General features: G+C 43.4%; 1 protein-coding gene and 1 non-coding gene across 2 annotated transcripts; both read left to right on the forward strand.

The window, feature by feature from the left end:
• The first annotated feature begins 261 nt into the window (after positions 1-261).
• St8sia2 (ST8 alpha-N-acetyl-neuraminide alpha-2,8-sialyltransferase 2) lies at positions 262-66,761 on the forward strand. Its single transcript, XM_047541121.1, has 6 exons — positions 262-417; positions 33,247-33,309; positions 37,053-37,181; positions 40,818-41,075; positions 46,738-47,031; positions 66,169-66,761. The coding sequence occupies exons 1-6, from the start codon at positions 320-322 to the stop codon at positions 66,452-66,454; spliced, it is 1,128 nt and encodes a 375-aa protein (XP_047397077.1). The 5' UTR covers positions 262-319; the 3' UTR covers positions 66,455-66,761.
• LOC124978558 (small nucleolar RNA U109) lies at positions 22,557-22,696 on the forward strand. Its single transcript, XR_007107530.1, has one exon. It is a non-coding gene; the product is annotated as a small nucleolar RNA U109 (small nucleolar RNA).
• Positions 66,762-144,179: the final 77,418 nt, after the last annotated feature.

A 144,179-nucleotide genomic window follows, 5' to 3' on the forward strand; every position in this document is an offset into this window, starting at 1 on the left:
GAGCAGGGACGCGGAGCAAAGCTGTCAAACTGCGCGCGGAGCGGGGCGCGGGGCGGGGCAAGGGAGGGGAGGGGAGGGGAGGGGAGGGGAGGGGCAGGCGGCAGCCGAGGGAGAGCGAGCGGGCTCGCCGCGCCTGAGCAACCCCTGTCTGTCGCTGCCGCTGCCGCCGCCACCGCCACCACCGGCCCGGACTCGCCCGGAGCGCAGGGTGTCTGCCCCGCTGCGCGTGGCGCGCGGAGGCTCCGGCGCCTGCCGCTGAGCCCTCCGGCCCCTGCGAATAGCGCCGGCCCGCGTGGGTCCCGGCGGGCGTAAACCCACCATGCAGCTGCAGTTCCGGAGCTGGATGCTGGCCGCGCTTACCCTGCTCGTGGTCTTCCTCATCTTCGCAGACATCTCCGAGATCGAAGAAGAAATCGGGTAAATAGCTTCACCCGGGCCCGTGCCACAAGCCCTGGCGGGATCTCTGTTTCCCCCTTACTCTGCGCCCCCCCACCACCACATCCCGCTTTGTGTGCGCCGCGCCCCCCTGTCCCTCAGCTGGAGAGGCGGGGATCGGTTTTGGCTGAGGTGGTGTTGTTGCCAGGGACCCGGGACGGTTTGGGGAGCGGATGGTGCGGGCGCGGCTGCCGTGGGGTGTCCCCAGGCGGGATGCACGGGCAGCCCCCAGCTTCCCGGCATGGGGAAGTGGACTCGCCCACCCTGCCCCCTTCCCGGCGTGTCCGCGCGCAGTGTCGCCGGGGTCGAGGGAGGGCGCCGGGGAGTGTCTCAGGCGGGTGGAGGGGCCGAGAGTAGAGGGAGGCAGGAGTTTCTTTGTCTCCGGCTCGGCCGTTTTCTCGCCTTGGCAAAGTGGGCAGGGGGCGCGCGGGGATGTCTGAGCGCGGGGGAGGGGATCCCCGGGCCAGAGCAGAGGGCGAGGGCTCAGCACCCAGCTCCCTGCAAGGGGAATGTTCCCTGAACACACGAACACGCACACACACGCACCTCCCGCCTCCCTGAATCCGGGCGTGGGGGCTGGCATCGTAAGATATGGGGTGCGCTGGGCTGGAGTGAGACCCCACCACCACCACCAGGCCTGGTTTCAGAAGCTCAGCCTGCCAACCCTAAAGAAGCCCCCGGCGACCCGGGATTGCCTTGCGCTCACAGCGCAGACAGACGTTTCTGCAAAGTGTGTACTGCCGCCCGGTGGGCTTCAGGGCCCCCGGGAGTGCAGGTTGTCCTAGGTCCTCCCGTTGTCTTCAGAGGTGGGGACCCCCAGCTTCTCTTGGCTCTAGACTTCCTGGAGTGCGCACTTGCGGCGCGGGACGCACCTGCGCTGTGTCCCGAAGGCTGATACTCGCGCCCCACCCCGCAGCCTCCAGATCCTCCAAGGGGAGGTGGACAAGTGGAGAACCAGCCAGATTCAGAGGCAACCTGACAGGGAGAAGGTATAATCTCTGGGAAGGCAGAAGGTCCCTTCCTCAGTGGGATTAGTGCTGAGACAGGCGCGGTATCGTGTCCCGCACCGCGTGCTCCCCTCCTTTGTCCGATTTGTTATCTCATTCATTATCAACGTGAATTGAGGGCCTGCCACGCTGTCAGGCACCTCAAAAATGATATACCATCTTGAGTCCAAGGTGTGAAGGCCCCCAAGGACCATAACCTGGGGGCTGGCGCCCCTTGCCTCTTCTTTTCTCCCTGCCTCTGCCAATCTATGCCTGCACCCTCACAATTCCTTCTTTGGGTTCCATTGTGCCTCAGGGACCCTGCTTTCTGGCTCTTTCTCCTCCCCATCCTGGGTTTCCCCAAGAGCTTTGAAAACTTTCACAAATGTTGTTCAGTTAATATTCTACATGCCACCAGCTCCCACAGAAGACAGAGAAACAAACCACTTTCCCCTAGCTTTTCACCTAAAAACGTGGTTCCAAAAGGAAATCTGTCAAGATCCAGATGATAGAAGATGCTGTGAGGAGGTCCTTCCTCTGCTCCCTGGTCTCTGCCTGAGATGTGAGCTCTCTCAGGCCCAGATCTCCTGCTGACATTTGAGCATGTAAGAGGAAAAGACCAGCAGCTGTTTTTCTGATATAAAAACATAGAAAGTGCCACTTTCATTCAGGCATCCCTTGCTTATCCATTCACCGAACTTTTACACAATACATTCTACATGCTAGTGACTTTTAATTTTTAAAATGCAATCAGAAGATCACTTTGCACCTAAGTTGTACTTTCCTGCCAAATGCATTGTGAAGCCTCCATTTCTCACATCAAGTTGTTCTAGCAGGGTATGGAAGAATGAACCCCAAGGCCTGGACTAAGAAAGACATTTGCATATAGAGTATATAGTTAAAACCCAAACTCTTCCGCTATGAATGTGGCCCCTGGGACCTGTTTCTTTTAAGGGTCCCTACTTCTTTTTATCCTACCCCTGCCTGAAAAAATGCCAAGCAGGTCCATTTTGGCATCTTCCTTCTCTCTGTTGCCTCTAGTCTGCAGGCTGACTGTTGGCTTGGACTGTCACAACCCAGGGCTGAGACACTACGCTCTTCCAGTTTGATGCCTTGGGCCAGTACTCTATAGGTCATGTGATTGGAACCAACACTTCAGTCCCACCCAGAGTTGGTTCCATCTGTGTTTCATTCAGAGGAAAAGAGACTCATCTGGGATTCTCCATGGCTGGGGAAGGAAAGATTTGGGACAGTGGATGAGAATCCCACCAGCATCTTCTCTCTGCATACAGTGCAGTTTAGCACAGTCATTTAATCCTTGGAATCACCCCAACTTTAAACAGTGGGGCTCAGTGCCAGTAAGTACCCTGACTCAGAGGCCAGTGAGGGGTGTCATGAGGGCTCTGTCTTCTTCACCCTATGCCTTCCCAGGAGACCTTGGATCCTATTCAAGACTGTAGTGTGGTTGCAAGGCCCTGCCCACTTTTCCCCAACTTGCTCTCTAACTGTGCTAGAAGCGTTACAAATTACCTGCCAGAGTCAGTCCCTAGGAGGAAACTATGGTTCTGTAAAAGATGGCTGGGGATGTTGCTCTGTGGTAGAGCACTCATGGGTTCGAGTCCCAGTATAAATAAGTAAATAAATAACTGGCTATTTCTGGATGGCAATGGACAATAAAAACTTGTGATCCATTAGGCAGGAAAGGAATACAGAAGGAACCAGATTTGGGGTAAATTTTCCCAAGACTAAGGAATGAAAAGTGTAAAAGAAGAAAGCAAATTACATATTTATTGTCTGAGATCCACTATTTTAAGCTTTTGATTCCCTGTCTTATAAAATGAGGCTTTTGATGTGATGCCCCTAGAGGTCCTGTCCTGCCCAAGGAATCATATTCTGCATGGTGAGGGGCAAGGCTTTCTTTGAGCAGTCTTTTCTGAGAGGCACATCTTTTTTCCTAAGTGATTATTTTCAAAGTTCCTCTTCTGATTTTTTTGCTGTTGTGTAGCTAGGATGAATGAGAAAGGGAAGTGTAGAAAAACAAGTTCTCTGCAAAGCACCCAGAGAGTTTTGCCCAGGATCCGGGAATGAAGTTTTTTCAGAAATTGGATGGGGTTTTGATGAAACAGATCCTAATCAACACATTCAGGCTCCCAAGTTTTAGAATCAGCTGGATCAAGTTGTAAGCTGACCTCTTTTTCTGGATGTCCCCTAGGCTTTAGTCTTGAGTTTAACCTCCATGAGCAGGGTCACTGTGGTGTCCCCAGAACTGGCACTCAGAAGGCATTCAGCATTGGATAAATATCTTCCTGAATCTGGTACTGTGCTGGGCACATATAGCCTCCTGGAACAAGGCTGAGACTCAAAGATTCCCTAGGACAGGAGGACTCCTCTTATGGAAACTTCCCCTTTTATCATGGGTTAGGGAACCCAATGGCCAGTAACAGGTGACACCAAGAACTACCATTTTTGAACTCAGTGTGCCTAGCACTGTGCTAATTACTTTGAAATGTTAGTTAACTGACTCCTCCCCAAACCCTTTTAAACTAGGTACTGTTGCCATCCCCAGTTTATCAATAAGGAAAATGAGACTCAGAGGTTGTTTCCCCTCTCTTTATCTTATGATAAAGCAGATGCTTGACCCTAGCTTGGTAGAAGTCAAAGCCCATCCTCTTGAACATCATACTAGACTTCTGGGTCCTCTGAGTCATTTTTCCCCTGTGCTTCTTAACTCCATCTCCAGAGTTCTTGCAAAGGTCCAGAGTTTTCCTAAAAGGCTGGGTTGAGCTTAGTAACTCCCCCCTAAATAATTTACGAAGAGGGAAGATGGATAAGAGACCTGGAGAAGAACTACCGGCTGGTCACCCCAAGATGTCTTCTGGTTCAACCAAATTCAGTGCCATGCTAGAGGGCAGAATGACGTTAACCCCGTCCTGCCATTCAGGGTCACCTGTCACGGGCATGTGTATCTCAGACTCACAGGCAGAACCTTGAGTTCTGGAGGCAGTTCAGGATTCTGGAGGCAGAATCTCGTGGAGGAGGGAAATCTCTCATTCCATTTCAAACCTGATTCTGATTTCAGTTGCACGGGCCTCCCGCCCCTATATGCCATGTGATTGGACACCTGGCGCATGGGTGGCAGTAAAGATCTTGAACAACTTATTTGTCTCTGGCACCCATCTGTTAGAATGGAATCTGACCAGTCAAATTTGATGCCACCTCAGCCAGGGTTCCTAGTGCACCCCAGGCAGACATCAAGCCCTCTACTAGATCAGAGGGACCAGCTCTGATCATCCGCTGTGACTAGATCTGTGAGCAGGTGGCAACTGCTGCCATCATCTGCGAGTGAGGTGAGGTGCACAGCTTAGTGGATGAGTTCAGGTGGATGAGAAAGAATATGACCTTGAGCAGTGGCACTGGGGCCCTCTGTGAGGAGAAGACATGTTTGCTCAAGGTTATTCCTTTTTTTTCTTTTTAAAAGCCCATTTTTCTCCCCCATTTTGGAATACTTCACTCAAATACAAACGCGATTGGAGGATAAAATAGGAGAGAAAGAAGGTCTGGTTTTAACTCACTTGCTCCAAGTCCTTGTTGCCAACTGTTCCTAGCATCAAATTTAAATTGTAAATAGATATCCATCTTAGAAACCAATTCAGCACTCAGGGCCTCTTTCCCCTGTAAAGCAGGGTTGCTAGGTTTTAAAATTGTTTAGGTTTTACAAATTGGGAATGTTGTAAATTGCAAGTTATGAATACTTTTCAGAGAGAGTGGAATTCTAGAAAGACTCTCATTGAGGTTAGTAGGCATACAAAGCCATGCATAACCTGGCACTCTGCTTTCTCTTTAGCCTCCCTGGGCTTCACCCATTCACTATTATGTGCCGTTCTCCAGGTAATACCATGACTATGTACCTCTGTGCCTTTGTACATGCTTGTCCTCCTTTCTGAAATACTCTCCTTGCACACTATTTGTTCTGCCATTTCGGTCCCCTCCCAGGTCTCTTTTCCTTGTCCACACTGTCTCCTCCTTCAAGACTATGGTCTAGCACCACCTCCTCTGCAGAGCATTCCCAGACTCCATCCCCTCTTCAGACAGTTGATTGCCCCTCCTGTGTGCACCCTTAACATCCCATCACGCCAGCCTCCTTTGGATCTGGAGTCCACAATTATTCATCCCTAATCCCCACCCCCTGGTGATAAGTATACAGTTTAGACAATGAAGCCCATAAAATATTTTCTGAATGAACAAACTTGGACCTAGGGTATAGGAAAAATAACCAGTCACCCTCTCCACCCCCAAAAGGTTCATATTATTCAACTAACAGTCAAACAGCCCCCACTTGGTCAGAAAGCTACTGCTTTTCCCACGTGTCCAATATGAGAGACACAGCCTAGCTGCAACATTGTTCATTGTCTTGGAATGCCGGGGGGGCAGGCCAATGGAAATGAAAGCCCCTTTTTACTTTGGAAAACAGGAGCATCCAGTGGTATGTTTGTCCACTGCCAGTTCAGATAAAAAGGCAAAGATGTGGAGCCCAGACTCCAAGCTTCTGCTCAGCCGTTTGCTGTCCAGAGAGCCCTTTCTGGCCCTGCCACTCTCCCGGGTGCCACCGTGGCTAACCTCTCCTTCTGCCAGGAGAGCAAGTGCCAGTTCTGCCTTAGGGGCTTCCGTGCAAACTAGAACTTGGGGCAAACTGTTTCCTCCTGAGTTCTAGGCCCCCAGAAAGGATGCTGGAAATGGAGTGTTTGGGATGCGGATATGGTAAAGAATGAGGTGCAGCCAACATGTATCATCTCCAAGATGTTCTTTATTAAACATTTCAATGTGGGGTTTTTATTTTAAAATGCTGGTCAAACCAGAGAATTGTGATGATGGGTCAAGACTTGGGGCAGCCGTGTGGATCCTTGATGAGCCTGCAGAATCGGATCTCTCAGCTGCCTCACACAAAAATGAGTGAGGCAGACAGATGGCAGGATGCACAGGGACATGAACGCCACCAGCCGGGTGAGTCAAGTGGCTGTCTCCTGCCAGGGAGTAGGGACAGGTCCCCCCAGAGAGACATACCAGGGTGAGGCACCGTCCCCTGTGGCTGATGACTGGCAGTCTGGGGCTTACTTGCTGTCTCTCCAGTGCTGAGGCTTGTCCTTAAGTGTTGAGATTAGTCACTCTCCTGGGTGGCAGCTGGGCTGGTTTTAAATTCTCCCCAGTCGCCTGCAATTCTTCACCCAGCTAGGAAGCGGCCCGGTGTCCTGACAGGACCTGTTTGTCCCAGCGTTTTCTGGGCTTCAGCAGTCACTGACTTCGCAGTGGTGCCTGAGAATGGCTCCAGCCAGAGAGAACAGCAGCCCTGACACCACAGGAGTGGACACGTTGGCAGCTGTGGCTCCTCCTGACACACTGAAGAGCACTGGGGGTCCTGATCCCTTCCCCTGGGAAATCCAGGATCCCGCCTTGCTGTACAGATGTGCATTGGTGTTCCAGAACTGCTCTGCAACAGTGATACTCCTCTCTGTCAACGGGATCCCCCCGCACTTTTTTTGTGATTGTAGGAACCCAGAGGGATTCATCTGTTTCCTGATCCCTTCTTAAGGGTCAGGGCTGCAATTCCACCTTCTGAAGCCTCTCAGTTGGTAACTGAAATGATCCCCAGGTCAGCGGCCCCCAAATGCTGATGTGCAGGTGGTAATCCAAAAGGAAAAGAGAAAGGAAGAAGAAAGGCACAGTGTGGTCAAGATGATAGTTGCCTGCTGTCATTGCCAGAGAACTGTTATATTCTGAGAGCTTGTTCTGTTTTCCTTTTGGATACTATGATGACCTTTCTTTTAAGCTATAATACTTTTTCTTTATCTGAAGAGGTTGGTAACCCATGAGTCCCAGTCTCAATCTTTTGGAAATGCTACTGGCTGTTGAAATTTAAGAGTTTGAGATCTGGGTACACAAGATCCATTGAGGGGGTCACTTTGGGAGACACAGACCCACTCCTTATAATTCTCTGCTAGGGAAGCTGATGACAGCCAAGAATTACAAGTTATTTTTGAGTGTCTGCTATGTGCCTAATGATATTTATTCTAAACACTGTAGCCATTTTTGCACCTGTAATCCTCTCAACAATCCAGTGAGGTCTAAATTGTTACTGTCTCCATTTTGCAGATGAGAAAACTGAGGCACAGAGCAGTTAAATAACTTGGCCAAAGTTACACTAACTAATAACATTGAGGGCTATGATTTGAACCAAGGCTCCAGAGAACAAGGAGAACTAACCAAAATGATGTGTTAGTGACATGCTCCAGGGAAAATAATGAGTGCTCCTATTTCCAAGATAAACCTAGGAAATGCAGTGGTCCTTGGGAGAGAAAAATCTGGGATGCAGCAGAGCTGAAGGAGAACTTCAGGGACAGCATGTTAGAGCCCAGGCTGTAATGGGACATGGCAGCTGAAAAGATCAATACAATTTGGGGATGCCAGCTCCAAAACACCTTAATGTGGAATGCGGGGGGGGGGGGGGGGGGGCACCACTCTGCCTTTCTTCCAGCCACCTCCTTGCTTCAGGCAAGTCTCATCAGAGTGGCTCTGGAGCGTGGCATTTGTTTGACCATCTTATTACTAGAGAGAAAGACACACACACACACATTGAGAGAAGAGAAAAACAACACACATGATTAAGGCCTGGAGGAATTTTTTCTGGGGAAAAAATAGAAGGGCCGGTGCCATCAGCTTCTGCAGGCTGGGGAGCCTGGTGAGGAAAGAAGAAAGGAAGGAAGTCCTGTGGGTGGGGGATGGGCCTCATCCAGGGAGCCCCATTTCCTACAGGCTGACAGAATTCTGCTAAGAACTAATGCCAGTCTTCTCACTTAATCCTGCCAGTCCACACTGTTTGCCCACTTGCAGACTAGGAAATGGAGACTCAGAGAGGTCCCAGAACTTGCTGAGGTCACACAGCTAGTAAAGGAGGAGCTGGAACCCCAACCAGACCTGCCAGCCCAGGGCTTACCTGCCCTTAATAACTTTTTGTACTGAAGGTTTTTGAGTACCCCTGGGGACCCCCTATATTCTGTTTCATTCTCTGTACCACACAGAGTTTGTAAAGGGGTGCTAGAAACTTCAGAGACTATAGAGAAGACTCACTGAGGAGAGATAGCCTCCCAACACAATGGCAACCATGGCCATTGGGTTCAAACTTCCATAATGAGGAGGAAAGGGCAGATGCCCCTGAACTCTGCCCATGAAGTACGAGTGCTTGCTATTAAGTCTCCTTATCTCTAATTTCTAGAATGCAAACATTGGCTGCACTGAGAAGAGTGATACCCAGCGTATTTCACACCTTCTTTCTTAGTAAATGCCAGCATAGTTAAATAATAAATAACGAAGGCAGAAGGTGGAAGATGTCTGGAGAAAATGAGCTGGTAAATGGATAGGAAAGGGGACTTTTGTTTGCTATTTTCCCATAAGCAGAAAAGGCCCTCCTACTGCGACTCTGAGGTTCCCCAAATTTAGTGAGTTGACTTTAAATGGATTCTAGATAATGCTCAAACTGTGCCCTAATCAAAATGCTGAGTTCCCAAAGAGAAGAGGAGGACAAGAGAGAAACTTCCAGTGGTGTTCTGTCCAAGCCAAGGTGTGCAGACAGACAACTTCCCAAAGAAGGACCCATGGTGGCCAAGCCTGGGTGGTGGAGCCAGCTCAGCCTCCGCAGACCCTCCCCCAGCCTGCCTGTGCTGCCCACCCCAGCTTTGACAAACAGCAGTGGCAGAATAACTCAGGTCTTTACACACCCCTTTGCCAACTGCCATCCTGAGGCCTGTCTTCCATCTCTGAGGACTAAGTTCTCTCTAGAAATCTGTTTGCTGCTCATGATTCAGGACACTGGACCACACCTCTGGAGCAGCTGGGAGCTACTATTGGAAGATCACAGCTCCAATCTTCTTGTGTGTCTCACCTTTCTGAACCTCAGTTTCCTAATCTGCATGATGGATTTATAGTACTCAACTCACAGTGCCCTGAGGATTCCATAAAACACAAATAATGGGAATGTAAAATGGTGCCACTCTGGGAAACAATTCCTTCAAAAACAACATAGAATTGATATACCCTTTAACCCAGCAATCCTACCTCTGGCTGTATATCCCCAAATAATCAAAAACAGAGACTCAAACAGCAGCATCAATCACAATAACCAAAAGGTGGGAGCAACCCAACCATCCTTTATCAGATGAATGGGTAAATATAGATTTGATGGACTATTATTCAGCCCTAAAAAGGAAGGAGATTCTGACACATGCTACAACAAGGATGAGCCTTGAGGACATTATGCTAAGTGAAATAAGCCAGGCACAAAGGACAAATAAGGTATCATTCCACTTACATGAGGTACCTAGAGGAGCCAAACTCACAGAGACAGAAAATGGAGTGATGGTTGCCAGGGCTGGTGGGAAGAGGGGCTGGGGAGCTAGTGTTTAATGGGTGTAAAGCTTCAGTTTTGCAAGATGAAGAGAGTTTTGGAGATGAATAGTGGCTGTGGCCACACCACAACATGCATGTACTTAACTCCGCAGGACAGCACACTTCGTGATGTGTGAGATAGCAGATTTTATGTTATGTGTATTTTGCCACAGTTTTTAAAAACACACAAATGAAAGCAACCAGAAGAATGCCTGCCAGGCACTCGAGATGTGTGGATTTATTTTGAGAGCACAGTTGTGGTTTTAACAAAGCAACATCAATGTGAGTATTATTTAATTTTTAAAATAATATGGTAGGGAGGAAATGGAGGGAGACAAAGAGGGAGGGACAGAGACTCAGAATTAGAAAACACACCTTTACTTGGTGTTGTTTGGATACTTTTACAGGAGGGGGCCCAAATACCCAACACCTGGGATTAAGGATTGCAGAAAGTGCAAACATACTTTCTGTGGTCACTCTGTAAATAATTGCTGACCTGCCTGCCTAAATTTGGTGGAGCAGGGGGGAGTGTAAGTTCTCATAAAAGCCTAAAAGCACCAAATGTTGGGCGAGGAGACAGGGAAGCCAAACCAGTGCTGCCCAGACCCTCCTTACCCAGATCTGGCTTCCAGTTGTCCCATTCCATGTCACCCACAGAGGGTAACTCAAGGGTGAACCTGAAAAGAAAAATCTCAGGATGCTTATTCTGGGAAAAGCTGGGATCCAACTGTCTCTTTACTTTAAGGTTCAAGCTGCACAGTCCCTGCAAGAAAGCAGGTGTGAGCAGGGGATGTGGACTCCAAAAGGCCTGAAGTCCCTACCTAAGATGATTCTCAAGATATAAAGAATGCCAGAATTGCCTCCAGAACTTGTTTAAAACAGAGTGCTGGGCCCCAGAAATTGCATCTGGAACAAGTTCCAGGTGATGCTGGTACTGCTGGACCTTCTGAGGGCCACATTTTGAAAATCCCTGGGATAGAGCCTTCTTACTCAAAATGTGGTCCTCAGAAAAAGCAACCTGGGTGTACTGTGGAGGTTTTGTAGACATGCTGAATCTCAGGTCTTATCCCAGACCAAGGCCTACAGAGTTAGAACCTGCACTGTAACAAGATCCCAGGCAATATGTACACACATCCTGCTGGTGGGATTATAGTCATTCACCACATAATGACTTTTCCCTGAACCCCATACTGTATATCCCACGGTGGTCCCATAAGATTACTGTAGGAACTGAAAAATCCTTATCACCTAGTATTTTTTGCTATGCCTTTTCTATGCTTAGGTATACACCATCATGTTACAGCTGCATACAGTATTCAGTACAGTAGCATGCTGTACAGGTTTGTAACCTAGGAGCAAGAGGCTAGAACATATAGTATCTGTAGGCTACACCATCAAGGTTTGTAAGTACACTGTGATGTTCACATGGCGACAACAGAATCGCCCAGTGATGCCTTTCTTGGGACCGATCCCCATTGTTAGGTGACACATGACTGTAATTGCTTTCCCTGCTTTCTGTAGCACCCCTGCCCTAGTCAGTGTCTCTGGCTCCTTCCACCAGGGGATCCTTTTCCTTGTATTTCCATTGCCCACCACAGAGTTGTCCAGAGTGACCCTCAAATGGATGTCAGAAAAATGAATAATCACCCTTATTACAGTTTGTGGGGTTCTCATGTGTGCCCCAGGAGCTCTTCAGACATTATTTCACACATTTATTTATTTATTTATTTAGGTATTGGGGATTGAACCCATGGGCACTTTACCACTGAGCCACATCCCCTGTCCTTTTTATTTTTTATTTTGAGACAGGGTTTCACTCAGTTGCTGTGGCTCTTGCTAAGTTTCTGTGACTGATTTCAAACTTGACAATCCTCCTGCCTCAGCCACCCAAGTTGCTGAGATTACAGGTGTGTGCCACCACACCTGGCTCTTTCACACAGTTTTTATTAAACACCTGTGAAACCCATTTTATGGATAAGCAAACTGAGACTTAAGTAGAGTAACTGCTTCATAAACACAGAGAAAGGTCCTGAATGTTTTTGAGGTCTAACTGGCTGTGTTCCTAAGTACTGGACTTTAGCCAGGTGGACTAACCTGCTCCCTCTCTTAGTCCTCCAAAATGAGGCTAGAGCCATGAAACTTATAAGACAAGGAGAAACTCTAACCAAGGATTGAAGTTATTTACTAAATGAGTCTAAGGAGGCTGAAGTATGTCCAAAAACAGCCTTGATGCAGGCCTGCAACACCTGATGAAAATTTCTGGAGAAGCTGGGCAGCAAAGAACTCTTCAGCTGTGTCATTAAGCATCCTCATGAGCTGGCTGGGTTGTGATCATTCACACAGCAAATGGCCTCACTTCACAGTTGGCACACACGGCAACAGTTCCCCAGAGTTCTGGGGGCTCCTGAGTGGATCTGGTGGCCTGCCCAGCCTGTGGTCTAATTCCAAACTCCACTGTCAGTTCTACAAAGCTGAGGAATTGAGGGGGAGGCCTTTGGGGAGAGATGGAAGGCAAATATAGGGGAGCCTTTTAAAACCCATCTGCTCTTTCAGATAAAAGGGAGCTTCTGGTCAGGCTGGCAGCCAAGAATTTAATTGTATTTATTCTTGCTATTACCTTCTATTTAGGGCAAGGGATATTGGTATTCTATTTATGGTTGTGATATAAAGATGCCTTTGTGATAGATTAATTTAAGTTTTTAAGTGAGTCAATTTAAAGACAAGTATTAAGTCAATAAAGTTGAGCTAGCAAAACACATGAAGGTGGAGTGGGAAAATGAATGAAGTTTATGCAGAGCCGGACTAGCCTCTCTTCTTGTCCAGGACCACGTCCACTCTGATGGTAGTAAAGCCATAACAATTCCTTGCAAAGTTTCTATAGACACTGAATGAGTTAATTCTCTAAGTTACCTAGTTACAGACTTAGTTTATCACTGTTCTTTGGGAAATTTTTCAACACACAACAAAAGAATCCTCCAATGAAACAATCTTGTGGGTGATTTAGATGGGGTGTCCTTCAGGAAGTAAGAGTGGGCCTAAATCATCCTGCCGAAAGGAGGTCCAAGAGGACCTGCACACCCTGAAAGGCCACCAGGTTCGACCTCTACCCTACATTCTTCTGGAGAGCTCCCCTTCTCTTGCGTACTGCTGCTTTTTGTTGCATGGGGTCTTTCTGCCCACTAGATTGTAGCTCACCACGCAAGCACTAGTACCATTTCAGATGTGCCATTTTGGACTTCCAGCTCCTTGCAGGCAAATAGTAGATGCTTATTTGGAAAACCAAGGAAAGAAAGGATGAAGAACTGGGAAAGAAGGAGAGAGAGTTAGTTCCTCCAGGGAGGCTAACAAAGTCCCCTTATATTCTGGGACCATTTACATATTTCCCTCCATGGCCAAAGAAGAGGTCATGTGATGGGGTGTTGTATGGGTCCCAGCAATTGTCTGATTTGAGATCCGTGGAGTTCCATCTTATTTATACATGAAGCCCACTTGCCCTTTCTCAATCCCATGAAGAAAGACAAGTCCACAGTTTCAGTAAGTCTTCCTGGCAGGCTGATTCATGGTCCCATACAAACTTCATATACAGAAACCAGAGGACTGGAGGGATGTGGCCAGAATTGGGAATCAGGCTTGCTGGCTCCTGGCAGGCTGCGATCTAGCTGATAACAGGGAGATTAATAAGGGTCTGCAACCTCCTCAGTCCTGTAGCATGGAAGAGGGTTTTTAAATCAGTGCTAGCCCTGCTGGCTTAATGGTACCTAATCTTACCTTTTGAAGCTCAGACATTTGGGAGTTGAGATCAATTGAGATAAAATAAAGTAAGATGTGTTGACTTTTAGATTTTTAGTCTTCATCAGAGTGGCATTGTGCAGTGTTGTTTTTATTTTCTATCTTGGAAATAGGTGGAGATTAGCCTCGTTCTGTGTGGATGAGGTGGTGCTGTTTTTGTTTTCATTCCCTCTCTCTCTCTCTCTCTCTCTCTATGTCTCTTTCTCTTTTTCATCTTCCACTAGATGGTTTTCCACAAGGGAAGGCTTTCTGTCCTGTTCATCTTTGTATATCCAGTGCATGGCTTCTGTAAATGCTCAGTAGCTATTTCTCAAACCAACATTTCAGCAAAATCAGCACAGACAATGGGGCATGAGCCAGTCTGCTGGAAAAGCCAATTTGTTCCTGATTAGGTGTGGAAACGTAGTCTTACAGGGCACTCATGGTGCCCCTGGAGGAAAGCATCAGGAGAGCTCCTGGTACTGGTTTCTGTGACAGTTGCCCTGAACTTCATGCCATCATCACAAAGTTGTGTGAGTGACATGCATCTGCTTCCCTACACACAAGTGCCCATGAGCCCTGGGTTAGAGGCTGGCAACACTCAAAGAAACATACTGCACAGGTAGGGTGCTCAAGGAAAATGTAGTCCACTAGGGGACAGAGTCCTTGTGTGATGATGAAAAATGTGTCTGGAGGTGAAAACCGGAGGTCTGGGCTTTGGTTATGGACTTGTCACCAGCAGACCCTTACCTCTCCGGGCCTCAGTTTCCTGATCTGTAAAACACAGCTTAGATGCTCCCACAGGTCTTCTCCAGCTCTGATGCCTCTTCACAGGGTCACTATCCCAGTGAGTTTCCCTGTGGAGTGGGGTTTAAACTCATTGGAAATAAGTCATCCTTTTGCTGTGCCTCCAAATTCCTTGCCCTGTAATTTTAAACCAGGGCAATAAATAGGTGCTAGTCTATGTTCACCTACCATCTGCTATACCTGAGTACAAAAATGGAAAAGACAGACAAACATGCTGAGCATCTGCTTCAGATCAGGAGTTGCATCTCACACTCTCACATCTCTGTAAAAGCACTTGATAAGTTTGCAAGATGGGGGTCAATAACATTGTTATTCCCCCACCACTGAGGACTGCTTGGAGAATCATTATATGACAGCAGGATTGGTGTTCTGGATAAATTGTGCTCAATATACCATGTTTTAGAAAAGCACATGAGTGTAACTAGATGTAGCAAAGCTATTATCAAATATAATTAAGCTTGGTGACTGGGGAAGCCTTCTTCATTTGGCTATCAGGAAAAAGCATTATCACCAGCAAACATCTTGTGTGTATGGTATGTCAGCCTAGCAGTGGTCCCTGGCCTTTGTGTGAAACCTGCCATTTAATGAAAACAAAAATGACAATTTCTTGCTCATGCTTCTGATCATTTGTAGTATAGGTGCTCCAAAGAGGGGCCCCCACTGGGAATTTGAACTACAGGGATACTTCTAGAGAATGTGAGATCAGGCTGGGAGTTGAAGGAAGAGTCCAAAGACCTATCTGGGCAAAAAATGAAGTTGGTGGTCCAGGTAGGGAGAATGACCAGAACCAAAGAATTACCCATGGACAAGGAGCTGTTCTTGTGTCTGTGGCAAGAGAGTTTTGGAAGGACCTCAAGGTGGAGGAAAAGAAGATAGGAAGAGGACTCCAAGCCAGGATGTCAAGTGCTAAAAAGCTTGGATTTGATTCTTTAGGGGATATCTTTGGTTTAACTTTGGGTGCAAATACTTCTAAATGGTCTGTAGTGAGTTTCAGGAGATCCACAAACTCCTAGAAAGTAGAGGTATTTTTCTGGATAGAAAGTTCATAAATTTGAAAGGATTCTTAAGGAAAACAATGCATGCTTAAGAGAAATTGCTGTGGATAATTAGGACCCTAGAAGTGACTTGAATAAGCTCCAAGCAGAAAAGGTGCAAGTTGCTGGGATGGGCAGGAACTAGAAACACCACCCATACCACCCATGGGAGCCACATTGAGAGTCTAGGCCAGTGTGGTATGGATGGAAAGGCAGGGAGAGTTAGGATGTATGGTTACAGAAAAGAATGACAACTCTCCAGCCCTCTTGGGACCATCAGTATGCCTGAACACCTGAAGCCAGTTTTTGGAGAGATAGTGGTTGAAGCAGTTAATGTACCCAAAATCCCTATAATAGCAAAGACTTCAATGTTAAGCCTTGGTCTTTGCTCTCATTCAGAGAGTTGGAAGCAGAAGCCATGGAGGATAGTCAAAGGGGCGAGAGAAGAACCACAAGGCCAGAGCAGAGAGCAAGAAAGGCGAGTGTTCTTGGCAGACAGGCCCTCAAGGAGGAGGCTCAAGGGTCATTGAGCTTGATACTCAGCAGGTTCCTGGTGACATTCGAGAGACCTCTTTCTTTAGAAGGTTGAGGTGAAATTAGATTGTAAAGATAGGTCCCTGATCAGGGAGGGCAATGAAAATAGGCTGAAAGGAAGGAGATGCAAGTCAAGGGTGGAGGCAGGTAGGAGACTATTCTGCATATACAAGAGCGTATTTGTAAAAATAAGGTACAGAAAACCACAAGGGAGAGAGGGGAACGGGGAGAGGTTCTCTTGCAAAGCCACGATCTTGAAAGTGAAATGGGACCTAGGAACAGGGGTGGGAAGGGGATGAGAAGGAATGAAGATTCAGATACCGTTAAGGTTTGGATATGTAGCATCCCTGGAAAGCTCCATGTGTGAGATGACACGAGAATGTGCAGAGGTGAGGCGATTAGATTACGAGAGGTGACTTAATCTGTGAATTAACCCACTGATATGGATTATCTGGGCAGTAACTGTAGGTAGGGAGGGTATGGCTGGTGGAGGTAGATACCGGGGGCAAGCCTTTGGGGTTTATATTTTGTACTGGTGAGCAGACCTCTTTCTGCTTCTTTGTTGTCATGTCCTGAGCAGCCTTCCTCCACCATGCCCCTCCGCCATGCCCTTCTGCCATGATGTTCTGTCTCACCTTGGGCCAGAGCTATGGAGTTGGCCATCTATAGACTGAGACCTCCAAAACTGTGAGCCAAAGTAAACTTTTCCTCCTGTACTTTGTTTTTTGTCAGGTCTGTTGGTCACAGTGATGAAAAAGCTGACTAAAACAGACACCATCTTCTGGGGTGGGGAGGGCCCAGAAATATTGTGAATTTTAAAGAAGGAAGGATTGGGATCCACTAATCCACCTGGCTCACCACTTCAGGTGGTGGCTCTGCAAAGCCCTCTACCTCAGGCTCTTCCTATGGTACTTTGCAAGGTTGGTTCCCCCTCATCCTTTAGAGTTCTGAAAAATGCCCCCTCCTAAAAGAGCCCTTCTGCTTCATTCCTGAGTAAGCCCTTGGTGTACTATCTTCTATCACTGCGGCCCATGTGTTTTCTTCTTGGCAGCACCCAAGGAATGTGTAGGTGGGTAGGTATTTATAGCTCTGTTCCTTACTGGAGTGTTTGTCCTTGTGTGTACAAGTGCACGTGTGTACATTTGTGTGCACACCCAAGTGTGCATATACACAAGTGTGTGTGTCCTGTCTCCAAATTCAATTTTAAGCATCTTTAAACTGTCTGTATTCCCACTGTGACCCCTGAGCCCAGTTTGGTACATAAGTACTCAATAAATGCATGTCAATTGGAACAAAAGTAAGGGAAGACAGAGAAACTCAGCTCTAACTGAGAGTTTTAATAAGAACAACAATAATAAAAAATAAACTTAAGAACAGCACCTGCCAAGATGTGTGTCTATATTCATTACCTCTCACTTTTCACAGTTTACTCATTTTGAGGAGTAAGGAAACTCCACTTTCCACACTCCATTTGTTAAGATGGCATTAGGGATCACACCAAAGCTCTTGTTCTTTTTGCGCCCTCATTTTTTTAAAAACAGTATTGCATTAAAGAGGTATTGCCGTCAAGAAAACAGAGTGGGGAAGAGGATCTCATTCTCCCCTCCCCCACCAGGAAGTGGGTAGTTTCTGTGCATCTTTTCCCCACATATGCCCAAAGCACCGCCTGCTTCAAATGTGCCTGTGTGAAGTTCATCTTGTGCCAAGGGTTTTACAGGAGCAGATGATCTGTCTGGGAAAACAGGTTTAAATCTCTCATCCTTTTTCAGTCTGCTGTGTTCAGGTGGAGAAGTCATAGGACAAGAATTCTTCTTGCCTCTGGATAATTTTAAACTCCAAAGAATGGCGGCCTCTCTGGCTTCACTCCAGCCTTCTTTCCTGAAATTTTCTATAGAAAACTGATGAAAGAAGATCCGAGAAGAGGGTGAAGCTCTGAAGCTGCCCTGAATGTGAAACCTTCAACGATACCTTGAGCCATTATCCCTAGGGCACCATCTGGAGCCCAGCACAGACCCTGGGAGATAATAGGCCTGTTATGGGTTAGATGTGAGGTGCCCCCTAAAAGCTCAGGTGTGAGGCAATGCAAGGAAATTTAGAGGTAAAATTATCAGGTTATGAGAGCCTTAACCTAATCAGTGCATTAATCCCCTAATAGGGATGAATGGGGTGGTAACTGTAGGCAGGTAGGGTGTGACTGGAGGAGATAGATCAAAGGGGCATGCCTTTAGGATGGGTGTTTTATGAGCTGAGCTTTGTGTCTTTCTGCTTCCGGTGGGCATGTCCTGAGCCATTTTCCTCTACCACACTCTTCCACCATGATGTTCTCCCTCACCTAAGACACAGAACAATGGAGTTGGTTGTCTTTGAACTGAGACCTCTGAAACCATGAGCCCCAAATAAACTTTTTCTCCTCTAAAACTATTCTTGTCCACTCTTTTGGTCACAGTGACTAAAAAGCTGACTAAAACAAAGCCTCTGACTTTGATGCCCCCTCCAGCCCCAGCCCACCCTGGGGATTTGTGCTGATACTCAGGGCAACAGGAAAAGTGAAGGATGGGGGTTATCTGTTCATTCCATCTTTATGCCTCTCACCTGTGGGTATTCAGAGCAGGAACCAGCCTCCCAGCCTTCTGCACAATTTGAACTTCCTGTCAGAATCTGCTGGAAACATTCAAAGCATAGGGCAGAACCTCCAAGAAGGAGGGCACAGGAATAAAGAACCAGGGGGCAACCCCTGGTTCTTACACATGCCCCTTGCCTTGACATGGCTTCCTGTCTCCTCTTATCTTTGGCTGGTGAAGATTCTGGGAACTGTATGCAGCCAAGTTCAAATTCTGCCTCCACTGCCCTCCCTGCTGTATTTATCCTCTCACACTGGAATAGGAGGACTAAGAATGCTCTGAGGGGTGGAGGAGTAAACCCACAGGAAGACCTCCCCAGGGGAAGGGCTCAGGTGGTGGGAACCCTGTGGTGGTTCTCTTTTTGGCTTTGTCCATCCGAGCAAAGTCTTTCTTAAGTCCCCACCCAGACATTGATTCTGGCATCAACCTGCCCACAGCCTTAGGAGTCCCATCCTCTCTGTGCCAGTCCCCACACCACCCCACCTGCTACAAGCTGTAGTGACATTTGTGAGGTGAAGTCTTTTTTCATGCCCTTAATGGACATGACTGGAGTTCATTTTTTTTATTATTATTGTATACAAATGGGATACATGTTGTTTCTCTATTTGTACATGGAGTCAAGGCATACCATTTGTGTAATCATATGTTTACATAGGGCAATGATGTTTGATTCATTATTTTTTCCCTTCCCCCCCACCCCTCCCACCCCTCTTTTCCCTCTATACAGTCCTTCTTTCCTTCATTCTTACCACACTCCTTATCCCTAACCCTAAACCTAATGCTAATCCCTCCCACCCCCCATTATATGTCCTCATCCACTTATCAGCGAGATCATTCGTCCTTTAGTTTTTTGAGACTGGAGTTCATTTTTTCCCCACACTGAGCCCCCTCTCTAGATTCCCCCAAGGTAACCAGGAAGCAGCTCACAGGGAGGACCCTAAAAGCAGAAGCCCTTTCCAACCCCAGTTCCTCCTAGAACCTCAGAATCCTACAGAACATGGAATGGAGTGGATGACTAACAGCTGAAGACACCTGCAACTAAGCATCCTTCTAGAGTTGGGCTGCCTTCCTTTTCCTATACTATCGGTTGGTCAGTTGGCAAGCCCCAGCAAGAAAGGAAACTCACCTGGTGACTTAGGAAGCACAAAACGCCCGGATTTTCCTTTCCAGCACTTTTATTTTCTGAACATTACAGGAAAAACAACTGTGCCCCTGGGTGTTCCGCTTTCTGCATGTGCTTGATTTTATCAGTAAGCATCTCATCCACAGTCACTGAGAAGGAACAAGAAACTAGCATCCTTATTGCATCCTCAGTCCTGCCTGAACCTCATAGGAGAGAGGCTCCTCAGCCAGATATGTTTGTGCAGAAGGTGACATGAGCTGAATTTTGCTACTTGATAGGAGTGTGTCCAGCAATCTCAAACTCAAATGCCTTCAGAATCCAGGCAAGCTCACATACATAAGTGAAGCAGTTCAGTGTAAGACAGTAGGGAGTGGTGTGGACTGTAGGAAATGCAGCATATACCTGCCAAGCAGAGGACACAGCCACTTCTCTACTCCAACAATTACTATGGTTCAGTGTTGCTAGATCTTCTAACTGTTCAAAAGAAGTCAGATATTAACATATTTTAAATTGACCTCTGATTTTTAAAAGGTTAAAATGATGCAAGCCCCTAACATTTTTAGGTCAGATATGACCTGAGGCTGACCATTTATAAACTCTAACTTCAGAAAATAAAAAAATAGAATAAGGAATTCCTGAGAGAGAACTTGATATTCAAAGGCACAACCTTGTGAACTGACTCACGTTCCAGAAACTGCATGTTGCTTTGCAGAGTTATCAGGTGGAGAAGAGTAGGATGAGGACAGACAGGCAGCTTAGAAAGGGTCTTCTGTGCTCTGAGGAGGAATCTTAACTAGATTTTGAAAGCAAGGGGGACCCATGAGGGAACCCTGAAGAGTTTGAAGAGTTTCAAGGAGGGAGAGTCATATTGCACTCTGCATTGCAGAAAGCAGTTTTCTACTTGGGAAGGACTGGCAGACGAGCAGCGCCTGCACAGGGGGAGAAGATGCAGGCCACAGGGATGACCCAGGGTAAGGGGTGGGAAACCAGCAGCTGCTCTCCTCTGATGTGTGAGCTCAAATATGAAGGTTGGAGGACCTTCAGAGGGGAAGCATGCTGAGGGGCAGAGGGAAGGGTAGACACAACCCTGATTCTGAATGACCTAGAGGGGGTGCCACACCCTGCAAGAACACGAGGAGAGAGCAGGTGAGAGAGAGGGTGAGTTAGGTATGAGGTGTGTGGAGGTAGCCAGGGTATCATGAGCTGGGAATGAGGTATGCAGGGGTGAATCAGAGTCACCAGCTTATAACTGGACAATGGAAGTTGGGGTTTAGCATCCCAACCATGTTAAGGCTGCACTTGGAGCCACCCCAACATCCAGGGGAAAAGGTTAGGAACAAGACTGGAGAGAGAAGTTGAAAGAAAACCTGGAGAAAGTGTCACTGCAGGATGAAGAAGGGGGAAGTGTATGGCTTGAGGGATATTTTGGGATGGCACTCAGTTCATTGACAGAGAAAAGACTTGACCTGAACCCAACATGTGGTTAGACCTGCTCAGGGAGGGACCAGACTCACTGCAAGGGGCTCTACATAAGGGTCCCATTTGGTTTCTGTCCTGCACAGTCATGGGAACTGTGGGCATGCCTGGCCCATCTCTCAGTCATGTGACTTTCAGATATGCCTCTCATGTGAAGAAAAGAAAATGTACATGATTATTCTCTGGCAGACCTCCCTTCTAGGCAGAGTCCCCAGCACACCATCTGAGAAGACAGAGCATCAGGAAGCATGGTTTTACCATGGTTAACCCTCACCATTTTCTTTACTCCCTGACTTCTGATGTCTCCCTAACTGTCTGCACTGTTGAAAAGCACCCTCCCTAGGGACAGCTGTTCCAAGAGGACTTGTCAGTCCCCACAGCAGTAACTGGTTTGTTTGTGCGGTAGTGTCACCTTCGACAACACTACAAGTAACATGCACATCTGTGTCAGTCAACTTTGTGTGTCTGTGATCAAAATACCTGAGAAGAACAACTTAGAGGGGGAAGTTTATTTTGCTCATGGTTCAAAGGTTCAATTCATGGTTGACTCCAAGTAAGAAAGAACATTATGGAGGAAAGGCATGCTGCTGTGTTCATGGCTGACCAGAAAGGAGAGAGAGAGAGAGAGAGAGAGAGAGAGAGAGAGAGAGAAAGAGAAAGAGAGAGAGAGAAAAGAGTGAAGGGGCCTCAGAAAGATGCACCCTTCCAGGGCATACTCCAAGTGACCCACCTTCTCCAGCCATGCCTCATCTGCCTGCAGTTACCATCCAGTCAATTCTTTTAAACTGGGATGAACTGATTAGATTACAGCTCTCACAATCCAGTCATTTCACTGTCGAACATTCCTGCATTGACCCAGGAGATTTGGGGGGAGGGTACTTCATAGCCAAACCATAACAGCATCTGTCTTGGGAATCTCATTTTAGTCCTACAGCAAGGTCTGGATCAAGAGAATCCAGAGCAGTAAAACTGGAGCCCATCAGGAGCCAGAACTCCAATCTACTAACTGATGGTCCTGCTCATCCTCCTTTCTGACATTGAGTCTTCCTGAATAGTGACCATGATGGCAACCAGAGCAGAACAAGTGGCCATTTCCCTAGGATCAGCCAGGGTCGTGAAGGAGCCACATCAAACACCTGAAAGAAAAGCAACTTCAGAGTTTTCTCCAGCCCAGGTACCCTCCAGGAATTTTCTCATGAAAGACTGCAGCTGACGTTAATAGCGATGCTGTGTCTGAATGCAGGTCCATCAAGAAGGGAACAAAAGGGAAGGAAGAAAGCCAGGTTGAACGCAGAGGCCTTTCAAGTCCCTGCCAGGCAGGTTCAAGAGCAGAGCATGGCAAGTTGGACAGGCATTCTGCGTCTCTTGAAAGAGCACGGATTTATTTGTGCCATGCAACATGAATGAGATGAGAAGTTCTCAGGGCTGCCAACCTTTCAGTTAAGGTTTTTGTGGTAGTATATTTCTTTTACAATAAAAAAGGGGAAAATGACAGTCGAGGTTAATGCTGCATCAGTAGCAAGAGGCCCAGTGACTGTCAATAATGGAGGCTAAATAACTGGGCAATGGAAGATTGAATTCATTTTCACATGACACTGTTCCAAAGCATAGCTTTTAATGGCTGGGCCATGTTTTAAACTTATTGGTGTGCTGTAAATAGAGAGTCTTAACTTGAATGTTTTCTCAATTAGCTAACCAACTGTTTCACAACTTATTTGTTGAGTAACCTTTGCTTCCTCTTGATTCTCTGGAACCTCCTTTACTGTCTATTAAATTCTTACCTGCAGCAGGTGAAGGGCAGGTGCAGGGGCAGCCTTCTGCAGGCACATGAGGTTTGGCCACCTTTGGGTCACCATCTGAATCCCTGCTCTGTGGGATTACATGGGTGACCCTGGGAAAATCCCAGAACCTTTTTGAGCCTTGAGTGTATTGTCTATAAAACAGAATAAGAAATCAGAACACTAATATATCAGACCTCTGGCACAGTGCCTGGCATATGGTAGGGCTCAAGTGAATGAAGTCATGGATATTTTTAATTGGTCTGTTGGAATCTACATCTCCTTCTAGGGCAGAGTTTTGTTCACATGCTTGTCTCAAATAAGAATTGTCACCTGGGTTTATAGAGGCAACACTCTCCAGAAGTATACCTTGGTGGCAGGTTTTACTTAGTTTGGAAATACATATAAATTTATGACAATGTTTCCTATTTGGAAATTTTATTAAACTGTCATTTTATAAGAAAAATCATTAAAGATAATGCTGAACAAAATCTTACTGGTTATAAAGAAAACCAAGATTTTTAATTGTGAAAACTCCTGCCAGGGATTCTTATTCTACTCTAAGAATCAAAGAGGGATTTTATTTCATTGTAAGAGGAGCTTTAAAATGCTAAGAAAAGGTGATTTACAATAATGGATTTCTGAAACAGAAGGAATCTTGATGCCCTGCAAACTCAACCTATCCCTTCCTTAAGATTGTCATCGTGTCTCTTCACAATAGCAGGTTTCCTCCAGAGCATTCCCACCAGGGATTCGCCTCCCTACTCCTAGAGTGGAGAAGATCTGCCCAGGGCCACGTGGTGAGCCAGGGAGAAGGTGCATACCACACCCAGAGAACCTGGATACTCTATCCAGGAAGAAGGAAGTGGCCACCATTGCCAAATGCTGATGGGGTTCAAATAAGACAGCAGCTGGAAATGCCATTGCAGAGGGGTTATATGAGAGCTCATTGGATAGAGTGATGGGGACACAAATCAGATTGGAGAGGAACAAGTAAAGGGTGGAGTGAAGATACAGCTAGTGTAGACATTTTTCAAAAATGCTAGTGAGAGAGAGAAATAACTAAGGGGAATATTATTATTCCCACATTAATGATAATTAATATTAGTATTATGATTAGTATTTATTATTATTGCTTAAAATCAAGATAAGATTTTGCAAATATATTTAAATGCTACTGGATGTGAGCCAGCAACAGGCTTAATAATTAATAGCTAGGCTCTTCTATCAGCCTACTGGGTGCAAATCCTGGTGGACCTTCTCAGTGGCTCTGTGGGCCTAGGCAAGTTTTTCACCTGCCCTGAATCTCAGTTAATTCTCAGGTAGAAATGGATAATTATTCCTTTCTCACAGTGCTACTGCAAGGTACAAATGAACTAATGTAAAATGTGTGGAGCCTACTAATGTAGCCCAAGTTACATTGGTCCCAGGGTAAATATTAGAATTATTACATAGCTAAAGAAAGCTGTTGAATATATGGAAGAGAGAAGATGTAGTCAATAGAAGAGTCTCAAAAGGCAAAATGGGACATAATTCAGAACAAAGGCAGGCACTTGCGTTGGATGAGAGGACAGGACAGCTGGTGCCTCCATTGTAGCAAGAGAAAGGCGGGAGGCTGAGTCCTATTAACAAATATTTATTGACCCCCAGAGGCACTGTGCCCAACACTGGAGATGGCAGTCACAAGACAGGTACATGCATTCATCATGGAGCTTACATTCCAGTGGCAGAGTCTGACAATGCCTTTAATAAATGAGTATAGTTATGAGAAGATCAGAGCTGCAAGTCTGGCCAGTGGGCAGTGGGCAGAAAGGAGAGCCACAGGGGTCAGGACTGCATAGAGGCTATTTTAAAATGAGAGTCTGGGAAGCCCCACCACCACAAAGCGACATTTGCACAAAGATTTGAAGGAAGAGAGCATTCCATGGGATTATCTGTGGGACAAATATTCCACAGAGAGGGAACAGCTGGTACAAAGGTCCTGGATCTGGAGATTGCCCGGTGTGGGTGGGTGAGCAGTGGGTGGCTGGACTTTCCCTCAGTCCCCTCTAAGGCATGTTTCCAGAAGGTTGAATCCTCTTTCTACATCAGAGGGAAACCTTCAACTTTTTTGACTTGACTTCATTTTGTAACCCTCTCTAGAGCACATGGACTGTGCAGGAAATATGCTTTTGTGGCAATACTGAGATGAACAGGACCCTGGACCTATGCTTGGTTGCAGTCTCTGGTGTTGGTGGGGAAGTCGAATATATGGAACAGTAGTAGCTGAGTGTAGGGAACATCTGTCTCAGGTTAGGACCAGGACACCATGGCAGGACAATAGGCCCTGGCTCACCGTAGAGCAGGACTCAGAAAAGGCTCTGTGACCATGATCAACCTTATAAGAAGTCTTCTCTTCCAGCTTTTCACCAGCTCCAGTTCAACCAACAGCATAAATATGTATCACCTTTGAGTTTTAACTCTTTTGACTTCTGGGTCTTTGAATGGTAGGGATTATATAATGCAGCATTATCTTCAATGTATGTATATAGTCTGTCTCCTTTGTAAGAGACAAGAATATAAATTGGATGGCAAGTCTCATGTGAATTAATAGCCCCAGCTAATGTATCTTCCCTGGTCAGTACCTCCATTTACTCTGAAAGTGTTCTCATTTGGATAAAAAATTATATTGTGGCCCCTCTGGTTATAGGTGACCCACAGTTTCATGATGAGAAAGAGGAAGGATCAGGAATAAGCATGATAGGAAATTCTTGGCATCCAAGTGACTTGTTTACTTGCATTTTGATGTGCAGATGCCTATAAGTACTTTTATGTAAAGACTAGGAAAATTGGCTGGAACATAATCAAAGCCCAAGGTTCTAGGGGATGTTTTCTGAAGTTGAGCAAAGGAGAGAGCTGGGAATGAACTGTACCTTTTTGTACACCAATGAAAGCTGATTAGCAAGCAAAGGTTTGGTAAAATCAAAGCAAACAGACAAATCAAATCAAGCTAGTATTTAAATGAAAAAGAAGGGATAGCAAGAAAAGTGCTGAGCAGTCAATAAGGAGAGTTCAGTGGTATGAAAGACAGCATGAGCTTGCTGACTTAACAATCCCTATTGACCCCTGCAGTACCCTCCAAAGCCCAGGGCCAGAGATTTCAACTATCATGGAGACACCACTGTCAAGATTGAAATCTACACTCATCTCAGGAGCTGCCATGGCCAGCAATGCCTTAATATCTGTGAGGTTCAAGAGTGTCAGCACAAGGGTATGACTTGCAATATAGGAGACACTGTCCCAAATTCTTTTGTGCATGGCAGTAAAGCTGTTAGGCCTAACCTGATGGGCAAGAAGTTGCATGTTTGGAACTGGAGGAGAGAACTGGCATGGGTAGCACAGATATTAAATCTAAACTTAGTGCAAACAGCATGCTACAAGTGTCACTTGCTCCCTGTAAAACTGAATGCCATTGCAAGGGGGGCCCTGTGCTATCATGCTGGGTCCTTTGGCAATGCAGAAGTGACCAGCCAGTTCCAGCTTTCAGTCTTCTCCATGATGGTTCTCCTATTGATAATGAGCTGTCAGTACAGGAGCTCATGGTCCTCCCTATTGGAACTGAGACTTCAGGAAAGCCGTGCTTAACCATAGGATGTCCTGAAGGGGAAATATGGCTAACATAACTCCTATAAGGAGCACAAGGAGCATATTGCTCCTCACATTCTAGAAAGGGGATAAACAATGTTCTGTGGCTCCTAGGTCAAACCCAGCCAGCTCCCTGTTATGGTCCTCAAGGCAAAAATGAAAAAAAAAAAAAAAAAGAAGAAGAAGAAGAAGAATTTTAATATCTAGTAATTTACAACATGTTGTACAACCAACCATTTCTAGATTTTTGCATTTATTAGCTCATGTAATCTTTCCAACAACCCTGGGAAGTAGATATTGTTGCTCATTCTATAGATGAATAAACGAATGTAAGCTTCCAGATAGGGTAAATAATAATCTAATATTATCAACTAATAATTTATTTAGGCAAAATTCAGACTCAGAGCATCTTATCTCAGAGCTTGTTCTATTAACCTACATTCCCATGTGAAAGGGTCTCAACACCATAAAGGTAAAACATAAGTTCCAAAAGAAATTTGGATAACACATTCTAGAGAGTTCATAGGAGGGAAGATAACAGTGTCTCCAAATCAAAGGAAGGCTTAGCAGAAGATTGAGACCACATTTCCATCATCATGACAGGAACACCAACTTGGAACCCCAACTATCAAATTCTTACCCCACAAAAAAGGAAATTGCATTCTTCTCATTATAAACCTAATGAAATCTTTCATGTATGAAAAAAATAGAATTATTATTATATTTTTAATATCATCCATAAAACATTTGTGGAAATGTTTCCCTCTTGTTACTTAAGGACATGCATAGTATCTTCAGTTTTCCCCTTGGCTCATAAAAGGCTAAAATACTTACTGTTTGACTCTTTAAAAGAAAAGTTAACCAATACCTCCCCTAGAGGATGCAGAGTCTCGGGTGCCACGGAACATGACTGGCAGAGACAGCTACACTTAAGGTGGTGAATGGCATGGACACAGTATCCTCCAGGTCTTAGAGTTTGGGAAGTAGACCTTGAACTTCAGGTCTCCTAATCACCCCAGCAGTCACAACATCATACCCCACCTAGTAGAAAAGTACAAGGTCTCCATCAAAGACTATTCAGCAGTAACTACTGAAGAATTCTTGGACCAGGATGACTGGCAAGTTTGGAATAAAGTTTCCATTAGTGTTGATCATACCCAGGGAGTCAGCGATTATCTCAAAAGGAACTATGAAGAGAACAGGGGAGGACTCATGCCAACTGCCTCCCACTACAGTAGGCAATGAATTATCATTGCCAGTCTCCTGGTGAGGATCCACACCGGATCATTCAAAGATGAGGCCTCTTGATCTTCTGAGCAAGTGCAGGCAACTCCTCAGAAGGAGGAGGAGATGGGTGGCAGAACTCAATTTGCTGGCAACAAATTCAGAAAGCTTCTAGTTAGATAAACTCTGGGCAGAAGGTCCTTAGCTCTGGACCAACCTGCAGGGAGTGGGGGGTGCTTTACCCTCCAAAGAATATGATGTTTTGCTTCCTAGACCTGTCTCATCAAATGCCAGGCTTCTGATTCAAGCTACGTGGATGAACTTGAAAGTGTGACATTAAGTGAAAGAAACCAGATACAGAAGGACGTATATTCTGTGAGTCTACTCATATAAAATATCTAAAATAAGCACATTCATAAAGGTAAGGCTAGAGTGGAATTGAGATAACTGGGAGCGGAGAGTTGTTTGATGAGTTCAGAGTTTCTGTTTGGATAATGAAAAAGTTCTGGAGGTGGATGATGGTGATGGCCGCACAATGTGGATGTATTTATACCACTCAACTGTGCACTCAAACATGGTTAGAATGGAGCCAGGCATGGTGGTGCCCGCCTGCAATCCCAGCAGCTCAGGAAGCTAAGGCAGGAGGATCACAAGTTCAAGATCAGCCTTGGCAATTTAGCAAGAACCTCAGCAACTTAGTGAGACCCTTGCCTCAAAATTTAAAAGGGCTGGGACACCCTGGGTTCAATCCCCAGTACTGAAAAAAAAAAAAAAAAACTACAATGGTAAATTTTATGTGTATTTTACCACAATAAGAAACTGGGGGACAAACTCTTTAAAACAAAATATAACTCCTAACCCTAGCCTTGTTCATGGACTCACCCCAAATCATCCTTTTCCTCACTTTTATCCTTATCACATGTCCATGGGGACATGTAGTGTGTCTGGCATCTCCACAGGCAGGAACTCCAGTGGTTTTTATGCATGAATTAGAAAAAAAGCATTCAGTATCTTCCCAAAATGTGAAGGAATAACCATCTGCAAATCCGTGAATTGTGCTTTAGTTTAATCTACTCTCAAGACTAATCAAGTGTTTAAGTTGGGTCCAGACTCTTAATTAAAGCCGTCAGCTCCTGAAAGTGCATTTTCTGAGCCCGACTCTCTAGTGAGAGACTGCAAACGTGGGGAACTCTAACACAGCAAGATGGTGGGTGGCTTTACCTTGCTGCACACGCCAGGCTTGATGCACTTGGATGAGAAAAACACATTGTACCCCACAAATGCATACACCTAGAATTTGTAATTAAAATGGTAACATGCAAAATAAAAATTTTGAAAATAATTGGGCTCAGATGAAGAGGCTAACCAGTTTTCAGGTTTGCTAATTGCTTTTCACAAAATAGATCCAGCTGTGCTTAATGTTGTGTTTTTGTTTTTATACCGTCCTTATTTATTGCCTTAGTGTACAGTATATACTCTACTAGGAGGGGATATCACGTCTGGGATGGGAAAGAAATTGACTTTATAAAATGGAGACCTTTAAAGTGGTCAACCTCTGTCATCACTATTGCTGAAAATATTGTAGAAGGGTCAAATGGACAGTTGTTATTACTAATATTAGACCTTGTTTTATGGAGTTCTTTATAGTGTGCAAAATGCTTTCCCATATATTTTCTCATTTGGATGATCTAAGCATCTATGCTTCTATGATTTCAGCACTTTGCGAATTATCTTTAGCAAATTTTTCTCACCTGATCATCTTCTGTCACTCAACCAAGCAGGTAGCAGCTTATTTTAATAACATTTGAGACAAATTCTAATTAGAAAAAACCAAGTCCCTTGTCAAGTCATGTGATTCATTCTAGAACCAAACTTCTGCAGTCTTTCTTTGAAATATGGTCTTCCCCATCCTATGATAACAGCACAGACATCATGGACATATTGGAACAGAGATGCAAACTTCAGGGAGGACTGTAGAAAGGTCTCACTTAATGTTGAAGTTTAACTAGATTCCCAGAACCCCAATTGGGCCAGGCCATGTGCATTGTGCAAAGCTACAAAAGTGATAGGGTCCCAGCTCATTTTAATATAGGTGTCATTATTATTTAAGTGTGGGAAGGCCAATAGATCAAGAGATGACTGCCATTGATAAAAATGGTTTGTTGTACTCCAGGAACCCAGGAGGAGGGGCACATCATACCAAGTCATGGTGGGGGGCACATGGGGAAGACCAGGGTAGATCAGGAGGCAGAGAAAGAGGGGAGAACTCACAAGAGCTTTTACTGAGGTTTCCATAGGAAGAAACAAATGGGCAAGGCAGGGGAAGCAGGCTTAGGTTTGGCTAGTTGGAATAATTCTTATGGGTTCTAGGGTGTAGGGGCTGTTCCTAGTTGCCTGATATCTTGCCTGGGGGTGATTAAAGAAGGAGAATAGTGGCCATGAAAGAGAGCTCAATAAATGAGTTGGTGGGGGTATAGGCACTGGTTTAAGGTTTTATTGGAAGGACACACTCCCAGGTGAGTCCTTTACTGTTTCTAGGACTTGGTTAGCCCTGGCAGTCACTCTAGGATCAGCAAGGCCCCAGATGTCAAAGCATCAGAATACAAAAAATAAGAGACATGGTCAATGGCTACCCTCCAGTGGCTTACACTGTGGGTGGAGCAGCCCAGGCAGCTGACACAGGGACACAAACCCAGGCCTTCCCAGTACTCTCTCAACTGCAAGAGGTTGCATTTAGACTGTGTAAAGGACAGGATTTCTTTAAATCTGTGGGTTGTGAAATAGTTAAATATGAAAGCAAGGTGACAAATGCCGTAACAGAACGGAGTACTCAGGGAGGAGAAAGGGACGGTAACTGAAAACTGAAAATCAGGATGGTTTTCAGGGAGGTGCAGGGCTGAGTTTGGGGGTCAGCATGGAATGGTGCTATGGGTAAGCTGGCCAGCAGGGTGGAATGGGGGAATACATCTTCTGAGAGGTACCAGATAGAAAACAGAAGTCTGAGGAAAGGTCCTCAACTTGAGGCAGTTTCCCCACGGTCCCGGGGACATGGTGGAGCGTGGAGGTAATTTTCATTGTCACAACATGGGCTGCTCATGGTACGCAGTGGATGAGCTGGGGATACTGCCAAGTATCCTACAGCATACAGATAGTGCCCCCAGCCCCAACCCCACCGAAAAAAGATACATCCTGACCCAAATATTAATAGAGGTGTGGTTGGAAACCACACTCTGCACTGGTAAAAGGGTGTGGAAGTACTCCTGGTACTCCCTGTGATAATGTAGATGATTTTAGGAATTCCATGGTAAATATTTTTGGTTTAATGGTTTTGGTTTAATGGTTTCTTTTTTAAATGTGTATGTAATCATGATATCAAACCCATGTTTCCCAGATGGAACTATTTAGGATAAGGGCAAGTTTTTAAAGATGAGTCAATTTTAAAACTTAAGTAGTTGATAGTGTGCGGGTGATAAATATGGAAAACCGGTGATAAGGAAGTGGGAATCACTGAAGTTTGGGAAACACTGGTTAAACCCATTTGAAGCTTGTTTTGCTGTGTAGAGAAGGGTGCCAAACTGACTTCCTCCCATCGCACTTCCAGATTGTTAACCAACTACTCCAAACCAGTTATTAGAATTCTCTTTGACAATGACTTTTTTAATCACACATCAATTCTTAGATGTAGCTTTTCTGGGCCATCTCTCTTGCCTCGTTAATCTTTCTTTAGACTTGGGCTATTACTGTGCTTTTAATTATGCTCAGCTTGATATCTGACCTAGCAGGTTGTCCCTACCCACAAGGAGGGCTGATTTTGAGGGCTGGAGTTAGGGTGGGGGATGTGAAAGGATGGTAACCCAGCAGCACACCCAGCAAAGCTGAGCGGACTCTAAAGGACTAGAGCTAACTGGACATTCCCTGACTCCAAGTTGACAGAGCTCTGCCTCCGAAGGGTTAATGGAGAGGGACAAAAAAACTAAGTAGCAGCCATTAAATTAAAATGGTACTGTGTCCTTGAGAACTAGATTCAGAGGGATAAAATTTAAAACCCAAAGGGACACCAGGATAAGACACTAATGAGTCCTAACACTATTCCTGTTGTCTAGTCCTCTGACTGTGAAATGGAAGTATGTTGCCTTGTTGCCAAATAATGTTGAAAAGACGTTTCAGTATGTCCAGAAAATACATGCATATGTAAACACACACACACACACACACACACACACACACACACACACACACAGTGACATATCTGTAAGTACACTAAGGAAAACAGCTAGAAAAATTCAGACTTAAAATCAGTGTGGATAGACCATAACTTTGCCCCAAAGAATTTTCATTTAATCACAGAGTTCCTACAAATGCATGACTTCCCAGGGGTTTTAAATGTTTCTTTGGAGCACACCAACACCTTAAATGAAAAGCTAACTAGAACTTGAAAAAATGAGGAAACGACAAAGTATTTCCCCAAACCACACACTCTGTAGGAAATATTTTTAAATATTAAAAATAACTAATCTCATGTACAACTTTTCTAAAACACATGCAGGACAAAAAATGGGGTCCCGGGGGTACATACATTCATCTACCCTGCACCTGCCTGATAGCCAAGCAGGACGAAAGTGTCAGGCAATGGAATTTGACAGAGCTAAATAGAAGGTGGGACTAGAAAGGGGCTTAGAAAGGGGCTTAGAAAGGGGCTTTTACTCCAAAACCTTAGCCACCAAAGGAAAGAATAAAGGACTCCATTCTCCACCTGCCTCCTGCCCCCCACCTCCTACAAGGATAATATTATTTATCCTGCTAAGGCAAATTGTGATCACAGTTCGTTATAGAGGCACTGTTGAGTTGATCTTGCTACCTCTGTTGAACTTCTGGTGTCTCAAGTTTGGAGAGAATGTGGTAGACATCTTACCACGTGTGAGTGAAAGTCGAAGACAGTAAAGACTGAGTAGTGTTGAGTCATGTTAAAACAGACGCAGTCATGTTAAAGCAGGTGTTGAGGCATGCTTAGTAGTGCTAGAGTAGATGCCAAGTCATGCCAGAGCAAACACTAAGTCATGTTAAAACAGACACTGAGTCATGCTGAATCTTGCTCTCCTGTGGGATTACCTAGGGGAGACTAGTCCCAATGGGGTTTATTTCCAGACTCAAATGGGAATCTCAAATGGGAACTTTGGTTCTAATTCTAAGGGTTCAAGTGGGAAGCAAGGGAGGAGCTGGGAGGCCCACTCCCCTGGGCTATGGCTGGGACCAGGACACTGCCCACTCTGGAGAGTCCAGTGTGAGATCTCATTCTCCCTCTGTAGCCCTCCAGGTGAGCTGTGGGGTCTCCTGGTGATTGAAGAGGGCTTTTCAAGGAAGAACTGGGTTTATAAATAATGCATTTCCTTTGTCTTGCAGGAATTCTGGAGGCAGAGGTACAATCAGATCAGCTGTGAACAGCTTACATAGCAAATCTAATAGGTTTGTAAATTAGATTTTGTGTTCATTTGTTTTTGCTGTAAGGCAGCTATTAATCTGCTTCTCCTCTTTGCTGGATGGTGCCCTTCTTACTTAGCAAATAGATCTGTTTCATTTCACTTTGGTTTTGCATTTCCCTAATCACTTTTGGGGGGGAGCTGTCGATGAAAGATCACATGAAATGGTCCAAGGTCCAGAGTCTGTAGAGATGGAAAACACAGATGGCTAAGAGTTACTTTCTGGAAAAGAGCCCACCTACTTTGTAGAGCTTGGGCCACCAATGAACTTACTTGAAACTTGCATTTTTGCTGAGTGGTGGAGACCCTGAAGGAAGCCAAGACTTTAACCCAATTTCATTGTGGTAGATGGGTTGTCCAGGAGGTTAAGATGGAAATAACACTTTCAAGAACTTTGCTGAGACCTCTTAAAATATGTAGGGAATCAGCTCAGTAATGTTAACCCTGATCATTGAATGTGCACTCTAAATTCTGAAAGAACTTTATTACCTTATATGATGCAATGATGCTAGACTGGAAGCCTTGGGGACAGAGCTTGGCTAGGAGACAGATTGATGCAGGGGAGCATGCAAATACTTTGCAAGCCAACAGACCCAACTTTGCCACTGGCTGTGGTTGCACTGCACTTCTAAGTCCCCACCAATGACAAGTGCCCCATAGCTCTGACCTTCAGTCTTGCAAGCCCAAGCTGAAGGAGCAATGAAGGCAAGTGCCAAATTTCTTGACAAAAACAAAGGCCACTAGTTGAAGTGAAGTCCTTGTTTTGCTTTCTAAATGTCTTATTTTGTTCATGCTGGGAATGGGAAGTTATATTATTCAGAAGACAGTTTGTTACTTGCCTTTCCATATTTTTCTTGGGTCTTTTGACCATAAGAGACCTATCAAGTACATCTGTTGCTGACCCTGTGTGACTGACTTGACAAATTGCCCCTTTTGTCCTTGACATCATTGTTTCTAGATCTCCAATGACCTCTTGACCACTTGGAGCTATAAATTAAGCTTATCTTATGGTTAAAATGTAAATATTATAGAAATAAGGGCAAGGCCATATGTCCCTAAATTCCTCTCTGTTCTACTGTGAAAAGATGCCCCCTTATGGGAGAAAGAAGATCCTGCCCCTCAAGCCCAAGTCCCCATGATAACTTGGGGAGTCTCAGTCTGCCCAAGTGGGAGAAGTGGGAACTGTCTTGGGAGCCAGGTAGCCCTGGATTCAGCCCCTGATTCAGCTAGCTAGGGTCCCAGGCAGGTAGTTTCACCTTCTGCACCTCAGCTTGCCATGCAAATAGAACAATAATGCAATACCTCCTTGGAGGGATTAAAACTACTGAATGGAAGAGTCTTTGAAGACACTCCATCGATGCTTTTTATTATCACTATGGGTGTGTTGTGACATCAGAAGATGGTGACTGAGGGTGAAGTTCGGGAGTTGGGAAGTGAAGCAGCTTAAGGCTGAAATGCACCACAAGTGTCACGTGGGGGATCAGGGAGAGTACTGGGCACAGGAGGGCACATTCACTAAAGTGGGATATTTCCACTCTGGAGTCCAGCCATGTTTGTGCAACACAGAGCATTTGAAACCTCCTCACAGAGGCAGTCCCTGGAGATATCTGATCCATCCCTTGTGATACAGGTAACAAGGCAGAGGCCAGGAACCCAAAGTGACTTTCCCAAGTCTTCTAGCAGGGTAGTAACAGATCCAGGGTCCATTAAGTGCAGTAAGACCACCACTAGTTGTGTAAGATCCCATTCAAGGTTACACTAGAAGGTAGGGACAGAAATGGGATTTGGCTGCTCTCCAGGCCAGTAGTTATACCTTTCCCTTTCCTGCGTCTGCCACCTTGTATCTAAGAGAAGTCTGGAAAGCCTTTCTGGAAGTTTCTGAACAGATCCCCTCTGCAAGCCTCTGTAAATGCCTACCTCTGCAGGTGCTTCTTTCCTAAGCAAGACTGGGCCCCACAATATGCCCCAATTTCTGGGGAGCATCACTAAAGATTGAATCTACCTAAAGCCATGAGATACCAGGTCCTGGTCACTGGTCACTGATGAGAGCATCAGCAAGCCCTTTAGCTTGTCCTAACAAGTCCTTATCACAAACATTATAGCATTTAGTGTAAGACCTTAGGGTCTTGGTATATAACTGCTGAACTCATATTCCCAAGGTTACTCCCCCTGCCTGCAGCCACAGAAATAGGCAGTACCAAAAGGATGCAGCCATACCAGCTCTTCCCCGAGCCTCACAGATGGCAGCCAGGGGTCCTTTTAGAACTCTAGGACCTCAAGGCTGGGTAGTTTCCTCTTCTACACTCTCTTTCCATAAACAGAGAAACTATGGCTCAGGGAGGTAAAGTGATTTACCTATAGTCACACAGCTTATGAAGTCTTTCCACCCTACTCTTTGCTTTCTTTCATGAAAACAGTAAGAATTCCAAAGGGTCAGCTTTTCTGTTTCCTCTTGTAGACTCCTTTAAGACTGCATGCTAGAAGTCCATCTGCTTTCATTGTCTGTCCTCTGCAATGTTACATATATTTGAATCTGAGACAAGTAGTAGCAGCCAGAGGAGACAGGATTATTGAGGAATGGAGGTGGGTGAGTGGGAGGAGTGCAGGAGACAATATACACCTCTACGTGAATTTCTTCTCTACCTGCAAAAACGGAAAATGAAACATTGGGTTTAGAGTTCACTAACAGGATTTCATCTCTTTTAACTTGACTGTTCCAAGATAAACGCAGAGGACAGAGATGTTTGGTTTAGACTCTTTAAAGCCCCAGAATTTGGCATCACAAATCCACTTATCATTCTAACTGGGAGAACCTGCTGTCAGCCCAGACAAAAGGAACTTCGGATGTGACCCAAATGCATGTGCATGCATCCAGCAGAAGGCAGCCTGGCTTTCACATCGCCTTTAAAGATATAATTGTAGCCTAGTTTCTTAGAAACCTACTAGCATAGATTTCAAGTCTCTGAATTCAAGTGAGTCCTCTAATGCCTGGTGTTACTGAGTCAGGTGGAAAGATGGTTTAGACCCAGATTTGGGATCCGTCCCGGGCACACAAAGCCAGTCAGCTCCTTCATCCACTCCAGGCTCCCCTAGGATCAATTTCAAAGTCAGATTCAACACTTATTTATTGAGCACCTGCTATGTTAGACCATGAGGGAATGTAGGAATGCTCAAGGGAGATTCCCCACTTGCAGTCTAGTAGGAGAGAGAGACAACAAGAATAACTGTCATGGGCAGATGTTTCTTGTGTCAACAAAAGAGCGATGGGAATGTGGGGGAGGAGGGAGAAGCCACAGTCTACAGGGACCTTGTCCTGGCATAAGCTTTTGTCTTCTCTTTATTGAGTTTGCAAGCCATTGTATGATGCTTTGCAGCTAATAGAACTGCTACTTGTGGAGTTTCTTATCAATAGCTTAAACAGGAAATGTTACTATTCTGGTATGACTGCCAGGTTTCACCCGGAGGAAACATTGAGGGTGAAGGGGGAGAAAAATAGTATTATCACCCCCCTTCCTGTCTCTAAGAATGTATGTAGGTTATACCCGAGGGAGAGAGTTTGTGCATTCTAGAAGATAAATAGACTTCCTTCCCTTCTCAGGTAATAACTGCAATTTTGCTCTTCTGAAGTTTACATTCAAGCCTATGCAAAAACAAAACTATTAGACTTGTCATTGGCATTGCTAACAGATCATGTCTACCTTCGTCTTTATTTTTTTTTTCCCTTTCCAGAGCCGAAGTTGTAATAAATGGCTCCTCATCTCCAGCTGTCGTTGACAGAAGTAATGAAAGCATTAAGCACAACATCCAGCCAGCTTCATCCAAATGGAGACACAACCAGACACTCTCTCTGAGGATCAGGTACTGGTAATTACCTATAGGACAAGAGGCAGGCTTGCCCTTCTTCAGTGCAAGCCTGCAAATTGCCCCTCTAAAAAAGTCAGAATGGGAATAAAATGTTTACCTCCTGCAGAGGCAGGTTTTATCTGTAAACGATCAATTGGAAATGAAACCCAAGGTGAGCCCAGCAGCCTAGCATGTGTACATAGCAACCTGGGCAGAGAAGGTGGCAGCAACCCCCTGCTGAGGTACCTGGCTCAGGCCAGGGGCAGAGAGCACCTGGGAAATGGAGGCCACAGGTGGCCTCTCTTCCTCTTTCAACCTGCCTGGCGTCTGCATTCCTCTTCTGTGACAGGCCTCCAGTTTGCCCATGCCAAGCTGTTCTCTCCCATAGTACTCATGGCTTGAAAGCCTGCCCTTCTCCCACAAGAGCAGGGAGACCAGGTACTGACATGACACCTGACCCCAAAGACAGAGGTCTGTTTCGCCAGAGAGCAGCTCTTGTCCTGACCTTTACAGAGTGATCTTTATAGACTGTGGTCATCCCTAGGTTGAGGAAATGTAGAGAAGAATTATAATTACAGCCTCTTGGACACTTAGCTTTGATGTAAGCATGACTGACCTAGCAAATATTGGTCAGTAGAATCTAACTATTTGTTCCCAAGCATTGTGTTGCCAACCCAAAGTGCTGACATGAATCAGAAATGTTAGGCAGAGAAACACAAAAAGAAGCAAAGACAGGACGGGGGAGGAGGACACACACATTAGGTGGTATTGCATCTTACCAACAGGTGGGAATAAGGAGGTTTCATGAGGACCTGTTCGTTTTGCAAGGGGTCTTAGAGGACTGCCAGGAGGCTGGTCTAGAGCAGTGGGTTTTGAAGGACTGCTTGGAGTTTTCCAGATGTGCCAAGCGACATCCCACATGCACAGAGATTGAAGTCTGGTGTGTGTGTCGGGTGTCACAGGAGCACCAAGAAGGAGATGAGTCAAAGAGAGATGGAGGTGAAGGTGAAGGGCAGCTAGGACCAGCTAAGGAGAGCTTTGATGGCCATCCAGGTCATCAGCATGGGAAAAGAGCAGAGAACAGCCATCAGCAGTATTAACACACGTCAGGGAGTTGCCACTTCAGGTAGGAAGTGCCCTGCTCCCTAGCTCTTAAGGTTTGGTTTGGGGACATGAAAGGCAGGTAATAGTGAGGAGTGAGATCTATGGGTCAGGTAGCTGGGAATCCATCTGAAAGAGATGTCCTTGGGTTCCACCATCTGCCAGCCTCCCACTCCCTCGGTTTCTCCTCAGAGGCTATGTGGGGAGGCCCTCCAACCTTGTCAGTCTGCCCCCTGTGACCAGGGCACCTGGAGTCAGTAAGACCACCACACAGTTCCTTTTTGACAGCCACAACAAATTACCATTAATTGATGGTTTGAAACTACAGAAATTATTCTCTTCGGGTCTGGAGGCCAAAATCCTGAACATTCCCTCCAAGAGCTGTAGGAAAGGATCCCTCCTCTTGCCTCTCCTGTCTTCTGTAGCTCTAGGCATTCCCTGTGGCATCACTGCAGTCTCTGAGTCCATCCTTATGGGGTCTGCTTAGTCTCCACTCCTGTCTCACACAGGATACCGTCATTGGATTTAGGGCCCACCTGGGTAATCCAGGATGATCTCATCCCCAGATCCTTAATTTAATTACATCTGCAAAGATGTAGCTTCCAAATAAAGGTCACATTCCCATGTTCCTGGGGTTAGGAGGTGAGCATGTATTTCTAATGGTTTCCATGTACAGCACCTGTGAGTGAAATTCTCCTGCAGCAAAACCCCAAATGCAGTTCCTTCTGGCCCTTTCTTTTGCCACTGGGTAGAGAAACACACGTGCATGCACGCACACCCACCCGCCCACACATGGCATGCACTCTGGTTTTGAAGACCAGACTGTGGCCTCCATGGGGATCCTGGGATGAAACACCCAGCTACCTTCATGGGAACAATGTGCTTTCACCCAGAGGGAAAAAGAATCTCCCTCCACTTCAGTCAGTTAATCACCAAAATTGTTCATAATAAAAGATTCTGCAAGTGATTCGGAATGATGCTTAATAATTGATAGTCATTTCTCATAATTAGTTAGAAATTAATTCCCTCACAGAGGTATTTATTTATGGTTTTCTTAGGGGCTCTCTTTGCTTTTAAATACTTTGGGGTAAATAGTTGCAAGGGTTTTAGCAATTTCCAAACTATATGAATGTGTCAAGTTGTATAATCCTTGGTAAAACTGATTTTTAAAAAATAGCACCTGTTTTCCATCAAAAGGAACAAATTATCCAGCAAGGGTGATTTCCTCTGTATGATAACAAGAGATCTGGGTCACAACTGTGCAAAAGCAAGTGGATGGAGAATGTCATACCCAGCCAAGGGTTTTACATACTCCTTGGCTATGCGAGAGCCCCTCAAACCTGGGCAAGCCACAGCCCCTCTCAGAACCAGGATGTCTTAGGTGTCAGCTGGGGCTTCCTAAGTCTCCACAGTTCCCAAGTGACTGACTGTGCAGCCTCCGCAATATTCACAGGCTGTGTACATCTCTAACCCAAAAGGCTCTTGGGCTTCAGTGTCACCATCTGTACAATGGGTCAGCCATCCTGCAGATCCTCATATTTGAAGACAGCATGAGCATTCTGTGCCCCCAAAGCTCTGAGGGAAGGGAAGCCCTCATCCCTGGGTCTGTCTAGAAAGAGCTTCACTACAGGAGATGAAATTTATTTTATTGAGTAGCCAATTCCTTCCTCTTTATGGCTTGAATTATTTCTAATTATTTTTTTGAGTAATTTAGGCAACTGGCTGGGATGCTGAGGTGCCTGGGGGAAGGCTGTGTGTTTTGAGTAGAACTCTGGTGATTCCATGAGAATGCCCATTCTTTCCCTGATCCAACTCAGTTCATCCCTTCGCTATGCTTTTCTAGATGATTCCAAAACTTGCCCTCTTAAGTCAAAGTTACCCTGGAGCCTACAAGGCTGTTCTTCGATCACCTTTGTTCTGAAACAACACACAGGACCCCTTCTCCTTTGTGGACCAGGGAGGTGTTGAGATTTACAAACCCCTTCTAGACAGAGCCGCAGATACACTACACACAATGGATGAGCCAGAAAAGTGCAGGCCGCCCTCTCAGTGTTTTAGAGGAGGAAGTGGCGGTACCCCTTTCAGGACCACATTCCCACTTACCCCACGTGGCCCCTGTGCCCAAGAAGCCTGCCACGAAAGAAAATAGGCCAATGAAAATTGAGGATTCATGTCATCCTGGTTTGCTGTCCTTAGTACAGGACTCCTTATCACATGGTGGCACTGAATCCCTCTAAGAGAAGGGGTATAATGCAGGGGGGCCAAATGTCTGAGTTTACCCAAAACTAAAATGTTTCCTGGGACATAGAAGGTTCAATTCTGAACTGTAACCAGTCAGCCTGGATGGTGGACCACCTTCTGGAAGTTATGTGTCCTGGGGCCTTCTGTCAGCCCAGAGCCTATCCTAGAGGGCATTTGTACCCCCACTATGCTCTACCTGCTTGCTAAGCTGCAGCAGCCCCACAGAGTGACACAGGACAGGAAAATCTGGGTTGGCAAAGTGCATCTGGCAACATGGAGACTTTCCTCATGCATGTTTGGTTTCCATAGGAAGCAAATTTTAAAGTTCTTGGATGCCGAGAAGGATATTTCCGTCCTCAAGGGGACCCTGAAGCCTGGAGACATTATTCATTACATCTTTGACCGTGACAGCACAATGAACGTGTCCCAGAACCTGTACGAGCTCCTCCCCAGAACCTCACCCCTGAAGAACAAGCACTTCCGGACTTGTGCCATTGTGGGCAACTCAGGGGTCTTGCTGAACAGCGGTTGCGGGCAGGAGATTGACACGCACAGCTTTGTCATAAGGTAACCACTTGAAGCAGATACCCAAAGCAGCAGGTGTACTGAAGATGAGCATTGTCGGTTGTCCCAAGAGATTGAAACAAGACATATTGGTTGGCTTAGTCCCTATTCTCAACCTTGACTGCATGTCAGAGCTGCTTAAGGATCTTTGTCTCCAGTGTCCAGACTATTTCCAGCCAATTAAATCATCTGGAGGATAAGGAGGGCAGAGCAGGTGTGGCCAAGGAAGCCCAGGAGATTTGGTGCACAGCCAAGGTTGAGGATCACTGATCCAGAGCAGAGGGAGGCAGACTGTGGCCTCCGCCTATTTGTTTTTTATTTATTTTTATTTTGTTGTGGTGGTGGTGTTGGTGTTTTTTGTTTGTTTGTTTGTTTGTTTTTTGTTTTTTGGTACTGGAGAGTGAATCCAGGGACACTTAACCACTATGCCACATCCCTAGTCCTTTTTATGTATTTTATTTAGAGACAGGGTCTCAGCTTGCTAAGTTGCTGAGTCTGGTTTTGAACTTGCGATCCTCCTGCCTCAGCCTCCAAGCCACTGAGATTACAGGTGTGTGCCACCATACCCAGTCCCCATATATTTTTTTTTTCTTTTTTTCTTTTCTTGCAGTACTGGGGATTAGAACCCGGGCCTTGCGCTTGCAAGGTAAGCTCTCTACCAACTGAGCTATATCCCCAGACTCTCCATGTGTTTTTATAAATAAAAAGTTTCACTGAACACAGCCACTCTGACTCATTTTCACATTGCCAGTGGCTGCTTTCTTTTCGTGATGCAGAGTTGAGTAGTTGGGCAGAGCTGAAGCTTTGTTGCTAAAGCAACACAGAGAGCATACAGACTTCACAGCTGACAATATTTATTATCTGACCCTTTACAGAAAAAAAGTTTGCTAACCCCTAAACAGAGCCTGGTATAAGAGGTTAGTAAGAAGATCTCCTGGCTGACTTGGATTGTTGGTCCAAGTTTGCAAAACTCTTCATAGTGTTCTGGAGGGTGGCGCTCTGCTAGTAACTTCATCACACTCTAGTCAAAATCTGAAGTGAGGGAGTGACAGAGAAACTTGGATCTTGTATTTGACCATCATTTTCTCTAAAATATCAGTTCTCAATTTCCAGTCTCTGGGGATGTTTGAACTAAGTTTGGACCCATGGCCAAGAACACCTGGCCCCAGCCCATTCAGACACAGAAACAAGGCCTTGCTGTCCCCTGGTCAAAAGTAGGGCACATGGAGCCTCAAATTTCATTCCAAACAGCTCCTGGCACCAAACAGAACCTCACACCATGTCTCAAATTTCTTTTGGGACTGTCCTGATGCAAAGAAAGTCTTGTCCCTGGACTTTGGGAAATGATCTGATCATAGAATTCCTTGAACCTAAGGACATGGGAAGAAACAGGTGTAATTATCGTAGCACCTCCTGGGACTGGAGAGCCACCGCAGCCTGGTAGCCAAAGTGGCTTCCGTTCTGTTCATCATTGGCAGGTCTCTTGTATCTAGCATAACCAAAGGCTCAGTCCCTAGTTTTCAAAATCCTTCAGGCTAAAGATTGGTGGTGGGGAGAGGAAAGGCAGGAAAGAGGCAGGGCAGACTGGAGGCCAGAGGATGAAGGTGTGGTGGGTGTCACCAGTGAGGCCAGATCCCCTCCAGGGTGCCAGGCAGGCTTAAGGGAGTCCTTGCTGATCGCATGGAACACATATAGGCCATGCCTCTTTTCTTTGCCACAAGGAATGACTTTCAGCAATGAGCTTTCTGTGTTCCACCAAACCCTGCCCCAGGAATTTCAGGAGGTAATGGCTGATTCTGGCTCACAGTTTCCTCTTTGGCACACCAGGTGAGCAGCATGGTTTCTGAAGTCCAGTCTTGACTCCAATGGCTCAGAGCACATCACTCTTCCTTTTGGGGCTTCAGTTTAACTGTCTGTGAAATGGGTGTTCTGGGATGGCTTCGAGGTCTTCCATTATGAATCCTGTCCAGGCTCTAAGCCCAGTGCTTTTCAAACTGGAATGTGTGTGCATCACCTGACTTACTAAAAGGCTGTCATCAGGTTTGAGGTGGGGCCTAGGGCTCTGCATTTCTAACAAGCTTTCCAGCAGATGTCACTGCTGCTGATGTGTGGCCTGCACTTGGAGAGGCAGGGCCATAGCATGCTGTGCTGCCACACACACACACACACACGAGTCAAGAGAGTGTGAGGTTGTAAGCATTAAAGGGGATGACATAAGGACATACCCCAGAAAATATGTCCCACAGGATGTGACGTTTACTGTTAATTCTCTGTAAACCCTATGTCTCCATATACCCAGACCAAAAACTCCTCCAAAACAGAGTGGCTGTGTCCATCTCTAGCTCCAGGCCAAGACTGAGACTACTTTTCCAGTAAGCTCCCCATGGTTCTGCTGAGATGACAGACACCACAACAGTCCTGATGGAGACGTCTCTGTTCCTGTTAATTTGGATCTTAAATTAGTTGGCCCTGGGTCCCTCCTTTGTGTGAGAGACACAAAGACACATAGGACCTGACTCACTCTAAGAAAACTGTGGGAAACATGAGCTGTGGGTTCTGGTGGAACACAGGGCACATAAACACAACGAGCTTGCAAAACATGGCACCTCCTGGGCTTCTGGAAAAAGCTGACTTGGATCAAAGTGGAGAGGAGAAGGGAAGAGCATGAGGAAAATCAGGGAGGCAAAAAGGCAGATTCAGGGATCAGGGAGGCAACAGCTTGAGCAAGCGCAGGTTGCATGAGGTGCTGCAGAGGTGGGCTGGGCAGGAGGGTGGGTCCCAAAACAACGACAGGAGCCTGCAATGCCAAGGTGGGGAGGCCGGGCCTGACTCAGGGCCGTGTGCATAGGCTGAGTCCCCAGATGTTTAAGGATCAACTTCATTGTGTGCTCACACACACACAAGCACAGTCCTTCCAGAGGGAGAATCTGATCAGCAAATACCCTTTCACAGATAAATCATCATCACCCTTTAACATTTATTGGGCTCTTGGCATGTACCAAGTGCTATTCGACATACTTCACAGGTATTAACTTATTTAGTTCTTCTAGGACAGGCATGTTTTATTTTTATCCCCACTTTGTAGAGAAGAAACTGAGGCACAGAGAGCCCAGAGGCACCCAGCTAGCAAGGGCCAGGGCCAGACCATGGACAGACAGTCTGGCCTCAGAGCCCACACACCTGCCTCCCTCATCCCGCAGATGGCTCAGTGTGTACCTGTGAATATGGTTCCTGGGAAAGATTTACCCCTTTCCTGCCCAGAACCAAGCCCTCTCACAGTCTACCCAGAATTCTCTTTGGACAGAAGAGAGCCTAGACCAGGTGGAAGCCCTTCCTGACCCTACCCTTCCTCCGTAAATGAAGTAGTTCACACCCGGTGGGAAAAAAATACATCTAGAGCGTCCATTCAGGGCAGAGCTGCCCCGCAGGCCCCCAGGCATGCTCATTGAGACATGGTCACTGGACCATAGCCTGAACTTCCCAGCCTCCACTCTGAGTAGGGACCCATGTGCCTCAGGGTTTCACAGCCCATAGCACCTTCCAGTGGATGGCATCCCACACCCCGCAGCTCCTACCGGCTTGCAGTTGACTTCAGTAACTTTCAACTTCATTCAGTCCACCTGGCCCTGAGGCTCTTAGGACTGGAGGTTGGTCTGGAGGAGACCCCAGCCCTCAGGGAAGCTTTTGGAAGCCTGACTCAGCCCAGCTTAAAGCCAATAGGTAAATAAGACCAAGGTGGCCCCAGACTGGATAATGTGCTGGCAATAACACCCCAACTTCTGCAGCCTGTGACAGGGACACCTAAAGGGGTCCCCCAGGAACTCTATTCCCTTGCAATATTTAGCCATAGTCAGAAACAGCAAGGTCTGGGGACAGGAATGGAGAGAGGGTATGTTTTGAGGGGCTTAGTTGGAAATAAGTTTGGAATCTGACACAACTGAGTTCAAATCCTGGTGGTTCCCTTACTAACACTGGGACTTTGGGCAATTTAATTGGAATACTCTGTGCCTCAGTTTCCTCACCTATAAAAAGAAGGTGATTAAACATTCATCACAGTGCAATAAACTGATCTATGTTGATTACTAGCCAAGTGACTGGCACAAACCAGAGGCTCCATAATGTTCATTTTCTTTCTGAGTGTTCTACTTTTCCTCCCTAGTTGAAGAAGGAAAGTCCTTGCTTAAATCCAGGAGTATATGGTGTCTTTAAGGATTTTGTCATCTGGCGATGGCATGTAGCCCCCAGTCTTCACATCTCCAACATTAGTTCTATACACACTTATTCTGATTTCCCAAGCTTATTTCCATGGGTCCGAGGACTTTTCCACCATCAAATCCTCTATGCCACGTCTCTCCAGCAGCACCTCCTGCTGCCATTTCAATCTCATGGGTAGTTGATACAGGCAGGAAGCCCAGATGTGCTCCTGTAGACCAGAACCCTTGAGAGTGGGAGAGGCCCCCAAGGTAGGCTCCCAGGTAGGCCCCCAGTTAAATAAGAGGTTGGCCCCTCAGGCAGCCTGACTGGTTCATGAGTGAATTCAATGATCTCTTAGTTCACCCTCCAATACCCAACTCTGTCCCCTCCAATAAATCCTACAACTTCATTGTATTGTCTATCCCCTAAAATTCCAAGTTGCCCATATCACTCACCTATTCGAGAACCTTCAGTAGCTCCCTGTTGCACTCAGAACCAAATCTTTGACACAGGTCTTTCAATATCTCACCTAGCTTGTCTCTCTAGCCCCATCTCCTTCACATGATATGCCCCAGTTAGATCAAATCACTTGCCTTCCTCTGAACATTCAGGTTATTTCACACCCTCTGCCCTTGAACACATTTCTTGTCCCTAAATAGTATAGCATGGTGTCTCCTACACTGCTGTACTTGAAGAGAAAAATGTGTGTGTGTGTGTGTGTGTGTGTGTGTGTGTGTGTGTGAATTCTTAAGTTCTGGAACCAGCTGAATCCAGTTGAAGGACCTGGAATCTGTATTTTTAACAGTACCTGAGGTGATTCTTCTGTTTTAGCAAATTAGAGAAAGACTCTTCACTTGCCATGTCTGCCACCGGACTTCTGCTTATCCTTCAAGACTAAGACTCCCTCAGTGGTCACCCTCTGCTACTTCTTCTCCTACCTATAAGAATGATGAAGTCATGGGACTTTTAGTGTGGCCCAGCAGTGGTCTAGGCACTTGGTGTGTGTAATTGTAAAAATCCTTGTGGGGGTGCTGTTCTGATCTCCCACATAGCCTTCAGGAAGCACTAAAAGATGAGTAAATGACCCAGAATCACAGGTAGAAAATGTCAGAGCTAAGTTTTAAACCTGGGAGTCTATCTTCAAAGCCTGCCCTCTGCCACCTAAGCCACCAGGTCAACCTGCCAAAAGCATCCTCATTTTGCAACTGAGGGCTGCCTCTCTTTCCCCTCTCCTCCTCTCCTATATCCTGAACTCCAGAATGGAGGCACTAGTCTATGTGGTAGAGGCTTAATAAACTTTTGTGGCAGGAGAAGTATGGATAGCAAAAGAAGTCCGTGACTTGGGGAGATGCCCTGAGTTTATCATTGGTGATGAGGTTGGAGCAAGCGGAGGGAAACGACGGGATGAAGGTACGTGGAAGAAGAGGGCTCAGCTTTCCTTTAAGGACCGCGTTGCCTTTTTCCTCGACAGGTGCAACCTGGCTCCAGTGCAGGAGTATGCCCGGGATGTGGGGCTCAAGACTGACCTGGTTACCATGAACCCCTCAGTCATCCAGCGGGCCTTTGAGGACTTGGTCAATGCCACGTGGCGGGAGAAGCTGCTGCAGCGCCTGCACAGCCTCAATGGCAGCATCCTGTGGATCCCTGCCTTCATGGCCAGGGGCGGCAAGGAGCGCGTGGAGTGGGTCAACGAGCTGATCCTGAAGCACCACGTCAACGTGCGTACTGCGTACCCCTCGCTGCGCCTGCTGCACGCTGTCCGCGGGTGAGCGACCTTCTCATACAGGTGGCTGTCACTAAGTGTGGGGCATGCCATGTAGTCAATATTCCTTTCCCAAATGCATTTCCATCCCAGCTCTACCACCCATTCGCTGGATGGCCTTAGAAAGTCACCAAACATTACTGAGTCCCTATTCCTTGAGAAATAGGGGAGGTGTCAGAGGGTTTCATCTGCCATGTCAATTTTGACTAGTTGGTCATATCTACTTGGAGAGCTGTGTTAAGAATGGCCTACAGGCTCAGTGGGACCAGATGCCATGAACCTGGGAGGGGAGAGGGTGACTGATGTATCAAATATCTGCCATCCCAGGTAGGTGATTTCTATGGAAATCAGGATCAAATGGACTTGGCTTCAAATATGTCACCTAAATCTCTCTAGTTTCTTCATTAGTAAAATAGGGATAGGACGGTTACATTGGAGGGATGTGGAGACCAAATGAGAACATACTTGGGAAGTGCTTGGGACAGTGAGTAAAATATCAATAGAGACACTCAGGGCTATCGCCATTATCATTGTTGTCACCATCACCGCTGTTGTCCCCTCGACTTTCCTTTGTAATATTCTCTGACTCTGCAGAACAATTCTTGCTTATTAAGCTGAATGATCAAAAGAGGGTCTGATGGGATATGATTTTGTCCACCAGGTCCTCTCCCTGAAACAGGGGACAAACTTTACTTATGAAATCAGAAAGAAATAGGAAGAGTTATAAGAGTTTTGAGCAAGATTTATATAAATAATCAGGTAGGGATTCTCTGGGTTAGGACTATGTGTCTACTTCCAGAAAAGGACTTGAAGAATTAAGGAAGACAGGCAATGTTGAGAAGGTTCTGAACTATTCCTGTTAAAGAGGCTCATGGTCACCCAGATGAGGCTCTTCAACAGCTCGGCCAAACAAGTAGTAATTCTCAACTTCCTGTTTCTTTTTTCCCATCCATGTGAACTGGCATAGACTGCCTTAGCACATGGACCAATAAATTGGTTAGGAATAGTACACATTATAGCAGCCACCAGAGAAGAGTTGGATGTTAAGCATTCATTCACTCTGTTCTAGTCATTGATTACAGTGAAATAAATCACCTCAAAACTTAATGAGTTGAAAAAACAATTATTTTTAGTATTTTTCACAATTTCCATTATCAGAAATTCAGGAATGGCTCAGCTGGATGGTCCTTGGTCAAGGTCTCTACAGTTGCAGTCAGTCAGTGGCTAGCAGTAGAACAGTGGGGGCTGGAGCAGCTGGGATTGATTGCCTCTCTCTTTTCATATAGGATTGCAGATTCTCAATGTGGCCTTTTTGCATGGGCTAGATTGAGCTTCCTCACAGCATAGTGGCCTCAAGAGCAGTCAGAGTGCTTATATGGGGGCCCAGACTTTAGTACAAGTGGTCCAGAGACAAGGCAGATGCGGAATCCCCCTCTAAGGACCACATAGTGTTATTTCTGTCATACTCTACTAGACAACCAGTCACTAAGGAGTCCAAGGGGAGTGCCTGCCTTTCAATGGGAGAGTACCAAACAATGTGTGAACATATTTTAAAATATAAGCACTCTTTATTGAGTGGTTGCTATGTGCTAGATCCTATTCTAGATAGGGTAATTCAGCAGTGAATAAAATAAAGTTCCTAATCTCATTAGCATGTAAATTTTCTGATAGGGAACGATAAATGATAGGTAAGAAAATAAATAGGATACTTTCAGATAGTGCTATCAGAAAGGTCTTCTCTGGAAATAAGTTGGTTTGAGCAAAGATTTGAGGAATGAAATGGCAGCAGACACATACAGTTCTGGGGAAGAACCTTCCAGACAGAAGGAATTTCAAGTGCAAAGGCCCCAGGGAACATGTGTTCAAGGATCAACAAAGAGACACTTGTGGTCAAAGCAGGGTGAGCAAGGAGAAAAGAGATGATGTTGGTGAGATAGACTAGAAGACATTTATTCTTGTGAACCATGCTAAGGAGTTTGGTCTTGACTCTGTTTAGGAGCAGCCATGGAAGTTGGGGAGGAGATCTGACCTATGTCTTTAGAAGATCCTTCTTGCAATGATGAAAACTGAATAGGTGTTGGGGAACTGTTGTGATAGCTAAGACATAAAATAAGTACGACTTGGATGAGAATGGTAGCATGGGCTTTATATCAGTTTGGTCCAACTAGCTTTATCATGTGGAAGAATGGGAAACAGGATTTGCTGATGCTTTCTATTTAAGGACCATAAGGCACTGAACTAAAGAGAAGAATCCAGGATGATTTAAGATTTTAATGTAAACAAACATCGGGTAGTGGCATTATATTCCATGAAAAGAGAGCCCAGAGAAGTCAATATGTGTATGGGGGCATTGAAGAAGATTCTTTCTTGGGCATAAGTTTGAGGTGCCTGTTACAAATACTCTGACCTCCCATCCTGCACCCACTTGTCCAATCAACCACATGGGAGATCACACCCCTGCTCCAGGAACATGGGAAAGTCCACTGTACAGACTACTTACCAACCAGGAGGCATTGGAATGCCTTTCACTGGGGCCTTGGCATAACTCTGGGAAGAGCTGGGAGCTACCCACAAGGGACTCTTGTCCTCATATAGATGACTCTGAGGTACCCAAGCCTGTGACCAACACTGGACTCATTTTGGTGGGAATTGACACAGGGAACCCATTGTCCCCAAGACCCAAAGAGACATTTAATACAAGGCAACTGCATTCGTGGCTGATGGAACCAAAGCAATACCTATACAAACACAGGGCTCACTGAGGCCATATTCCTTATCCTGAAGGTTCACCTGTCAGGGCTTCCATCAGTATCTTTTCACTTTGTCCCTGTCACAGAGAGGGTACATCACAACAACCCTCATTCATGCTTTCGACAGCATTTCTTTGTGGAAGAAGGAAACTCTTGAGATGGTTGTGGGGGTCAAAGGGATAACAGAAGGGAAAAAAAAAACTGCTCTTTGATACAGGGAGAAAAAGTCCTGTGAATGGGGAATGGGCAGCCACCTGGAAGAAACCTAAGCAACCAGAGCTATTTCCAGCTCTAATTGACTCACTTTCATCTGTCAAAATAGCATTAAGCACCAGTAATAAGCCCTTTAAACAAACAGGCTGTTAATCCTGAGATTGCAATATCTTCCTCTGCAGGAACTCCTGGGGGGATACTACAGGAGAGACAGGTGGGGCCAGCCCCTGCTTTTAGCAAGAGATGGGGATAGGGAAAAGGAGTCTGCTAGGGCCTTGGAATGGATTTCCTCTAATGGACCCCTCCCTTTGTGGGCCCATTGGACCTTGAGAATGCTGAGTCCAATAGGGCATCCATGGAAAGTGGGCATATGTGTAGTAAGGACTTGGCCTGGAGCTGGAACTCAGCGGTAGAGTACTTAACTAGCATGTGTGAGGCACTGGGTTCAATTCTCAGCACCACATATAAATAAAATAAAGGTCCATTGACAACTAAAAAAAATAAAAATAAAAAAAGAAACAAAAAAAAGAGCTTGCTGCCACCTTGGGGGGCCTTGCCTGGTGTCCACTGCGAATGAGGTAATAGGCTGGAGAGGGATGCAGAGTGAAGCCACATAATAAAAGAATAAGGCATTGTAGAGAAGAAGGCTAAGGGGGAACCTGGGACCTGACCAAGAAGCAGTGTGAACTGCCATCTAAAATACAGGCTTTGCTCTAGGAACACCTCCAAATGGTTCAAATCCCACCTCTCTTAGTTGCTTGGTTCAATCACCTATCTCCCCAGCCCCAAGTCCTACTTTCTTTGTCTCCTCCCTGGGAAACCCACCTTCCTCAGAATGCCTGTCCCATGCTATACAGGAAGATCAATCAGCATGGCTGCTGTGATCATGGCAGCTGCCACCAGCCACTTGGAGAGCTACTACTTGGGAAAGAGATTGGATTTGTCCTCTGGACTCAAAAGGTAGAACTAGGGCAGATGGTGGAGCCACAAGGAGCAAAGTACAGTTAGGCCTACTTTGATACAGGACTCTGTAGGAGTCAGAGCAATGGACTAAGTCAAACTTGTCACTCATGAGTTCTTCACCTTGTAGTTCCATTAATGAGCTCCAATTAGCACAATAATCTTTCTCTACTTAAAATCTACTGCCACTCAGACCCTCTGTTTATTGGGTATATTTGGGGAGATAAATATTTTTATCATGGTAAAATATGCCAAACATAAAATTTACTCTTTTAATAATTTTTAAGGGTACATTTCACTTAGATGAAATTCATTAGAAGAAAACAGTTTCTTCTAAGAGAAACTCACCTTGAGTTTGGCAATGGTCTAAGTTTGACACCCAAAGCACAGACAATAATAAAAAAATAGATAATTATACAAAATCAAAATTTAAAACATTTGTTAACATTTATATAAAAGACAATCTAGCAAGAGAATAAAAAGAAAACCCAAAGAGTGGGAGAAAATATTCACAAATAATATGTTGAATAAAGGATTAACATCCAGGATACATAAAGAATTCCCACAATTCCCAGAATTCCCACAGCAGAAAAACAACCCAATTCAAAAATGGCAAAAGATTCTTCCAGAGTAGATATATAAGTGGCCGATTAGCACATAACAAGATGCTCAGCATCACTAATCATTGGGAAACACAAACAAAACTACAGTGGGATACCTCTTCTAGCCCACTAACATGGCTAATATAAAGGAGGAGGAGGAGGAGGAGGAAGAGGAAATATATTGGTGAGAATTTGGAGAAACTGAAACCTTGGTTTTGCTGATGGGAATTTCATATGAGAATTGACTTCTCAGGCACCCTAGAATCTCCATCTAGCAATTGAAGAACTTAGTGCTCAGACAAGTTAGGTGATTTGCATGAGGTCAACTAGCCAGTAAGTGGAATGACCAGGAATGGAGTCATGTTACGTGACTTGTGCAAAGCACCAGATGCAGCACAAATTTGTACTTATTCCATTCTGGATGAGTGGGAAGTGGAGAAGCTTAGTGAATAGGGTATTGCCACACTTGTTAGTAGCACATTAACAGTCTAGGGAGAGTCTGTAGTTGTTCAGAAAATGGGGTAACTTTTCTACCAGGCAGAACACCTCACTTGTCAACACTGGGTCTTTGACCCCATCTTACTAAACTCATTTGCCCCTTGACCAGGCAGGCCTTTGGCTTTGCTCTCCCAGATTGCTTGGCTTTCTTTGCATCCAAGATATCTTTCAGGAAAAATAAAACAGACATGCAATTACACATTCTTTTTTTTATTGTAAACAAATGGATACATGTTGTTTCTCTGTACATGGAGTAAAGGCATACCATTTGTGTAATCATAAATTTACATAGGGTAATGTTGTTTGATTCGTTCTGTTATTTTTCCCTTCCCCCCACCCCTCCCACCCCTCTTTTTCCTCTATACAGTCCTTCCTTCCTCCATTCTTGCCCCCCTCCCTAACCCTAACCCTAATCCTAACCCTAACCCTAACACTAACCCCTACCACCTCCTATTATGTGTCATCATCCGCTTATCAGTGAGATCATTCCTCCTTTGGTTTTTTGAGATTGGCTTATCTCATTTAGCATGATATTCTCCAATTTCATCCAATTGCTTGCAAATGCCATAATTTTATCATTCTTTATGGCTGAGTAATATTCCATTATATATATATATACTACGGTTTCGTTATCCATTCATCAATTGAAGAACATCTAGGTTGGTTCCACAATCTGGTTATGGTGAATTGAGCAGCAATGAACATTGATGTGGCTGTATCTCTGTAGTATGCTGATTTTAAGTCCTTTGGGTATAGGCCAAGGAGTGGGATAACTGGGTCAAATGGTGGTTCCATTCCAAGCTTTCTGAGGAATCTCCATATTGCTTTCCAGAGTGGCTGCACTGATTTGCAACCCCACCAGCAATGTATGAGTGTACCTTTCTTCCCACATCCTCGCCAACACCTATTGTTGCTTGTGTTCTTGATAATCGCCATTCTAATTGGGGTGAGATGGAATCTTAGGGTAGTTTTGATATGCATTTCTCTTATTACTAGAGACGTTGAACATTTTTTCATATATCTGTTGATTGCTTGTACATCTTCTTCTGTGAAGTGTCTGTTCATTTCCTTAGCCCATTTGTTGATTGGATTATTTGTATTCTTGGTGTAGAGTTTTTTGAGTTCTTTATGTATTCTGGAAATTAGTGCTCTATCTGAAGTATGAGTGGCAAAGATTTTCTCCCACTCTGTAGGCTCTCTCTTCACATTGCTAATAGTTTCCTTTGCTGAGAGAAAGCTTTTTAGTTTGAATCTATCCCAGTTGTTGATTCTTGCTTTTGTTTCTTGTGCTATGGGAGTCCTGTTAAGGAAGTCTGATCCTAGGCCAACATGTTGAAGATTTGGACCTACTTTTTCTCCTATAAGATGAAGGGTCTCTGGTCTGATTCCGAGGTCCTTGATCCATTTTGAGTTGAGTTTTGTGCAGGGTGAGTGTTAGGGGTTTAATTTCATTCTGCTGCCTATGGATTTCCAGTTTTCCCAGCACCATTTGTTGAAGAGGCTATCTTTTCTTCATTGCATATTTTTGGCCCCTTTGTCTAGTATGAGAAAATTGTATTTATTTGGGTTTGTGTCCATGTCCTCTATTCTGTACCATTGATCTACCTGTCTATTTTGGTACCAATACCATGCCGTTTTTGTTACTATTGCTTTGTAATAGAGTTGAAGATCTGGTATTGCAATACCCGCTGCTTCACTCTTTCTGCTAAGGATTGCTTTAGCTATTCTGGGTTTCTTATTCTTCCAGATGAATTTCATAATTACTTACTCTATTTCTGAATGGTACATCAGAATTCCTTAATTGGAATTGCATTGAATCTGTATAGCATTTTTGGTAGTATGGCCATTTTGACAATATTAATTCTTCCTATCCAAGAACATGGGAGATCTTTCCATCTTCTAAGATTTTCTTTAATTTCTTTCTTTAGTGTTCTGTAGTTCTCATTGTAGAGGTCTTTCACCTCTTTTGTGAGATTGATTCCCAAGTATTTTATTTTTTTTGAGGCTATTGTGAATGGAGTAGTTTTCCTAACTTCTCTTTCTGAAGATTCATCATTTATGTATAAAAATGCATTGGATTTATGAGCATTGATCTTGTAACCTGCTACTTTACTGAATTCACTTTTGAGTTCTAAAAGTTTTCTGGTGGAATTTCCAGGTTCTTCTAAATATATAATCATGTCATCAGCGAACAGGAATAGTTTTGAGTTCTTCTTTTCCTATTCGTATCCTTTAATTTCTTTGGTTTGTCTAATTGCTCTGGCTAGAGTTTCAAGGACGATGTTGAATAGAAGTGATGAAAGAGGGCATCCCTGCCTTGTTCCAGTTTTTAGGGGGAATGCTTTCAGCTTTTCACCATTTAGAATGATATTGGCCATGGGCTTAGCGTAGATGGCCTTTACAATGTTAAGGAATGTTCCCACTATCCCTATTTTTTCTAGTGTTTTGAGCATGAAGGGATGCTGTATTTTATCGAATGCTTTTTCTGCATCTATTGAAATAATCATGTGATTCTTGACTTTAAGTCTGTTGATATGGTGAATGACATTTATTGATTTCCGGATGTTGAACCAGCCTTGCATCCCTGGGATAAAACCCACTTGATCGTGGTGCACTTTCTTTTTAATATCTTTTTGTATGCCATTTGATAAAATTTTGTTGAGAATTTTTGCGTCAATGTTTATTAAGGATATTGGTCTGAAATTTTCTTTCCTTGATGTGTCTCTGTCTGGTTTAGTTATCAGGGTGATATTGGCTTCATAGAATGAGTTTGAGAGGGTTCCCTCCTCTTCTATTTCATGGAATAGAAGTACTTTGAGGAGTATTAGAATTAGCTCTTCTTTAAAAGTTTTGTAGAACTCGGCTGAGAACCCATCTGGTCCCGGACTTCTCTTTGTTGTTAGACTTTTTGATAACCTCTTCTATTTTATTGCTTGAAATTGATTTATTTAACTTGTTTATGTCCTCCTGGTTCAGTTTAGGTAATTCATATGTCTCTAGAAACTTGTTGATGTCTTCGAGGTTTTCTATTTTGTTGGAGTATAGATTTTCAAAATAGCTTCTAATTATGTTTTGTATTTCAGCCGTGTCTGTGGTGATATTTTCTTGTTCATTCCAAATTTTAGTAATTTGAGTTTTCTCTCTTTCTCTTTGTTAGTGTGGCTAAGGGTTTATCAATTTTGTTTATTTTTTCGAAGAACCAACTATTTATTTTGTTAATTTTTTCGATTGTTTCTTTTGTTTCAATTTCATTGCTTTCAGCTCTGATTTTAACTATTTCCTCTCTTCTACTACTTTTGGTGTTGGTCTGCTCTTCTTTTTCTAGGGCTTTGAGCTGTAGTGTTAAGTCGTTTTTTTGTTGATTTTTACTTCTTTTGTTGAATGTGCTCCATGAAATAAATCTTCCTCTAAGTACTGCTTTCATAGTGTCCCAGAGATTTTGATATGATGTGTCTTTGTTCTCATTTACTTCTAAGAATTTTTTTTATTTCCCTCTTGATGTCTTCTGTTATCCATTCATCATATAATAGCGTATTATTTAATCTCCAGGTATTGGAGAAGTTTCTGTTTTTTTATTCTGTCATTTTAATCCATTATGATCTGATAGAATACAAGGTAGTGTCTCTATCTTCTTGTATTTGCTAACATTAGCTTTGTGGCATAAATATGGTCTATTTTAGAGAAGGATCCATGTGCTGCTGAGAAGAAAGTGTATTCGTTCTTTGTTGGATGGTATATTCTATATGTCTGTTAAGTCTAAATTGTTGATTGTGTTATTGAGAACTCTGGTTTCTTAATTCAATTTTTGTTTGGAAGATCTATCCAGTAGTGAGAGAGGTGTGTTAAAATCGCCTAGTATTATTGTGTTGTGGTCTGTTTGACCTAAAACCAGCAGAATCAGCATGACCTGGGTACTTGCTAGAAATTGCAGATTCTTAGGCCCACCACAGACCTACTGAATCAGAAACTCTGGGGTGGAGACCAGCAATCTGTTTCAACAGACTTTCCAAATTATTCTGATGCCTCGCATAAATTATAGTATAACTGCTATCAGTAAAATCAAGACCAGTTAATACCCCAGGGACAAACTTCAGTAAGACCACTAAACCACTGGTCATGATCTTCTCCTGATTGTATAGCACTGGAAAAGGGCAGTCTGAGACTGTCAATCTTTGCTCCAATTTTCTAAACGTGAGGAAACCATGGACACCAGTGAGCTTGATGTTACTCCAAGCCAGAGTTTCAAAAGGTTATCAATCCAATGACTCATGAACACAAAGACGGGGAAGCAGAATGTGCTCATTGGAAAATACAGGGCACACTGTCCTAGTATCTCTCTGTGAGAAGGGTAGCAGACAGATACATGTGGCATAGGGTGGTCATGTTATATCTGGATATAAGTCAGTTATTTTGACAAAGCATTTCTTGGGCAACTTGAGAACTCTGACCTGATTGACAATTCATGGAAGGGAAGGGGACAAATGTTAGCTTTCTTCTCAGAACAACCTCATAAGATATATTCCAGCTTCATCCCCTTTTCACTCATAAGGAAACTAAGATTTGGAAAAGTTAAGGACATTGCCCAGGGTCATGCAGATGATGAGGAGGAAGGAGCTGGGATTCAAGTCCACATATATATGCTTCTGAGGTCTCTATTCTTCCTACCAACACCTCCTTCCTGTGTACTTGATGGGTAGATTGATCTACCTATGACCATTGATGCCCAAAGGATGCTCATTATTAGGCTAATTTTGATTGACTTAAGTGAGAGTATCAATGATCTGCTTAGCATATTTACCAATGGCAATGCTTTGGGGGAATTCTCAATATTCAGGGTCTCAGCTAAATTCTTATCAACCTAACAGGAGGAAATTTAATATAGATAGATTAAAAATTCTATACTTAGGTTCAAAACAATGATACAAATACAGAGGGATGACAGTACCAACCATCAATGGATGTGTGGTGGATTTGAAGGATAATGTGACCTTAGATTGCAACAATGGACCTGTAACATCTTTAAGAATCAGGGAGGTTAGGGAAGCTCTTTTTTTACTCTGTCTGGTCAGATCCCACTTGGAGAATCACATTTAATTTTGGGCACCAGGCTGGAAAGGAACCATGGTGGTAGAGAAATTGGAAGGTTGAAAGGTTTGTGGAGAGAACAAGTCTCCAAGGAGCATGAAAGCCATTTTCCTTTATTTAGCAAATACTCCTTAGGTGTCTAAGGACTCCAAGGTACTCTGTGCTGGGGAAATACAAAAATCAGGAAAACATGATTCCTGCTCTTAAGGGACTCATAGATTTGGCTTGTGAATCTCCAGGTGTAGAAATAGGCTTGGGAGAAAATCTATTGGAAGCCAGATTCTGCCTGCACACTGATGAGAATATTCTAATACATAAGAGCTTCTGAGGCAAGCGTGGCATCTCTTAGAGGTGGTGAATTTAGCATACTGGGAGATGCTCAGGCAGGAGTGAGTCCCCCTTATGGGGCCATGGAGAGGGAAATACATGTCATATGGAGAGAGTTGGTATACTAGGAAGCTAGGACAGCCATAACAAAGTACCAGCCTGGGTGCTTAAAGTACAGGAATATACTGTCTTACAGTCTGGAGACTGGGAACCCAAAATTAATGGATCCCCAGTGTTGGTGCCTTCTGAGAGCTCTAAGGAAAGGATCTGTCCTTGGTTTCTCCCCATAACCTGTAGATGGCCATCTTCCTGTTCTCATGGCATTCTCCCTATGTGCCCAACTGTCACCAAACTTTGCCACTAACAAAGATATCAGTCAGATTGAATTGCATTACCCTGAAGTCCATCTAATTTTAACTTGACTACCTCTGTGAAGATGCTATCTCTAAGGTCACCTTCTAGGAGTTAGAATTTCAACTAGTGGCAGAGACATGATTCAACCTTAACACTGTGGTTAGGTGGCTCCCTTCTTATTCCAGGCTGCTTTGATTCAACACAGCTGTGCCAGGAAGGTCTCTGCCTCCCAGGACACTTACAAGATTCCAACCCACAGGAAGCAGTGACTGAGGCGCTGCGCAGAGCAGGACAGCCTGGAGCAAAGCCTGGCGACTGGCAGTGCTCAGCCTCAGTACCTAGTGGGCCCCAGCCTGAACAGCTTTCCCAGGGGGCCCCTGGCCTGCAGAGTGACCCAATGCCCTGGATGACTGTTGGCAAAGCAGGAGAGCAACAGAGGGGAAGGACAGCAAGGTAATTGGGAATGGCACAGGAAATGGAAAACCGGTCAGCAGCTGGTAGTGAATGGCCCTAATTCAATTACAACAAGGAGGGAGGATGCGACCCACAAAGAGGACCGCCCTTCTGGCAAGACAGCAGCCTGCTGGCCTGGGGCACACAGGCCTGTGAGTTGGTGCTTAATTGGGCACCAGGAGTGCTGAGCCTCCACCTCAGGATGGCACAGTTTCAGCTTGCCTCCTGCTAGGACTGGAGAGGACAGAACAGTAGAGCAGGCCCTGCTGCCTCTCAATGGAAGCAGAAACCTGGGGGCCGAGAGCAGGCCCAGGGGAGAATAAGCAAGGTGCAAAGAATGAAGGAAGAGAGCAGCACGGGCTGGCGGGGCTTCCTCCAGGCATGCCCCTCACAGTCCAGAGAGTGTATCCTAAGGCTGGTCCCTTCTTGCTGGACCCAGGCTGCTCCGTTGAACAGGGAATGAGGGGAACTAATTTTGCCTTTCATGGAGAAGAAATGGAGCAATGTCAGTAGTGTAAAGGCATAGACTCTACTGGCATTTGTTTATTTCTAATGGATGTGTACTGTGTATTTAAATAGCAATGCACAGAAAAATCCAAATTGTATAAAAGAATTTATAGTCAAAAGCAAGTTTCACCCCACACCTCTATCCTCCTCCACAGATGCAACCTGTGAATCCAGTTTTCTCTGTATATTTTCTTCCAGAAATATCCCTTTTTACCCATAAGGGAATAGGTTTTACACTGGATCTTGCTAAATTCTGCAGATTACTCCAGGCGGACACACACCACCTCACTATGCTACTCAGCAGCCTAGCAGTCCACCAGGTGTCTGGACCATGGTTACATAAGCGGAAGCCATGGAAGATGCTAAGGATGCTTCCAGTCTTTGCTGGTGTAATCAAGGTTGCATCACTCACTCTTTTGATGGCACCTCAGACATATGTACCTCTAGAGACTTACTCTTCAAAAGTGTCTTTGTTAAAAGGAGAGGTGGATACAGGAATTGTTGATGGGATAGGTAGTGCCAAATCACCCTCCATAGAGATAGGTACCAATTTATACTTTCATCTATGATTATTGAAAATACCTGTTTTCCTATCGCCTCTCCAAAAGAGGCATTATCAGCATTTGTTAACATTGCCAATCCAGTGACTAGGATCTGATCATTGTTTGAAATTGGATTCCTCAGATTATGAATGAAGCTGACTACAATTTTCTTGTTTGTAGTGGCATCAATTTAAACTTCAGAATTCAACCAAGAAGTTTAAGCTCCCAACAAATGGTCTCGAGGTCATCTGCTGGGCCTCAAGGGCCAGAAGTGATACACGGGCGTGAGCAGTTGAGGCACCCACCCTGTAGCAATGGGATACCCTAGAAGAACCAGCATCATGTGTTCTTCCTTTGTTTTGGCAACTTGCTGTCTGGATGGTGTCTGCCTGCCCTTCACATGTGCAGCTCTGGTGGCTGACTAGATGGGTTCAGAACAAAGCTGGGCTTGCTCACGATTCCTAACTATGCCCCCAGAGTGAACCACCAGCCTCTGCTTGCCAGTTTTTATTCATTGCTTCATTAAAGATCTGTGAAGCACCCGCTTCATGCATGCACTATGCAGGATCTAAGGTTATACAGAAACAGTCGTCAGTTCACTTTCTTACAGAATTTGAAGTGTAGGGAAGGAAAAGATGAGCAAACGATGAATTAGAGTGTAGCATGATGAATGCCTTAAAGGGGGAAGAACAGCACACAGGACAAAAAATATTCAGGGAGGTCCCAGAGCTTCCTGTAGGTCTCAGCTTCCCATAGTTGAGCCCATATAAAGGAACTTTAAGCCAGTGCATAGGGGAAGTGTCCTGGAATAAACCAAGAAGCTCCTTGGGCACTGGGGACAGTACACACCAGGTGGTGGGAGAGATTTGCAGGCCCAGATCTCAAGGGCATCCCTAACCTGGCTTATGTCTTTGAATTTTATCTCATGAACTCTTGGAGGCATTGTGGAGCTTTGGATGGCATGGTCATATCTGAGAGTAATTTGGTATGCTTGAGCGAGAGCATTGGCATAAGTGAGCCTGGACACTTGGGGATCAGAAATCAACCTCCAATATCCCCATGGCTTCACCACCCCTTTACAACAACTCCAGATTCTGAGACATAAAGCCACAGCTCTCCATCACCATAAACTGGGTAGATTCATCCCGAGATATCCCATAGCACACCAGAGCCCTCAGTTATGCTCCCAAGGAAAGGATCACGATAGATTGTAGAGCTCCTGGATCCACCCTGAGGCTACTTAGGCAGAAGACCGGAGAGAAGGCTGCTGAGCTGGCACAAAGCATCTCCGAGTGACCTCCTGTGAGACATTCCCATTCCTTAAGGATATCTAAACTCTGTCCCACAGTGTTCTCAGCTTCTTGGAGGAAGTCCTCTTGGTCCCTTTCCCCAACAGTGGCAATCACTTGCCATGTACTGAGCCCAGGAATCCAAGGAGATAGATGAATGTGTTCTGGAGATAGTTTTGGCAATCCTCATTGATTGCTGTCCATGCTCATAAAATACAGCGCTTAATCGTCACAGCAATTGGGGTGGCCAATTTGAAAAATAATTACTGCCTTCTTTGAGATTACTTTGCCTTCTAATTAAAATCTCAAGACTGGGATATTAAAGGTGCATTGTCAATACAGCATTCCGGATACACCCAGCTAACCTCATTTGGGAAGGCAAAATTAATTAGTTTGTGTTTTAACACCCAGCTGTTATCCTAAGGAAAGAAATAGTCTACAAGTCAGCCACACAAACAGTCTCTAAATTGGCCAGAGTGACTGAGGAGAGAGAAAAGAAATCGAGAGTGATTTGTTCCTGCATAACTCAGTCAGCTTCTATTACAAGTTGCTCATTAAATGGCGCCCCTGTGTCCCTGTCAGACATCACTCAGGAGTTCTTGTTTACCCGTAGAGGCAGAATAAGAAATAAGTGGTCCCTCTCCTGACAGCCACTGAGCTCTTGATTCATTCTGGAACCTCATTTGCTGTTAAAACCTTTCCCAGTTAGTGATTCTGGGTGGAACCAGATCTGAGGGGATGGACGTTCTATTCCCGTCCCCGGTGGCCACAGTTAAAAACTGCATGCCCTGCTAGCTTCCTTTTGCTTTTCTGTGTCTTCCCAATTCCATTTGATTCAAATGTTTGCTGAGTACAACAGAACTCACAATAATCAATTCTAGGCTATGCTACAATAGCAAACCCTTAAACCCCAGTGGTTTAGCACAACAGCCATCTATTTCTCACCCTCGCAAAGCGTGATGTGAATTGTCGGGAGCTCTGTTTTGATCGGTGATTCGAGGATCTAGGATTCATCCTTCTTAAGCCAACTCATCTTAGCAGAAGGCTTTAAAGTTCTCCAGGTCAGGGGAAGACAAATTGAGAGAACCTGCTCTTGTCACAGCCTTCAAGACAGAGCAGACTGCATGATCCCAGCTCAGTTACAAGGATGCTGGAAGATGATACAGAGAGGAGATGATGGAGGATTCATCAAGTGCTTCTGTTTCTGCCACAGAATTTTGGATGCAGCACACACTGGGCGGAATGTCTTTGAATCCTGCAAAGGCATGGTTCCTACTCTTGGGAAGATCACAGTAGTTTCACATAGGAGACCACAACCCATGTGGTAATGAATTATCAGCCCAGGTTATTAAGCACACTAAGAGAAGTAGAGATAAAACTTCTGGTAATCAGCTAGGGGTAGTTAACAATCAGAATGAGCTGGGGAAGAGAGGATGAAACAAAGGGAATATTTCCAGGAAGATGGGCTGCATGTGCTTAGTTTGGTGGGGGGACAGGAGAGAGTTCACCAAAAGGACATGTGGAAAAAGGCATGCAGGGGAGAGCCCAGCACTCATCTGTTTCACCTCAGATTCACCTCTGAACCAATTGGATGTTTTGTCACTGATTAAATTTTTCTCTGTCCCTTCCTGGATATAGTGTTGATGGCCCAAAAAGAAATTTATTTCTGAGAGCCTAACCCTGCTAAGGCTCCACTATCAGAAAGTAAACAAACCACAAATCCCTAGAACGGCAGTTGTCTGGCATTCTAGGTATTAGGGTTTGGATTTGCTCAGGGAGTGAGCCTCAGTGAGTATTCATGTGGGGACACCGCTGTTGGCTCACCTGTCACTGGATAGCATGAGCTGCATCTGCAGCCATCTCACCCCAACCCTGACCACTCCCCCATCCTATGGGGATGCAACACAGCATGAAAATATACCCAAGAAGCAGGGGTTGGGAAGCCTATGACTTATCTAAGCTGAATCACCCCAGGTTCCTGCATTTTTCTCTGTGAACTGAAAGAAGCCAAGGTAGAATCACCTGCCAGTCAAAGCAGGAATTCTTAGCTGTACATTTGAATTTCAGTGGAAGGCTGCGAAAATCCCAGTGCTCCAACTCTACCAGGGAGTGGGATCCAGGCATCTCTAAAAGCTTCAGGTGATCCAGTGCAGCCTAAGCTGAGAACCTCTGCACTTGATCTGAAAATGCAATGGACTAGCTTAGGAGGGGCAAGCTTCCCATTACCGAATGTGTGTGAGGCAAGCTGGAGGAGCTCTTTGCCAGGATGTGTGCAAGGGTCAAAACATTAGCTGCTACTCTTCTGGAATTCTCGTCATTACATTCTCCCTATCTTTGTCCCCCAGGATTCTCCCAAGCTCAGCTTAGCCTATTGAGCATGCAAGTGCTGAGGTGGCTTAAGGAAGGGCTCCTAATACAGTGTGCCCCAACCTCCGCATCCAGCATTCCCGGAGCCAGCACAGCACCTCCTGATTGTTAGCTGGTGACTAAGCAGATGACCACATGGGGCTGTTCCAACATTATCACATTAGACCAGTCATGTTCCTGGCTACCCATGTATCTGTGAAGGCTGAATCACAAGGGAGAAAATATATGAACTGGGAATCAATTCTTATGTACTTCCTGGAGCCTCTGTCTATGGTATACACACCAGTACTGTGAAGTACTGGGTAAGAGTAAGATGCTGAGAGATGGCTTCTGAGGTAGGAGCAGACCTCAGGAGAGTGACAGGGAGGGAGGGGAGTCATCATGAAGTATAGTTAGGAAAGTCTGGAGAGGGAGAAATAGGCATGAAGTGGGTCTTTCAAACCAGGAATTAAAAACTTTCCTAGAACTCAGAGCAGAGTCGCTCTGTGGGGCAGTTATACAAAAATGTACTCCCAATGTAGACATCTGAAAACACCCACCTACTACAATCAGTTCTTCTAACATTTTGGAAATTATTTGAGAATGCACCATTTTCCACCTGGCCAGGAGTGCCCCAACCTCAGGGTCCTGGAAAAGTTCCCTTGTCTGATGTTGAGCCAGATGATACCAGATACCCCATCAACCCAACACCAAGCATGACCTTGGAGCTTGGCTCATCCCTCCTCCTGGAGTGGGGAGGCCAGGAGAAACCTCCAAATGACCATTTGCTTCTTCAGCCATCGTGGGCCCCTTAGCACAGAGACAGCAAGACAGACAACCTGCCAGGAGCTCACAGTACAGCAGGGAAAACATGCATGCATATTACAGCCCCATGAGACCACAAGTCCAGGGAGAGACTGGTACACAGGTGACAGCAGGTGCCCAGAGAGGCACACTTAGTACAGCCCAGAGACCAGGGAAAAGAACAAAGGAGTCTCACTGTGATTCTTGAGAGGAGGAGGTGCTGTGTCATAGTGTCCTGGGGAGCTGTGCCATGCTGCTGGGAAGGCCGGTGCAGTGTGAGGAGGGGTAACACTGGAGGGGGAGGGGGCTAGGTCGTGCCGAGGTTGTGTTTGCACTATGATACTTGGATTACTCCTGGATCAGGGAGAAGTTTCAGAGAGAAATATTCAGAGGACTACTAGCCGAGGGTGCATGGCAGTGGTGGGCTCTCTCCATAGTGACTTCTCATTGGTGCAGGGAAGAAATGATGAGATCTGCAATATGCCCACAAACACTCGCTCCTGTTATTTTTCAATTTCTTCATGTTTATGGTTACCAGAGTCTTTGTCCTGTTTTCGGCCTATGTCCTTCCATCTGATTCCCTGCCAGAAAATCCAGACACTAGGGATTTTTTGACTTAGGATAAAATAAGAGGAAGTACGAGAAAGTGGTCTCCAAGTGACAGGATTATGGAACAACCGTAGTTGTCTAAGCAGTCACCTAGGAGGCTCTCACTGTTGAGTTGGAGGGGTGAGTGTGGGGATCCTCGAAGCACATTTTATTTAATCTAGTATTACATGGATTATTAGGAATCCTAAACCTCATCTGATTCAAAAGTGGCTAATGCTTCCTCTAAAAAATTAAGCAAAAAGAAAAACAAAAAGGATTTAAGATTAACACTGGAATATTTTGGAGTCTCCCTTTTATGAACTGCAGAGGGAACCATTTTGGAAAATAAAAGCATATTTGGGCTTTTGGGACACCTGCTCCTCCCCACTCACCCCAACACTTTAGTTAAAAATATATGAACAATACAAAATGGTTCCATCTTTCAGAATATGTAAACGTTTTTTGTCAAGCACACTTTCACTTCTGGCATGAATTTCATTGGAGCATTTGATTATGAAGTACGCACATCTCTGGGCTACACTGTAATCAGAAGCTGCACTGACCTTCACTTTGGTTGAGGAATAAATGTTTCTTACAGTGGCAGATGGGAGACTGTGGGATGGGGTTCCATGGAGGTTGTTCAAGGACAGAAAAATGTGGACCACATCTGGTCCAGGGACACGGTGGTCAGGGACTTGTGGTCAAGAAAGTCTTCCCACCAGGGTATAAGCATTGCTTTTGCAGAGATTCAGCCTTGGGTGAATCTCTAGGGTAGAAGTTTTAACTAGAAACAGAATGATGACAAACAGAATGGGCATGTTCTTGTGTCGGAGAAACTCCTAGGTTGTCTTGGAATGTTAGAAGCTGGAGGGTGTCTTGGAGGTATTTGGGCTTTACCACGTCATTACATCAGTGGGAAACATGAAGACCAGCAGGGAGAAGTGACTGGCCCAAAGGCATACAGATAGTGAGCGACAGAACTGTCTGAGTTTCCGACCTCCCTCCTCCCAGCCTCTTCAGTATTTATCATCTGGCCCTTTATAGAAAAAGTTTGCCAACCCCCTTTGCAACTGTAGACAGGCCTGAGTTCAAGCCAAAGTGGGCAGCTTACCTGGGTGAGCTTGGGTAAGCCACTTTTAAAATCTGAGACCCATTTTTGCATCTGCACTAAGGACACACTTGTTTTGTGATACCATAAAATCATGGGTGTGAAGCACCCAGTTTGAGTGCTTGATCAATGGTGTCAGCCCTCTGAGAAGGCAGCTGGGGATCCATCACTTGATTGGTCCCTGGAGTGACAGGAGGCAGGCTTCTGGGCAGGATAAAATTTTCCTCTTCCTGGAATAGATGATTCAAAAACTCACGTTTCTCTCTCTCTCTCTCTCTTTTTTTGTTTTTCTTTTGCAATTTGTTCTTTTTAGTTATGCATGACAATAGAATCCATTGTGACATAACTGTACAAGCATGGAATATATCTTGTTCTAATTCAGAAGCTAGTATTTCTCCTTCCCCTTCCCTCTCCCCACACTGGCTCCCTTCCCTCTGTTGATGTTCTGCCATTTACTTATATTTATGTTTTTTTTTAATTAATTTCTTGTGAATGTACACAATGGTGAGATTCACTGTGGTGTATTCATATATGTACATAGGAAAGTTTTGTTCATTCCACTCTTTCCTTTGCTCATCTCCCCTCCCTTCCCTTCCTTCCCTTTTGTCTACTCCACTAAACTTTTCTCCCCCACCCCTTATTATGGGTTAACTTCCACATATCAGATAAAAAAATTCATATTTCTTTACCTCTTCTTTTTTTTTTTTTCCTCAGATACTGGCTGACCAACAAAGTCCACATTAAAAGACCCACCACCGGCCTCTTGATGTACACTCTGGCCACACGTTTCTGTAATCAGATCTACCTCTATGGCTTCTGGCCCTTCCCACTGGATCAGAACCAGAACCCTGTCAAGTACCACTACTATGACAGCCTCAAATATGGCTACACCTCCCAGGCTAGCCCACACACCATGCCCTTGGAATTCAAGGCCCTCAAGAACCTGCACGAGCAGGGGGCATTGAAACTGACTGTCGGTCGATGTGACGGGGCCACGTAAGATGGGCACCCCCTGAGACTCAGTGGCTCACATTTCCTGCCGGCTACACCACAGGCAGATGGGAGTCGGGTGGCACAAACAATAGAACAAGCAGGCTAGTGGTTTCCTTTGTTAAAGTGTAAAACAGTGACCAGAATATATATATCTGTACCTGCATATATATATTGACCTGAGTATTTATAACTGTGTGGTGTTCATCTAGCATTAGGCAGATAAGCCACAGGAAGAAGGTGTGGAGAACCCACCTGAACCAGATTGAAACTCAGTCCATCTTTGGGGGCGGAAGGACTTGACATGCAAAGAAGCCAGTCCCATGACTTTGGATGACAACCTGCCTCCTCGGTTGGGAGGATCTTTGGGCTCGTGGATGAATGGAGAGCCACCTGTTGTCAGCTGCCTGGACCTCTGGGATATGTGGATTCTGGGTAGCCAAGACCCAGAGAGGACAGATTGACCCAGTCTAAAGCCGTGCTGTTCATAGAGGAGCGGTTGGAGAGTTTAGCTGGGCAAAGGAGCACAAAGAAGCCAAGCAGAGGCCACAGCAGAGCTGAGGGCCTTGTTCCATGAACTTAGAGTTTGATTGCCCAAGGGACAAGCCATGGGTGACACATGTCCCCGACAGGCCTCCACAGCTATGGAGAGAAAGCTAAAGGAGACATGACGAACAGTCCATATTTTGGCTAAGCAAGAACTACCAAGAACCTCAGATGGAGCAGGCAGATGACCCTAAAGAAGTAGAGTGCTCAAAATCACGTTTGTGAAAAATTGAGAACTTCTAAGGGTGTGCTCCACCTCAGAATAAGGAGGAAGAGTGTCCAAAATGTGGTCATTGTGCTGGGTGTTTTTTAAAGCAACCGAGGTCTGCCAAGGAAGAGACCGTGGGATTTTGCCCGCTGGGTTAGCCTCCATCTCACCCTCTTAGAGTGTCACACAAGAGACTCTATCAATGTCCCTTCTGCCACCAGGGGAGACACAACAAAAATTGGAAAGGGCATTGTCAAGATAAATGTCATCCTTTATAAAATATTTATGATTGCCTTTCTGGGGGCCTCACAGAGCCCCAAAGTGTGAGACCTGAAAGAATGTGAAGCCCCTAGCCCCATGTCTTTGCAGCTGCTCTCTTTGTTTGCTGTCTGCATCCTGCTCTCTGCAGGACACCTGCAGCCAGAATGGCTGTGTCAATGTCACTTTCTTGCCACTTTTCCATCCTGAAGGTTACACTCACCCTCACAGACCTCCCAATGCTAAGGTTTTCGACTTTGCAGGGAGAGGTTCCAATGTCCACCTCACACCCACTAACCCATCTCCCCAGAGAGGCAATGATTGTGGAATTTTGCAAAATCCCTTGCAAAGATTCTCCCTTGCTAAGATTCCTATTTAAGACTTCTGTTTTTATAAAAACACAAAGCCAAATGCTGGACATAATCTCCTGGAGAAATCTGGGCTTGATGCCAATAATTTAGGGGCTCGAATCACAGGTCACATGTAGAGAAGCATTAGTCAGCTCGATTTGTTAGATGTATTCCCTTGCCTGATAAATAACAGTGTTTTAAAACATATTTGAAAGATAAGTAAAAAACCATTATCTCAAAGGTGAGGAGAGTTAAGAAAAGTAATCAAGATCTGCTCCCGAGCATATGAGACTGGACATAATTAATCAATGGCAAGGAATGGCTGATGGGAAGCGAACGAAGCTGTGGGAGGATACCCGAACCATTAACCCACATACAGACACTCCAGCCTGAAACCAGGACGTCCACCAAACATCCCTGATTTTTTTCCCTTTGTTCTTGTTGTTGCTTGAAGTCTGAGGTTTGGGATTTGCATTATAAAATGAATATTTAAGAAGGCAACAGCTCTAACGGCCTCAGTGGGAACTGAGTGGTTCAGCCTCCTCATGAGCAGTGGAAATAATTAGTATCATATTTTACTCGTCTCCAGAGCCTTTTGTCTTGAGGTTCTCGAAGGCCCTAGAAGAACATTTAATTTCTAAAGTTTGCAGTGCCCTGGGGAGCAGGTGGAATTACCAGCCAAAGCATTGGACTAGCCAAGGCCTTAGATTCCAGAAAATTCCAGGGTGAGTCCCAAGGGGAGCCCAGATGTCAAGTCCTGGAGCTGGCCATGAGATCTGTCTATGGGACCAGAGCTTTTCAGAGAACCACTTAGGCAGGTTCCTTCCAGAAAAAGACTTGAGGCCCCAGAACCATCCACACATGTACCACTCCCTAACAGAGCAAGTCTTGTTCTGTCAAAATTCTTTGGCTGTGTGATGGCAGGAGCTCCAGGGACCTTGGTCTCCCCTCTCTCCTCATATTTCTCCACCTGGGCAAGCACAGCCAGGAGGTTGGCTGTCCTTCCTGCCTATTCAGAGCTCCCTTGGAGCCAAGGTTCCTCTGCAGTCTCTGGTATAGGCTGGCTAACCTTGAGTGGACCCAGGAGTCACCGTCTGTAGCCCTTATGATGATCCGTTGCCTTGTCACTACAGTCAGGCTTTCCATCATCCTCAGCTGGCCCTCGCTAAAGTTGGCTCAGTCAAATCTCCAGTCACCCACCATCACCCACCTGAGGCCCTTCAGACACACTCGGCCTCCTCTTTTACTGAAGAGATGGAGCCCTCTGAAATGAGATCACTCCTCAGAATCTCTTGGGCTCTTCCCTCACCCTTCACCTTCTTCCTCCCATTTCTGACGAAGCGAGGTTCCTCCTCTGGCCAGATATGTTTTCTCTCACATGCTCAGCCCGTCTCTGCCATCTCTGTCCCCTGTATGCACGAGCACATGATCACTGCATGCGTTCTGACTCCCATAGCCCCTTCACTCGTCTCCCTTCACCACCAGACCTGGGCAGGGCCTCCGGCCCCAACTGCTGCCCTTCCTCCTGACCATGCCTCACCTTCCACCTCTAGCCCACTCCTAGGCCAGGGTCTCAGCACTCTTCATGTTGCCAATTCAGAAGGTCACTTTTCACCAAGAAAATCCTAGAGTAACCCCCTCCTGGATAGTCCCTGGCCTCAAAATGCCCAGGATACAGGTGCCACATTCTGACTTTCCCCTTTAATTCCCAACCTCTCCTGGCTATTTATTTATGTATTTATTTATATATTTATGAGTTATTTATTGACATTCCTACTTTGGTCTAAAAAAGGAATCAAGATCTGACCATTCTTCTTGCCCCACAATGTAGACATTCCTTGTACTGGTGTCCTCCCCTCGGTCCCTCTACACACTCCATCAGCAGCCTCACGCCTTCCTCCAGATGCAGTTGTCACCTCTCTCCTGAGCGCCCTGCCCTCCACTCCCCTCCACAGCCCAGCCCCTCTCCCCAGCTCCAGGCTTACAGTGCACAGCGCTTGTGGACACACCCTGTCTGCTCTGGCAGCAGCACCATTAACTCAGCATGTTCTGAAGCAAGGGAGTCGTCTCTGTCTCCTCTTCCCCCAGGATCCCTCCTTTTCTGTTGGAAGAACCATGACTTTCTCAACCATGCAGTCTGAGACCCTAAATCATCTTCAATTGCTCTTCCATGTATACCCTTATTACTCCTTCCCACCGTTACCTCTTTAACTGTCCCTGGGATCTTCCAGCACCTCCTCTCCCAGATTTCCCCTGTGCATGCTTCCACATCCTCAGGTCCTTCCTGAGCATGCCCAGTGATTTGCACCTCCAACTCTTCACAAGCCTTTCTAAGTTCTCCTGGCCCAAAATTAAATGTACGAGTCTTTGTCCTAATACTACAGACCACCTGATAAGGTTCCATTCTTCCTTTACACCCTACATCAGCCAATCCAGAAAAGATGTCCTTCCTTGAAGGGACGCCTGCGTTTCCTGTCTCTGTGCCTTTGGTCTTGCAGCTCTCATCCCCTGGACCGCTCTTGAGTTTCTACCAAGGCCCACACAGAGACCACATCTTTCATGAAGCCCCTGATCCACCAACCGCCGGGATTTCTCCCTCCGCTGAACCACCGTAGCACTTTATTTGTACCTTTCTCATGGCACTGACCATATTCTGCCTTGTATTATAGTTATTTGTGCACTTGTCCTATGACTGTTCTTAGACTGTAAGCTCGCCAAGGGCAGGGACTGTTTTATTCATCAGTACTCCATCACAGCACCAGGTGTGGTGCCTAGCACACAGCAGTTGCTCAATAAATGTTTGTTGGATTAAATCCCGACTGCCTGTAGAGGCCTTTATAATTAACAAAGTCATTTTGCCTCCATAAGAACTCCCACAAATGATATACTTCAGGCCAAAGCAGAAATAATCTTCCCCATTATGTAGGTCATAAAACTAAAACCCTGCTAAAGACTCCTGCCTCCCTGGCAGAATTCTCACCCAGGTCTTCTTACCCTCACTCCAGGGCTTTTTCTGTTAAACCTTGTGGTTGAGTCATTGTAAATGGAAAACTGACCGTCAGTACAGGCCAGGCTGTCCACAGGTCTGGGTGTCTCCTCCACAGGTCCAGAGCAAACCTCAGTGTGAACCCACCCCTGTGCCCATGCGTACAGGCAGAATCTCACTTCTTTCTGGGAAGGACAAAAGTCATTTGGGTTGTCTCAGGCCTGGAGGTTGAAGCTGTAGGACCTCATCAATCATTCCTGCTGCCACTGTCACAGGGTAGGAAGCCATTCGTCCAGATGGCAGCGAGACCAACAGCTCTGAGGGGCTGCTGTTTGATAAATCTCTCCATGCCTAATTAAGGCTCCCCTTCCAGAATGAATGGAACAGGGTAGTTTATTGATGCTGGTCAGATGGGACTCCAGACGTGCCTGCTGCTTCATGAATGCCCTTAATAGCACTCCCAATGCCACCAACAGCCTGCCCCGCCCGCTGTCTCTCCCAGCACGGCTGATGTCATCTCTTCCACCTTCATTCCCATTCTGTCCCCTCCCTTCTCCAAAGCTCTCTCCTTGGCAGGGTGAGCCCAGACAGCCAAGCGGCAGCCCTTCTTCCTCGGCATCTGACCCCTGACCTGGAGCAATGCTGGGAAATGGCAACTAGGAAAGGAGACAGAGGATGGGAAAGGCGGGGACTTGATGCCTCCCTCAGGAAGCAAAAAACAAATGGGCTTCTGTTCTGGTGGCGACCCATCCACAACAATGGGAGGTTTCCATGGTTACTGTCTAGAAGCAATGTTTTAGTTGCCTTTGGGCTTTGTGATGAGGGTAGTTTAATTTCCTTTCTTAGCAGTCCAGGTGGTGGGGCAGTGTCCATATATGGTACATTGAACCATCTAGTCCTCGATTTGTCTAGAATCACCCCAGTTTTCTTTAGCCCAAGCTGTATAGAATCACCCAATCAGGACACTAAGAAAGCCCTGGTGGCCTTTCTACATCTTCCGCACCACTCCCTCAGCCACCCCAACCTCCCCCAGCAACTGGCATGGGAAATGGGCTCCATAGGGCTTCCAAGAACTATGTCAAGAAAGACCCACTGCCCCAGCCAGGAGAACGTTTCCAAATACGCTATTTGAAGAAGGTTCTTCAAAACTGTCCTAGCACCACCTAGGAGTAGCCAATTCTTGAGGAATTAAAATTAGAACCTGACAGCCCAGAAGTGAGAAAAGTATGCCATGACCCACCATGACCCTTAGCATCATGGGCCCCCCGCCATGAGGAAGGGTACAGACTCGTTGGCATCATACTGAGGTGAGTCAAGTCGGAACAGATGCAGAAATGCCCTTCAGCGAGGTTCATTTGCTAAAAAGAGATGGTAAAGACAGAGCACTCTGGACAGAGTTGGTGAAGGGACCATCTGAATCATTAGTCCTTAATGGAAGTTGGATGTTGCAGCGAAGACCACTCTGATTGGCTCTAGGAAAGCCAGGACTGCCCTTTCTTGTTCCAGTAGCCAAGGTCTGCAAGAGTATAACTTGCAAAAACACCTATAGGATGGATTTCTTGGCTGCATCTTGTGCTCATGAGCACCACATCCTGCACAAGAGCTCTGGGACAGGTACCAAATAACCAGAAACCTGTCATTCCAGAGCCCAGAGGAAACAGATGAGTCCCCTTGACTCTAGTATTTTCTCATCTGTAAAATGGGGAAGCCAACCTACCTCCTTCAGGAAGTGTGTGAAAATGCAAAAGGAGAGTGGGTTAGATAGGGAATTCAGGTGGGGAGGAGTGGGGAGGCTCAGTGCTACGGAGCAAATGAAATGTGTGCAGCAGTGAGTTTTTAGGCTTGTGCTTATCCAAAATCGATCATGCCATTGCCCTGGTTAAACCAGTCAGTGGCTTTCCTTCACCCTGGAAGAAAATTGCAAGTATCTTAACATTGCTTAAAAGGTCTTGAGCTCTCCTCCCCTCTGACTCATGGTATTCCAAGCACAGAAACCTTTTCGCTTTTTTAAGAACTTTCCAGACTTATTCCGGTGTTGGTGCCCTTGCACTTGCTTTTCCCTCTCCCTATTGCTTGCTTGCTGCCTCCTCCTCCTTTGAAGCCTCAAATTGAATGTCACCTGCTGGAGAGTCTTCTGGTCTCCCTCGGCTAATCACTTTCTATTACACGTCACGTTATCCTGGTAGGCGGTCTACATAAACTACTGTAGTCCCCGCCCCGACTTTGTGCATAAGAACACATTCAAAGACCCTCAATGGATGCCTGAAATCACGAATAGTATGGGCCCCATATACAGTTCTTTCCTATACACACATACCTATGATAAAATTTAATTTATAAATGAAGCCTAGTAAGAGATTAACAACAATTAAAAACAAAATAGAACAATGGCAACAATAGACTTTAATTGTTCCCTGTTTATTTTCCATGGCCCTTCGAATATTCCAGAGGGGGTTATTTTCTGTAAGGGTCCCTGTGCCCTGGGTGTGGAAGTGACCAGCCTCCACAGTGCTTTCAGCCTTTGAGCCAAGCTGATGGGTGGAGCTTTTCCTGTCCCTAGTTTCCCTCTTCAGAGAAGTTTATGGCTCTTGCCTTTCCAGGGAGGCTCATTCCCAGACTGAGCAGGCATTAGAACCCACCACCACAGACCTTAACTGGTTCCATTGTACATTGTAAGCCTCAAGGGAACTTTAAAACCCACTGAAATCTGGACCTTGCCTCTAGGAATTCTGATATGATTGGTCTGCCATGCAGCTTGGGCATCTCCGGATGTTCCCACAAGGAGCTTCAGGGGTAGCCCTTGCTGGAAACCACAACCCACACCCACTTCTTAAAGCCCTGCAATGTCTTCCACAGCAGCCCCTCCAGGGCCTCTGCTTTGAGGTCTTATCTTGTTGGCCTCTGAAGTTTTCCTTCCTTGATTTGAAGCTTGGCTCTGCTTCACCTGGTGGGTTTTGCTGCTGCTGCTATTCTGGATGGCTGTATGCTGGCTAAGCAGGAAAGGCCTGTCCACCACCCCTCTACCTCTCCTTCCAAGCTCTGTGAGGACAAGAGCCATGAGAAGCATGTTCACTTAAGTTTTTTCAGCCACTAGAACTGTGCCTGGCACACAGTAAGCAATTAATAGACTTCTGTTGCACGAAAAAAGGGATGAGGGTGAGCTATATGGACATATGAGCACTTTGAAAGAAGACTTGTACCCTGCAGAGTGGGGAGGAGCCCCACCTCATGGGAAGAACACCAGGACTTCCTCAAGAAGATCAGAAACTGCTACCACTTTCTCAGCTAAGCCACGTGTTCTGGACCCTGCGTGAGACACTCTCTATAATGCTTATCTTTAACAATAGCCCTGCGTGTTGTCTTGCCCCCATTATACAAATTAGATAAAGGTTCTCAGAGATTAAAAACTTGATCAAGATGCCAAAGCTCATGAGTGGATGATTTGATGCCAAAACTAATACTATTAACCCTGCAAGCCTCTGAAGGCCACTTATCAACCCTCAGCCATCTGGTCACTGTGTGAGCCTGCACAGGGGAGGAAGGAGGACAGGACTAAGCTGTCTCCTGCCCTGACTTCTCACAGGCTTTGCTCTGCTTTGCCTCTTCCCACTGGCAGACTGATATAAATCCAGAACACAACTGTGCAACAATGCCAATGGATAAGATGTTCTCTTTTTAGTTTGTCAAGAGCTACATCTCTGAGCCCCCTGAGTGCCCTTGCTCCAGCACTGTAGCCACAAGCCATTCTGGTGATCAGGGCCCCCTGGGTTGTTAAATTCTTTGCATGGCTTAACCCCTGCTCCCAGGGCCCCTAGGCATGAAGCAAGGGAGAGCAACAGCTGTTTTGGTGTTTGGATCAACAGGCAAGACACCAGAACCTCATATCCTGGGTGTTTTGTGGTAGCCATGTCTAAGGAGGTGACTGGTTTTTCTTGCTTGTTTTCCATGGACACATCCTTGACCCAGAACAGATGTTCTGTGTAGCTCACGAGAGTACAGATTGCAAATTCAATTGGGAAAGTGTGGGGAGGCATGAAAAGGAGAGGCGTCTTCTGACAGTGTGTCAGGACTGACAACAGGTAAATGCTTTCTTGGATAATAGTCGAGGCGTACACAGAGGGCTGGAGGGTGACCAGGAACAAAAGGGAGGGCAGAGGACCAGAAGGGAGCAGGTCATGTTTACTGAGCACTGAACTGAGTCACTTAATCCTGAGCCATCCCCTGGAGGTAGATGCTATTATCATTCCCACTCCAAGAATGAGGAAACTGAGACAGTGAGGTTGATTAACTTGCCCAGCTCCAAAAAGCCAGGAAGAAGTTGAGCTGAGATTTAAATCCAAGCCCTCAGGGTCCCAGAGTGGTACAAGATCCCCTGATTCCAACCATGACCAGTACACCACCAGGGCCAGGAGCTACATTAGTCTTGGCCAGTGAGGGATGCAACTGGTTCCCACATGGCTGTTTCCACACCAGTCTCAGCCTCCAGCTGTTCCACCTCCCACTGTCCCCTCAGGTCCACCAGAGATGCTCATTAGAGCAGCGCCTGTGGTAGATTTGGGCTCACAGCCCCAGGCCTCATGACTACAGCTGCTGCTTTTGAACTTGGTGGGAAGTGGAACATCCTCCCCCCACCACACGGGATCACTTGGCCCGGTATCTGGGGATGAGATGGGAGAGGCCAAACCACAGGCTGCGGGGAAGATATGAAATTGCTCTCTGGGAGAAGCCATCCTGGAATCTAGAAGTAAAACCAACAAAACAGAGGACAGAAAAAATGAACGAAGAATAGGCAGCTGTCCTACTCAGGGTCCTTGTTCCAAGAACCTGTCTCAAAATTAGGTATTTTTACCAGGATGTGTAAAACAGCAAGGAAGTGATCTCCAGCCTACTTTGCCATATCAGGGAAAGTGGGGGAACTCAAATGGCCCAAGCCCTTCTCCCGCACCCTCCAGCTTGCTGCCTGAGCAGCATGGGTCTAGCCACTCACCTCCTATCTCTTTCCTCATCAGTAAACTGGGAATTAAAAAGCCTGCCTGGCTCAGATACTCTGGGAATTAAACCAGATACCTTCACCCACTGTCTTAGTCCATTTGGTGCTGCTATAATAGAATGCCTGAGACTGAGTAATTTTATAAATAACAGATGTCTTTCTTACAGTTCTGGAGTCTAGGAAATCCAAGATCAAGGGACCCACATTTAGCAAGGGTCTCTGTGACTGCTTCATCCCATGGCAGAAGGCAGAGGTCAAGAGTGGATGAGAAGCAAGGCGGAAGAGTTGGACTTATTTTTTATCTAACAAAAATACTTTTGGAATAACTAATCCATCCCACAATATCAGCATTAACCCAGTCATAAGGGCAGCACCTTCATAACCTGATCGCTGTGTATTAGTAGTTTTCTTCTTCCAACACTGTTGCTCTGGGAACCCTGGGGACACATTTAAACCATTCCACCAACAGAAGGCATTAGATGACAGCAACTCACTCGTGTCTCTTCTGGGCCTCTCTCAGATCAAGGAGGTAAGTTCTGTTCAGTATTCACTTGGTTCGGCCTGTGACCTTCTTCACTATTGTGGAAGCAAGTGAGCAGGGCCTGACATTCAGTAGGTGCCTCATAATGAATGAAATAAATGAATGCTTCCCAGTTTCCTAAAGTCATTTCTCTCCAGCTACTCAACTATGGACTTGCCAGGCCTTGGTTTCCATGCCTGAACAAAATAGGTGTTTCTCTGCCTCCCTCTAACTGAGTGCTGCAGTTAGGATCATAGTAATCTACAGAGGCATTCCTAATTTAATGTCAGCACCCCAAAATCCATCCCCAGTTCATGTCAGAAGAGGTTCTTTTTCCAAATGGCTTTGTGCCTTCAATGCCCTAAGTCAAGTAGTCACAGTAACCAACCCCATATCATCTGTTATGTGCCAGTAATGATGTTTGTCTCCTTCTATTATCTTATAGCATATTTTTAATAATAACCTGAACTAAGACTGAGGTGAATGAATGAATGAATTTCAAGAATCAAAATAAAAAATATGTATACTATAGACTTGGTTTAAGCAACAAATATTCAATTCTCATAGTTTTAGAGACTGGAAGTCCAAAATCAAAGTGCCAACAGACCCAGTGTCTGGTGTGGACCCACTTCTTGGTCTGCAGATGATTTGCCATGTACCCTCATATGGCAGAGAGCAGACAGAGAGAGACAAGCTCTTGGGTCTCTTCTTACAAGGCGTTAATCCCATGGTGAAGGCTCCACCCTCATGACCTCATGATTATTTTCCACAGGCCCCACCTCCTAATACCGCTACATGGGGGGTTAGGATTCAACATATAGTTGGGTTGTTTTTATTTCATATTTGTGATACTTTAAAGCCTTAAATTTTTTGTATGAATATATGGTAAAATTCAAACAGTAATATGACCACTGAAATTCCACATCATCAGCATATAAATTTTAACAGGACAAAAACTCCCCATCCATAGAAATCTCTTCAACCATTCATTTAAAGACTATTGAGGAGAGTCCACTAGATGTCATGACATGTGAACACCCTGTCCTTCCTCCATATGGCTCATTGTCCAGTAATGAGAATAGGAGAGCGGGCAGACATACAGTACAGCATTATTAGATTGTTGTAGAAAAATGAACAAACAGAGAGAGAGAATGAGCAAGAGAAAGAGAGAGGGGAGCAAGGAAGTCTACTTGCAGGAGGGCACACCAGAAAGAGCCCTTCAGGGGAAACTTCAGAGAGGGGAGGAAGCACTTGAATTTCTACAGTCAATAAGTGCTCCCCTTGCTGCTAGTTCTCCCATTCAATCACAGCAGCTTCTTCCTCCTCAGTTTCTTAAGGAAAGAAGAACTCTTCCTCCTGTCCATTCTCTCTATGATGATTTTTACTACTGAGTTGGGAAGCAGAACTTTGAAACAAACCTTAGGGACTGAATCATGTGCATAAGCAAGCAGCTCTCCTTTCCTTTATGGATACATGGACTTCAAAGAAAGAGTAAAAACTGAGACACTCTGACCTTTACACACCATCCCCAAGGTCTGACACCTTCCAGCTCTGGGGCTCTGGGCTGCACTACACACTGCCCAGTACACAACCTACACTAGCAAGCCACCCAGGGCAAGGAAAAGACTCCATGGGTGTGTCAAACAATCTCTGCTTCCATTCATTTGTCCAACTTCATGGATGCCAGTGAGAGCCAGCAATGTACTAGGGGTTTCTCTGGACATTGTGGGACATAGTCTTAGTCTGGAGAAGCTCATGTCAAATGGGAAGGACAATTATGCATAATTAATGGCAGAATGCAATAGGGAAGTGTCGACCCAAGTAACTGGGAAGATTCAGAGGAGGATTCACAGAGGGAACAGATGAGTTCAGCTTAGAAGAACAAGTGGAATTTTGATAGTTGGACATTCACTCTCTAGTCTATACCTCCTGGGAAGAATCTACCTTCCTTGGTAGCAGCAAGGGGCAGGGGAAGTTCTCAAGCTGCTGGCTACCCCACTGCTCCCAACTCCCACCAATATACAAAAACCACCAATGGAACAAACCCTCCCACTATCTTTCCAGACTCCTCTCTAGGTGATGAGGCTGCCTCAGGTGAGGTCACCTAGATTCACAAGATCCTCTTTTTGTGAAAAATGGTCTCAACCATGCTACCAATAGTGCCAGGGGTGAAGGGTAGACAAATAGGTGGCCACCCAGCGTGCACTAAGGTCCCCATCTTCAGTTTGTTTTCTTCCCATCCAAGACTGTCCCCATGCCCTCATCCTCTTTCCAATGCACCCTTGCCCAAGGTGTGACTGGGGAGACTTGAATTCTCCACATTAGACTTTCCTGACTTATTTTCATCTCTTCTCATTGTAATACCAGTCAGCAGGCCTGACTTCGAGCAATTGCTAGTTTCTCAGGATTGCTGTCAAATGCAGAGGCCATTGAGGGAAATGCCAGCTTTCTCAGGTCTTCCTCAGGGAAGGTGGAGTTACTAAGTGCTCTAATGAGAGCCAGCTGAGTAGAAAGGGGGAGCTGGGTGAAAGCAGTGGCTGCCTTGTGGATCACTGATCAGGACCCTGCCCTTTCTCCAACCAGAACCACTGGAGTAGGGTGGGATGGGGACTGCTTAGAGTGTTCTTAACTACACCTTCTGTTCTGCTTGATCAGTGTCCACCTGTGCTCTTGGCATTCCTCACCTGTGGGGAGCTCTGTGGCTCCCTCCTCCCAATCTCATCACTTCCTCCTAGTCCTTATTACATAGACATGCTCTCTTAATTTACTTAACACTTTTTAAATTTTTTTAAAATTTGTTCTAATTTGTTATACATGGCAATAGATACATAAATGGAGTATAACTTCTGGTTGTACATGGTGTAGAATTACACAGGTCATGTAATCATATGTGAACATAAGGTAATAATGTCCAATTCATTCTACTGTCATTCCTACCCCCATACCCCGCTCCCTCCATTCACTCACCTCCATTCAGCACATCCTCGTCAATGTTTATTGTTGCTTATATTCTTGATAATTGCCATTCTGATTTGAGTGAGATGAAATCTCAGTGCAGTTTTGATTTGCATTTCTCTAATTGTGAGAGGTTTTGAACACTTTATCATATATTTGTTGATCAATTGTATTTCTTCTTCTGTGAAGTGTTTGTTCAGTTCCTTTGCCCATTAATTGATTGGGTTATTTGGTTTTTGGTGTTAAGTTTTTGAGTTCTTTATATATCCTGGAGACTAATGCTCTATGTGAGATGTGTGGGGTAAAGATTTTTTTCCCATTCTGTAGGCTCTCTCTTCACATAATTGTTTCCTTTGTGGAGAAGAAGCTTTTTATTTTGAATCCATCCCATTTATTGATTCTTGATTTTTAATTCTTGATCTTTAGGAGGCCTTAAGGAAGTCAGCTCCTGAGCTGATAAGTGGAGATTTGGGCCTACTTTATCTTCTATTAAGCGCAGGTTCTCTGTTCTGGTGCCTAAGTCTTTGATCCACTTTGAGTTGATTTTTGTGCAGGGTGAGAGATAGAGGTTTAATTTCATTTTGCAACATATGGATTTCCAGTTTTCCCAGCACTATTTGTTGAAGAGGCTATCTTTTCTCCATTGTATGTTTTTGGCACCTTTGTCTAGTATGAGATAACTGTGTTTATGTGGGTTTATCTCTGCATCTTCTGTTCTGCATCATTGGTCTATGTATCTGTTTTGGTACCAATACCATGCCACTTTTGTTACTATGACTCTGTAGTATAATTTAAATCTGGTATTGTGATGCCTCCTGCTTCATTTCTCTTGCCAAGGATTGCTTTGGCTATTCTGGGTCTCTTATTTTTCCAAACGAATTTCATGATTGATTTTTCTACTTTTATGAAGAATGTCATTGGGATTTAATAGGAATTGCATTTAATCTGTATAACACTTTTGGTAGTATGGCCATTTTGACAATATTAATTCTCCTTATCCAAGAGCATGGGAGATCTTTCCATCTTCTAAGGTCTTTTTAATTTCATTAGTGTTCTGTAATTTTTATTGTGGAGGTCTTTCACTCTTTTCTTAGAGCAATTACCAATTTTTTTTAGGCTATTGTGAATGGGGTAGTTTTCCTAATTTCTTTCTCAGTGAACTCATCACTGATGTATAGAAATGTTTTTGATTTATGAGTGTTAATTTTATATCCTGAAACTTTGCTGAATTCATTTATTAGTTCTAGAAGTTTTCTGGTGGAATTTTGTGGATCCTCTAAACATAGAATCATGTCATCAGCAAATAGTGATAGTTTGAGTTCTTTTCTACTTGTATCCATTTTCTTTCTTTCTTCTGTCTTATTGCTCTTACAAGAGTTTCAAGGATCATGTTGAATAGAAGTGGTGAAAGAGGGCATTCCTGTCTTCTTCCAGTTCTTAGAGGAAATGCTTTCAATTTTTCTTGGTTCAGAATGATTTTGGCCTTGGGTTTAGCATAGATAACTTTTACAATGTTGAGGCATGTTCTTAACTATCCCTAGTTTTCCTACTGTTTTGAACGTGAAGGAGTGCTGTATTTTATCAAATGCTTTTTCTGCATCTACTGAGATGATATAATTCTTGTCTTTAAGTCTATTAATATGATGAATTATGTATATTGATTTCCATATATTGAACCAACCCTGTATCCCTGGGATGAACCTCCCTTGATTGTGGTTCATTATCTTTTTAATATGTTTTTGTATATAATTTGCCAGAATTTTATTAAGAATGTTTGTATCTATGTACTTCAGGTATATTGGTCTGAAATTTTCTTTCCTTGATGTGTCTTTGGTTCTGGTATCATATCTGATATTCATAGAATGAGTTTGGTAGGGTTCCCTCCTTTTCTATTTCATGGTATAATTTGAGCAGTATTGATGTTAATTCTTTGAAGGTTTTGTAAAACTTGACTGAGAAACCATCTGGTCCTACACTTTTCTTAGTTGGGAGGCTTTTGATGGTGTCTTCTTTCATTTGAGATTGATCTATTCAAATTGTGCATGTCCTCTTGGTTCAGTTTGGTAGGTCACATGTCTCTAGAAATTTGTCAATATTATTGAGATTTTCTATTTTATTTGAGTATAAATTTTCAAAATCATTTCTAATTATATTCTGTATTTCAGTAGTGTCCATTGTGATAGTTCCTTTTTCATCATGAATTTTAGTAATTTGACTTTCCTCTTTCTCTTCATTAGTGTGGCTAAGGGTTTATCAATTTTATTCATTTTTTTCAAAGAACCAACTTTTTGTTTTGTCAGTTTTTTCAATTGTTTATTTTGTTTCAATTTCATTGATTTCACCTTGATTTTAATTGTTTCCCGTCTTCTGCTTTTGGTGTTGATTTGTTCTTCTTTTACTATGGCTTTGAGATGTAATATTAGGTCTTTTATTTGCTGACTTTCTATTCTTTTAATAAATGATCTCAATGCAATGAACTTTCCTCTTAGCACTGTCTTTATAGTATACCAGAGATTTTGATATGTTGTATCAGTATTCTCATTTACCTCTATGTATTTTTTTTTCATTTCATCCCTGATTTCTTCTGTTATCAATTAGTCTCCAGGTGTTAGCTTCTATTTTTTATTCTATTGTTGATTTCTAATTTCATTCCATTATGATCTGATAGAATGTAGGGTATTTTCTCTGTTTTTTGTTATTTGCTAAGAGTCGCTTTGTGGCATACAATATGGTCTATTTTCAAGAAGGATCGAGTTTCAAGATGGCGGCCTAGAGGGCAGCTGCATTTCACGTTGCTCCAGGACGCAGGATTCAAAAGAGGAGATAGTAAGAGACTTGGGACCAACTCAAAGCCACCGGGTGAGTCTCTCCCGTTGGGGAGGTGTCCTGGATGGGGCGGTAGCCCCGGAACGCAGGGAATTTGTGAAGTAGAGTTGCTCGGCGAGACGCCCCTCCCCCTGCTGGAGCAGTAAACACGGACAACTGGGATCATCGTAGAGGAGGCGGCTCAGCACAGCGCTTGGACTCGGAGCAACCACTGGGGCTCCGAGCGGCTGCCTGAGGAGGAGCTGCGTGGCGAGCTGTTTAGACCCAGAACGATCGCTTCTGAACACCGGGGGGTTGCCCGGAGGAAGAGGAGGAGCATGGCGGGTCGCTTGGTCTAGGAGTGATTGCATCAGAGCCAAAGGCGGTTGCCAGAGGAGGAGCTGCATCGCGAGCTGTTTGGACTCAGAACAACCGCTTCTGAACACCCGGGGGGTTGCCCGGAGGAAGAGGAGAAGCTCAGTGGGTCGCTTGGTCTAGGAGTGACTGCATCAGAGCCACAGGCGGTTGCCAGAGGAGGAGGCGAGTGGTGAGTTGATTGCACTCAAAGCGACCGCTCCTGAACACCAGTGGCCTCCCTGGAGGAGGAGCGTGGTGGGTCACTTGGTCTCAGAGCCACCACCCCTGAACACCCGGGGGGCTACCCTGAGGAGGAGGAGGAGGAACAGGGCGGGTCACTTGGGCTTGGAGTGACTGCCTAGGGCTACGGGAGGTTGGCGGGAGGAGGAGACGCTAAATGAGTTGCTTGGACTCCTAGTGACTGCATCGGAAACCGAGCTGCTGTCCGGTGGAGGAGGTGTGTGGCGGGTCTCTGGGTATCAGAGCTATTGTACAGGGCTCCAGGTGGCGGCTCAGAGGAGGGGCTGCATAGCCAGGCGATTAGGTGCAGAGTAGGGTCCCAGGAGCTAGGTGGCTTCTTGCTGGAAGAGCCACACAGAGACACGCCTAGGGGCGGAGCGAAGTTTCCAGGACTGCGGGCAGATTATCTGGGAGAGGCAGCCTAAGGAGACTCGCCTGCGGAGGGTGAGGCTCCCAGGCCCAGGACGTAGGTCCGGGCCCCTGGGAACGTTGCAGAGGAAAACAGCCCAGCCCAGGTGGTAGTTGTAGATTGAGGGGAACTTCTAGGAGGGGAACTGACCAGCGAGACGTTCCCACCGAGTGAGTCTTCCCTACCGGGAGAGGTTTTCCCACAGGGACGGTAAAACCAGAGACACAGGCACAAACAGGACTTGCCTCAGCCCACAGCCTAGTTCCCTGTTGGATGACCATTGGTCAACAAGTGGAAACACCTCTGACCACTAGCAGGGAATATACCCCACCTGAGGGTCACCACCCTAGAGAGGCAGCTTCTTCGTGGAGCTCCGCATTATCAACTTCCTCCAAGACTTCAGGCTACTGAAGGATAAGAGGGGATATACTAGCAATCTTCAGGGACATTATAAGTTGATAGAGGAAATCTGCAATATCTTAATGACCCACTGATTCCTGAACAATATGAGAAAACAAGGGAAGAAAATGCCCCAAACAAATTTAGATGTTACATCAATAGAATCCAACGACAGCATGGCAGAAGAAATGACAGAAAGGGAGTTCAGATTGTACATAATTAAAATGATTAGGGAAGCAAACGATGAGATCAAAGAGCAAATGCAGGCATTGAATGATGACATGAAAGAGTAAATGCAGGCATTGAATGATCACACCAATCGACAGTTAACAGAGCAAATTCAGGAAGCAAAAGATCATTTCAATAAAGAGTTAGAGATATTGAAAAAAAAACAAACAGAAATCCTTGAATTGAAGGAAACAATAAACCAAATTAAGAACTCCATAGAAAGCATAACCAATAGGATAGAACACCTGGAAGACAGAACTTCAGATATTGAAGACAAAATATTTAACCTCAAAAACAAAGTTGAACAAACAGAGAAGATGGTAAGAAATCATGAACAGAATCTGCAAGATCTATGGGATATCATGAAAAGGCCAAATTTGAGAATTATTGGGATTGAGGAAGGCTTAGAGAAACAAACCAAAGGAATGAACAATCTCTTCAATGAAATAATATCAGAAAATTTCCCAAATCTGAAGAATGAAATGGAAAATCAAGTCCAAGAGACTTATAGGACTCCAAATACACAAAATTACAACAGACCCACACCAAGGCACATTATAATGAAAATACCTAACATACAAAATAAAGACAGAATTTTAAAGGCTGTGAGAGAAAAGAACCAAATTACATTCAGGGGGAAACCAATACGGATATCAGCAGATTTTTCAATCCAGACCCTAAAAGCTAGAAGGGCCTGGAACAACATTTTTCAAGCTCTGAAAGAAAATGGATGCCAACCAAGAATCTTATACCCAGCAAAGCTTACCTTCAAATTTGATGATGAAATAAAATCTTTCCATGATAAACAAAAGCTAAAAGAATTTACAAAAAGAAAGCCAGCATTACAGAACATTCTCAGCAAAATATTTCATGAGGAAGAAATAAAAAACAAAGAAGCAAATCAGCAAAGGGAGGAATTATCCTAAAGGAACTGTCAAATAAAGGAGGAACCAAGATGTGTCAAAAAATAAATAAATAAATAAAATTTTAAAAATGAACCAAATGACCAGGAATACAAATCATATCTCAATAATAACCCTGAATGTTAATGGCCTGAATTCATCAATCAAAAGACATAGACTGGCGGATTGGATTAAAAAGAAAGATCCAACAATATGTTGCTTGCAAGAGACTCACCTCATAGAAAGAGATACCCATAGACTAAAGGTGAAAGGATGGGGAAAAACTTTCCATGCACATGGACTCAGCAAAAAAGCTGGAGTATCCATCCTCATTTCAGATAATGTGGACTTCAAGCCAATGTTAGTCAGAAGGGATAAGGAAGGACATTTCATACTGCTTAAGGGAAGCATAAATCAGCAAGATATAACAATCATAAACATCTATGCCCCAAACAGTGGCTCATCCATGTATGTCAAACAAATCCTTCTCAATTTTAGAAACCAAATAGACCATAACACAATAATACTAAGTGATTTTAACACGCCTCTCTCACCACTGGACAGATCTTCCAAACAAAAATTGAACAAAGAAAACATAGATCTCAATAACACAATCAATAATTTAGACTGAACAGACATTTATAGAATATACCATCCAACCAAGAGTGAATACACTTTCTTCTCAGCAGCACATGGATCCTTCTCTAAAATAGACCATATATTATGCCACAAAGCTAATGTCAGCAAATACAAGAAGATAGAGACACTACCTTGTATTCTATCAGATCATAATGGATTAAAGTTAGAAATAATGAAAGAGTAAAAAACAGAAACTACTCCAACACCTGGAGATTAAACAATATGCTATTATATGATGAATGGATAACAGAAGATATTAGGAAGGAAACTAAAAAATTCTTAGAGGTAAACGAGAACAAAGAAACATCATATCAAAATCTCTGGGACACTATGAAAGCAGTACTTAGAGGAAGATTTATTTCATGGAGCGCATTTAATAAAAGAAGTAAAACTCAAAAAATAAACAACCTGACACTACAGCTCAAAGCCCTAGAAAAAGAAGAACAGACCAACACCAAAAGTAGTAGAAGACAGGAAATAGTTAAACTCAGAGCTGAAATCAACGAAATTGAAACGAAAGAAACAATACAAAAAATTGACAAAATAAATAGTTGGTTCTTCGAAAAAATAAACAAAATTGATAAACCTTTAGCCACACTAACAAAGAGAAGACGAGAGAAAACCCAAATCACTAAAATTCAGAATGAACAAGGAAATATCACAACAGACACAAGTGAAATACAAAACATAATTAGAAGCTATTTTGAAAACCTATACTCCAACAAAATAGAAAATTTCGAAGACATCAACAGGTTTCTAGAGACATATGAATTGCCTAAACTGAACGAGGAGGACATACACAATTTAAATAGACCAATTTCAAGTAATGAAATAGAAGAAGTCATCAAAAGCCTACCAACAAAGAAAAGTCCAGGACCAGATGGGTTCTCAGCCGAGTTCTACAAAACTTTTAAAGAAGAGCTCATTCCAATACTTCTCAAAGTATTCCATAAAATAGAAGAGGAGGGAACCCTCCCAAACTCATTCTATGAAGCCAATATTACCCTGATACCTAAACCAGACAGAGACACATCGAGGAAAGAAAATTTCAGACCAATATCCTTAATGAACATTGACGCAAAAATTCTCAACAAAATTTTAGCAAATCGCATACAAAAACATATTAAAAAGATAGTGCACCATGATCAAGTGGGTTTCATCCCAGGGATGCAAGGTTGGTTCAACATCAGGAAATCAATAAATGTAATTCACCATATCAATAGACTTGAAGTCAAGAATCACATGATTATAGATGCAGAAAAAGCATTTGATAAAATACAGCATCCCTTCATGCTCAAAACACTAGAAAAAATAGGGATAGTGGGAACATTCCTTAACATTGTAAAGGCCATCTACGCTAAGCCCATGGCTAATATTATTCTAAATGATGAAAAACTGAAAGCGTTCCCTCTAAAAACTGGAACAAGGCAGGGATGCCCTCTTTCACCACTTCTATTCAATATTGTCCTTGAAACTCTAGCCAGAGCAATTAGACAGACCAAAGAAATTAAAGGGATACGAATAGGAAAAGAAGAACTCAAACTATCCCTATTTGCTGATGATATGATGGTATACTTAGAGGAACCAGGAAATTCCACCAGAAAACTGTTAGATCTCATAAGTGAATTCAGTAAAGTAGCAGGATATAAGATCAATGCACATAAATCTAAGGCATTTCTATACATAAGCGATGAATCTTCAGAAAGAGAAATTAGGAAAACTACCCCATTCACAATAGCTTTGAAAAAAATAAAATACTTGGGAATCAATCTCACAAAAGAGGTGAAAGACCTCTACGATGAGAACTACAGAACACTAAAGAAAGAAATTAAAGAAAACCTCAGAAGATGGAAAGATCTCCCATGTTCTTGGATAGGAAGAATTAATATTGTCAAAATGGCCATACTACCAAAAGTGCTATACAGATTCAATGCAATCCCAATTAAAATCCCAATGATGTACCTTACAGAAATAGAGCAAGAAATTATGAAATTCATCTGGAAGAATAAAAAACCCAGAATAGCTAAAGCAATCCTTGGCAGAAAGAGTGAAGCAGGGGGTATCGCAATACCAGATCTTCAACTCTACTACAAAGCAATAGTAACAAAAACAGCATGGTATTGGTACCAAAATAGAAAGGTAGATCAATGGTACAGAATAGAGGACACGGACACAAACCCAAATAAATACAATTTTCTCATACTAGACAAAGGGGCCAAAAATATGCAATGGAGAAAAGATAGCCTCTTCAACAAATGGTGCTGGGAGAATTGGAAATCCATATGCAACAGAATGAAACTAAACCCATATCTCTCACCATGCACGAAACTAAACTCAAAATGGATTAAGGATCTCAGAATCAGACCAGAGACCTTGCATCTTATAGAAGAAAAAGTAGGTCCAGAGCTTCAACATGTCAGCTTAGGACCAGACTTCCTCAACAGGACTCCAATAGCACAAGAAATAAAAGCAAGAATTAATAACTGGGATAGATTCAAACTAAAAAGCTTTCTTTCAGCAAAGGAAACTATCAGCAATGCGAAGAAAGAGCCTACAGAGTGGGAGAAAATCTTTGCCAATCATACTTCAGATAGAGCACTAATCTCCAGAATCTATAAAGAACTCAAAAAACTCTACACCAAGAATGCAAGTAATCCAATCAACAAATGGGCTAAGGAAATGAATAGACACTTCACAGAAGAAGATCTACAAGCAATCAACAAACATATGGAGAAATGTTCAACATCTCTAGTAATAAGAGAAATGCAAATCAAAACCACCCTAAGATTCCATCTCACCCCAATTAGAATGGCGATTATCAAGAATACAAGCAACAACAGGTGTTGGCGAGGATGTGGGGAGAAAGGTACACTCATACATTGCTGGTGGGGCTGCAAATTAGTGCAGCCACTCTGGAAAGCAGTGTGGAGACTCCTTAGAAAACTTGGAATGGAACCACCATTTGACCCAGCTATCCCACTCTTTGGCCTATACCCAAAGGATTTAAAATCAGCATATTACAGAGATACAGCCACATCAATGTTCATAGCTGCTCAGTTCACAATAGCCAGATTGTGGAACCAACCTAGATGCCCTTCAATTGATGAATGGATAAAGAAACTGTGGTATATATATATACAATGGAATATTACTCTGCCATAAAGAATGATAAAATTATGGCATTTGCAGGCAAATGGATGAAACTGGAGAATATCATGCTAAGTGAGATAAGCCAATCTCAAAAAACCAAAGGACGAATGATATCGCTAATAAGTGGATGAGGACACATAATGGGGGGTGGGAAGAGTTAGTGTTAGGATTAGAGTTAGGTTTAGGGAGGGGGGCAAGAATGGAGGAAGGAAGGACTGTATAGAGGGAAAAGAGGGGTGGGAGGGGTGGGGGGAAGGGAAAAAAATAACAGAATGAATCAAACATTACCCTATGTAAATTTATGATTACACAAATGGTATGCCTTTACGCCATGTACAAATAGAGAAACAACATGTATCCCATTTGTGTACAATAATAAAAAAAATAAAAAAAAAGAAGGATCTATGTGCTATTGAGAAGAAAGTGTATTCTCTCATGATGGATGAAATATTCTAGAAATGTCTGTTAAGGTTAAATTATTGATTGTATTATTGAGGTCTATAGTTTCTTTGTTTAGTTTTGGCTTGGAGGATCTATCCAGTAGTGAGAGAAGTGTGTTAAAGTCACCCAGTATTATTGTGTTGTGGTCTATTTGATTGCTAAAGTTGAGAAGAGTTTGTTTGATGTATGTAGATGCTCCATAAATATTTATAACATTCATAAATACATTCTTGTTCATGTATAATTCCCGTAAGCAGTATTAAATGTACTTCTTTATCCCTTCTGACTAACTTTGGCTTGAAGTTCACTTTACCTGATATGAGGATGGAAAGCCCTGCTGATTTACACAGTCCATGTGAGTTTTATGTTTTCTCCCATCCTTTCACCTTATGTTTTCTCCCAAAGAATGCCTTTGCCTCTGAGGTGAGTCTCGTGAGACAGTATATTGTTGGGTCTTGTTTTTTAATCCAATCTGCTAGTCCATGTCTTGTGATTGGTGAGTTTAGGCCATTAATATTTAAGGTTACTATTGAGTTATTATTTCTGTTCCTGGTCATTTTGGTTTATTTCTGGTTTTTAATTTGAATTAGTTTCTCCTTGATTAACTATTTGTTTAGTATAGTTCCTCCCTTCACTGGTTTTCAGTTTTTCTTTCTCATTTCATCCTCATGGAATATTTTGTTGAGAATATTCTGAAGTGCACGCTTTCTGTTTGTGAATTCTTTTTTATTTATCATGGAAGGTTTTTTGTTTCATCTTCAAATCTGAAGCTTAAATTTGCTAGATACATGATTCTTGGTTGGCATCCATTTTCTTTCAGTTTGGTATATGTTATTCCAGGACCTCCTAGCTTTAAGGGTCTGGGTTGAGAAATCTGCTGAGATCTGAATTTGTCTCCCTCTATCTGTTATCTGATACTTATCTCTTGCAGCCATTAAAATTCTATCCTTATTCTGTATGCTAGGCATTTTCTTTATAATGTGGCTGGGTGTGAGTTGTAATTTTGTACATTTGGGGTCCTGTAAGCCTCATGTGTTTGATTTTCCATTTCATTCTTCAGGTTTGGGAAATTTTCTAATATTATTTGATTGAAAAGATTGTGCATTCCTTTGGTTTTTATCTCTGTTCCTTCATCTATCCCAATAATTCTTAAATTTGGTCTTTTCATGTTATCCCATAATTCTTGGAAGTTCTGTTCATGGTTTCTTAACACTTTCTCTCCATGGTAAACTCTATTTTTAAGATTATATATTTTGTCTTCATTGCCTGAGGTTCTGTCTTCCAAGTGGTCTAGTCTGTTGGCATTTCTTTCTATTGAATTTTTAATTTGATTTATTATTTCCTTCATTTCAAGGATTTGTTTGTTTTTTTCTTTTTTTTTCAGAATCTCTGTCTCTTTATTGAAGTGATCTTTTGCTATCTGTATTTGCTTTACATTATTCTTTACTTTGCATGTCAGTTTAACTATGTATTTTCTAAACTCCTTCTCTGACATTTCTTCCAGTGTGGGTTGATGGATTCTGTTATTGGAGAATCCTTGTTTGCTTGGGGCAATTTGTTCCCTTGCTTTTTCATGTTGTTTGTGTGTCTACCAATCTAACAGTATGGATCTGAGGCTGTAAAGTTTCTACCCTGTGGACTTATAGTGTCCCTGAAGGTTTCCAGTACCTCACTGTTTAGGGAGAGACAAATAATAACAACCACCAGTGGAACAATTTATGGCATTAAACCAAATAGTTCCTACTATGATGTCTGCAGTGTTAATTATCAAAATAAACAAATGATATGATCAGTTATTGCTTATAATAAAAACAGCAAGTTTGCAAAAAGGTTTACATTTTCAAATGTTGGAAAGAACAGATATAAGATGTGATGACTGAGGAAGGAAGAGAGAAGACAGAAGTAAAATATTAAAGAAGGAGTGAAAGAGACAACAAAGGAGATTGTGAGCAGGAGAAAAGAGAGAACCAAGAGACAACAGGAGAAAAAATATATATACAGAAAATTTTTAATTAAAATTAAAGAATACAAAACAAAACTAAAATATACTAATCAAATACCCCAGTTCACAAAAAAACTAATTCATGTCAAATAACTGACTTCAAACATGCTAGAGTTGTGAAGAAAAAGAAAAAGGAGACTGTATAAACATCTATGTACCATTTAAGGTCACAAACGGTGAAAAAAATTAAAAAAAAAAAAGGAAAAAGAAATCTTGATGAATAGTTAAAGAATTATTTTCACTGAAGTTCAAAATGATCTCAACTTCTCTTCTCAGCAGTTTTAGGTGGGGTCTTCTGGACTATCATGCCCCCACTCTGGATTGCTGGAGAGCGGTAATCCCATAGGCAGAGTTCCTGGAGACAGGGCTTAGGCTTAGGTGGGCTCCAGGCTCTTTGCTAAATGCTAATTAGTCTGGAGATTTTTAATCAGCACACCTCTAGCACCCAGTACTTGCTGGTCTACACTGGAGTACTTTACCTTAGGGATCTCCCCTGGGTTCCACTCATCTGGTGGGGGAACCAATTCTTAGTCCTGTACATCACCTGCAGACCTCACGTTTCCTGGTCTCCAAACAATTCAGACTGAACAATTCAGACTGAACAGTCTCCAAACAATTTCTCCCACCCCTGCCCATCCAAGTTCCTGGCCAGATGCATCTTTCCCAGATAGTCCTACAAGCAGTTGGATTGGAGGAGGAAGGGTAGAGCCAGTGGGTTTCCTCAACCAGTTGTCCCCTATGTAAAACCTTCTTCACGTTTGATTTTCTCCTGGTCACTTAAGCACACTCTATGGCATGCCACGTGTGTTTGCTGGGCCTGTATTTTGAGCCAAACTCCCGAGTTTGCCAGGAATCGGCTTCCTCAGCTGCCAGCCCTCATGCTGCAGAGGCAAAATGTTTCCTTCCTTTGTCCTCCACATGCTGCCAGGAGAGATGACTGCTTCTCTCCCCACACACAAATATCATGCAGCACATCCTTCAGGTTTGTTGGGCAATGTCCTTGATCTGTAAACACTCCATGCTCAGACACGCCTTGGGCCTCCCAAAAATGTGGGTTCCTTTAATTCCCTTATCTCTCTACTATGCTCAGGGAGGGACCTCTCTTGCTGGAGCCTCCAGCCCACCTATGGTAGCAGCTGTGTCACTGGGGATTTTTTTCCTTGTTTTATTATATCCAACCTCCTGTGTCCCCTATCTGCTTTGAGTGTCCAGTTTTAGGTTCCTGTAAAATCCTCCCCCCCCACACACACACCTTTTTGTGCTATTATTGTTATTGTCTCACCTTGTAGAGAAGCTGCCTGTCTACTTTCTTGGTTTCACAACACAGAGCAGCCAAGAATGCAACCTCCTCTATTCTACCATCTTGGATCTCTACTGAACACTTTTTTTTTTTTTTTTTTTTTTTTTTTTTTTGTACCAGGGATTGAACCCAGGGGTGCTTAGCTACTGAGCCACATCATCAGCCCTTTTTATTTTTTAATTTGAGACAGGGTCTTGCTAAGTTGCTGAGACTGGCCTCAAACTTACAATCCTCCTGCCTCAGCCTCCTGAACCACAGGGATTACAGGCATGTGCCACTGCATTCAGCTTTAACACTCTTAATTCTAAGATAGTGGAAAAATTATGACCACACATTTAGAAGGACAACATTATGCCTTTAAAAAATCCCTAAATAGTTTCTAAACAAATACACAGTGCTTCCTTCAAAATAACAAATTATCTCATTGAGAATCTACTCAACAGTAGAAACAGAGTTAGAGGGATCAGGATACCATACGTTATCACTTGCAGTCTGACAAGGGAATTCAAGATAACAAATAAAAGACAGACAAAGGTCAGGCCCAACCCAGCAACCATAGCTCCCGGAACTATGTTCAAGATGACCTCCTATTTCTTTGGGCCATGAGTATGCTCCCTGTCCTTTCCTCAGACACATATTTCATTATGCCCAAACTTCAAATGTAGTGTCTTCATTCATCTCTCTTCTTCTTCTTCTTCTTCTTCTTCTTCTTCTTCTCCTTCTTCTTCTTGCATGGCAGTGGTAGATCAAACTCAGGGCCTTGTGCATGCTAGGCAAGTACTCTACCACTACATCCCCAGACTGCCTGCTCATGAGCTCAATGTCCTCCCCTAGCTCAGATCTGCTCAGGATGCTTCTCTTCCATCTGACTCAGTTCACTGAGTGGACCCCAAAGTGACTCATCCTTGGCTCATCTCAGGTGTCTCCGAAGCAATCTGTCCTCAGGCAACCCAGGTAGATGAAGACATGAACTTCCCAGGCACCACCATCTATCATTCCACCCCCACTGGAGTTTCTGCAGGAAGGAATTGCACTTAAGCCTCAAAGGAAGGTGAAAACTCAGGCAGAAGGAACCACCTCACTCTGACATTGCTTCTCTCCACCCTGATCTGGGCAGCCATCCATAGAGAGATGAATCTCTTTTGCTCTGCAAATTCTCTTTATCTTTGTTCTCTTATTTGGATTAATTATGGGAAGAATGGTAACAGACTCAGAGTTTAAAATAAGGTTTTGTGTTTTACCTAAAACCTGCATGGAAGAAGGCAGCAAGGGAATGCCCACATCACAAGCAGAACTCTATTGACAACCTCACTGCTGAATGTATTAAAATTATAGGCTTTCTGTTGTGCCAGGATCTACCCTAAGACCTGCTCTGAGAAGTGCCTTGTGTTCTGCACAGGAGGAGGACTTCTTGCTTCTTGGCAGATCAGGGGAAGATAAATCATATAATTTATCAGACTCCAAAAATGTTAGTTGAATGAGGTGTATAGAACATTCATTTAAAAGAGGTCAGGATGTATGTCCGGTAAAACATTAAAGAGCTATCATTTCATTGAGATTACAGGTTTCTTCCTCACCCCACAGATAATATGGGTGCACTTCTGTCTATTACAGGATAAATCTCTTTATTTCAAACACCTCCTTTCCACTTACAGTCTCATGTGCATCAGTATTAGGAAGATTATTTTTCCATTTGAGTTACATTTTTCTTTGTTCAATTTATTCACCTCAAGATCATTCTGTTGTCAGAAATCTCTCATCCAGTGGTGGGGAAAGATGAGTCATTTTGAAATCTCATTTCTTAACCAGATACCTATCATTTCCCATCCTCTCATCCTCAAGCTCTCCAGGCTAACCCTGGGCTAAGTTCTCCCTATTCTCAAATCAACCTAGGTGTTACTGTGGAAACCCTCAGAGTATATCTTTCAGATTTCTAAATGTTCCTGTAATTACTAAGAAGACCTAAGACTATTAATACTTTTTTTTTTTTTTTTGTAGTTTTAAAACACAGATATGTTAGTAAGTTTTCAATCTGGAAAACAGAAACATTTCAATAAGAAAGGATGCAGAACAGGGAATTAGAGACTTTACAACACTGTTGAAAGAATTAAGAAAGTAAAAGTCAGACTCCACTAACTTCTAGAAAATTAGCAAGGACAGGGACCTCAGGAAATTGCCACTGGTCATTTTTGTCTCCCACTGCCCTTAAGACAGCAAGTATAACAGACGGGCCCTTGGTCATTGGTAAAACCTCACGTCTGCTGCCTCCTGAAGCCCATGTGATTGCCTACCATGTTGTAGGAGCAATAGTGGCTTCTGTTTTTCTCCTACTTTCTCAATTGTGTCCAAGTGCTTCCCACTGATAGAATCTAAGTCAAAATCCTGCTGGTAAGTAATGGTAGGAAATGCAACTTTCAGAATTCCAGCCCACAAATAGAACAGTCAGCTTTGATGGGAGTTGGGATAAATTTTAGTTTCCCAAATTCAACACTCAAGGGTCCACAACTCTCCAAACACTAAGTTGGCACCATGTATATCATCCACATTTTTCACATGAGGAAATGGAACTCAGACTTATTAGATCATTTGTCCAAGGACATGCAACCACTAAGTAACCACTAGTGTGACTTCCAAGTCCATACTCTTTCCACAACACTCTCCTACTTCATAAGATGTTTATGACATAAACTTTTATAACATAAACTTTTATAACCTAGCATATCTTTTTTCAGTCCAACCTTCAGAAACTTTCAGGAACATGTTTCTCCCAGTCCAAGGACAGTCAGTTCAGATATCCTTATAGTATTTTCATGCACCTCTCTCTCCCCATGTTCAGTTTTCTTCCCATGATGGTCCTGGTGCTGGTTGTCAATGTCTCCTCCATGAGCTTCAATGATCCCTAGTTATCTGGAGCTCTCCAAAAGCACATTTTTTCCCGTTTTCAAATTGACATGTTCATTTCCAAGCAGGAGCACAGAGGAAGAGTCCTAGTGGCCCTCTGGACTGACTTTCCAGGTGCCTCTGCACAGGATGGTAGATATGCTAGTCATTAGTTCAGTCTTCCAGGACTGTAGGTTCTCCCAGGATTCTAACCACGGTAGAGTCTCCCAGGATTCATGTCAACTGCATAGGTCATTGAGTTATAAAGAAATTCTCTCCTGATTTTTGTCTGGGACAATGGAAATATCTTGCCACTGTCTAGTGGGAATCAAAATGGACAGAGTAGAATTGCTGAGGAGGAAATCACTTGGAGATCTGTAGACACAGCTGGATCACCAGACCCTGATTTTTTTTTTTTTCTGGCCTAGAGAGAAAAAGACTCTTCTTTGACATGAGGAGCAGGGTCTCAGCATTCCATGATGTCACAAAACAAGATCCCACCAAAGTTCCTATGATCCAAGAATCTTATTTACCATTCTGAATAAGTGCATTATTCTTACTCACCTTGTCCTTGGACAGGAAGGATGCATGACATATATCTAAGTGAGAACCTCTCCTACAAGAGTAAGAGATGAATGACAGGTGAAAAAATACAACATGGTAAATAGTGGGGTGCCTCACAATTTGCTTTCTTAGGGAATAGACTAACAGAAGGATCTATCCAGAATGCAGTCTGGAGATGAGAATATGGGTAGGGGACAGGGGAGAAGGTAATAAGCTGACATCACAATAATTAAGACTGATAAAAAGTTGTTAGAGAAAGCAAGGAGAGATCAAAACATAGAGACACATAATTAAATACTGCTGCTATATTGATTCTAACAACCTCACATCAAAAGCATAGATGCTAACAGAGCTTGTCCTGCATTCTCTCCCCACTAGGAGAGAATCTCTTCACATTTCTCTCTACTCCAGATGGTGACTTTGTACCTAAACTATTTAAAAATAGCATGCGTGTATCAATTTGTAACAACAAATTCCACCATTGTGTATGTTATAATGCACCAATAAAAAGGAAAAAATAGGTGCACCATGTAAAGGTCTAGTATTCAAGAGCTGGTTCACAAAGAGGAGCCCTGATTGCTTTGGACTTAGCCATTGTCCTTGCCTATCCTGAGAGAAGACTTTAAGAACAATGTAGCTTCCATTCTGGAATTGTTATGAGGTTTCTCTGGGAAACACAAATTATAGGCTCTTTGCAAACAAAACTTTAACTCCTGTTGGCCTACAGGCAGGAAGCTGATCTGAATGGTATGGAAGGGACTGCTCTGGATCTGTACTTCTAGACCATGTTTCCCATGCATGACACTAGGCAGTTGCTGCCAGGGCTTAACTCAAAATGACCTTAGCTCTACACATGGGATTTTCAAATGTTCACATACAAGTGTGTGTATACGAGGTAGGTCCAAGATGCCTAATAAGTGTGCAGAGTAGACTTAAAAGTGGTGTCTGTTAACTGAGTCTGAACACTCTGCTAAATGCTATACCAGGGTTGAAAAGTCAAACTCTAAGCACAAAGCATGTTGTTTGTCTTCCTGTTGGAAAGCATGAACAATGGCCCATGTCTACTGGGGACAAAAGAAAGACTATGAGATCCTACTCCAGGCTACAACAGCAATATACTGTCCCTGTGTCCCCCAAACATCCCTGAAGTCTCACTTCATTCTGTCATATTCTCCCAGCAAAACAGCAACTAAATTATAGTTGTTTTTGGAAATCAAGTCTTTTATGACCCTCCCCTATAAAGGACAAATTGTGCTTCATCAAGCTTTAAATAAACTCTTACAACATTAAGAGATACTATGCCTTTTCTGAGTTGATAAAATCCAAGATAAATTCACAATAAGCTACTCTATCACTATCACACTCTGAAGGTTTATGATACCATAGTCAGAGAACAAAAGTGCCAAGACTTGAGACCATATTTGTTGAATTAATTTGTGTTCTTGGATGGTGAGAAAGAAAAGCCCCTCCTCATATTCAATGGCTCTGCTCAATTAAGCTTCCTTGAAGATGGTAGCATCTACAAAAATTCTACTTGTCACACTTACCAAAGGGGAGAAATGTAAGATGAGTAAAACATTTGTATTTTTTTCTTCCTGAATGACAGCAGAAGCAAACCATCCCAAGTTCCACTGAAAACAACTTGGAATGATAATATGTATCTAAGATTCTAGGCACAACCATCCAATAAGAGTTTTCTGTAAAGTGTGGAGAAAGATCTTCTGTATACATAAAAGGATGGAAAGCATTTTATTTACCTCTTCTTTCTTCAGAAATCACACTAGAAAGATGAAAAAGGATACAAAAAAAGAAAGATGAAAAAAACCTAGAAAGAATGGAAGAGAAAACAAAAAGAGATATTTGGGAAGATAAAAGGCAGATAGATGAATGGGAACTGACTTGGCTACACTGTAGCTGGCAGAGGGAACTATGGCACCAGGTGCCTATGAATGCAAAGATGTAGTTGGGGCTAAAAACAGGAAAATTGGTTAAAAGACTTTAAAGAAGCAATTAGTCCCTCAGATTGCCTCTCCCCTCTGGGAAACTGGATGATGCCTCTTTGTATACCTAACCCTGGAGAGGGTATGAGAACTGTGGACCCCAGGATCTGGTGTAGGACCAGGTAGTGACTAGTAATAGCAGTACTGAGGGAGTATATGTGTACTGCCTGCTGAGACAGCCCCACCACTAACCCCAACTCCAGTCTTGCTTCCAGAATGTTGGCTGCCAGGACTCACCCTCTAGGTAAGAGATTAGAAGATACTTCTTTTGGGAATCTGACCCTGTTGAAGAGAAAAAAAAAAAAAAACATACAAAGCTACTAACTCCAGGGCTGCCACATTAGTACATAATGAAACCCACAGTCAAAAAGTTTGTGGCAGAGGGAGCACAGTCCATAAGCCTTCCATCTGCTATCCTGCACTTCCCAACCCACTTGCAGTTACGCAGAGTTTAACTATAACTAGATCCAGACAACTGGCTGGAGACAAAAGTGGCATAGTACTGCACCAAAATGTAAGAACCAGCACACAACTATCTGCCACTCTGTTCCCCAACTGAGGTGCCCAAAGAGACTGCATGAGCTACATGAGACAACTACGAAATGATGGAACCCCTCCATGAACATGGGTCCCAGAATGTGGAGCAGAGTTCTAAAGCAACCCTCACTGGATACGTTGCATGAAAATAGAAGTTCATTGGATTAGACAAAGGGGAATGAAGGGAAGAGAGGGAGGATGGGAATAGGAAATATGTGTTCATATATTAGTCCACCTCCAGGGTAACTCCACATCATGTACAACCACAAGAATGGGAAGTTATATTCCATGTATGTATGATATGTCAAAATACCTTCTATTGTCATATAAAATAAAAAATATTTAAAAATTTTTAAAGAATGTGAAGTTATACTCCAAGTATGTATAGTATATTGAAATACATTCTATCATGTATAACTAAAAAGAACAAATAAAAAAATTTTAAAGAAATTAACCTTTATTATGTTAAGTCACTAAAGAACTATTTCAAAGCATAAGTCTGGTTTCTGTGAACCAGCACAAAGACACACACATACACAGACACACACGAACACACACACACACACACAAACATGGACTTTTTCATCACCATTTTGGTGCAGAGTGCTAAAACATGGGCACTTCAAGGGTCACCAGACATCTGAGGAAACCTCTAATATGAAAAATAAGGCAAATAGAAGATGATAGCTTGGAGGAATAGTGATTAAACCAGAGAAAGAAAAATATTACTAACAATCTCAATGAAGTAGGAGAAGACGTATCACTCAGACCAGAAACATTGTAAGGAAGAAAATTGCATTCAGAGAACCAAGGAGAAAAAGAGCCCTTAGAATTAAAAATATGATAGCAAAAAAAAAAAAAAAAGGTTCAATAGAAGCATTTGAAAAGAACCTTGAGAAATTTTCTCAGAAAACAGGGCAACAGACACAAAGTAAGAAAATTCAAGCCTCAATAGAGGAGGTCCATCATCCAAATAATTGAGCTCCAAAGACAACAGTGAAAACTGAAGGTAGAAAAGAAGATGAATAGATAATTCAATAACATTCTCCAGAATAGAAGAAAATAAGTTTTAAATTAAAAAAAAAAAGTTTCACCAAGGGTCCTGCAAACAGACCCACATCCTCTCTGTCTGGGAATATGGCAGAAGTGATTTGGTTCAATCCTCCTCCAAGTAAAAATGCTTGAGAAAATTTCAAAACATCCTTATAAAAACACTAATAAGAAGTAATGAAGCCAGGTTCAGTGACCACATGCCTGTAATCCCAGAGGCTCAGGAAGCTGAGACTTGAGGATTGCAAGTTCAAAGCCAGCCTCAGCAACTGAGCGAGGCCCTAAGCAACTTAGCAAGACCCTGTTTCAAAATAAAAGTAAAAAGGACTGGGATGTTGCTTAGTGGTTAAATGTCCCTGGGTTTAATTCCTGGTACCAAAAAAAAAAAAAAAAAGCAATGAATGTCCCATCCAAACACTAAATGAAAGCAGAAATCCAGGGAGATAAATTGAAAACTTAAAAGCAAAACTACAGAGAGGTAAATTGAGGTCACTTTCACCCAGAAGCTATTTGCCAAACTAAGTAAAACTGAGCTTCAGTTTTTATGAGACAACTGAGGTCACATCAACAGGATAAGGGGCGAGGGGCAGTGGGAGTGAGGCCCATTCCGCCCACCCTCATGCCCAGGGGCCTACAAGGAGAGCTGCCTTGGCATTCAACAAAGCAGAAGGAATAAAAATCTCAAAGCCCTCTTTGAGCTGTTGTGACCACAAGCTGGCCTTTATGTAGATTTTTAGCCCAGATGTGCATCACATGGATGGTCTAAAATCAACCTCCAGCCAGGAATGCAGTTGAAAGTGATCCTGGGCTGGTGGTGCCCCAAAGAGCCCCAGAAAAGCCAAAGTAAATATTCTCCAAAGGGAGACACTTTTATCCTAGTCCAAAAAAGATTCCCCACAAATAAGATTTCCCAGAAAATGAACAGCATACAATCAAAAATAACCAAGCAGAGTTCACTTTATAAGTGTATGTACTGAAATGGAACAAAACAGGAGAAAAAAAAAAAAAAAAACAGCATGGTCTTTGTATGAATAAATTAAACATACAGTTACTTTTTGAGTCCTTGGTTCTCCTCCTAGGTATTTAATCAAGAGAAATGAAGACATATGTTCCCACAGGGATTTGTCACGAGTGCTCATACACAGCGGCTTAATCCCTAATAGCCCCAGACTGGAAACAATACACATCTCAATCTATAGGAGAATGAATAAGCAAATTGTGAAAGAGTAATGCAATGAAATGTTATGCAGTGATAAAAAGAAAAGAATTATCTTTACTGCTTTCAAGGCTGTGTGTGAGGGAGTGGAGAAGGAAAGGGAAAGGGGGAAACTCAACTTTGCTCTCTCCTGTCTCCATCTTTTTCTCCCCCACTTCCCTAGCCTTGGCAGATGGCTCTTCTGACTGATTCTTTACAATTTCAATTATTAGTCCCTGGGAACCCGGACTCTCTCTGATACAGCCTCATCACCTTTCCAGTTGTACTTCTTGAGAAAAGCCCTGTCAAGTCATCTCCAGGTAGATCTCTTCCTCAGGTCCATTTGATTCATAGGAAACCCACAGCATCACCACCCAATAGTTGCAGTACTCCCCATCCTGGTGCTTCCACCTGAGAACCTGTCCTAACTCAGATATGTGTCAGGCCCAGTACACTGTGTCCCCTAATTCCAAGGAAGACTAGTTCTTCTGGTGATAATAGTTTTTCTGGCAGATGGCTTCTGTCACTTCTACCTCGCCTTCCCTATAGTGTGTGGATGTGGAGAGGAGATGGACCACATCACACCCCAACAACTGTTCCTCCAATATTCTCTGTTTCCAATTTTAATGATTTTAAACCCCAGTCTGATTTCCGTGTGATAATTCTTGGATATTTTTGTTTTGTTCTTGGCTTTTGGCATTTCAGCTAAAAGAGGCAGAAGTTCCCATTTTAATATGCCATTTTAGGTAACAGTTCAGGTAGTTTGCTTGAAAGCCCATCCTATAAGGGTCAGGAATTCTCAGAGGCCAAGATTCCTTAGATCAATCTCCAATGTGCCAGAAAACAGACATTTCACAACTCAAGGACCATAATTATGACTGATTAAAACATAAATAATGGGAAGAGGTGAGCCCAGTCTTGGCAATTCAAAACAAGATCAAATTCTATCATCTACCCGCTTACCTCTAGTTTACAACCTCATTAAAATCAGAAACATGAGCTTGTTTCCATGACATCCAATAGTCTGTTGTTAGAACTATTCCCAAGCCAAGAAACTTCACAGTAAAGGGCAAATGGATATGGGAGATTAAACATGGGCTTTCTGAAGAATGGTTTGGAAGCCAAGGTGTCCTTCAGTCAGCAAGAGGTTTCCAAAGAGTGCCCAGGTTTCTTATGAACACACTAAATCATTATGAACGCACTAAATCATTGTCACAAAATATGGTTGCTGGAAGGGACCTGGAAGATAGTCTAGTCTAAATACTCACTCTCTGATCCCATCTTCATGGCAAACATTCTATTTCATCTCTCCACCTTGCCCACTGAGCCCAGTCTCAGCAGTACCCAGCAATGTAAAATGTCATGAGAGATGAGCTCTACCTACCATCACCAGTTCCACCTAATTTCCATATTTTATAGGTGAGGAATTTTGTTGTTCAAGGTCACACAGCTAGTCAACAACAGAGAAAAGACCAGACTCCCCATTCAGTGTTCTTTCAGCCTTAACCCTGAATAAAGGGGAAAAGGAACTCTTACCTATCACTTACCTTTGGTCTATCCCTCTCATGAAGTTTCTTCAAAAACTGAAGCCTTGTTCTAGTTGTCAATGTGGTTCAGATTCCATATTTTCCAGAGTCTTTCCAAAACTACACTAATTTTATTTTTCCATCCTGAGGTCTTCCCAAAAAACAAAGTACAAATACTTTTGCATGGACCAAACTACTTAACTCACTCCTTCTAGAAACTCACAACCATTGTAAAAAGTCAAATGTTATACTTTAGAATTGAAAGACCTATCATATTCCTGGAAAAGTGAAAATGGAGTACTTCTGAGTGCCATATCATGGATGCGCTGAAGTCTTTAAAATGATTGCATTTAAGTTCTTGAGTCTAGAAAGGGGGCAGAAAAAACAATGCCCATCTCTACAGACTCTCAACATATTTCTGGATCTTTTTCTGATGAACTTGCTTACTTCTGTCCAGAATGAAAAGTGCTGGTGGGTTAGAGGTGACTGGAAGTCAGGAATAAAGAAATGGCACTTTCTATTCCTGGATTGTATATTACTGCTCCATATGGGGGGGTGAGCCAAAACATATGGTGTTCCATCTGCAAGACGGGGCTGGCTGGGTCTCATGAATGGCTTTTAATGCAAGTAGATTCAGCCTGATTTGGTCTGCCTCCAAAGGAAAGAAAAGCCAGTGATTCAAATATTGTGTAAAACCATTTAAATTAATGGCACAAAACAAGACTCATTTGTATTCTGCCTAATTTAAAAGATGTCTGCTTGGTCTAAAGTAATGAATTAGTTATGGGGGTGTTTGGACTGAGTATTCGATGGTCTCTTTGAAGGAACAAAATGCCTTTCTTCCTTCTTTCAAGTCACTCTCTGTTAAGTTATTTGTAGTCATTCCTTCCAGGAACTCCACTAAGTATTTTTACTTCTATAATGGGCTAGACTTCAAGAAGTTCGCAACACAAGCCACAGCTGGTCCTGCTTCAACACTTCAAGTCCAGGATGGGACAGAGAACCCAAGAAGACGCTTTTAAAATTGACTCCATGTAGTCTTCTTATGAGTAGAAGACAAGGTCATGCCCTTTCAGTAAATAGTAAATTTCCAAGGATGGCATGGCATCAGCAGACCTAGTGGGCAGGAGAACTAGCCCTTCCTGAATGCAGTGAAAGAGAACTTAAGAGTTCATCCTTGAACAATTGCACCGTGCCTCAGTGTCGCACATTTCCCTGGAATGCCTCAAGAGGCTCATGCACAGTGCCCTCTACTGTTTGATCACTGAACTACCTCCTACCCACTCCCTAGTTAATGGTAATGGTCGTGGTGCTGGCGTTGGTAGTGGTGGTAATTTGACACAGTGGGACTGCTCTACACCAGGCATCATGTTACACATTAAGTGTGAATTATCCAATTCCATTCTTATGATCTCTTTAGGAGGTAGGTGCTGTCCTCTCCATGTTACAGATGAAGAAGCTGAAGTGGAAAGAGTAATTGCCACAGTCACAGAGCTACAAAGCAGCAGACCAGGATGCAAACTGGTGTTCCTGCCCCAAAGTCCATACTGAGACTACAGAGGAAAATGTGGCTCTATTGCCATGATGAATGCCATCTGAGCTTCTGCACCTCTCAAGGGGACAGACCACCCTGTAGTTAGAAGTACTAGTGAACCCAAACTAAGATCTACAGGAAAAGCAAGCTCTTCCAGTCCCAGCCTTATTCAAAGCAGAGGACAAGAGCCTGCATGAAACCTCAATAACATTGTTCCCAATGGGACTGACCCTAAAATGATTATCTTCACATTGGTTTCCTTTACACCTTATTATATGCCAGACCAAGAGACCAGTGATGAAGACCAAAGTTCACAAACACCTCACACTCCCCGTGCATGAAGGCTCAGTACTCCTAGTACCGTTATGTCTATTCTGGTTAGTTGGTCACATGGTTTTCAGACCTGTATCAGCAACATTTTTCTCTTCAGATAAAATTGGCAAACAGAATCCCTGCCATTTGACAAGAGAATGGGGGCTCATGGTTTCTTTCTCCCTCTATGAACAAAACCTGAAGAATCTAAGAAATGTAAGAGCTCTAAACATCCTTATTAGAAATCCTCTGCTTTAGACACACTTTTTACCTCCACATGTGAGGGTCCTGAATGACTGAGTCAAGACCACATACTCCTCAGCTTCTTCTTAGGAGGCAGAAACGGTCATGGGAAGCTGACAGGCTTCTCGTTAACAAGGACCATTTTCATAAGTGCACACATTAAGCAAACTACACCTCAGATGATCACAGAAGGTGGAGCTGAAGGGAGCCCAAGCCTGAATCATTTCCAAGACAAAGTATTATTGGAACGCTTGGGTCAGGGGTGGCCTTTCTTTTGTCATAGACCATGTGGTATGTGCAAGGCAATTGTGTCTCATTTATTGCAGAATTTGAAGGTCATGGAAGCCATTGCATCTGTTTGTTATGTGACTTCTGCTGCTTTCAATGAGGAGTAAAAATATAAAGAAAATCTTAAAAGATGACAAATAGCTTTCTAGTACCCATTCTCAGTAAAAGAATAAAATGTGGATTCCTTGAAATGGTGGATCAGGGACTTTTTTTGCTAGAACATCATGAAGTTGTGTGTGTGTGTGTGTGTGTGTGTGTGTGTGTGTGCTGTTCCTTCTCTTTCATTTCAATACCCAGTATGAGGCTTAGCCCAATTTATTTCAGGTCCCCAAACTCAGAACACACACATCAGAGTTCTTCATTGTGGAACAATTTGTCAGCAGCTGACCCAGCAAGTGCCAGTGGAAGTGAGTTTCAGGAGCATGGTTGCAAAAGTAAAGAAGCAACGTGAAGTTGGAGACACCGTGCTGAGTTGGTCCCAGCTGCCCATGCTCAGAGTCATCTCTTGTTTCTAAAAGAAAACTTGCTGGAGAGACCATGTTCCTGGTAATTTATTTTATACTAAGACGTTGACCCCTGTCTGCTTACCCACTTCCTAGGACGAGAAAGCCAAACAACATCCTCTGACATGTTCCCTCTGGGTCCCCACTCTGTCCCTGCCCTATAAAAGCCTCTTTCCCCCGACTCCCTAAGCCAGAGCCAATCTCTGCCCTTTTTTTCAACATCCAATCTGCAAACAAGTCAGAGTCCTGCTGCCTGAAAAATAGGGCCTTTAAATCATCTAACATGTGTAGCAGACACGAATCGTAGTCCCCCATTCCACGTGAAAATAACAAAACCTGCTTCATATTTCTGTAACTCAAATTTATCTCAGTTTGAGGCCATCACTCCACTGGGCCCAAGGAAAGTCTAAATCAGTCAGTTCAGAATCCCCTCACTTCCCTGTGGCTGTGCCTGACTCCTGGAGACTTACATGCTGTCAGTGCTTGGGGATAGGAAAGGCTCCTGGTCCCTGATGTCACCAGCCAGCTCAAACATTTCCCCAGAGCCTTCCTGGCTCTCCCCTGCTGGGTCTGCACTGGAGAGTGGTTGATTCTGCTCTTCTGGAGCTTTGAAGTGGGACTGGGGGTAATCTCACCAGTGTCCAGTTTCTCTTCTTAATGTCTTCATAATGAGCTGGTTGACTGTGAGTCTTGCTCTTCTCAGAAGTGCAGTCACCCATGGGACCTACAGGCATGGGCCCAAGACAGTCTTCACTGCTCATGGGTTCTTGTTCTGATGCCAGTGGTTATTGCTGCAAGGTGCAGGATAATCATGGTGGTTTGGGGGAGGCAAAGGCAGGAATTATCAAGGATTGGAAATGATCAACATCTTCTAAAAACTGGACATTACCCTCCAGGTGGTCCCACAGTGGCAGCCCAGGGAAAGAACTAGTTTTCACCGTGTTTGAAAGGTGATCCAAGCTCGAGTGGGCTGTAGACAGGGAAGCCTGTGGTCGGGATGGAGACAGCCCAGGTTCCTCCCTGGAATGGGTAGCAGAGTATTTTTTTGAAAGAATGGGCCTTATGCAGCAGGACTGGCCTTCCCCAGAGCTTAGTCAATTGGCTAAGGAACATGGAAACCCTATAGCTGGGACCTTCCTCCATCCTGTGCTCAGGACAGAGTCTAAAGATTCCATTGACTCTGAACTGGAGTTGTGGCTGCTGTTACCGTGAGGGATTTCTTATTTTTCAGTCTTCACTTCCTAGGTGTGAGCTTTTCAAAACAGGAGCACTCTCTTCCAGGGCCCTGCACACTAGGGTAGAAAGTGGTGATGAATGAGTAAGTTTGGGAGCCAAGCAATCTAGGTTCAAATGGTAGCTGTGACTCAACCTAGCAGTGTGATCTGGGCCTCTCAGAAGCTCCCACTGATCTGTGCAAACCCACAGGCAGCCTGTAAGAACTGGATGAGAACATTTACATGAAATCCCCCATGCAGAGTCTGGCACATGCTGAGAGCCAAGGACACAGAGCATTCCTCTGCTTGTGCCATCAGGACCACTGCACCTGCCCCCTTCCTCAGCCCGCTTCAGACAGGCACATCCAAGGGGAAGGATCTCCAGGATTCCCTCCCTCCCCTGAGCACAGAATCACAGGTCCCATGATCCAGCCTCCACGGAGTCCCTGTCTTTACTACCCAACTTGACTTTGTCCCCAGTTTGTGGGTTGCAGAGAGGGAAATGGAAAGAGTAATGACCTCCTGGAGCTGGGGTTGGTACACTCTCTTCCCTCCCACTCCACTGTAGCCTGCTAGAAGGCTTCACTCTGGGTAAGGAACATGCTCTGGATCACCCAGGTAAATATCAAAGGCACGTCTCCCTGGACAATTGTACTGCCTTCTGGTATAAGCTGAGGCTTTGGGGGCTGGCCTACTGTTCCTTATGTCTTAGAGTGTCACCCTGGCTAGTCTAAGGACAGAATCTCCGCCATCGACCCCATTATTTCTAAGGCTCCCAGAGCTAGAAGCCAAAGCCTGGAGCATTATTTCCAGAGGTTTCACAGGAGGAACTGGAGTTTTTCTTGGAGCCAGGCTGTCTCCCTAGTGCCTGGAGAGACTGCTCTTGTGGCTCTTTCACAGGGCACAAAAGTAAGTCCCCATGCAAGTGTCCTGAAGCTGGGAGAGGGCTATGCCTGAGTAATAATCCAGATGCAAATGCTACGACTGGGATGTAGCCTCCAGGTTTAAACACGTCAAAGGAGATCATGACAGGAGTTAGAGCACGTCTCCAAAGATAATTTTGATGTTAGATGATCTTTGCTAGCTGCAACCTGGCCCAGACCCGGGAACTGGGGGTTGAGGGTGTAGGAGTTAGTTGGTTAGGATAAGGTCCCAAAAAACAACCTGACTCTACTGTGGAGGGTGAGGTTTTGTTATTTGAATGTAGGCCGAGGGCTCAGCAAAAAGACTCTTAAGAGATGGGAGGGAACAGCATTGTGACACAACTGGTCTGATGAGCTCTGAAGGAAATAAAATCCCAGAGTCAGTTTTAAGGTCTTATTTTCTATAATACAATTCCTTCAACCCTTGGTAATTTTTAAAAATGGGTCAATATTTGTGTTGGTCTCTTAGGAAATAAAGAGAAGGACCAGTCTTAATTTGGGAGTCAAGGCAGACCACTGGATGATAAAGCCCCCTGTGGAGTGGAGCCCTGAATCCATGCTTATGGTTGGACCCTCGGGGTGTGAGTGGAACCTGGACACTGACTTGTCAGGAGCAACGGATGTGGTGGTCATTCTTTGCCTAACAGGAAGAAATAAGAGTGCACATCAATTCATTTATTCACCACGTGTTTTTTTTGTTTTTTTTTTTTTTTTAGTCACCCATTATATGCCAGGCCCTGTGTGAGGTGGTCAGGACGAAGGATGAAGAAAACAGACATGCATTTTGCTGGAATGGAGCTTACCTGGTGGAATGAACCATAAACTAACCAGTCTACCAGCAATTATTAATTAGGTTCTGCTGAGTGACTAAAAGAAAAGAATGAGGGGCTAGGATTGAGCATAATGAACCATCTAACCAAAGGCTTTTATCGTTTTATTAGAATACTATATTTTATTATATTTTTAATAGCAGATTCTCGTATTACTTGAACATCAAATTTTGCTACCATCTTCTCATGACAGTGACAGACATCCAGGAAAATGAGATTCTAGACACTGTTGGGGCTTGCATACCACTAAGACGTCCTTCCAGAACAGAACCTGGGCTGTTCCCTTCACAGGAATGGCAAAGAGGCCAAGAGTGTTCCAGAAGAGAGGGCCGATCAGGAGCAGGTAGGCATTCTAGGTGGAACCATGCTTCCCAATGCTCTTATGTTGAAGTCATAACTCTTAATACCTCAGAACAGGAACCATATTTGGAGACTGAGTCTTTAAAAAGGTGATGAAGGTAAAATGAGGTCTTCAGGGTGGGCCCTAACCCAATCTGACAATGTCCTTTTTTAAGAGAATGAACACAGACATGCACAGGGAGACCACAGGAGGCGGCAGGGAGAAGACGGCTTCTGTGAGCAGAGGAAAGAGACCTCAGAGAAATTCCGCCTCTTGCTTCTTTGATCTCTGGAACTATGAGGAAACATGTATCTGTTGTTTAAAGCCCAGTGTATGGGAGTCCCAGACCCAGGAGATGAATACAGTGGGGAAGACCTTCCAGAAGAAGGGGAGGCCCCCTGCCCCACCCAGCAGAGCCCTCTCCCCTGCCTGACCCATGTCCCCTTTTCCCATGTGCTGGTCAGAGGACCAGGCCCCCCTCCACTCAGGGCAGACTTGGGGTCTTTACCCGTGAAGGCCAAGGCCACAGACGCTCCTGGGGATAGGGAGGGGCACCTGCCCTTTCCAAGAGCAGCTTTATCTTCTGATGTCCAATCTTCCCTTTCTCCAGACAATTGTCGGAGGACTTGGGCCCTGCGCCACCCTCCTGCAGGCTCTGTGAGTGCCACATACTTCTCACTTTCTCCCCGCTTCTTCCAACCAGGGGTGAATACAAAACACCCTCTTGAAAGTCGCCAGCAGCTATTGTGAATGCCAGCTCTTCTCCCAGAGCAAGGAGTTTGTAGTTGAAAGGAGATTATCTGCTTAGATTTAATGAGAGTCACTGTGAAAACAGTGTCTCCAGGAAAGGGGGGAAATATCGCAATAAAATGAAGAAGGAAAGAAAAGAATATCCTTCCAATTAGTGTCTCTAACTTGTTCTCATTATGCACCCACTCCTGACATTTGCCAGTGGTGTTAGATTTGAGCCGTAAAAAAGTCTTTTGAAAGGCAAATTGACATTTGCCATAGTCATCCCCCACCCACTGACCCCCTACAATGTAAGCACTTACCATGACAACTGAGATTAGGAAAGGGGGCAGCTAGCAGGACAATGACTCCACTGGTGACAGACTGGAGGAGGAGAGCACCAGAGAACATTGTTGCTCCACGCGAGTGACCCTCCTCTTCCATGTCACTGCGTGATTTCCTTTTTAAGAACATTTAATAAGATACAGAAGCCAGATTTGGTTGAGCTGAATGCAGAATCACCATGGCAACCTTCCTTTGGAGGTTATCCAAGTCAGGTAGTGACAGCAAAGCTGAGTTAAAGGTCACACTGCTGAGAAAGATGGCCATTGATAAAGAATCTTAACAAGACCCTGAGGAACTGGTATTTGGAAAGCACCTATGGAGGAATGAGAGGCAACAGCAGGGAGGAGGTGTCCTGTAGAGGGTTGTCCCAGAGCCCTGGGCCATCTGGAGCTGTAAACATCTCTCAGACTGGAAGCAATTCGTGATTGTTCCATGGAAGGGTTAACAACCGTTTTAACCAGGCTTCAGGATGGGAAAGAAATATATGCGGTGCCCAAGAAGTGCAGTCCTGGAAAGTTCTCAACAAGACACCTTTTCGCAAATTGAATAGCCTTGGCATACTTTCTCACTCCAGGGTTTGCTGGGTGTAATTTCTGTTGTATTAGAATGTCACTTTAACATCTCGAAGTTGAGAGAACATTGCTTTGCTTGATGCTGAAATTAGAATCCTTCAAGGAAAGACCATAAATATAAATACGTGTGATCAGTCCCTAGAAAGAGACATAAAGTTGAATTTGAAGTTTAATAAAAACTGAAAAAGTGCCCAACCTTCCTCATAAATAAGAATATGCCAATTTTAATAGCAGATGGATAAATGAATATTAAAATAATTATATTTTGCCTTATCAGATAAGTAAAGGTCTAAAAGCAGGGTAACACTCTCAGTTGGAAAAGTGTGTGGCATAAGGAAACAAGAATTTTCATACATTCTTGGTAGGACAGTAAACTGGTACCACTACATTGGGAGACAAGTTGCAAATTTGATTAAAATTTAAAATACACTTCCCTTTGAGCTAGAAGTTCCATTTCTATACATCTGTCCCCACACAGAGATAGACAAATGAGATAGATAAATGGTCATTGCAGTATTATTTATGTTAGCAAAAGATTAGAAACAGCCTAAATGTCCATCAACAGGAGACTGATTGAATAAATTATGAAACATTCATGAAATGGAAAAATAACTATTCCAAAGAATGAAAGAGATTTATAGGTTTGGACATAAAACATCTCCCTGATATATTAAATGAAAAGAGCAAGTATAGAATCATGAGCATTATATGCCTGCTACACCTTTCTATAATGAGAAAGTTTTACTATAGGCATGCATTAATTATTTAATTTAAAGAACAAGGGTTAAGGGTCATCAGGGCTTTGAATTATGTACCACTTGGCCCACATAGTGGACGGTTTTGATAACTTTTCCTTCCTCCTAACAGAAACAGCTTTATTCAGGAACCTATCCTTCCTTTCAGCAGCCCATGTGTCTCTAGGGGCATAAATTGACCCAGCTCCAGTGGTGGACCCTGATCCAGTGGGTCTCAAATTAGAAGCTTCATCAGAAGCACTTGGAGAGTGTACTTTGTGATTCTGATTCAGGTCTGAGATGGGGCCCTGAGAGTTTTCTCTTCAAAGGGCTGATGCTGCTGGTCTGGAGACCACACTTTGAGGACACCTAGTAAAAGCCAAGTGCAGAAAATCCCTCCTATTTGCTAAGACAACTTCAGAGATAGGACACCTGTCCTATCTGGGATATTGTCTAAGAAACTTGATGGAAATTTTTTAGAAGGAAATTTTTTCCTTTTAAAAGAGAGTCACATAAAATTAGTATACTACAGCAATGTAGTCATATCAATGTTTATAGCAGCTCAATTCACAATAGCTAGATTATGGAACCAAACTAGATGCCCTTCAACAGATGAATGGATAAAGAAACTGAGGTATATATACAATGGAATATTAGTCAGCCATAAAGAAGAATAATATTATGTCATTTGCAGACAAATGAATGGAATTGGAGAATATCTTGCTAAGTGAAATAAGCCAAACTCAAAAAACCAAAGACTGAATGTTTTCCCTGATAAGTAGATGATGATATATAATGGGGGGGGGGGAGATAAGAGAAGAATGGAGGAAATTTAGATTACATAGAGGGAAATGAGAGTGAAGAAGAGGCAGGGGTATGAAAGATGGTGGAATGAGACAGACATCATTACCCTATGTACATGTATGATTACACAAATAGTATGAATCTACATTGTGCATAACCATAGAAACGAAAAGATGTACCCCATTTGTGTACAATGAATCAAAGTGCAGTCTATAAAAATAAATAAATTATTAAAAAAAGAGAAGACACATAATATTGTCATAAAAAGAATTGAGATCTAAATTCTTAGATCATTTAAATAAAAACTGAGTGGTGGCGTATGTGCATCATACTTGATGTTAATAGAAATATATGTATACATACATATATATGTATGGGTTTATGTATATCCTTGTCTTTGTTTTTTAAAAGCTTTAAAGATGCACCAATAGCAAGGTGAAAATCACTTAGTTTTGGCAGATAAAATTCTCCTTAACTCACCCACACCCACCCACACACCTGAATGTAAAAGACATAAGAAGGAAGACTGCTCTGAAAAAGAACAGCCAACCTAAGACTCTGACCCCTGGCCTTCCCCTTTACTTACATGAGGGCTCTGAGGTCCTGTGACCAAATTCTGAAACTGATTGTATAAAATCTGAAAATCATTGCTATAGTAGAATAAAATGAGTAAAACTTCTGTTACATCAAACCACAAGAAAGAGAGAGAGAGAGAGAGAGAGAGAGAGAGAGAGAGAGAGAGAGAGAGAGTCACAGAGCAAGCAAGACTTTCTCTCTGTCCTCCCTGAACATGAACAAGAGGGAATGAACTCTGGCTGCTTTTGGAAAGCATCCCCTAACTACAAGAGAAATCAGCCTTAAAATACTACTGATTAAAAAGATGGAAAAATCCAAGCCCTTGGTTTGAGGCCCACGGTTGTTCCAGTTCCCTGTATATGATACAGCCAAGGTCTTTGCTAATACCTTAAGCCCTTCTGTGTTGTGTCTTCACCACAGATAAATGCATCCTAACTAACATAAACATAGTAAGTATTAAAGTTAAAACCATTTTTCCTGTATGACAAAATTCCATACAATCAGTTAAAAGACTAAAAATAGATTAGGGAAACCATTTTCCATGTGCACCTCATTCACATGCCCCATCTCAGTGAACAGCCACTTCAACTGAGTCTTCTTTAAATCCAGTGCCACTCAGAGGTAGAAACTAAAGAAAGACAGTTCTGAGTCAAACCTCAGAAAAATAACCATATTTAGAAAATTGCTCTGGAGGGGGATGAGGGAAATAGGTCAGGGTCAGCAAAGACAAGGTTACAACATCCAAAAAAAATTGTTTTTAAAGAAAATTTTGTTTAGCCTATCTACCTCCCCTATCATACAGAGTAGAGAAGATGCCCTTAATCTTCTCTCTGTACCTCTGTCCTCTGAAACATTGACTTGTTCTTCATGATTCCTTCCTTCTCTGGTTATGTTCATATTATGTAAAGTCATTGTTATGGTTTGGTTATGAGGTGTCCTCCAAATCTCCCTTGTTAATGTAGGAATATTTGGATAATTAGATTATGAGAGCTGTAACCTAACCACCTACTTTGAATGGACTGACTCGGGGGTGACTATAGGCAGGTGGGGTGTGACTGGAGGAGGTGGGTCACTGGTGGCATAATATGGAAGGGTGCCTCTTCCCTGTGTCCCCTTCCCCTTCCCTCTCCCTGCTTCCTGGTTGCCATGAATGGAGCAGTGCTCCTCCACCAGGCCCTTCCACCAAAATGTTCTTCCTCACCTTGGGCCCAGAGCAATAGACTTGGCCAATCATGGACTCAACCTCTGGAACCATGAGCCAAAATAAACCTTTTCTCCTCTAAGTTGTTCTTGTGAGGTATTTCAGTCACATCAAGGAAAAGCTGACTAACACTCTCATCCAATCTCTGAGCTGCTACCTAGTCCCCTCTCCTGGTTGTGCCTACATGGGTATAGTTGAGGTGGGGTAGGAGAGGAAAGTAGTGGCATTTCATACCTGTGAAACATGAACTAATTTAGAAATGAAGGAGTGATGACAGAGTTTCAGTAACTTCATTCAGATTCACAGGTGGAAAAACCCAAGCTCTCTCTCATGACACTCATCTGCCATCATCTCAACCAAGGATTGAGATCCCTAACATAAAAATAGCTCTTACAAATCAAAGGAGGGGAGGAACCACCCTAATGGAAAAATTTGCAAGGAACATGCACAAAGAAATTAAAGGAGAGAAACAAATTGAAAAGGATGTTCAACCTCACTAGTAATAAAATGAATGGAAATTAAAACAATATTTCAGCTAGCAGATGAGCAGAGATTTTTAAAATTAATTATAATTAATTGTCTGGGTATGGAAAAAAAAAGGAACTCCCACACTGTGTTAATGAGAGTAACTGAAAAAAATTAGGTAATATTTCTCCAAACTTAAAATCAGCATACATTTGACCCTTCAATTCTGCTTCTAGTAATTCATCCTAATGAGTTTGGAAGAAAAGCAGAAAAGACATATATATACGAGAATGTTTACAAGGCAGCATGATTTAACACTAAAACATAGAAACATCTTCATGACCATTCTTAGGGGATTAACCAATGTACAGGGGAGAGAGAAGGAAAAAGAAAAACACTATGGGCTTCCTGATACAAAATTCCACTACCGACTGCCTCACCTACCAGATTCACAGGCAACATTGGACAAACACAGGCTCCCTCAACACTACCAGATTCTGTCCCTGTAAAACTCACAGCAGGGAGCACCAAGGCAGCTCTCTGGTATCTCAGCAAAGAGGAGCTTCTGAATTTCACAGATCCAGCTCTTTCCTCTCCAAGCCCCTCTTTGTCCTCAGAGAATTAAGTGAGCATTAGAGAAAGGCTGGAAAGGTATCACTCCAATGGAAGTCCCACTTCTTGGAATCATGAATAGAGGAAAAAGAAGGTTCCCCCTACCCCAATCCTAACATGAACAGATATTCATAGAAGAAAGTCTGGAGATGGATATCTGTGATGAGCAGTTTATCTACCATGCCCAAGTATATATAGTTTGGGACACTTCAAGGATGTTTCCCAACGAGAAGGTAGCCAGAATCCTCATACTCACCTACTACTGGGAACCGCAGGAAGGAAGAAGTAGTATTTTGGGAGTCAGCAGGCCAGCAGTGAGAGATCAGCCATAAGGGGCTGAGGTTGCCAGAGGATAGCCTAAGCCAGCCAGATGGAAACTGTGGCTGAGACTCAAGTTCTACAAAAAAGAGTCTAGATGGGACCTAGCCAGTGATGGCAGGGGCACAACTGGACCCCACTTCAACAACAGAAAGTAACAGGGTTAAATAGGCTGCTCACTAAACAGGCAGGACACAGAGCCTCTGCAGGGGAGTCACCCAGAATCCGGAGGCAAAGGGCTTCATCCATGGTCCTGTCTATTCTCACTGCCATGAAATCACAGATGTTCTCCCTTATCCCCAAACACAATCTTCCAAAGTGGGAGAATGGAGAAAACAGTTTTGAAAGAGGAGAATTGGTCAGGTAGATGTTTGAGCATTGACTTTGATTGGAAATTTATAGATGAAAGTTAAAACTCATATGGGAGAACTTTTGAAAGATTATTAAAAGACTGAAAAAAAAAATTCAGTGTTGGCCTGGGTATGGAGGAAATAGGACTCTCACACTCTGGTGATAAGAAAGCAACTGAAGAAAAATTAGGCAACACTTCCCCAAATTTAAAATTGTTATATATTTCCTCCTGTGATTCTGTTCTCAGTAATTAATCCTAATGAGTTCATCAGACAGTACTATGATTTAGATGCAGTTTGTCCCCTAAAGGTTCATATGTTGGAAGCTTACTCCCCAATGTAATGATACTGAGAGGTACTGGCACCTTTAAGAAGTGGGACCTAGAAAGGAATAATTAGGCCATTGGGGGGACTTGGAAAAAATTAATGTTCATCTTGCATGAGTGGGCTAGGTCTCATGGGACTAGGTTGATTACCATAAGAGTAGGTTCTTAGCAAGTTTGCCTTCCTTAGCTCATTCTCTTGCCCTGTGATATCTCTTTCTCTCTCTCTTTCCTCTCTTCTCCTCCCTCTCCCCTCCTCTCATCCAATCCTGCCTTATGGTGCCATCCATCATATTATGAGATAATATGAGGCCCTTACCAAATGAGACAAACTGATCTTTCCCTGCCTCCAGAACTGTGAGATAAATAAACCTATGTTATTTATAAAGTTCCCAGCCTCTGGTATTTTGTTATAGCAATGCAAATGAACTGAAATAGACAGCAGGTAAGAAATAAATACAAGAATGTTTATGGAGCATTGTTACAGTAAAAGAACCCTCAATCTCCACATTGGCAATAACTGACACTTCCACATGTTTGCTTACTTCTAAGTTAGAGTGTGTTCATTTCTGCCACATTTCTACTATACACTAGTAATATCTGTTATCTGTATAAATTAAATGCTATGCTAGTTAACCTCTGCAGGCATGCTGCAACAAACAGAAGGAACATTTCTATAGTAATAAAATGATGGATGACTCTAAATGTAGGAAGAGGTGTGTGAGGTCTTAGAGTCAATTCATATCATGTCTTCAGATAAATCTGTAAGGATTTTATACCTGTTTCTTTGCCCTTGCTTTTCCCCACTTTGGGGATGTGTTTACATTCACAACTTCACTGAGATTTTTATTTAAGATAATGTTTATAGTTGAGAGTGTTGGGTGCCTGCCCAATTTCACTTCCTTCCTGTTTTTTCTGTTGGCAGAGCAAAGTCCAGTCCCCACTCAAAGTGGAGAGTAGAACAGGAGACCCCCCACAACAGGAAGCTGGGACTCTAAATACTAAACCCTTGATCTGAGATTGATCTAGAAACAAACTCACTTCTCCAGGATAGCAAGGAATATTGTCTTAAACTACTCACTACTTTATGATGAATGCAGGAGGAAAAAATCTCCCTTGAGAGTTTGTAATCTTAAATCAGATTCATTCAAGTTCACAGTCAATTCAAACTACCTGGTTGATTTGAAAAATGGCAAGGTGGAAAAGCAGTTCAAATAGTTGTGGGTTGGTAATTCTCTGGACAGCTGACAGCAAACAATACCTTTCCTCTCTGAAGGAAATTATCTTCAACCTAGCCCTCAAAGCATTCCTTCAGATAAAGTTCCAAACAACATGAGCTCAAAATCAACAAGAAATTGTGAACCAGAGCAGCTGAAAAAACAGATAGCAGAATGAGACCTGCAAATACCACAGCTACTGGGTTATCAGACACAAAATATAAAGTAAGTTTAGTATATGTGTTTTAAAGTGAAGGAGATTAAATACATATTGCTAAGTGAAAGAAGCCAATCTGAAAGGTTATATAGTGTGATTCTAACTCTATAACATTCTGGAAAAAAAATAGGGAGACACTAAAAAGATAAGTGATTGCCAGGGATTAGGGGGAGGGAAGAATAAATAGGCAGTATTTTTTTATGACACTCTAATGGCAGATACATATCATTATACATTTGTCAAAACCCATAGAATGGACAATGCCAAGATGGAACCCTAGCATGAACTATGGACTTCGAGTGATAATGACACGTCAAGGTAGATTGATTGTAACAAACACTGTGGTACAGGATATCCATAGTGTGAGACTATGCATGTTAGAGCAGGGGGCCTGTGGGAAATCTCCATACCTTCTGCTTGCTTTTGCTGTGAATCTAAAGCTACTCTAAAAAAGAAAAGAAGTCTATTAAACATAGATAAACTCCAAAGGGGAAAAAAAGTAAAGGAAAAATGAGTAAAGAGCAAACATATCTAAAAATGACTAAGTATATTTTGAAAAAAAAATGAATAGAACTTCCAGAAATGAAAAAAAAATGCAATAATTGAAATTGAAAATGCAATAATTGAAATTGAAAATACAGATCAGAAATACTACATTCTCCCAGCAGATTGGGAGGCTGAGGCAGGAGGATCACAAGTTCAAAGCCAACCTCAGCAAAAGTGAGATGCTAAGCAATTCAGTGAGACCCTGTCTCTAAATAAAATACAAAATAGGGCTGGGGATGTGGTTCAGTAGTTGAGTGCCCCTGAGTTCAATCCCAGTACCCCCACCCCAAAAAAATAAATATTATATGCCTACTTCAATGCATAAGACTGATAGTCTCGAGTGCTGGCAAACACTGACACTCTCAAGAGCTGGCAAGCTTTCATACGTTGCCGGTGCAAAATTGTGTGACTACTTTGGAGAAAATTCTGGTAGTATGTCACAGTTAAGCCTACAAAAACTAAAAATTCTGCTTCTAGATATTTATTCAAAATAAATTAAAAAAAAATATTCACTCAAAGTCCTGTATGCAAATGTTCATTGTTTTATTCATAATAATCAAAAACTAGAGAAAAAAACAAATATTTGTCAAGTGCTAAGTGGATAAACAAATTATGATACAACCATAAAATGGTATGCTATTCAGCAAGAAAACCAAATGGACTACCAATGCTGTGTCAATCTACTTTGTGATGCTGTGACCAAAACATCCAACAAGAACAGCTTAGAAGGGGCAAGGTTTATTTTGGGCTCACGGTTTCAGAGTCCATGGTCTGCTGACTTCATTGCTCTGTCTCAAGATGAGGTAAAACATCATGGTGGAAGGACATGCTGGAGGAGAACTGCTCAGCTCATGGCAGCCAGGAAGCTGAGAGAGAGAGAGAGAAGCAAATTAAAACATCTAATCCCTAAGGGCACGATCCCAGTGAACTACTTCCTCTGGCCATGCCTCACCTGCCTACCCTTGCCACCCAATAATTCATTCAGATTATTAATCCATCAAATGGATGAGTTCACTGATTAGGTTACAACTCCCCCATCCCTGCATTGTCTAATACATGAGCTTGTTGGGGGACACTACACATCAAAACCAGAACAAATACATGCAACAATGTGGATGAACCTCAAAAGTGTTATGCTAAATGAAAGAAGATGGACACAAAAGGCTACAGACTATGTGAGTCCATTTATGTGATTTCCTGGAAAGGCAAAACTGTAAAAACAGAAAATAGATAAAAATAGGGGAAGCTAGAGGGAACTGGTTACAAACAGTCATGAGAAACTTCTTGAAGGGGTAGAAATGCTCTACATTTGTATCATGGCGGCAGTTACGATCCCATTTAATTTTGTCAAAAGTGGGCTCCTAATGGATTGAAGACCTAAATACGAAAGATAGTATGAATATATGTCAACCCCCACAAAATGCAAGTGAATATTTGTGTGATTTAAATGGGGCAAGGAAAGATTTTGTAGGCTAATTCTCAAAAACATAAACCATAAGACCAAAGAAAAAAGGCTAAAATTGATTTCCTCAAAATAAAAGTATGACAATGTAGGACATCATGAACAAACTTAATAGGAAAATGGTATAGTGGGAAAAGATATTTGCAATGACTAAAATTGACAAGGGTATAATGTTTAGAATCTATAATAAATTTCTGCACATCAGAAAGAAAAAAAGAACAAAAATAAACAAATGGTATTAATAAACACATTACAAAAGAAAAAAATAGAAACTAACAAGTACATGAAGAAATACTCAGACTTGTTAGGAAGCAAAGAAAAGCAAACTGAAGTAACAAAAGATATTCCTTTACACCTATTAGACTGGCAAAATTAGGTGGGGTGGCTAAAACCAAGTGCTGAAGGAAAATGGAGACACAGAAATTCCATCCTGCTGGGGACACCTGTTCTGAAATGCCAATGGGTGACTTCATCAAACTGGGAATGTGCATTCCCCATGAGTACACAGTCCACTCCAGGGATGGACTCCAGATGTGCTCTTACACAAGTCTACAAGGGATCACACACGGAGATGTACACTGTTGTTCTATTTGTAAGGAAAAGTTTTTCTGGGTATCCACAGTAGACAGAATGATACAATTTAGAACAGTACACCATGTACGATGGAGATCAATATAAAGTGTCTAAGAATAAATTCAATAAAAATTGTGCAAGACCTATATTGAAAGTTATTAAGAAATACCTCAGCAGATAGAGAGGAATACCATATTAATGGATTGATATTAATATAAATTAATGTCTTATAATGGCAATTATCCCTAAATTGACCTTCAGATGTAATAAAATTCTAATCAAAATTCCAAGAGGTTTTATTTTAATAGAACTTGCCAGGCTGATCCTAATATGTATATCCAGTAGAATAAAGGGCCAAGAATAATCAAGATCTTAGAATTTGTCTTAGCAGATACCAAAAAGAGCAATGAAGGCAGTATGGTATTAGCACAAAATGGACAAATTGACCAGTGAAATAGACTAGAGAGCCAGAATTAAACCTTCCAATATCTAGAAACTATATTTACAATAGAGCTAGCATTTCTAGAGCAAAAGAAACTAAATAAATTGTGCTGGGGTATTTGGTTATTTATGTAGAAAAAAGTGAAACTGGGCTCTTACCTCACATCACATACAAAAAAAAATGCAGGTAGATGAAACATTTAAATATGAAAAGCAAATTTTAAGAACAAAATAATGTTTTTAAGACCTTAAAGGTAATGATTTATTTCTAATGCAAAACCTAAAAAGCATAAATCACAAAGAAAAAGATTAAGAAACACAACTATATTGTCTTCAAAAGACCTCAAAATAAAAATGACAAGTCAAGACAGAAAGTAATACCATGTATATATAACCAATAAAAAAAAGACAATCTAATACAAAAAATGAGCAAAACAAAGAAGTATTTAAAGAAGAAGAAACAAAAATAGTCTAGAAACATATGAAAAGATGTTCAATCTCTTTATGGAAAATGGAAATTCAAATGAAAACACAATGAAGTAATTAAAAAAAAGAAGAGAGAGATCAGTGAAACCCAGTAGACTAGCACAAGTTAGAGAGTCCACCATTTGTCAAGGTGTAGGAATAATTAAACCCACTGCACTGGTGGGGTGCAAATAGGACTGACATTTGGAAGACATCTTGGTAGCAATTTCACTCTAAGAATATGCCTGGTGCTATTTTTCTCCCAACTGGGTATACTGAAATACAATCCTGATGCTACCCACCCAGACTTAGTGCAGACCCCACAGGTAAGGGCAAAATTCACCATGGAATTCCATTTAGAAGTTATTCCTGCTAATGGCTATTATCAAGAACAAAAGCAATAATAAGTGTTGGCATGGATGTGGGGAAAAAGACACATTCATACATTGCTGGTGAAGTTGCAAATTGGTGCAGCCACTCTGGAAAGCAGTATGGAGATTCCTCATAAAACTTAGAATAGAACTACCATTTGCTCCAGTTATCCCACTCCTCAGTTTATACCCAAAGGACTTAAAATCAGCATACTACAGTAAAGCAGCCACATCTATGTTTATAGCTGCTTAATTCACAATAGCTAGATTGTGGAACCAACCTAGATGCCCTTCAATAGATGAATGGATAAAGAAACTGTGGAATATATAGACAATGGAATACTACTCAGCCATAAAGAAGAATAAAATCATGGCATTTGCTGGTAAATAGATGGAGTCGGAGAATATCATGCTAAGTGAAATAAGTCAGTCCCCCAAAAAACAAAGGCCAAATGTTTACTCTGATAAGGGGATGATGATACATAATGGGGCAGTGGAGGGGTGGGTTCAGAGAAGAATGAAGGAACTTGGATTGTGTAGAGGAAAATGGAGTAGGAGTGGGTGGGGGAAGGAAAGATAGTGGACTGAGACAGATATTATTACCCTATGTACATGTATGATTACATGAATGGTGTGAATCTACATTGTGTACAACCATAGAAATGAAAAGTCGTATCCCATTTGTGTACAACAAGCAAAATGCAGTCTGTGGGGGAAAAAAAAAAAGAAGAAGAAGAAGTTATTCATGCTTCCGAACTACTAAATGTAAATTTGGGGATTCTCAATACCCAGTTGTAGTAATTTGCTAAAATGACTTACAGAATATACTGCAAGTGCTATACTTAACAATTTCAGTAAAGGATACAATAAAGGCCCCAGGTTTGGAGGACTTATGCCCTGTCTCTGTGGGTCAGAGCATGTCTCTCTCCTAGCAAATCAAGGTATTCACCAACCAGAAAGCTCCACTGTGTCAGTGTTCAGTTTTGTTAGTTTTTATGTACTTTTTCTTTCTTTCTTTTATCTTTCTCTTTTTGGTACTGGGGATTGAACCAGGGACACTTAACCACTGAACCACATCCCCCAGACCTTTCTTATCTTTTATTTTGAGACAGGGTCTCATTAAATTGCTCATGGCCTTGCTAAGTTGCTGGGTTGGTACTGAACTCAAGATCCTCCTGCCTCAGCCTCCCAAGCTGTGGGGATTACAGGTGTAAGCCACCACACCAGACCAGTGTTCATTTTTATTGGGGTTCCATTACATAGTCGTGATTGACTAAATCACTGGCAAGGTAATTTCATTCACTTTTCAGCCCCCACCTTTCTCTCAAAAGTTCAAACCTCTAAAAGTTACCAGCTAGCTCTTAGTGCTTACTCTTTCTTATGACCAGTTCCCATCCTAAGCCACCTTGAGTCACCTCATTAGCACAGCAAAGACCCTATCACATGGGAATTTCCAAGATTTTTTTGAAGCTCTGTGCCAGAAACTGGAAACGAAAACCAGACAAATTCTTTTTATTATACAACCCTAGCGAAACTCTTGCATAATGTACCCCAGGAGACACTTACAAGAATGTTTAAGAAACCCATTTGTAGTATGTGTGTGTGAAGAAAGAAAGAAAAGGAAACAAGTTACATGTCCTGTGTGCATCCTGATAAATTCATACAGTGCAACACTGTATATTCAGCAACAACAATTGTAACAGGGACAAGGAGTCACTGATTTGAAATGGAAGATAAGAACCATGGGTCCCTCTTCCCTGCCTCCCTTGAAATGGGGGGTAACTCTGAAGATAGGGAATTTGTGCCTTTCACTTTAAAGGCAGAAGTCTCACATAAGTGGTCATCCCCAGTATGTTTGAGAGGACTGGCTGCTCTACCCTACGTTATCCTAACCATGAATTCCCTGAAGTCCAAGAGCCAATGGAAGGGCATCCAGCACTGCTCCATCACCCTAAGGGGTCAGTACTCATCCAGGACATGAGACAGGGCTAGTAGTGCTGCATGCAATACTGCCAGAGGTCGGAAGGAGCCAAGTCTGTACCTCTAAGAGAAATCTGCACCAGGAAACCAGCAGTAGCCAACATGACCCAACGGAATGTGAGATCTGCCTGGCAGAGACTGCTGCGCAGGGATAGACCCCATTACTGGGCCCATCTGGACATGAGGGTGGGTGTCTCTGTCCCCAGACCAGAGACAGGAGATCTAGTACTGAACCAGCAGAGATATTCCTTAATCAGACATGGCTGCCCCTCTCCACCAGGATATTACTCCTTCCCCAGCAGTCAGCTGCCACCCCTGCACCCCTGTAGAGAAAGCCATCAAGTGAGACCCCTCGATTAACATTTCCCCAAGGATCAAAGTTCAGACCAGAAAGGCAGTGAGTGCCCTGTAGCAGTAAGATTCCAATTTTCCTCATAGAAAATGGGAACTCCTGTTTTGAGTTTGGACATAGAGATTAAGGCAAATTCATTTTCACAAACTGAAAAACTGAGGTTTTTAGATTGTCCTGCCTCTGAGACATTATAGACAATCATACACATAAATAAATGAATATGGATAGATGATAGATAGATAGATGATAGAGACAGACAAATAGATGGACAGAAAGACAGATGATGAGCTCACCTACACGCCTCTGTTAACATTTTTAAACAAAATACAAGAGCACCCTAAGCGTACTATTCTGCAACTTGCTTCTTTGAATTCACAGTGCACGGCAGGCCCTTTGACCAGTTATTTACACAGTATTTCACTATATGAATTATAAATAACATTGATTTGAAGATAATTACCTTGCCCCTTGAGTCCTCTCTTCCGAGTAAACATCTCCAACTCCCGTGGTGCACACGCAGGCCCCTGTGGGCCCACTCTTGAACATTCCACCTTGCCGCCGTTGGAGCGTGTGGATAGGGGAGGCACAACTTGGGCAGGGGAGTGAGCAAAGGTAGGTAAGGATGTAGCTTCCCACGGCATAGCACTTGTCATCAGGGCCCTGGAAAGGACGTGGCCCTTGCCACAGCCTTCTGAGCCCAACTTAAATTCTCTTTTCAAGGTACCAACAATAATTCAAAGGCACTGTCCTCCGACCTTACTTTTGAGCCAACCCAGGATTGGCCTTCCATCCCAGACTTAACTCTTTCTTGAGCAAAGTTGAACTCCCTGGCCTTAGCTCTCATCTCTGGTCTGACTTGCAGATGCCTCAGTGTGGCTTGCAATAAAGGGCTCCACTTCAAGCCTCAGAATTCTTTTCTTAAGAAAGAGAAAAGGAAGCACAGTGGTCAGCGCAAGCCATGTGTATGTATAGGGCCCAGGAGAGGGGTGTTCTTGGCCCCAGCATGACTCCTTTCTGTCCTCCTCCAACCTCCCACCCTGCTCCTGGTTTCATAAGGCATAACAAAGACCCTCCGCACATGAGTGTCCAACATTGTAAGTCCTAACCCGTTCACACTCCACCCTTCCGTAATTAAAATGTCCTCCTGTTGGCTGTCCTTCTGACCTCAGAGTGCACAGCCCAAACCCTCAAGCTCTGAAAATAGGCTGAGGCCATCTGGGCAAGAAATTCCTGGGTCCAGATACCCAAGTTGTGGTCTGGATGAGGGGTGCAGGTGCTGGGTGGGCAGGAGCCTAGCTGGAGAAAGGATGTCCCCATGCTGAACCTAGGTGGAGGCCCGCTGTCCTGCTGTAAGAGGGTCCTGTGCAGTGTGGCCCAGGACTTCACAGAGGAGTGCCTCTTCAGACAAATATATAAGGATAGGCAGAAAGTTGCTCACTTTAAGCAGGTAAAGGAATGATGGTAAGAGAGAATGGAAAGAATGCTAGGTGGAGCCAGGGAGTCCATGCAGAGCACAGGGTGAATTGTAATCGCGGGGGGCGGGGTGAAGACTGCAATGGAGGGGTGTGGGTGGCAAAGCCCACACCAGCCTGAGAGGTTGGGGTTCTGTCAGGAAAGCAAGAGGAAACCAGAATAATCTTGTACCACGGGGAGATGTGATTGGATTTGTAATTTAAAGAGGCAGCACTCTGCCATCGGGGAAAATCACAGAATAGAAAATCAACAAGAATAAAAATGATCATGGCTAGGCAAATACAGCCCGCAGAAGGCGGTTCTTGTAATGAAAGGAAGAGAACACAGCGATCACAGGCAGGTCGAGGGGCACAGCACAGATCAGACTTCAGACCTGAGTCGAACTCAGGTTCTCACCATGGAAAAAACTAACAAAGTTACTTGACCTCCCTGGCCTCTGTTTCCTTCATCTTTAAAATAGCAAGAGGTTCACTGAGAATTAAAATGAGTCTGAACATGAACATGAATCTCCTCACCAGCCTGATGCACAGGAGGTGCTCAGAAATGGAAGACAACAGAGAAGATTTTAGAAAGTTTCCATGAGAAAGAAAGGGATATAGAAATGACAGGCTGGAAAGAAAAGTAGCCCTTATTCCACAATTTTTCCAAGATCTTTGTAGCAGAAAGATATCGAAGAAGGAGGAGGAGGAGAGAGGAACAGAGGAAGGGAGGAAGGGAGGAAGGAAGGAAGGAGGGAAGGGAGGGAGGGAGGGAGGGAGGGAAAGAAAAAAGAAGAAAGAAAGAAAGAAAGAAAGAAAAGAAAGAAGAAGAAAGAAAGAAAGAAAGAAAGAAAGAAAGAAGAAAGAAAGAGAAAAGAAAAGAAAGAAAAGATGACTGGAGCTAGATGAAGATGCAGAGACCTGGACCAGCCTTGGGGAAGTACTGTTTGTGTGTGTCTTTGATTTGTATGTGAAACCTGCTGTAGCAAAATGCGGACAGCTTTATGTCATGCAGAAAGTGATTTTGTGAGGCTTGGGAGAGTCACCAAACCAAAGCAACCCAGCCCACCCACCCCCACCAGGAAACACACTTCCAGAGCTCTAAAGTCTACCACAGTTCTGGAGACTCTTGAGCTGCTCAAGAAGCTGTCCCCACAGAAATGGCCATGGCCAGAATCTCAGTTTCCTGGTGAACAAAGAAGCCAGTAATTCCCAATGACCACGACAAGTGAAACAAAAATGGTCTTAAGAAAGGTACTGGCTGGAGACTGGGAAAATAGAGGCCCAACAACGAGGCTAAGGTACTGATCAATTGCCCTCTTAAGCCTCTCCTCAATGCCTCCATTAGGAAATAACACTTACAGAGATGGGCGACAGGAAAAGCCCATTAAATCAAAACCAATTAATTGAGTCCACAGCACTTTCACTTAGGCTAAGATAAAGCTTACCCTTAAGGATTGTGGCAAAGCTTCTCCAGCAAATGAACACTAATTTCCGATGGCAACAGACACAGCAAACCTCACACAGACACCTGACACATGTGTCTCTACCTTGCCATTTATATCACACTTTCTACTTTTTACTCCTTGGGGCGACATCCAAGGGAAAATTAGCTTGAAGGTAAGAGCCCTCCACAGCCACACAGCCCAGCCCCAGAGTCCCTGTGTCTGTTGGGTTTAATGCCTGGTTATTCACTGTGGCAGGAATGGCAACCACACAGCACTCATACTACCTCTTATCATGCCCAGACCCTCCACAGACATGATTGGCTGATCAGAGCTCAAGGATCCTTCTCAATGCAGTATGTCAAAAGAAGGAAGGGATTCTATATGCTTTTCCCTCTCGAATAGCAAACTTGACCTCTGACTTCCAATGAGAAAACATCTGTTTTGGACTCAAAGTTTTGTGGACTGAGGTTCTCACCCAGTGAAATCACCCCAACCAATGGCAGAAGGGGCAAAGCAGGTAGTAGAATGGGGTTTTTGATTCCCTTTATCATGGAAAGTGGCCAGAATTGGCAGGAATATGATTTGTTTGACAGCATGAACATTCCAAAAAGCAATAAAGATCTCCTTAGCCACTTGGCATGTCACCAGGTGAGAGCAAGGACCAAAGAAGTGGGGCGAGGGTAGGAAAATGACAAGTGACCAGAAAGAGAAGAGAAGAGGGATTCCCAGGTGACCATTCAACTGAGTGTCAGGAGTAAAGCCCATGGCTTTGAGCCCAAGCCCTGCCTCCATACTACTTACAAGACACCCTTGGATGCATTACTTCCCCTCTCAGTATCATGTTTCTGCAGTCTGTAAAACAGAAATAATAACAATACCTGCCTCATGCAGTTGTGAGAATTAAATGCAGTCATCCATAGATTCTAGCATATGATATGTGCTCAATGAATATGACTTTATCTTTGTAATAATTCCTATTAGGGTACTATTGGAGTAGATAACACAAGATTCAAATAAAGGCATTGATTCTTCTTGCAGTGAGTTCAGAGGCAGGGTGTTCTAGGCACAGCTGGTTAGATCACAGCTGCTTTTCATTATTCTGTTCTGAACCTCCAGGCCAGCAATCATTTCCCCACCATTACAAGCTGACCATGCATTTCCAGATGTCACATGACCTCTAGTTAAAATTAAATTTAAAAAAATACAAAGGAGCTGTTGGAGTTGGAACCAATGACATACGATGGCTCGGTCTGAATCCAATACAGAAAGGAAAGTTATATCTTGCACACACACACAGAAACTCCAATCAAGTGCGTTTGGTTAGTGGGTCTTACTTGTATGCCTTTAAATATCATAGGATACAGCAGAGGGCTGCACCTGTATGACCTGCCCCTGTACTGGGGCATTGATGCTCCAAACTCCACATTGTAGACCTTGTCATGTCTCTACTTAGGCCCCTCTTGTGGATATCAAAGCCCTTGGCTGAGTTTAGCCAGGTTAATTTAATCTTGAGTAATTAGTTGAGGAAGCCATAGGCTATGATTCATTGGCTGCTGCAGCCTGTTCGTTGTAAGCAGAATTTAATCTGGGAGCTACATCATGTGAAAATAAAACTGCCTAAAACCATATACATTCAAATTGTGATCATAATGCAAGCAGGCAGACTTTTCTAGCATGGTTTGCAAAGTGGTTTGGAAGCAGAGGAGTTCCAGAAGCCTTTTAAGAAACAGTGGTTTAAAGAAAATGACTCATCTGGATATATATCTATGAAATCCCTTAGGTTTAGGAACAAGACCTGAGCATCACTTCTGGCTCCCGCCTATGACAAGTTATTTCACTTCCCTGAAACTCAATTTCACTGTCCTCAAAATGGACATAATAATACCTACTTCAGAGACTTCCAGGGAGAATAAATCAGGTAAAACTTGGACAGAAACTGCCTGGCCTAGTGCTGGCACTATGAAAGTATTTATATGATGGGCGTCTTGGAGGTCCCCCAAAGATATGTCTGGAAACTGTGAATATGATGTTAATTTGAAACAGGGTCTTCGAAGATGAAATAATTAAGGATCTCAAAATGACATCATCCTAGATTCTCCAGGTTGGTCTAAATTCAATGACAGTTGTTCTTCCAAAAGATAAGCAAAGGGAGATTTGAGATGCACTGAGACAGCCCGTGACCACAAAAGCAGGCAGGGCCATGTTCCCACTACCTCTCCAGCAACAAGCACATTCTTTCTTAGACATTCATGTTTCTTTGGTTGATGTATTTTTTTTTTTAGTTGACTGAAATAGCTATAATTTATCCCAAGAACAGGTTGACATAGCATGAGTCTCAACTGCCTACAAATCACCCTCAAATCTCAGTCACTTAAAAAAACAAAGGACTAGGTCTCAGTAACACCACCTGCCCAAGCATATTTGGAGCTGGGTGGGGGGTGTGCTCTATGTCATCCCCACTCTGGACCAGGGTAACTGGGTTGTACCCTCATAAGATACTGGCCCCTTACATGATGCTTTTGGATGTGCTGTGGCAGGGAAGTGAGGGCCTAGGGGATCCAACCTCAGCATTTAAATGCTGATACCTGTCAACTAACTTCTGCTACATTTCAGTGACTCGAACCATTGATATGGGAAATTGTCATGCTCAGTGAACTGTATAAGTGAAGAACTAGATATTGGCAAATATTATAAATATCTACCACAGACATGCATATGACAATCTTTTGCTTCCACATTTAACAATTAGAGCTCCCTAGTGTGAACTGAGATGAATATAATACCCCAGGCCTGGGAGTTTCTGTGTCCTTATCACCACTCAGTGTTGGCCTGATGCTCCAGACTGCAAAGTGCAGCAGCTATGGGTTTCAAGAAAGAACTGCATATTACCGTCATTTTATCCTTTCTTCTTTTGGAAGAACACTCCCCCACCCCCAAGCCAAGATTCATGGGAATTTAGGCCCCAAGAGCCTATTAACCTTAGATGCTGCACAGGGTCTGGTCTAAAGAGCCCAGATCAATGAGATCAAGCAAAGGGTTTCTCAGAAGTCTCGACAAAAAGCAGACGGCTGGCGCCAGCCTGTGACACGAGATTCGTCTTTGTGAGCGGCTGGTAGAGGCCAAAGGGAGCTGTCATTTTTTTCTAACAGGCCTCTGAATAGGAATGGATTTATTTTACCTCCTAAAGAAGCCACCAGTTAGTAGACACTGCTCTTCCAGGAAAACAAATACACAGTTGGGATACTCATTTTTCTTCCATTATTAAATATTGTTGGCTTGATTTTGAAAGATTCCAAATAGAGCATCTCCTTCTAAATCCCCTGCCTCCCTCTCTTTCTTCCTTCCCTTCTCCGCCTCCTGCCCTTTGATGGAGTCTCAGTGCCTGCATGTGCGGCAACAACTGCCATTTCATCTTGAATTTCTATAGCAGGAAATGTAGGTCACTGATCTTAGACGTGGCCTAGTTTCCCAGCTCTAAATAGAAATCATTCCCCAGGTTGATGCTTTTTTTTCTAGGTTTATGTCTAATAAAAGTGTAACCTGCTTAAACAAGCCAAACAGACAAGCTCTGACCTCCTTCCTCTCCACCCAGTTCCTGAACTAGGAACCAGAGTCACCACGCGCTGGGCTCCTAGCCTTAGGCATGTCCTAGGCCACAGCTTTCCCTGGAAAGCAACTGATGGCCAAAATGTACACCTGAGGATACAGGTGATGGTGCCCAATGAGGAGAACATGGCAGCTTCCACTCAGCCCAGTAAAGCGAGGCCAGAACAGAATGAAGATGGGCCAGAGGACCAGATGTGCTGCACACTTCTCTGCATCTTCATGTGTCATCTTGTCAGGGTTGCCTCAGGCCCCCTCCCTGCCTCCCTCCCTCCCTTCACGACTTCCTTTCCATCCTCCCTCCCTTTCACTTCCCTTCCTTTCTCCCTTTCTTCCTTCCTCACTCCTTCCTTCCTTTTCTTTCTTCTTCCCCTACTCCCTTCCTCCTTCTTTTCAGTTTCATTTTACTTTGATTGACACATGCAGTGTACATATTTATAGGATGGAGTGTGAGGTTCTGATAGATACATACATTATGTGATGTTAAAGCCAGGGTAAGCAACATAGCTATTGCCTTCAATGTTTATTGTTTCTTTGTGGTAATAAGATTCAAGATCTTCATGTCTAGCTCTTTTGCAATGGACAGTGCATTATCGTTAGCTATAGCGGCTCTGTTGTGCAGCAGGGCACCAGAATTTATTCCTCCTAACTTTAATCTTGTACCTATTAATCAACCTCTTCCCCTTTCTTTCCTTGCCCTCCTTTCTTCCCACCTTCTTTCTTTTCTTTTTTAATTTTTAGTTGTAGATGGACACAATACCCTTATTTTACTTATGAGGTGCTGAGGATCAAACCTAGTGCCTCACATATGTGAGGCAAGCACTCTACCATTGAGCTCACAACCCCAGCCCCCACCTTCTTTTCTTCCCTTCTTTCTTTTTTCTTTCTTTCCTTCCTTCCTTACATAAAAAATCAAAGTTTATTGTATAAAATTGAAAAACACAGATGAGCTAAAAGAAAAAACAAAAATTATTCTACATAATACTAGTAGAGAAACCCTTTCCCACATTTCTTTGTGTATCTTTCTAAACAGCTTACTTCTGTGAAACTGGAATAATAATGTTCTGTGATCTGGTTTTCTCCCTTAACCTACATTGATTTTTATGTGTGTGTTTGCATGCACACACGTGACCTGGTGATTTTTTTTCTAAAATTATTCTCAGAATTTTATAAAATAAAATTTAAAAATAGATAGTCATTTTTAAAAAAGATCGTTTCACTCAGAGTTTACCCAAAAAAAAAAAAAAAAAAGGCCAAGCAGTGAACTAATGAAAAAATAAGGGGCTGCGGGGCCTTAGCCTAGGAGGAAGGCCAAATTCATGGTCTCTTACAGCATCCATGATGTTGCCTTTCTCAACAGAGAGCGCTGGAGGGACTTTGCAGGAGAAAGTGATCTCTGCTGTATCTGGGACCTGTTGATCTGCACAGGTCACCTCCCTGAATGCTCCCAACCTTTCAGTCTTGGCCTATAGTGACTTTACTATGGTCTCCTCAACATGGAAACCAGAGCCTATGTGTGGGTCACTTGCTCTGAAGGCCTCCTGCCACCAGCAGCACCCCTACTCATTGATTGATGCTCCCTCACCTGTGCTCCAGGGTGTGGCCCGTCGCTTGTCCAGGAGCTCCTACTACCCAGTGGCCTAACCACCCATTCTCCAGCAAGGTCCTAACCCCCTCTGGGTTTGCCCTTCCTTAGTCAGACTCCCTCTTCCCCAGGGAACCCTTTTGAGTTTCTTTGTATATTTCAATTACTCTTTAGATATAATGGTTCTTTAAATTACACTTTCTCTGTGGATCCAACCTGTGTGATTGGATCCACGGTGCTACAGTTGGAACTCCTGACCAGGCTCTGTAATGCTGCAGTCACTATGCCAGGCCACCATTTATCCCAATACCCAATTGGTAATGGCCCCAGACTTCACTTGCCCTAACAGAAACTACCTCCTACTCACAGCACTCTAAGGATACCCTTCCCTCTCAGGTCAGTCCCTGGGTCACTGTGCTGCCCCTGGCCTCTTCTTCTGCCCTTGCTTGCCAGCTCCAGTCTCGCAGTTCACCAAAAGAAAAGAAAAGAAAAAAAAGAAACACTTCTTTGGCTCCTGATCTTTCCTGACCTTCACATCTTGCTCAAAAAGGATCATACCATAATCTCAGCTGATTTGTAGCTCCTGGAACTTTAGTGGCTCAGCCCCGGGTTACCATTCCAAAGCAGGTTCGTAGATATCTCTGGATTTGACCCACTCATGCAAAGAAGAATGGAATCATTTCTTCCCATTTAACAGATGAGGACACTAAGGTCCTATAGCTCCTAATCACACTGAGAACAAATGGCATCTCCAGGAATTAATCTTCTGATTTCTAGCTTAGGCATTGCTGCAAAATCACTGAATCACTCCATTATTGGGGGTAAAAAATGCTAATTTCTGCATAGCTATAGGTAATCTAAAGCCACACAAGGGAGGGCATGAACTCAGCATGCACAGGGCCTCCATATTCAGTTTAAGCACTGCTTACCTGAGGGCTTGCATGGGTGCTGCAATTCAACCTGTGCTAAGCTACCCACTGAGCCTAAGGCTGAATCCATGTGGGGAAATTCACCACTTTAGACTTCGACCACTCAGAAAAGGCATTTTTATGTAATTCACACAAACACAGAGAATGTGCTAGCAGCCAAATTGAAGGTGCCCCCAGCTTTGACCAGAATAGAGTCCGCATTTTCTGGGGTTCCTGACAAGGATCCTGTGGGAGAGGAAGAAGGGAAGAGAAGACCACCCTGTGGACCTAAGTAAGTTCTCCCTGCAGGCATCCCTGACTCTGACATCATTCTGCCTGTCTTCAGGCATCTGTGCCTGCAGGTGCTTACGGGGATGCCCTCTTGCTGGTGCCTCCCTCACACCCTACAACTTGCTGTTCTTCCTTGCCACGTTTAGGGTAACCACTCTGGTCCTCCCTGACCAAGTGGAGTGTGGAGCTCTCCCTGAAGCCGCATATCTTCATGGACTCCCTGCAGCCACTCCCAATCCCGGCCTTGCTGCCCCCGAGGAGGACACTGGGGTAGTACCTTGAAGAGACTATATTTCCCTTTATCTCTCCTTCCTCCTTTCAGCCCAGTCACATGTTTCTTAGTCTCAAAGACTGAGAAACCTATAGGCTGAAAGTCCTATAAACTTTGTCCAAGTCACATTTCCTGTCCACTGGTTGTCCCTGACCACCTGCAGAAAGAAAAAAAACTAACATTAGCAAAATCCACTAATGATGAAGGAACATCAGTGATTAGATCCAGGTTGTCTAAAAAGTGCTACTTGGAAGACGGAAATCAAATGTTGAGGGTGATGGAGACTAAGAGACAGCTCCAAAGACGAACCTTCCCAGTGAAGGGCACTTTGGGAAGATCCAAGGCAAAACTGCCATCCTCTAGTCCAGGAGAAGCCAAATCACCAAGGCCAAGGTTAAAGGTACTCCATGAACTTCCCCACCCCCACAATGCCTGCTGCTCCCTATGGAAATCGCAGCACAATCTCTCTACTCTCAGTTCTGTCTGCTCCAGAGAAAACTCCCAGCACCCAGGTTAGTGAGAGTGGGCAACACTTGTGCCTACTTTCTTGAAGGGACAGAAGCAAAGTCCAAATGGCCCACAGCAAACTTCCATAAAAGAACAGAAACAGCAACTGTGCCATAGTCCTGCCTGGCCAGCATGTCACAGAGAATTCAAATATGTATCCTCTGTTCTCGCTAGCAGGCAAGACTTAGGGAACCGCAGGGAGCAGAGAGGCGTGCTGTAAATTCTCCTGCCCCATGTTGACCTCTGGTCACAAGTTAACTGCAGGGGAGATAAAGGACTGAGGCTGATCAATTCTCCTATTTGAAGATCAATCTGCAAAAATCCAAAGGAACCTCTTCAGAATCCTCAGAGGAGTTCAGAATCCTTTGCCACCAAAATCTAGCAGAGAGAAGATTCAGAAAAACTTAAAGTCACACACCTCCCCTTGCCTAGAGCTGAGTCCAACAGTTTCCACCAGGAGGTACGCATCTGCCTCCTTTGGGCAGGAGCCATTTCAATAGAACTTTCTTTTTAGGAATTTCAGGACAGACATTGAAGCCAATCGATTTAACATCTCAGCACCCCAGCCCCACCACAGTTTAAGGAAAACAACTCCTTTAGGCTATCGAAGTCTGGAGCAACTGACTTTCCACCTAAAAGAGAATGGGCACTCACCTCCCTCCCTGCTGCTGCACCATCTTCTGCCCCACTGCTACACACACCTGCTGCACCACAGATTCCCCATCTACCAGTGTGGAGTTCCCCAGCCACCTCCATCTTGGGACACTGCATCTGCCACCATAGCCCCCTCAACATGATAGCCTCCACCTTAGGACACCAAACAGGGCCTGGAGACAGCTGCCTGCTGCAGCACCACTGGACACAGCATTGCATCTCCGAACAGGTCACCCAATGCCACTGCATGGCCTACCCTCATTCCCCCATCTCTGAAAGTGATTGCCTCTTGGGACACTTCCGCTGCCATCTTGGGTCACCTCTACTGCCACCATCGCCATCTTTAGTTGGGGCAGCTTCCATCTTGTGACACTGGCCAGGGGCCTGGCAGTGAAAGTCCAACATCAAGGTACCTACAGGTTTTCCATCACCACCACCAAGTAGGGACATGGTCGCTTCCATATAAAGACAATAGCCAGGACCTGGAAGACCATCACCAAGATCCTTGCAGGCTTGGTTCCACCTGAGGTCTTCCTGCTAGGTGTGTTAATAGCCACCATCTTGCTGCAGAGGCAGGAGAGAACCTTGCATGGGGTCAGTAGGTTGGAAGAGGGTGTGAGGGCATCTTGATCCCAACTCACCCAGCCAACCAGCCCAGCACTCCCAGGGTTCCCAGCACCAACTCAGGCGGCACTTGCTGGGACATGACCAGCCCAGTCCTCAACTCCCTCCCCAATCACCTGATCCCACCGCTTTGGCAAACAACAAGGCCCTCTAGTTCCCCAATCCCCAGTTTCCCAACCCCTCCCTAGCCACCAACCCAGCCCAGCACTTGCAACTACGTGGTTGACCCACAGCTCTCAACACCTGGTCCTTATCCGCCCAGTACAGAGAACAGCTCTCCACAACAAGCGCACAGGTCCCAGCACTCAGGCCTCAGGACCTCTGGAGAGAGAGTTTCCTGATAGGGAAGTTGAAAATGGGAGTGGGGTTGGGAGAGATATAGTTTAGAGACTAATTTAGAGACCAGGAATTGTAGGACCCACAGGCAATGGAAGGGGCTAAGACAGGCTCCTACATCACACAAGTGATCCCCAAAGGAGATTCCTGGGGTGCTGTCTTCCAATGGGGACCAGCAATTGCCGTACTCCACCCTTAGGATTTCCACCTCCAAGATTAACCCTTCCACCCTAGTAACCTTCACCACCCTGAGGGTGAAGATACCAGACAACCCCACCTATCAAAGAGAAGGAAAGCAGAGAAGATATTGAACTCCAACAGAAACAATTGCTCAATTTTCTTTCCAGATTTTTTTTCTTTCTCTTCCCACTCTCACATCCCCAACATTTTTGAAACCAAGTACTTTTCATGCATCATGCCATTGAGGACTGGGATGTCTGAATAGTATATCACAGTTTTTTTGTATATTCTTTTATTTATATATTTTTTCTTTTTCTTCTTTTTTTAACTTTTTTTACTCTCTCTATATTTTTCTCTCATTATGTGTTTCCCCAGTCTCTTACTCTCTTTTCCCTGCTAACAGCCAACTTCTTTTGATTCCTCTTTCATTCTTCCTATGTTTTAATACCTCTATATTCTCACCTCCTACCTCATTAACATCACATCCTACACCCCTCCCCATTCTCTTTGTCCACCATTAGAAACTATAGACTCTTTTGCAAATCTACTGTTTATATTGTAGATAATAATCAAACACATCATTTCTGTTCATTGCATCAAAACTGTAAATGTCTTAATAGGAGCTATTTGGCTCAAGGTTGCATATTGTTTGCATTGGGTGCTGTTAATATTGATCTCCCCCTTAAAGGCAAGGTATTGGAAACCTGCAGGGACAATATAAGTCTATAGGGTAGAAACCATAATACCTCTGATCTGTGCTGCTAGAGGGGAAGACATGTGAACAACATGAAAAAACAAGGGAAGAAAGCATCCCAAACAAACCAAGATGCTACAATAATAGAATCCATTGACTGAACAGTAGAAGAAATGTGAAAGAAGGAGTTCATAATTAAAATGATCTACAAAGTAAAAGATGACATAAGGAACAAACACAGACAACAAAAGATCACTTCAATGAGGAGATATGAGAGCAAATGTAAGACACAAAAAATTATTTCAATAAAGAGATGGAGATTCTGAAAAAAATCCAAACAGAAATTCTTGAAATGAAGGAAACAGTAAACCAAATAAAAAATTCAATAGGAAGCATACCAACAGACTAAATCACTTAGAAGACAGAACCTCAGGCAGTGAAGAAAACCATATAATCTTGAAAATAAAGTTGGCCACACAGTGAAGTTGGTAAGAAACCATGAACAGAACTTCCAAGAATTATGGAATAACATGAAAAGACCAAATTTAAGAATTATCAGGATTAGAGGAAGGCACAGAGATACAAACCAAAGGAATGAACAATTGATTCAATTAAATAATATCAGAAAATTTCCCAAACCTGAAGAATGAAATGGAAAATCAAATACAAGAGGCTTACAGGTCACCAAATGTACAAAATTACAACAGATACACATCAAAGGCTATTATAATGAAAATGCCCAGCATACATAATAAGGATAGAATTTTAAAGGTTGCAAGAGACAAGTATCAGATTACATATAGGGGAAAGTCAATTCAGATCTCAGTAAATTTCTCAGCCCAAACCCTCAGAGGAAGGAGGTCCTGGAACAACATATACCAAGCTCTGAAAGAAAATGGTTGCCACCGAGAATCATATGTCCAGCAAAATGAGGCTTTGGATTTGATGATGAAATAAAAATCTTCCATGATAAACAAACGTTAAAAGAATTTGCAACTAAAAAGCCTGCACTGCAGAACATTCTCAACGAAATATTCCATGAGGGGGAAATGAAAAAACAATAATGAAAATCAGTAAAGGGAGGGACTACACTAAAGGAAAAGCCAATCAAAGGAGAAACCAAGTCAAGTTAAAAACCAAAAATAAACCAAAATTACCAGGAGTATAAATCATATCTCAATAATAACCCTGAATATTAATGGCCTAAACTCATCAATCAAAAGACATAGACTGGCAGATTGGATTTTAAAAAAGACTCAAGAGTATACTGCCTTAAAGAGACTCATCTCATAGGAAAAGACATTCACAGACTGAAGGTGAAAGGATGGGAAAAAACATATCATGCACACTGACTGAGTACAAAGCAGGGGTTTCCATTCTCATATCAGATAAAGTGGACTTCAAGCCAAAGTTAGTTAAAAGGGATAAAGAAGGACATTTCATACTGCTTAAGGGAATCATACACCAATAAGACATAACAATCATAAATATTTATGCCCCAAACAATGAAGCATCTACATACATCAAACAAACCCTTCTCAATTTCAAGAATCAAATAGACCACAACACAATAATACTGGGTGACTTCCACATACCTCTCAATACTGGCTAAATTTTCCAAACAAAAATTAAACAAAGAGACTATAGAACTCAATAATACAATCAATAATCTAGACTTAACAGACATATATAGAATAATTTATCCATCATTGTGAGAATATACTTTCCTCTCAGCAGCACATAGATCCTTCTCAAAAATAGACCAAATCTTATCCACAAAGCAACTCTTAGCAAACACAAAAAACAGAGAAAATACTCTGCATTCTATCAGATCATAATGGAATGAAATTAGAAATCAAGTAGACTAAATGATATGCTATTAAATGATGAATGGCTACCAGAAGATATCAGGGAGGGGATAAAAAAAGATACAGGTGAATGAGAACACAGATACAACATATCAAAATCTCTGGGACACTATGAAGGCAGTGCTAAGAGGAAAGTTCATTGCATTGAGCTCATCCATTAAAAGAATAGAAAGTCAACCAACAAATGTCCTAACATTACATCTGAAAGCCCTAGAAAAAAGAACAAATCAACACCAAAAGCAGTAGAAGACAGGAAATAATTAAAATCTGAGTTGAACTCAATGAAATTGAAACAAAAGAAACAATTCAAAAAATTGACAAAACTAAAAGTTGGTTCTTCAAAAAAATAAATAAAATTGATAAACCCTTAGCCACACTAAGAGGAGAGAGAAAACTCAAATTACTAAAATTCATGATGAAAAAGGAAATATCACAACAGACACTCTTGAAATATAGAAGATAATTAGAAACTATTTTGAAAATTTATACTCAAATGAAATAGAAAATTTCAAAGACATCAACAAATTTCTAGACCCATATGATCTACACAAACTGAATCAGGAAGACATACATAATTTAAACATACCAGTTTCAAGCAATGAAATAGAAGAAGTCATCAAAAGCCTACCAACCAAGAAATGTCCAGGACCAGACGGATTCTCAGTCGAGTTCTACAAGGCCTTCAAAAAATAACTAATATCAAAACTCCTCAAAGTATTCCATGAAATAGAAAAAAGAGGGAAACTTTTCAAATTCATTCTATGAGGCTAGTATCACCCTGATACCAAAACCAGACAAAAACACATCCCTGATGAACATAGATGTAAAAATTCTTAATAAAATTCTTGCAAATCACATACAAAAACATATTAAAAAGATAGTGCACCACAATCAAGTGGGGTTCATCCGGGAATGCAAGGTTGGTTCAACATTTGGAAGTCAATAAATGTAATTTGTCACATCAAAGACTTAAAGATAAGAATCATATGATCATCTCAATAGTTGAAGAAAAAGCATTTCATAAAATTCAGCACCCTTCATGTTCAAAACACTAGAAAAAATAGGAAGAGTAAGAACATACCTCAACATTGTAAAAGTTATCTATGCTAAGCCCAAGGCCAACATCATTCTAAATGGATAAAAATTGAAAGCATTCCCTCTAAGAACTGGAATAAGACAAGGATGCCCTCTTTCACCAGTTTTATTCAACAACATTCTTGAAACTCAAACCAGAGCAATCAGACAGATGAAAGGAATTAAAGGGATACAAATAGGAAAAGAAGAACTGAAACTATCACTATTTGCCAACGACATGATTCTGTATTTACAGGATCCAAAAAATTCCACCAGAAACTTCTAGAACTAACAAAAGAATTCAGCAAAGTAGCAGGATGTAAAATCAACACCCATAAATCAAATGCATTTCTATACATCAGTGACGAATCCTCTGAAAGAGAAATTAGGAAAACTACCCCATTCACATTAACCTCAAAAAAAATAAAATATTTGGGAATCAATCTAACAAAAGAGGTGAAAGACCTCTACAATTAAAACTACAGAAGAACACTAAAGAAATAAATTAAAAAGACCTTAGAAGATGGAATGATCTCCCATGTTCTTCAATAGGCAGAATCAATATTATCAAATGACCATACTACCAAAAGTACTATACAGATTTAATGCAATTCCAATTAAAATCCCAATGACATTCCTCATAAAAATAGAAAAAACAATCATGAAATTCATTTGGAAAAGTAAGAGACCCAGAATAGCAAAAGTAATCCTTTTCAAGAAGAGTGAAACAGAAGGCATCGCAATACCAGATCTTAAATTATGCTACAGATCTATAGTTTTAAAAAGGCATGGTATTGGTACCAAAATAGACATGTAAGCCAATGGTACAGATAGAAGACACAGAGATAAACCCACATAAATATAGTTATCTCATACTAGACAAAGGTGCCAAAAACATATATTGGAGAAAAGATAGCCTCTTCAAAAAATGGTGCTGGGAAAACTGGAAATCCATATGCAGCAAAATGAAATTAAACCTCTATCTCTCACCCTGTACAAAAATCAACTCAAAGTGGATCAAAGACTTAGGCACTAAAACAGAGACCCTGCACCTAACAAAAGAAAAAATAGGCCCAAATATTCATCACATAGGTTTAGGACCTGACTTCCTTAACAAGACTCCTAAAGTGCAAGAAATAAAATCAAGAATCAATAAATGGGATGGATTCAAATTTAAAAACTTCTTTCAGCCAAAGAAATAATCAATAACATGAAGAGAGAGCCTACAGAATGGGAGCGAGATCTTTACCACATGCACATCAGTTTAGAACATTAACCTCCAGGATATATAAAGAACTCAAAAAACAGCAAAAAACCCCAATTAACCCAATCAATAAATGGGCTAAGGAACTAAATAGACACTTCACAGAAGAAGAAGTACAATTGATCAACAAGCATGAAAAAATGTTCTACATCTCTTGCAGTTAGAGAAATGAAAATAAAACTACTCTAAGATTTTATCTCATTCAAGTCAGAATACAAGCAACAATAAGTGTCAGTGAGGATGTGGGGAGAAAGGTATACTCATACATTGCTGTTGGTACTGCAAATTGATGCAACTGCTCTGGAAAGCAGTATGGAGATTCCTCAGAAAACTTGGAATGGAACCACCATTTGATTCAGCTATCCCACTCTTTGGTTTATACCCAGAGGACTTAAAATCAGCATACTACAGTGATATAGTCACATCGATGTTTATAGCAGCTCAATTCACAATAGCTAAACTGTGGAACCAATGCCCTTCAATAGATGAATGAATAAAGAAACTGTGGTAATATACATAATGGAATATTACTCAGTCTTAAAGAAGAATGAAAGTATGACAGTTGCAGGTAAATGGATGGAACTGGAGAATATCATGCTAAGTGAGATAAGCCAATCCCCAAAAACCAGAGGCCAAATGTTTTCTCTGATATGCGGATGATGACCCATAATGGCAGTGGGGGAACTAGGAAAGAATGAAGGAACTTTGTATTAGGCAGAAGGGAGTGAGGGGAGGGAAGGGGTTTACAGGTGAAAAATATGGTGGAATGAGGTGGACATTATTACCCTATGATCATATATGATTGCACTAATGTTGTGACTCTGTATCATGTACAACCAGAGAAATGAAAAGTGTGCTCCACTTGTGTACAATGAATCAAAATGCATTCTGCTGTCATGTATAACTAATTAGAACAAATAATAATTTAAGAAAATAGAATGGCCCCTTGATGGCAGTGATCCCTTTCTCCACTTGTGTTGGCCCCAGGTTGGGCCAACATGGCTGAAGGTAGAGCCTGACCCTGGGTGTGTTTTGCCTAGTCCACCTGAAGTTCCCTGGAAGGTCTTCCCTTTGCCCAGTATGCACCAGCTCCTACTGCTGGTTGGAAACCAAGGGTGCATCTCAGAACAGTTGCATAAGTGCAGTTGACCTAGTTAGTTACAGTCGAAAACCAGATTCTAACTGACTTGAACAGACGTGGGTACTAATCATGTTCAAACACATGAGACACTTGGGGCACCAGTGATTCTACAGCTCTGGCTCATTTCTGCAGGTCAGCTGGTTCTGGCCTGCCATAGATAATCTTGAGGAGCAGGTGGAGAGTCCATGTCTCTTTGTTCATAACCAGGAGACAGAACCCCATTGGCTACCCCTAAACCTGTCCCTGAAGCCTGCAGTGTCCGGGGGAAGTTTGTCCTTGGCCCTCACTTACACAGCTAATCACTATGGCAAGGGGCGAGGGGCCTAACCCTGTTTGTTTTAGACATCTAAACTGAGCAGAGCCCAGCCCAGGAGCTGGAGGTGCATCTAGCCCACACCATCCACCTAATACTACACAAAGCTAGATGGGAGGAATATGGACACTGGGAAACAAAACCCGTACCCATATAATCACACCACTGCTGCTTTTTGATTGAGTTTACTTTTAGATGCATCCTTCAGCCTGTCCTGCTCTGCTCTGTATTGGTGGGGCATGTTTGTGTGTGTGTGTGTGTGTGTGTGTATGAGCAAGGCTGACCTGTAGGCTCTAATTCCCAATCTTCCAGGACAGCTGTTTTCTAATGGAATCAACCAGTGGGGGCATTATTGAAGAAGTGGAGTATGTCTCTCAGTCCCAGGGAGTCTGGGTGTCTTCCCTAGAAACAGCTGCTTCTCCTGCAAGGCCCTTGCTCTCCTGGACAGTCCCTTAGTTGTCTCACCTGCCTGGTGGCCCCAGTCTTGGGCTCTAGAACCATCACCTCCTGCCTCATCCCTCCAAGCCTAGGGCTGGGGTGACTGCCTCCCCATCAACAGTTTCAACACCTTGTAACCACTTCCCTGTGTCGTGTTGTCCTTGTTTCAAACATTTAGATTGGTTTCTGTTTTCCTGATGTAAGTCTGTTGTACTCTCCTGATGTGTAGAAACATAAAACCAGGTATTGACTATGTAAGCACAGGGCTCTTGAACAAAGAATAATGATCCTCAAAATAACATAAACTCAACATGGTAGACTCTACAGCCTTCATTATTGTGCTGACACTAAATTCCCCCAGAAGCGTCACATGGGTTCTCCACTGTGTACAGTGCTTTCCAAGCTCAGCGGGCTTACGCCACCACCCATGATTCACCCAACATGATTCCCTTTGCCCACTACTCTTCTCTAAACTTCTACAAAGCTTTCATTCCTACAGTATCAGCATTGATGGCTGACTTCCACATCCGAAAACCATTGTACACACAAGCTCTGAAATCACACAACCAAACTTAATTATGAGGTCATAATTGAGATATTTAAAATTTTGCATATATAATTTTTTTAAGTTCATTTTTATTGTAAACAAATGGGATACATCTTGTTTCTCTGTTTGTACATGAAGTAGAGGCATACCATTTGTGTAATCATACATTTACCTAGGGTAATAGTTTTTGATTCATTCTGTTATTTTCTTTCTTCCCCCCTCCACCTCTCCCACCCCTCTACTCCTTCTGTACAGTCCCTCCTTCCTCCATTCTTGTCCCCCTCCCACCCCCATTATGTGTCGTCATCCGCTTATCAGTGTATAATTTTTTACTATTAGGACAAAAGCATGCTATTTTAAAATGCACACTGAGAGAAACACTAGCATTTCCACACAGATACTCCTAGATGAAGAGGCCTGGGCCAAGTTTCACAGCTCCTGAATTACCATTATCATATTCAGACCATGTGCTGGGGCTGCCCTAATTAATCGTAATGACAACCCTTCAAGGAAGGTGTTATAATTCTCATTTTACAGATGAGAAAACAAGATCAAAGAAATTAAGTGATTTGCCTAAAGTTTCATTCACATCTACAAACCCAGACTTCTCCCCCCCTCTCTTTATTCCCTCACTTCTTGCTGTGGGCACTTGAATTGCAGAATTCACGCATTCATTTGACAAGCATTTACTGAATATCTACTATGTGCCAGGCACTGATCTAAGCATGGAGGCACTGCACAGTAGGGAGAAAAATAGATAAACTCTATCCAGCACGTGAGGGCTGCCAAGCAGTGTGTGCATGTGGGTTAGACTGCCGTGAAGTGACGGTCCTTCCCCTGGGCCTGCCCTGAAGCGGTCAGAGTCTTAGCGCTCCTGTAGTTACCACTGTGCGGATTAACCCTGTCTGTTCCAGAGCCTTCGTGCTTTGCTAGTGTACTCAATGGGGTACTCGCCATCTGCAATGTTGAATGAGTAACAGTATAAAACGTTAGCACCAGGAGAGCATCTAGAAAAACACCAGTGACCCAAGTGCTTGTTAGCCAATGAGAATTATCTCTCCTCAGCATTTATTTGAACATTCATTGAATTGAGCCCTTGACCCCCAAGAAGAAAGAACAATGCATTGTAAACAAAGTAAAATGACTAATTCAAAGAATGAATTGCCTTTTGCCTCAACCATTTAAAAAAAAAAAAAAAAAAAAAAGACTCTCTCCAGTGGAGTTTATGTTTGCAGGGAGGAATCAGAAAATAAACAACATGAGTAAGAAAATCACATGGTACTCAGAGAATGACAAGTGTCTTCCAAGCAGTGATGGGAAATATGTAGTGCTTCCAAGGAACGGTTGAATTTTGAAATAAGGGGTTCAGAGAAGGCTTTTAAGCAATGACGGGAAGGATGTGGAGAATCAAGACATAACAGAGATATCTGGAAGAAGAGTATTTGAGGACAGAAACAGCCAGGGCAGGGGGAAACATGCCTGGGAGCCTGTGGGGCTGCAGTAGACAACTCTGAGAGATCCTGGTGAGTCAGAAGGCAGGGCCTTAGAGGTCCTTATCCTCTGGCTCTTACTGAGTGAGACCCAGAGTCACTGGAGGGCCCTGCACAGGACCATTTGGGCTGTTGTGTGCAGAGAGATTGTGGGAGCCAAGGACAGAGGCTGGGAGACCAGGTAGAAGACTGTTACAGTAAATCCAGGTGAGAGCTGGAGGTGATGCACCAAGCAAGCGAATCCTGGAACTATTCAGAGTTTGAAATCCAACCAGGCGCACCTTACTCCTCAACCTTTCTAGCCAGTCCATTTACAAGGACCCAATCCTATCAACCCAGCCACGGAAAGGCCAGTATCCGCACAGTCATTAGCAGCACTGTCCCGTCGCATGTCCTGTGAGGATGACGATGTACTCTCCCATACAGAAGCCATCGACTGCATCTAGCTACCGAGCACTTGACACCCAGTCAGTATGACTGAGGAACTGAATTGTTCAATTGCATTTAACTTTAATTAATTTAAATTTCACCAACCATTTTGGACGGTGTGGCTCTGAAGAACCAGCTTGATAAATGGCGGTGGGGCAGCTCCTGCCCCTCGCTGGGATTTACCAAGGAAACAACAGCCTGTGCTTCCATTCTGTGTGCTCAAATCTCAAATCCACCGCCGTGAGTCACAGCGCCTTTGAGAAATGGCTGTGATGTGAATAAAGTGCTAATTTTATCTCTGAGATGGCCCATTAATAAATAACAAAGTGTTTATAAATATGC

The sequence above is a fragment of the Sciurus carolinensis genome, chromosome 2, assembly GCF_902686445.1.
Source record: "Sciurus carolinensis chromosome 2, mSciCar1.2, whole genome shotgun sequence".
Lineage (NCBI taxonomy): Eukaryota > Metazoa > Chordata > Mammalia > Rodentia > Sciuridae > Sciurus > Sciurus carolinensis.

Excerpts from the sequence above, each read along its gene's own strand:
- St8sia2 (XM_047541121.1), top strand. The coding sequence starts at position 320 with ATGCAGCTGCAGTTCCGGAGCTGGATGCTGGCCGCGCTTACCCTGCTC. Across the intron at positions 418-33,246 it reads GAGATCGAAGAAGAAATCGG|GAATTCTGGAGGCAGAGGTA; the intron begins GTAAATAGCTTC and ends TTTGTCTTGCAG. Across the intron at positions 37,182-40,817 it reads ACACTCTCTCTGAGGATCAG|GAAGCAAATTTTAAAGTTCT; the intron begins GTACTGGTAATT and ends TGGTTTCCATAG.